The sequence below is a fragment of the Lathamus discolor genome, chromosome 2 (genome assembly GCF_037157495.1).
Source record: "Lathamus discolor isolate bLatDis1 chromosome 2, bLatDis1.hap1, whole genome shotgun sequence".
Taxonomy (NCBI): domain Eukaryota; kingdom Metazoa; phylum Chordata; class Aves; order Psittaciformes; family Psittacidae; genus Lathamus; species Lathamus discolor.
Genome location: NC_088885.1, coordinates 24,580,274 through 24,703,460, shown reverse-complemented (window position 1 = coordinate 24,703,460; position 123,187 = coordinate 24,580,274). Strand labels below are relative to the sequence as shown.

General features: G+C 39.2%; 1 protein-coding gene across 2 annotated transcripts; it reads left to right on the top strand.

The window, feature by feature from the left end:
- Positions 1-14,848: 14,848 nt before the first annotated feature.
- On the top strand, positions 14,849-120,063 carry OSBPL10 (oxysterol binding protein like 10). Of its 2 annotated transcripts, none has more exons than XM_065666159.1 (12): positions 14,849-15,289; positions 45,051-45,226; positions 47,013-47,092; positions 56,927-57,118; positions 72,209-72,419; positions 81,145-81,299; positions 97,574-97,720; positions 103,394-103,877; positions 112,781-112,967; positions 114,377-114,559; positions 116,093-116,246; positions 117,004-120,063. In XM_065666159.1, the coding sequence occupies exons 1-12, from the start codon at positions 14,988-14,990 to the stop codon at positions 117,046-117,048; spliced, it is 2,316 nt and encodes a 771-aa protein (XP_065522231.1). In that variant the 5' UTR covers positions 14,849-14,987; the 3' UTR covers positions 117,049-120,063. The 2 variants fall into 2 exon arrangements, with proteins under 2 accessions (XP_065522231.1, XP_065522232.1); XM_065666160.1 differs by lacking the exon at positions 14,849-15,289 and adding an exon at positions 19,320-19,387.
- Positions 120,064-123,187: the final 3,124 nt, after the last annotated feature.

Below are 123,187 nucleotides of genomic sequence, written 5' to 3'. Positions count from 1 at the left end.
TTTATTCTGTTCTATTGCTGTGCATCAGAAAACAATGCAAGCTGTGCAATCCTAATGTGTGCAAAGCCTCTCTGCGTCAAGTGTGACAATCTCAGTAACCTCTGTGTACAATATGTGCAGTCTGGTAAGTACCAGCAGCATCCAAACACTGTTATCATCTACCAAGTGGGCATGGAATGTCCTCCGTGGACCTGATCTGCTGCAGCTAATTTGTAACTCAAGGGCATAGGGCTTTATTTTTCTTATCTGCAGAGGACAAAACTCCCACGAGGGTGCTTCAGCTTTCTGTTTTGTTATTCCTTGGTAGCACCTATACATATTAAACTCCCAAGTATTGACACCTAGGACAAGTTTTGCATCCAGAATAACTGTGACTGATTCCAATGTTTTTGTTTAGTTGCAAATGATATACTTGCCATAAACTGTGGAAGACCATGAGGTTCTGAAACAGCTTTCAAAGATGTAAAACAGCTAGGCAGTTTTAGTGCCAGTCTCATAGGGTCTGAATATGTAAACCAAAGCTTTTCAGTGTGCGTGCTTAATGTAATTTGCTTCAAAGAAAAAATCATCAATGCCAGCAGTGTCCTGATTCGCAAGCACAGAAAGGTTTTTTCCCCTGTTAAGTTTTAGTATCTGTTAACACTTGTGTTAGCAGATACAGCAAAGACCAGTAAGAGAAGAAAAACCATATGAATGTAACTTCATAACAAGAACACAATGTTAATCAGCAAAAAATGACTTTAACTGGAGATTAATTTAGTGTGCTGTGAAGGAGGAAGCTCCTTTGGCACTAGGGGGCGTTGCTGTTTCACAACAATAAATCCTGTCTCATGCAGCTGAAGTTCAAACATACGGGGACTTCATTGGTTTACAGAGTTTGTATGCAAACTGGCTGAGCAGAAGATCAAGACGGAGACAAAGGAGGCATTTGATGGAACATTTCTGAACAAGATGTGGCACAAAACAAAGTTTATGGCCGCTTAACATGTAAATTTTTATTGCAATTCTTAAAATTAGTAAATTATTTTAATTAATCTCCCATTTTAGATTTAGTTTGAATCTCCACCCTTTATGTTTAAGAAAGCCTGTGATGTTCTTCACAGCAAAGCTAAAAATCTGTAGTTTATGGATAGCTTCACTGGTTTTAGCAGCTAGCTTAGGTCCCTGCTCAACAGAGGTGTTTCCAAGAGACCTCTGAGTTCTGAATTCCTGAGTGATGCCTCAGTCGGTTATTTGGGTGTGGGGATGCAACAGGAAAAACAAAACTCCCTGCAAGTGTTTAGAAAAATAGTGATGAACTATGGTGATGTTAATAATTTCATCACCAGTTTTGATTTTCTCTAATTCTGGGTATAAAATCTTAATTGTTTGCAATGCTAATGTGTATTAATGTGACATTAAGACCTAAAATAATGTTCTAGAGCCTGAAGCTCATCCAACTTGGTTGCCATGGATGGGGTTGTGCAGGCATAAATGATGGGAGTATAAGATGCAATCATGTTGACTGAGAAACAGGGTGAAGAAGCATTGAGTTTTGGTCACTACTGATAGGAATTGAACCCAGTAAATATCAGTAGATAGATATCAACAGATATCATCAGATATCAGCAAATATCAGCTGATATCTCTCAGTAGAAGAGTTTTAATTTTGAATATGCACAAGGGATGAATCCACTTCTATTAACATAAATCCACTTTGAAAGTGAACAAACAGCATGCCACAAACTATTGTCTCAAAAAAAAAAAAAAAACCCAACCCAAAAGCTGTCTTTTTATATAGAGGAGAGGCTCTAGCACTGTTCTAATTTGTATTCATTTGGTTAAAGAGGACAATTCTTTACAATTTTTAGCACAAAGAGCCTATCCTCCCTGCAGTTATCTTCATCTCTGCAAACATGTCTCCTCTGTGTCATGTCTCCTCATGTCCTCTAGTTTATACCTAACATGTAAGAATGGATACTAGTATGGTGTAAAAACCATTTGGATTAAAGAATCAGTTAACATAGTAGATAATGAAGCCTCTTCTCATTTGTATTTATTTTCTCAAGTGCCAAAACACTTGCTGCATCTTTTAGAAGAAATATTACCAATTCTCTCAGAGATTCAGAGATTCTTATTTGCTGCTAGTAGGGATGATGAATTGTTTTTCTTTGTGCACCTATAAGCTCTACTGTATGACTAATTAATCTACTGTAATAACAGTGAACGTAGTAATGTAGCTTATGGCTTGGCTTTCAAATTTGCAAGAGAATTTATTTGAGAGTTTTTAATTGTTTAGTGTGTTGGCCTTGAAGGCACTAGAATGTGCACAACACACACAGGCTTTGACGATTCAAAATTCATCACCAGTATTGCAATTAGAAGCCTTCTGAAGTGTGAGCTGTCCAGATTATAATAAGATGGAAAAATGACTTTCCGGTCATTAATGAGCACATTAACTGGGCACTTTCTTTCACCTTCAAACCATGGAGCTTTTGTTAGAATATTGGATTAAATAAAAATGTGAGTTAATCTTTTCTCAGAGGAAAAAGTGAAATCCATGAGCTTTTCAGGATAGGCCATTGAAGATGCATCTGGAGGATTTTGAGGATGCATTCAGTGAAGAAAAATCAGCATCAGCCATGGTTCCTGGGTGTTCCTTGCCTTTAAGGAAATGGAACATGTTCCCTTTTTAAATATTTGCAGAATTCTTTGGAATCCATGCCTAAGTGGAATATTTTTTTACATGATGTTGTCCTGCGTTCAGCAGTAGCAGTCATTTTTTCTCCTTCTTAGTAGCTGGTGCAGTGCTGTGGTTTTGAGTTTTGGCCTGGGAAGAGGGCTGATAACGCTGATGTTTTTAGTTGCTGCTCAAATGTTTGGTCTGACCAAGGACTTTCTGAGCCTCATGCTCTGCCAGGGAGGAGGGGAGGCCGGGAGGAAGCAGAGACAGGACACCTGACCCAAACTGACCAAAGAGGTATTCCATACCACAGCACGTCATGCCCAGGATGTAATGGAGAGTTACCCGGAAAGGCTGGTTCACTGCTCGGTCGGGCTGGGTATCGACGGGTGGTATTGTATTCTCTTCCCTTGTTATTTCCCTTATCATTATTATCATTGGTGGTAGCAGCAGTGATTTGTGTTATACCTTAGTTACTGGGCTGTTCTTTTCTCAACCCAGAGGAGTTGCATTCTTTCGATTCTCCTCCCCGTCCCTCCGGTAGCCGGGGTGGGGGAGGGGGAAACAAAGTGGGGGAGTGAGCGAGAGGGCTGCGTGGCTGACTTACGGCCTGGGCTTAAACCGCGACAGATGTTTAAATGTCTTTGCTCTTTTGGTTCCTCTGTTTGCTCTGTGACTCCCAAAATATTGCATTCAGGTTTTCTTATGCTGTGTTAGGCCAAGGGGAACTCTCTTGAAGGCATGAAATGTAAGTGCTTGAAGTTCTCCAGTTCTTTCCTATACTCTGCAAGGGCTTCTATATTCTCTAGGAAGATGTCTTCATAACAACCTGAATAATTTTGCTTTCCCTTTGCCTCTGAGTATGGCTTCCTTAGTGAGACCAAGGACATTAGTTACTTTAAATCCAGTAGTTGGATCTTTTTTTCCTTTGACACTGTTATAATTTATAGAAATATAGCCTAATTAATATATTATGTCTGTGTAAAAAGCTAACCACTATGAGATCTAGGTCCTATTGCTTATCTTCTATTATTAGTGGCATTTTATTAGAAACTCTGCAGTTCTGGCAGTACATTAGTTTTAAGCTGGACTCTGGAGCACAACACAATACATTTCCCATTTGCTTTCTAGCAGACAGTCCATTTCTCTCCTGGTACAACTCCTGTGAAGAATTAATCATACTTAACGAGTCCCTCACCATCTCCTTGATGTTGTTGCACTCTGCTGGGGCACCCTTGCAAAGTGACATAATGAATTAGGTTTTTTGCTTCTCTCTCCACTTATATTTTGTTACATGTTTTCCTGGATTGTGCTGGCTGTCACAGAATGTAAAGCTTCTTGTGTTATTTTGCTCTGTATACAGACAGCTCTGTATGCATATTCCTTCTTACTCTGCAGATGTGAGTTTCATACCCAAGTCATCCTTTTTACTGGCATTTTGAATTTTCAGTCATGTCTATGAGTTAGACTGCCATCCATCTGCTTCAAGCCTTGTTCTGGACTGAGTAGATCTCAAGCTAACTGTAAACAATGTGCCCAGATTTAATTCTAAATCTGCCAGTCTTCTAAGTGTTTGCTGGAGCTTTGTAATAATGTCTTAGATTTCAGTGTTCTTTTCCTTCATGAGAAAACAACTTCAGTTTTCATTCACTGCAGATGTAATCTTGTACCCTAGATAAACCCACATTTTTGTGTTTCATTTTATGACACAGCTGTTGTACTTCTTACATTTCTATGCTGCAGTTTCACTGCCTCCCTTGACCTACACTAACAGGAGATGTGCATTTCAGCACCAGCCACCATAAAAACGTGACCTTCTCTATGTCATATTTTCTTTTACTGATACCTATTTCTTTTGTATACGCAGTATAACAGTGTTTGAACTTCCATTGGCTGCTGTATTTCTAGAGAGTTAGTGCTGTGCCTGAGCCTTTAGGATATGTATTTTAATTTGGTAGACTCTGGGACACAGGAAGCATAGCAGAGACCAATTACCTTAAGTGCTGTGATTGCAGCTGGGCTTGAATTTCTTGATCTTCTCTCTTCTCTATGGCACACATTTATCAGAGGCTCAGCTGTTCACAAAGGATGCCACTAACACTACAGAGACTGCCAGAGAAGTTCAGAAGCCAGAGGAGCAGGAAGGTACATGCTTCCTGCTCAGTCCTTCCATGTGTGTATTCCTGGGTATTCCTGGGTAGTTAAAAGCAGCCTTAGTAAGAAGAAAATAACTTTATTCTCCAAGAAAGAAACATCAATTGCATTGTGCTACATATCCTAAATGAAAAATATACTGCCTTGGTTCTCTGTTAGAAATAGATATTCATTCCTTCTTTTGTAAACTGAGCCTGTGTATTGCTTGCCATTTATTTCTACCTCCCCAGTCCAGGTTGAAGCGCACTGCTCTTGGCCAAAGAAAAAGAAGTTGGTAAACTTTGCTCAATGTACTGCATTTAAACAATTTCATAGAATTTCCATGTTTGAGAACTGTGCTAATTTTACACTAGGGAGATATTTGGAAAAAACAAAGTGAAAAGAAATTGCTTCATATATTTCTTCCCCTATTAATTAATTAATAAGGCCATTAGCACCTCTGAATATGTAAACACAGCTCCTATCCTCTGTGAAGAAAATTACTTGAGTGCAAGGGATGTGTCAGAAATGTTATGCATACAAGTTGTGTAGATAGAAGCGGTATTTTCCCTCAAAACCACTGATCTAGAGAAAAACAATCTTAAAAATATGGCATCAGGGTATCAGTTTACTTTCATACAGAGAAAGCTTTTGTTCCCTTAAACTCTTTTCATGTGTGATGGCTTGGGTTGGCTTGCTTACAGCCTTTTGTAATGTTTGCCTAAGATTCAAATTGCCCTGAAATGCACGGTTATCTCTGTCTGTGGTTGATGACTTCTGACTTATTTCTGGTGCACTGCATAATAAAACATCAGTTTTCCTTCTGAAGCTCTATGAGAGTACGAAAATCTTGTGGTTATGTCAGGAGACTTGTCTTCTCTTTCCTCCTGGGTTATAAACTTCCTGGCAGCTAACTGCCAGGATTTTGACACATGTGATTTATGTGCAGACTCCAAAGACTGCATCTTAACCTAGCCTTTTTTGGCAAACTCCCCATTACACTGTCAGGCTGACACTGGAGCAGCTCCACCTCCACTGGGAATTCTAAAGTAGACCAGCCGTTTGTGTTGCTATCAAAGTGTTGTCTATACTTGGTTAGAACAGATCTCGCTGGCACAATAAGAGGACAGCAACTGCCAAAAACCTTGCTGGTTCTCCAAATGTAGTGTGACAGTCCTCATTGTTGGTGGTGAAGAAAAACCCCTAAAACTCTTTCAAACTGACTGATGCTTGTCTTTGTTTCTGCCTATAACCCCCATTTCCCCCTGTCAGCAATAGAATTCTATGCCCTTCTCTACTAAAAGCAATATGAATGTGATTTCTGACATGAAGGAATCTGGGATCAGACTAAATTAGTATATGGGCTGTGTTTTCCCATAATAAGACCCTATGCCAGTTTATGAAGCACATGCTGTGTGTGAGTTTATTTGTAGCTTTTAAGATAATTATTTTGTTCAAGCAGTCTTCTAAAAAAAAGGGGGTGCATGACCTTTTGAAGTCCTTTCCTATTTCATTTGATATTTATGCTAAAACCTCCAATCCTTTCTATTTGTTTTCCATGAAGTGTTTTGTAAATTATGTGCAGAATGTACAGAATCTTTAAATTTGACATCAGATTAAGTGAAGCTTAATTTGGATGGGGAAAGTCCTTGCTGAGACCCTTCAAGGCTTCGTTGTATTTGTTTAAATTGTTATTTCTGATGACGTTTTCAAACATTTGTGAGAAAATCTGGGGTTTTAGAGATCCAGTGCCTGTCTTGTCAGGTAGGAGTTGGCTTCTCCCAATCAGAATTTCAAGGTCCTCCAGAATTGGTCCCTATTTTTTCCCAATAGGATAGGAAGATTAGACATTTCTTCTTCATTTCACACAAACAGGATGCCAGAAAAATATGACACAGATTTCTCCAATCTCCTGTCTATCTTATAAAGAAGGAAGAAAATAATTATTGTGTGCAAACTCCTGAATTCTTCCCATTATTGTCATTTCAGATTGTTAGTGTCTGGAAGCTCTTTTATCAGCTCTCATAACTTTAATGCTATCTCATTGTCTGTAAGCATAGCCCCATTTTTAGGCTGTAACTCAGTATTAGCATAGTAAGGGGAAGTTTAGGATTGATTGAAGCTGGCAGAGCTCAGAGCTTAGAATGTTTGGGTTTGTGAAACTGCAGTTAAGGAGTGCCTGTTCCAGGCATCCTCTATGGAAAAGACCAAGGCCAGGAAAAGTTACACTGAAAAATGGCAGCTTCCTGAGCTTGTAGTTTGGTTATTCTAGAAAATTAACTTTTTTTTTTTTGCCTTTGAAATCACAGCAAATACACTTATGTCAAGCCATATATGAATGCACATTCAGTTTTGCAGTGTAGGCTCTCAAAAGTCAAAGATAAAAGCTGACAGCTGAGATTTAGAAACCATAGGGACAGAATCATAATTCAACTCTTTGCATATTTGAGGTTATCTCCACTGGATACTCCTGTCAAGGCTGAGTGTGATATGAGACAGCAAGCATTACAAGCAAATTCACTGGGGAAAAGGGAGAAAAAAATATGGCTGTCTTTTTCTGTCCAGCAACAGCAGAGGATTAGATAAATGACCTTGTCAGGCCTTTATAAACCTCAGCTTCTACTGTTCTTCAGAATCAGCGAAGATAATGGTAAATTCTGTGCTGTGAGGTCCTGCTGAACTTAATGTTGCCTATCAGTTACATCAGCATGAAACCTGCAGACCACAAAAGAATTAGCTGAGCATTTGCATGAATTAGGCAATCTGCAGCACACTCCTTTCATTTTTTAACTAATCTTCTACTAATTTCTATGTAAGAAATGTTTGGTTCATGTGTTTTTCATGAGCTATTGTAATTTGTCTGTTATCAGCCAAATTAAAATCACTCAGTGGTGAACCCTGGCAAACAAAATGTCATCCCTTGGGCTAATTGCACACATTGCACATTCTAGAGTTAATCAAAGTAAAAACCCTAAAACCATAAATCCCCAAACTGTAAAAAGCCACAAAGTTTTACTGTCTTTTACTGTCCTTTATGTGCTTATTGATTGCTTTTATTGGTGAGAGCTAAAATTGAGAACTGAATAGCAAAACATACTTCAGTAGTCTATTGAATTTACAAGAGATTTCTTTAGATAGTAAAAAGCAGTTAAAATATAGATATCAAGATTTTCTCTAAGGTTCTTGCTTTTTGTGTTAACATCACTCTCCAAAATTAGGAAATGTCTATTATCTGCCAAGCTTCCAAAACATTGTGATAAAAAAATGAGTGAACATTGTGGTTGTTTTAATGCAAGGTTCCACAGTTTCAGAAAGTGTTTCAAACACGCTCTATCTTTTGTCATGGCTATGTATTTCAACCACATATATTGAAATACCTACCAGCATTTTTTTTATGCAGATTTTTAGATAAAATGAAGAAATCAGTCCTGTTGCATTAGAAACTTGTATTTATTTCAAATAGGCTCTGTTGATGAAAGTGCTCACAGAATGGAGTCTGAAATTAGTAATTTAAAGTACTTTCTGCATAAGTAGTTGTTAGAAAGTTTTATTAACTGTTTTTTTTTTCTCCCTTTCTCAGTGACAAATGATCTTAAATGTTCGTGCTTTGTTTTAAATTTCCAGTGCATAGTTCTTTCCTTTTTTAAACTGTCATCCCATTGTGTGGAGGACTCTAACACTACCTAAATAGCATTTTTAAAGATGGCATGAGTAAAATACAGCTCTGCTGTGAGTGAATAAAGGGATTAGAGACTGGTCAAATTTGAATGTGACTGGTTCTTAAGCTGTAAAATACTGAATGCTATTATCAAACGACTATACATACTGCTGTTGGTGGAGTATGAGATCAGAGCCCAAATGACATAAGCTAGCATTATATTGTCAATAAATATACACTCTGCACTATAAGTGCTCTGTAGCAATACATTTAGGATGTGAAAATGCTCTTGCAAATTCGGCATAAGATTACAGGTGCATGGATATTTCATTTAGAACTAAGGACACTAAGATGGCTGTTTTTACAGTGATATACAGCCTCACACCTTATGAATAATAAATGTTGCATGTGACAGATTCCACTGGAAACACTGAGCTCTCAAAAAAGGGGGTATAAATGACAGCTTGAGCACTGTTTTGAGGTAAGATAAAAGACTGACTGAGTAAACTCAGCCTGATCTTGAATATGAATTTGACCCTTAGTGGGCTAGTGTACTTTTCAAATCTCTGAATATTTAACTATAGAGCTAGTAAAACAGTGGATAAAAGGCCTGCAAGCTGTTAAGATTTAGTATCTCAACATTTACCTGTAATTTCACATCAAACCAAAAAGGGTTTCTGTATCCAGCAGGTAATACTAGAAAATCTCGGTGTTTTCTTCTGACCCAAATGTATAAATATTGTAAAGAACTGTATTTGTGACTGCCTATAACAACTGTTCAAATATTACCTGGCACAGAATAAGGCTGTTACCACTGGCTAAAATATACAATATATAGTGTCAGTGATATTTATGCTCACTTAGTTTCTTATACTCAGTTTCTCATGCTCACTTAATTTCTTTGTACTGGCTTCCTGTTTGTTTCCAATTGTAGTTCAAAGGGTTGATTCTAACTATGCAGAGAATACCTTTCATCATAGTTGTTGTACATCACTCCCTCATGCACACTTAATGACATCCAATGCAAATATACATCATATGCATTCTATAAACTAGTATTCTCTTCAGCTAACTATTTGAAAGTTTGTATTCCAGAGGGTCAGACATTTTTGCCAGTTTTTTTTTCAGCTGGTCTAACCTGCAAATTACAGAGCAGTGCACTATAGCTGACTAGAAACGCTATGATAGTCAAGCTGTGGCAGCACAAATCTCAGTCCAAATGAACTTGCAATGCCTCATGTTAGAATAAGTTACCCTGCAAGCAAGTCTCTGTTTCCTGTCCTTGACTACTTCTGGAAGCAGAGGTAGTTTGATACTTTTGTCATATGCTGTCTCTCTTTTGACTGTTTCCCTGTTACCAGCTTTAAGTTAAGTGAGGTTTAGGTTATGCTGGTGGATAATAACCTGAGTGAGAAGCTGCTGACAACAGGATGAAGTGTGGCAAAGAAATGTATTTAGCATACGTTGTGGGCTTACAGGCACCAGGGAGACAGAATAAGATGCACAGTGATTCAGCAAAGCTAATGCTAAAGTTGCCAGGCAGACTGCAAAGTTAAATGGCAGCCTCTCTATATTCTTGAAATTCTCAGGTCAGAAGCGTTTTACTTATGGATGACATTCTGTTTAAATCTAAGTGAAACCATTATATAAGAGAGAACACAGTGTTAGAATTCTTGTACTATGTCATGAAATGGCCAGATTAGAGGTGTCACTGTTTCTTTCTGACCTTCAAGTCCAGGAATCTATAGAACTGGATCTGAGGAAAGATTGGAGGACATACTGCTGCTGTGCACTGTTCCACATGCTGCATTCATTCCCCAATTGTCTACAACTGGGGAAGCATTAGTGACAGCAGGTGAGACTGTGGCATGAACTGAACTTTAGGGATCATGTCTGGGTCATTCCAGTGCTGACTTCTATAGATCGTTGTGATAGAGGTGCACAGTGGTGTGTTTTTACCCTGAGTATTGCTTGAAGTTTAGTGATAAATGGCTTTAGCCTCCAAAGCTCATGTGAAATTAAGCAGTGTCTCAGAATGACTCTGTAGGGCAAGAAGGAGGAGACAGTAAAACTGAGTAAGCCTTGGGGCATTTCCATGGAATATGTTCAATGCTTGAATGTAGACCGGGCAGAAGTTTGTGTATACCATATAATTATATTCCTCCATAAGATTATGATGTTAGGAAGTTATGTGGAAATCTGGTGGCGGAAGGAGGTGCAAACAAGAGATTGGAAAGTAATTTGAGAAAATTGTTTGTTAGGGGAGCATTAAAAAGGCATAGAAACCCAAAGCAAGATGATCAGGAAACAGAAATTAGCAAATGCATTATGATTATGAGCTGACCTTGTTCTAGAAGCTAAAACTGTGTAGCTTAGCAAAAGATGGAGAACCATCTCTGTTTCCCGATAAGGGCAAATGGTATTGAATTTGTTATCTTAGCAGATGTTTTGCTTTCTAAAAGGTGAGATAAATAATGAGTTATTTTGAGTCTTTGGAGTACTTAATGAAAGAGGCAAAACTCTGGTTTGGTCAGAGAGTGAAAGTAACATTTTAAAGGACCACTGTAAGGAAGCAGCTGTGTTACCCTGGAAACAGTGAGACTCTAAATTAGGCAGGTTGCTGTTAATAAATAGCTAATTGAGGATACTTGTAACAAAACATAAATCATGCAGTATTAATTCAGTGTGTATTACCCTGAAGTCTAGGTCTACTGGGACACACCATTAGGTAGTCAAAAAAAATTACAGGTCTCGTATTAAAAATAAATATAAAAAAAAAGTAAGTATTAAAAATAAATGAGGATAGGGGCTCACTGATAGCAAGATTGCTATGAAAGGTTGCCCAGCTCTGTCAGATTGCAACAGTATGTACATAATGGGAAGGGAAAAGGGATGAGAAGAATTACATATTCTTTTGCTTAAATACAATGTAAAAACTGCATAGAGTGCTAGTATCTAGCTCTAAAGGACCTCTGGTTAACCAAGGGGAAAGAATCCTTAATATATGAAAAGCTGCACTATAGGTTAAACAAAAGGTCTACCTATTCCAGTACTTATTCCTTCCACTAACAGGTACTCAGAGAAAGACTCAAGAACAGGGCAGGGATTATTTCATCAATAAACAGTCTTCAAGAAGTCAGAAGTTTAGGGCCTTTCTGAACTTATCCAAATATATCCAAAACAATTTGGTCAATGTCATTTAAAGATTCTTCAAAAACAATTGCTTTGTTTGGCATCCCAAACCATCTCACAACAAGGAGTTTTACAAGTACAAATCGTGTGAAAAAGTAGTTTCTTGTGCTTGTTGTAAGCCAGCTGCCCCATGGTTCTTGTTTCATGAGAAGCACATTTTGTACACTAGTTGTCTCTTTTCCAGCTGGAAACCCTGTTAGCTCTCTCCACATAGAAAAGCTGTCGTTCATACCTTTTCTCTTTTTACTCTGTTCTTTTTGAAGGAATATTATAAATGCGGAGTATACAGGCTCTGGCTGTACTATGGATTTATATAGCAGCACGCTGTTGTTTCTGTTTTCCTAATGAGCTCATCACAGCTATTTGCTTGATTACCCTTAAACAGTGAGATGGGGTTTTCAAAGGACTATTTAAAATTACTCCAAGGTCTCTTTTCTGAGAGACTATAGCTAATTTTTGGATCATCATTGTGGATATGAAGTAGTAGCTATTTTCTCCCCATGTGCTTTATTTTTTTAGCAACATTAAATTTCGACTGCCATTTTATCAGTGATTTAATCACTACTATAAGATCCTTGTGCTATTTTTTGCACTTGATTCTAGTTTTAACTATGAGTGAATGAGAAGGGATTCTGATTTAAGAACACTCAGTAACATAGATCCCAACTCAGAGAAGTGAAAAGTGGCCATTTATTCCTGTGTTTTGTATCCCATCTATTAACTAGTTTATAACCTATAAGGGGACTTCCTATATTATCATACCACAGTAATCCTTCTAGCAGCAGTTAAGAATGTTTTGGGATTTTGGGGACATGGTATACCTACAGCCCATTGTCCCTCTCATTTCAGAAACTCCCCGATGAGTGCCTCACTGTTGCTTGAATTTTATTGTATACAAAGATGCAGAAAGGCATCTCTATATCTGTGTAAGATGGTTTCTTTTCCTGACATAATCCTCTCCCAGTAAATTCCATGGAAGGCAGAAAAAAATTACATTCATTACCTATAATGTAGAAAGTATATAGGTAATGTGTTGCAGTGGCTAATGTGATGACACTGTTACTCCATTAAATCATTTTGTCCCACTGTTCTGGGCTATCATTGTAACTGATCACGAAGAGAAGTGAAGGGATCTCATCCTTGTCTCTAGTAAGCAGGGTCTGAGCTTTCTGAAGGATTATGTTTTGTTTGTCCCAGTGTCTTCTGAAAATTGTGGTCATGAGAAGTGGTGTAGTTGAGCCTGAGTATGAAGATTTTCAGATTGTGGTCATGGAGTTTCTTCCCATAGTGAGCGATGGGATGCAGTTCCATTGAGTATCTTAAGTAACAGCTCTGACTTGGAAAACTAGTTACTTTAAGTTATTTTGTTCTAAAAAATAACTGAGTTAATAATCTTTGCCTGTACTCTAAGAGATGTGCATTAAATGTTCCACCAATGAAATACCACATTAAAATTCAAGTTTCCAGACTGCAGTGCCTCAGTATTTAGCTAAAATGTGAGAAGTTTAACCATCCAAAATTCAGGATCAGGTTGCCCAACATTTCAGCTACCCAACCACAACACATATGGTATGATTTTCCAGGGAGCAAACTGGAAGAAGCAAAATTAGGAACTCTCCTCTCTATACTGCTTTATATGGGGAATATAGACCTCTAGCTGTATGTGGATTAGGATGGTTTGAGTATCTTCTGAGGTGCAGAACACAGGGAACACAAGATACAGACTGTACACAGACTGTAAAACTTTCCAGTTTCAGTGGGATTAAAGCACGAGAGATACTTTCTTGTGCTTATTCTAAGCCAGCTGCCCCGTGGTTCTTGTTTGATGGCAAACACTGTTTTGTACACTGTTGTCTCTTTTTCTTTATGGCAGCTGATACTTTGCCATAGACTCTCTGAGCTCCTCTGTATTTCAGATCTCCAATTATTAAATGACAACAAGAATAACCACATCTCTAGCATGCTGTGAAGAAACATAATTGTAACAGAACTGAGACACTTGGCTAATGAAGCAAGGATGGCCACAGAAGTGATTTTTGGATATTGAAGCACACAGCTTTGTAAAGAGCTGACTACAATGACTTGCTTAGCTTTTTACAGTGATGTGGAAGTTGCATCTTTTGTTCTCAGATGTGACTTAACCCACAGTGATGTTTTTTCCAAAGTCTGGGTAAATGACAGGACTGATTATAGGGAGTGCTGGTCAGTGAGAAACTAACATGAGCCGGCAGTGTGCACTCACAGCCCAGAAAGCCAACCATATCCTGGTCTGCATCAAAAGGAGCGTGACCAGGGGGTCGAAGGAGGTGATCCTGCCCCTCTACTCTGCTCTCGTGAGACCTCACTTGGAGTATTGTGTGCAGTTCTGGTGTCCTCAACATAAAAAGGACATGGAGCTGTTGGAACAAGTGCAGAGGAGGGCCACGAGGATGATCAGGGGACTGGAGCACCTCCCGTATGAAGACAGGCTGAGGAAGCTGGGGCTGTTCAGCCTGGAGCTGCATGGAGACCTCAGAGCAGCTTCCAGTGTCTGAAGGGCACTGCAAGGATGCTGGAGAGGGACAATTTATCAGAGGCCGTTGTGGCAGAACAAAGGGTAATGAGTTCAAACTTGGAACAGGGAAGATTTAAGTTAGATGTAAGACAGAAATCTTCACTGTGAGAGCATTCAGAGACTGGCACAGGGTGCCCAGAGATATCTGTGGCTGTCCCATCCCTGGCAGGGTTCAAGGCCAGGTTGGACAGGGTTTAGAGCAAACCGCTGTAGTGGAAGGTGTCCTTGCCCATGGCAGGAGGTTGGAACTAGCTGGTCTTAAGGTCTTTTCCAACTTTTAACCATTCCATGATTCTATGGTATGGTATGTCGACACACATTATGTGCAGCAGCACATGCTGTGCATCGGGCACAACTGCCATGCTCCTGGCTGCTGGGCACACCACCGGCCTCTCGGTTTGTGCCAGTGCACTGCTGCGTGGGCAATCCAGGCCTCGCTGTCACGCTCCGAGGTAACGCGATGCGCCCCAGCCCGTTCCGGTGCCACGCTCCGCGCCCAGGCGGGCACAGCTTCCGTGTCCGCTGGCCCTTGCCCACACACCCCGGGCGGCCCCCGTTGCTGCGTGCCGCCCGGCTGGCGCCGCTAGGGCAGCGGCCCGGCCGGGCTCTGCTCCGGCCGCCGCCCCGCTCCCCGCAGCGGGTCGCGCTGAGGCAGCGCGGCGGTTCCCTCGCCCGGCGCGGCGCGGCCCGGCCCCTTCTCCCTTGGGCCCCGCCCCTCCGCGCGCCGCCTGTGGATCAGGGCTCTGCCGGGGCGGGCGGCGGGCGTGCGGCGTGTGCTGCGGGGCTCCATGGAGAAGCCGGCTGCGGTGAGCGAGGGCGGTAGCAACAGCAGCAGCCGCAGCAGCAGCCGCCCCACATCGGCGGGCTCGTCCCCCTCGTCCTCCTCCGCCAGCCGCGGGCTGCCGGGCCGTGCGGCGGCGAGGCTGGATGGAGGCGGCGGGGGTGGCGGCGGCAGCGGCGGCGGCAGCCCCGGCTCAGCGGCGGGCAGCCCGTGGTGCACGCAGGCGCCCGGCGGCGGCAGGCGGCGGGAGCCGGTGCTGGAAGGGACGCTGAGCAAATACACCAATCTGCTGCAGGGCTGGCAGAGCAGGTAAACCGCCGGGCCCGCGGTCCTCACCCCCAGTCGCCCCCCGCCACAAGATGGTGTCCGGGCAGCCGCCGCCCCTTCCCCAGCCGCCGCGGGCAGGTAGGCCGGGCTTTGTCGCCATCTCTGCCCGAGGCCCCGCGCCTTGCCTTTCCGCTTCCCTTCCTTCTGCGTTACTTGTGTGTCTCCCCAGCCGAGGGAGCGTAAGGACGGGGCGGGGGCAGCCCGGTGCTGGCGGGGCAGGGGGTGGTTGAGGATGTATATGCTGGTCTGCCGGCTGCGTCCCGTTTTGGAGCTCCTTTTCTATCACGTTAGACTTCTGCTGTGAAGTTATCTTGGATAACTACAGAATGAAAAACTGGGTGAGAGTCTCCCAAATAAATGGGGAAAAAATGATACGGTTGTAATTATTATTACAGTTACCTGTGTGTTCATTAAGATCTCTTCTGTTGCTATATCCTACCTGTTTGACAAGTTTTAATTTATGTTGGGAATGGTGACAGGCCCTGGTCCTGCAATTTGTTGGGTGTGGACATCCCGATGTGCATCTGCGGAACTCCCTGGTTTTGAATCTAGGATCTCGGTGTGAAATTATTTACAGAGTTGAAGCCCAGAGTCTGCAGTTAAAAATGCTGTATTGAGATCTGCTGAAATTGAGAGAGAAGCAAATGCTGTAGAGAGAACATGTACAGGACTAGTTACAACCCCCTGCACAAACCCTTAGAAAACAAGCACACACACACAAGCCTACTAAAACCTGCTGTTGCTTATACTGAGTGATCCCAAGCAGTAAGAACATGGGCCTGGCTGGGACCTTGGTGTCCTGACAGTAGTTTTAAAGCATTTGTAAATGACAGAGTTAAATTGCACAAATGCCAGTGATGCTGTGATGCTGACTCGTGTGGGGCTACATCAGTGGTAGGAGTACTATAGCAGTACTTCCTGGAAAGTTTAAGGAGCTGGTCAACTCTGTATGCTGGAGGTGTGCCAGTTGTGAGTGATAATGAATATGTTTGGTATGGTTTGGACACGTGCTTATCTCCATAGAAGTAGACTGCTTCAGTGTAGACACAGAGAAGGCCCTTTACTGTCATTCAGTTACTGCAGTTCTGTGCTAGATTCACAGTACACCTGTGTCTGTTGCAGTCTTCCTGTAGTTTTCTTTAAAAACCAAATAAACACATCTTAACACCTAAAGTGTAGGACTAAAATGCATGACTAAAAATTAAAAAAGCCTAACACCTCTTTTTGTAGAAATGGTGACTCTTTAATGTGAGTGATTTTAAGGATTGCTTTCATGTAATCTGATGAAATGACAAAGAAGTAATTGCTTGTGAATCTTTTGATCTAGAACTACCTGTTTGTTGTATTTGGGAGCAGGTTAAATATTTGATAAGGCTGACATATAGCGTGTATAATCTGTACGTCCAAGAAACTTAGCTTTTTTCCATTATGTTTTCAGGTAAAAGTCACTTAATTGTACCACAGCACTTGGAAGTTAATGTCTGTTTTTAGCAGTCTTTTTCTAATGCTGCTTTATTGTGCTTTGTGAGTTGCCAATTTTACTTTCTGTTAATCTGACTGTTTGAGCAAGTGGTTTATGATGACACAGAACTTTTAGGCTAAATAACTTGTTTATTTATTTACTCCGCTCTAGTTGATGTATGTATCTGTTGTTTGGGATAGGGAATCTCATACAAGTTCTAAACAGAACAGCTGAAACGAGGCTTACAAAAGTTGGTCTTACTATGTCAGATCCAATAAATGAGTAGCAATCTCGTAGGTTGAGTGTGGTGAGTATCTGTTATGGAGTGTGTTTTCCGTGATTTGGAGCTCAGTCTGTAAGAGTTGCTAAGTGACTTCACAGCTGGTACCTGCAAATCAACCCAGAGTTTATGTGTTACTGAATGATCATACAAATTGGTTCTGAGTTTACTTCATCTGAACAAACACAAGATTGTTTAACCACATGATCAATACCTCCAGATAGTGTGAATATAAATAACATGGAAAAATAAAGCAAAAACTGATGAGTTCAGCAATCATGGATTCGGAATGTGCTTCTTTAAAGTTCCTTATCCATTAGCCTAAGCAATTTAAATGTTTTTAATGTTAGCTTATGCTATGTGGTATTGAAGTTGAAGGGCTTTCCTAGGTTACTCAGCACTTACTGTTCAGAGTCGGCTCTACAAGTCTAAAGAAATTACTGTTATTTGAATTATAATAAAGTAATTTCACTTTTTTATCAATTGTCCTTTAACAAGTGTATGAAAGATAGTTTAGATGAGGCAGTTGAGTGTGAATATTGAAGCATAATACTGCATTTAGAACCATTAACTGAAGTAATTGGAAGGCCTCAAATTCAGTCAATCTGGAGAGCTCTGTTGCTTCCTATTTTCAGAATTTCTGAGGGTTTCTTGTTGGTTACTAAAGAAATCTATTTGCTCTGCTCTAGCAGGTCAGGAACAACCTGATCTGGAAATGAGTGAGGTGGTTTTTCATCATTATACCTAGCAGAAGGAAATGCTGGGTTTTTGCTTGGTTATTTTGGGGCAGTTTGTTGGGTGATAAAGGAGTGGAGTTGCCTGGGCATCTAGACTATTTCCCACTAAAGTCTGTAACTTTCTGTGGATTTACACAGGTATGAGTGCAGAGAGTGGAACTTAAACTAAAACACAGATCCTCTGACGTAAGAACACTTGTGTCTGGTCGCAGACATCGGGGCGTCTGCCTGTCTTTGCATACAAAATTACAAGTAATTATGTTCTCAGAATTGAAGTACTACAAGGAAGCATTTCTGTTGGGATTTATTTGTTCTGTGTGTATGGGAGGGTAATAGCTTGTATTATAAGTGGGAGTTTCGTGGTTGGATGGACAGATATGTCTGTAGAATAATTGTGCAAAACCTATTTTGCATGAATTAATTTGATATTAATGAAATACTTACTGCCTATGGCATTATTACTGTGTTTTTTAATAGATCCATAAAGCCCTGTAAAGTCTTAAAATTCCCTTTGACCAAAGTAGTGTGAAATTCACTTGTGGTTTGCCTCCCCCTTTTCCTTGGAAATGTTTTAGCACTTCAAGAATTTTGTCCCTCAAGTGTGTATGAGCTTGGGCTGGGGCTTAAATTTGGATTTGTAACAGCTGATGGTACTGGTGTTTCTTTTCTGAGTTGGACTGCTCTAAGTTGTTTTGTAGCCCAGGTGTTTTCTAAAGCATTACTTAGGCATATTCCTCTTTCAGGTGAGACATATATCATATTACCAGTCTGCATGAGTCGTGCCCAGTGGTTGGCCACCACCAGGCTCCTTTTGGACTGTAGTTGTATAGGTATACCAATATAAATGCTGGGGAGAAGTCTGTCCAAGAGAAATAAACTGTTTTCTTAATATAGAATAAATCATACTGTCAGGATGCTAACAGTAGACAGTGTCTTGAGAAGGAGAAATTAGCCAGATGCTGATTTAATATTTGTGAAGTTTGCTGAAATGGGAATTTTTTTGTTCTTACTAGAATCAGATTAACACCAACCCCTCCACTACATCATCTTTTTGTCTTGGTGTGTTTCTGGCACATCTACACAGCACTTTGTGTAGGGTGATACCTTCCAGGATTTCCTTTACATTTTGCTGTTGAAATTTTCTCTCTGTTAAGTGCCATTAATGATCACTTACAAAACCAAAACAAATTAAAAAGAAATCTCTGTAAGTGAATATCACTACTTGCTTTGCAGGAAAATTAGAACTTTCAGTTAAGATGTACTTTGCCTTTGTTTAGTTAGCGGTTGATTAAACCTAACTGGTTTAATCACAAACTGGTTGATTTAGTTTGAACAATACTTGCTGTTGCCTCTAAACCAGCTCTACTGGGAGAATGGAGAAGGCTGTTCAAACAGTGAAGTCAAAGAAGGAATTGTAACAAGGTGGTGAGAGAGGCTGAGAAATCCATCATTCCTTGCCCTTCAGTAATGCTTTGAAGAAACATTTGGAAGAAGACAGCTTTGAGGCTGAAATTGAAAAGGATTAAGGAATTGGTTTGCACTCTGGAGATGTGGATTCTGGTTGGGGAACTGTCACGGACATATCTCTTGTCCCCAGGCAGGTAATCGAAGTTCTTTGTTACTCAGCTGCTTGTGTCACATGATGTAAGGGCTGCTTATGCCTATACAGAGGATAATCTAATAATCTAATGCATAAGATTCTTTATGGTAATGTAGGAAAGATGTGTTTAAAACAAATGAGACTTGGACATTTTCACTCAGGAGTATATTTGGAATTTGCAAGTGCACTTCAGAGCTCAGAGGCAGTCTTGTACCAGAGGGAATGAAGTGACAGACAAAATAGAGTGTGGTCTTCCTTTCACCCAGATGTCACACTTAGCTTTCAGACAGTGAAAAAAAGTGGCAGTTGGCACTAACACCGAGGCACTTACTCTTATCTAGGTTTTGTTATTATTAGCTCATTTTGCTGCTAGCTTTTTGAATGGTGATTTCTGTGCTTAGCAATGTGGTGATAAATGTGGTTAGAGGGAGCACATGTGCACTTGCTGGCTCATTTAAAAACCCCCACCAGTTTATGAATATGGATTTTGTTCAAGTAGGAGAAGTGACAGTAAGTTGTTAAACTAAGTAGTGTGCCTGGAGTCTTTTAATGAGTATGTAAGAAAAATATTCAGAAGATTTCCCAGTCATTTTATGTTTAAAAACAACTATGTAATAATGCATTTGGGGTTTAGCTTTTCCTATTATGCTTACTTTGTTCTTTATGATGTATCTAAAAGGCTGACCTTCTGAGTGAAAAGGATGCTAAAAATGCTGTAACTATGAGTTTTTAATGTAAAATTATACTCGTTAAATATGTATTATAAGTGATGAAACAAAAAGTATTGAATTTGGTTTGACTAAAAGTGCTTGAGTTTCCTAATACACTTCTGCAATTTTGTTTTCAGTTATCTTGGCATTGAGCTTTAGATATAGTCTTGTGGATATCTTACTGAGATGGCTGGTTACTTTTTGGAACCTAATCCAGAGAGGCAAAGTTTACTTAGTATTTAGCTGTTGCATAGAATTTCTCAGTAAATGCTGTCTAAATGCTGTCTAAATGCTAATTTCTCTTTTCCAAGACAGCAATTACTAGGTAATTTGAAGAATATAGGTCCATAACTACTCAATTCTGTAGCACATGCCATAGAATTTGTCACGGTTTCTGTTCCACCTAGACTTGTGTTTCTCATTGGATATCTGAGATTTTTTCTCATAGTGACAGTGCTCTATAAATGTGGGAATGATTTGTCCAGCTTTAATCACTACTTAAAAAAAATTGCCTGAAGTTCTTAGTACATGTCAGACTTTGACTTTTCATTGAATCTCATTATGCTGGTTGTGTATGAGTCTGAAGATAACCTCTCTCTGTGTGTGGTGTTTCTGGGCTGGCTAGTTAAAGTTCAGCTGTATTTGTAGAATTTAGACCCATGGAGTATTCTTGCTGCAAGTCAGATCTGCCAATGGTTTTAAAATTTTCTCATAGTGCTGATTATTATTATTTGGTATTTCAGTGTTTTTCTTCACATGTGGACACCAGAACTGTGTACGCTTTCAGTTGTGCTTGCACTGGCTATCAAATACCCAGTGTTAACATCCCATTTCCTCCAACACAGTATTCCCTACTTAGAAAGTTCAAAGCATACTAGTTTGTTAGGCCTCCATCATTTTTTTTTTGTTTTGGAAACTAGGTTGCTAATTTTGCCTGGTAAGTTTATCTGTTAGTCTGATAACACACAACAGTCGTGTTCCCTGTGCCTCTGGGGTTCTCCAGATACATACCTTTGTAGCTACACTCTTTTTATTTCCTACTTGCTTTGCTTAAGCCATCAGTGGTGCAATGCCCTGGTGCTTGTTATGCTGTTTTCTTATGATATCCAGTAACATATGGCATAGTACTAGCAAAATGAGTGCCAGAAGTGTCAAAATGAAGAGTAGCACTTTACTATCCTTTTTTTGGACGGGAAGGTGATAAAAAGGAGTGCTGTGGGAGTTGTCACCCTGAAGTACGCTGTCTCCACAGGCATCATGTTCTTGCATATCCCCAGTGGTACTTCTTGGGCTTTCTCATGGTATGTGCATGCCCCTTTCTTGAGGGGTTAGAAATAGTAGTTAATTATTTGTTTGCAGAAGACAGTTTTAAAATGTAGTTGTGGAAACTGATTCTTAAGTGGAAGAATTGCTTGGACAAAATAATCAGTAGATTTTCCATACCCTGAATTTTTGTGAGTCAGTCTTTTTCCATGTAAATTCTCTACCTTGCAATTATGAGTTTTTTGTTACTAGATGCATGATTTTATTTTGATGATATTGGAATGCATGTTGTTTGCTGATGATAGCTGATTTTCATGTCATCAGCAATATTTGTGGATTTTTTTCCCCTATCTAGGTCATTGCTGAGCATTCCAAAGCCAAGAGCTGGTTGCCAAAGAGCCCTATTAGAAATACATTCACTCAAAGATTCTCATTTGAGGCTGGCTTCATCTTTCAATGCAGTTAATCTGCCTTGTTATTTTTTTTAATTATACCTAAAACTCAGTGCTGCCTGCATTAGACATTGCTTTAATGCTGTTAATATGCTGAAGCAAATTTGTGATATCAGAAGCCCAGCAGCTTTTCTGGAGGAAGTTTGGTTTTAGTAAATTATCTTGCTTCAAATATCTTCTGTTTGTTTAAAAAAGGTACGGTATCAGCCATCCTGTTACTTTATTGAGCATTGGGTAGGCTGAGATGCCTATGGGATTAACTAGACTCTTGCATTTATACTTAAATACTTGCACAATGTAGTTTCCTTCAGTTTGGGAACTTTCCCATTGCTTTTGGTGGAAAGGAGCTGGATGCACCAAGTGTTGATGAACTGTAGCATTTTGAATCACTCACTACGTTTTTGGTGAAACCTAACAATTTTGTTGGTAGTAGTTTTCTGATAAAACTACAGTTTAAAATTTGGAGTGCTAGTCTGCAAAGTAAAAGGCAGGTTTATGTTGATATCTAGTATTAATTGCTTGGTGCTTGTTTCAGGAGCCTTCTACAGGCTAAATGCAGTTGCTATTGTGTATCTCTTAGTCCACTCAAGAGCATGGTGCAGGTGTGCCTGTACGGGTCCCTTAAGGTATTTGACTGGAAAGGCCTTAGGCTATTAGTTGGATTGTTGTAAGTTGAAATCCCTAAATTAACAGTTTTTGTAATTTTGAACAAGTTACTACTACAAGTTCATAGTTTAAGTACATATTTCTTAGTGACCTAGGAAAGGCTTTTCTTCAACTACCCAGCCTTGTGGAGATTACCTGTTGCAGTATGAAGAGTTGAGTGTTGTCAGGTTCCCAAGATTTTTTGTAAGATAAGTCAGTGATGATTATTTGTTTTGCTTGAGAATGGACTTGGAGCACATTTAAGAATTGTGATGGTCCAACCTGTCTAGGTCATTCAACAGGGTATTTTAAAGTTAGAAGAAGTGCTTAAATATAAGGGGCTCTGTATTGATAAAGCTTCTATGTTTACCTTATATACAGAATTGTGAACCACACTGCCACTTAGAGCTATACTGGTGGCTACATCTTTCACTGAGATAGGGTCATGCTTTTATGTAAGGGACACATGCACACTGTGGGGAAAATCTGCACACTGGAGTCAGACTAGTATACTTAACCCTCACCAGGAGAGGGGTATGTTTGTTTTTCTAGGTCTGGAATATGGAGAAACCCTTCCTAGTAAAAGGAGAACAGTTTAAGCTACTGCAGGCAAGACCAGGCATTCTGCTATTATGCTCCTTAAACTTATAAAATAAAAAAAAAAAAAGTGTGTGTGTGGGGAAGAGGGAAAACGGCCAATTTCTTGCCTTTTTCTTGAGGTGCCAGGGAATCGAAGAAGACTTGTGTGAGGTTTCTCTGTACTGCTTTTATCATGTTGATAGGAGGAAGATAATTACATTGATCATGAAAAAGGTACTGATGTGTAGGCAAGATGGAGGAGAAAAATGTATTATTCTTTGCTGCAAGCATTTGGGAGTTTTGCACTGGCACAGAAACCTCTCTTCAATGTATTTTTTTAGTGCCTTATCACAGTAGGGTTTTTATAGAAGCTCTGATATAAGGAAAGCGAGTGCCTGGAAAACATAGGGTTAAAATACTTTTAACTTAACTTAGGTCAAAGATAGAGAGCAATGTTTGTGTTGTAAGTCTGTGGTGTGATAACAGAATTTAGTAGTCTTACTAACAAGAGTGAATTATTTCTTTCCATCCTTCTAATGAGTGAATTATTTCTTACCATCCTTCTAATTATCAGTTAGTTTGGAGACAGTGACTCCCGAACATCTGCTAGCTGATGATACTCCTTGTCTGCTCATCCTGTTCTGCTTGCAGTAAATTTTGTACGAAGGGCACAGTGTTCTAAATCTTTGCCAGCTATCAGAAACTTGCAGATACGTCTGGTTTCAGCTAGCTTTGTGATTACTGGGCATCCAGCTATGCCAAAGGTGAAAAGTGCACCGTGAGGAAGACTGCTTACTTCATCTTGAAGACCCCTGCCCACGGCCATAGGAGGGCAGTGCGAAAGCGCCAAAAGGGAGGAGACTTCTGATAATGAGTACCTAAACTAATTGTAATATCCCCACCTGCTCTCTTGGTAACCTAATGAATATGCATGTTTCTGTGTAATAAATATTTGCTTTCTTTAACCCCTCGGTGTGCAAGTTAGGAGGAGCAATCCCCCTTGCACCTGGTGCTGTAATAAACATACCTGTTTTATAGCTCTGAGTTGTAGTAGAGTCTGATTCCGTGCTTCAGCTGCTGCTCTTGAAAACAGAATAAAGCTCCCTCTTTTTCTCTCTGACCTGGAAGGTTTGCCTTCCACACTGTAAGGTGTAGTGTAGGTTTTGTCCTTTTTTTTATTGCCTGTGTTTTATCTTACCTGGTTATTAGGCTTTGATGTTGTGACTGCTGGCTGACGTGTCAAATTTTATCTTATTTTTATTATGCAAGTGCAAGGAAAGGGTAGTTTTGCAATAGACCAAAGGAGGAAAGAAGAGATGTAGAATGGTGGGAGAGGTTTAGAAAAGGAGTTAAATCCCTTGCAGGACTGATGGACGGAAAGGGAAGAAACAGGAGAGAAGGAAGTATGATACTGAAGACAGGATAGACCTTTGTTACTTTTTTAGAAAGATAAGAGAGGAAGTCATAACATGAATTCAGAATGAAGTCTTAGAAACCCAAGCGAGATAATTTTGCTATTATTATTTTTCATATTGCCATTAACAATGGCACACGAGAAGTAGAGAGGAAATGAGTACTTCCTAAGTTGCAAAATGCATAGTGCAGTGAGGATTTTTCTGGTTTTGCTTTCTTCCCTGATCCACCTTCTGTAGCAGAGCTCATTTCAGACTAGTGGGTGACTGATGTGAATAGCAGCCTGAGCAAGCTACTGACAGTGTCCACCTGGATATATACTATATATGCTATATGCTAGACTTACCTTTATGTGGGAATTCAAGCATATTCAAGCATATGCAATGATGAAGCTGTTTTTCTGTTAAAGGTTTTACGTATTGTTTCTTTACTTTTGATCAAAACAATGAGGATCTGGATTTTTGTAGAACAATGGTTTTAGAAATATGTATACTTACAAAGCAGCAGCCTAACGCATAAAGGTCTTCGGAAGTTGCTTGCAAATCTGAATACACTTTCTTCAGAAGGATCATGGCTAATATACTGCATATCTCACAACATACTGGTGAAACCACCCTCTCATAGACTCTGTGGAGTCTCAACGTATGTTTCTAAGAAACAGTGTTGACAAGAAGCTTTGTTGTGAAGGTGGCTGCATATCAACTGTCAAGGTAAAGACCAAACATAGAAACTTAAACTTATCATTTCAGTCAATGACTTGATAGTCTGAGGAGTAAAGGCAGGTCAGACCCTATTGGACTGCAAAGTATTGGCACAGAGAGCTGAAAAGTTGCAACTATCATAAGATGATGCAGCATGTAAGAGAAGTCTGGTTTCTGCAAAGCTTTGTTTGAACTATCTGAGGTGGAGAAGAGATGGAAATGAGGCAACATTCTGATCTATTGATCCTTCCTTTGTGTATCGTATTTGGTTTTGCATATGATGCATAAAGAAAATACTGTCTTGGCTATGTTCATTCTTTCCAAGCAAGAACTTTTAGACTATGGACTAAAAAACAAAATTTACAAATTCACAAGTTAGGAAGAACAAGCATAAAGGAAGACATAAAACTGAGAACTCCAAAACTTCCCAAAGCAAGACCTTAACTTGCCTTTTGCGTTTATTTTTCTTCTGTGTGAATATATATTAAAAATCTGTGCTGCCCACAAAAAATGTCAGTAGTGTAATATAGTTCTCAGCCCTAGTATGTTAGAGGGGAATGAGTATTACTTGTTGAAAAGGTTCTGTCAGTGAAATAATATTTTAAATGGAACTTGCAGCTGGAAGAAATGCCAGCATTAGTGGGGTTCAATTTTGAGAACCTAGATGATGAATTATCTGCATTTTGGAAGTGAAAATAACAGCTGCTGTAAACAGTAAAACACAGAACAAATTTTAAACCAGATGTTTTTTTCCATCAACTTGCACAAGAATTACTGTCCAAACAGATGTGTTCAGAAAGCATTTGTCTCCTAGAAAGTATCAGGTAGTTCATGTATTCATTTAGAACATATCACCATAATCTGTGTCTGAAACAGCTATAGGGAACATCCCTTCAGTGAAATATGTAAGAACTAGATTGGAATGAGGGGGGAATGGAGAACTGTTTTGAGGACTGCTGCCTTCTCTGTCTTTCTCTACCTTCAAATAACCTTTAAAATTTTTGTGTTGCTTTCACAGGTGGTGATCAGTTCTGTTATTACGTGCTTCTTCCACAGAAGTTATGTAAATAATGTACATACATCCACAAGCCAAAAATAGATGTAGGTGAGGTAGATACTGGACAAAATTGAGAAGCCAGATTCTTGAGTCCAGAAGCTTTGTATTGACATTATAACTCTGATGACCTAGACTGATGAAGACAAGCACACTTCAAATGAAAAGGTGTTTCAGACTTTTACTGTCTTGTTTTGTTAGAAATACTATTAATACTTTGAATACACTATAGTATATGTAAGAATATCCTCCTCCTTATCAGTACTACAATACGTTATTCAGCAAAAAGTACAATACTTACTAAAACGAAGTTGTAGCATCACTGTTCTCTTTTTTTTTTTTAGACTTTTAACATGTTTAAAAAAGTCCCAAGTTTTTTTTTTTTTTGTCTGAGAATACCATAGGTACTTAACAAAATTTGAAAAAGCCTCAGCTGTGATGCTTACACTACTGAGGTTAGAGAAAGAGGTACTTCATTAAATCACGGCCAGGTGTAATGACAGTGTATTGGCCATTTTTTTCCTTCTCTTGGTATAAAACTGAGATCCATGAGTGACTTTCATTGATTACAAGGTAGTTTTCAAATCTAAATATCAATCTTTCAGTTTACAGGGAGATTATTGTATCTTGAGGTCTCTTATTCCTTGAATGTTTTTAGCTGTGGACTAGAAAATAACATTGAAGAGTTGCTGGCTCCTGGCAGTGATTCTTGCTGAGGACAAGACCTTGCAAAACAAGGATGAGCTATGAAGGTCTGGCAAAAAAGTCAGTTAACTGTGATGCGAACTCTATAAAACATTGCTGACTCAAGGCAGCTAATTGAAAATTTATGCTATAATATCCATTGATGGAATGTGGTTGTGCTTTGAACCTCACTGGATTGCATTACTGTAACGCAGTACAGTCAGTATCTTTCTCTTGATACGTTCTTGTTCTGAAAAGGTTGGCTTCATCAAAATAGCTTCTGAATATTGAAAAGATGTCAACTTGAAATGTAGTTGATGTAAAAATAGACAAGGACTAATTTTGAATATACTTGAAACTTTTTCTGCCATTTTTTAAAGATATAATATGAACTATGTAATACTTGCCAGTCCTTAACATAATGCTTACTGAGAAAATAAATAAATTACATAGTACAGTAATTATTACTAATACAGTTACTTCCTGTTGTAGAAGATCTCTGTAGGAATTCCATGGATTTATTTTAAATTGACTATGCAGTCATGCTGTACTTCCCTTCCATGCCCACCCTTCTATTGCGAGTGCCTCTGTTCTGTTTGGTTCAAGATTTTTTGGTCTAAGGCATTTCTGTAATTCAGTATTCTGTTCGTGAACTACAGCTATAATTGAGGCAAGTCCTGCCCAGTTCAGTCTGTGTATACATTTTATTTAATGCTTACAAGTCTTCATACAGTATGTTTGTAATTGTTCCACACCCTGTAAATGTGTTTAGTGTGCGAAGTAAATTCATCATTGGAGAGATAGTGAGTGCGAGGGATCTGGAGGTTGCCGCTAAAATGTGCGGTCCATGTTTTTTGTCTCTTCTCTTTGGGAGGGCATTTTGATCTGAACATGCCTTTGAGGTTTATTGCAGAATATCCTCTTCTCCTCTGAAGTCCCAGATTGCACTGTTGTGGGGAGGGTTGGTAGTTTTCCCCTCCTGATCTTGGGATGGTTCTGTCTAGCTAGATCTCATTGCTTCTGGATGAGAAAAACACAGCCAGAGACCAGAATACCAGGAACTTTTAATATCTTGGTTTTCTTTTGTCATTAAATAAGTTGCAAACAGGACTGCTCGTTTCCCCCCTAGTTGTTACATTTTGATAATAAAAACCCTAGTGAAAATGTAATTACGTTGGGAAAATAATTACTTCACTCCTAGTCCTATCCTTCTTTTTTAATTAATATACTAATTTAGATTTTATAGTCATAAGGAGCTATGAGAACATCCAGTGCCTTGAAGCAAAGCTCTCAGGTGTTGAGTATAAAGGTGAGAATCGGTTGTGGACAATAAGCAGTTGATAACCTGTCAGTTATGACAGCCTTGTTCAGCTGTTCAGGCTTTCCCAAGGGGGTCAGAGGTTCAAACTGCAAGTTTCATTCTGCTGCTTTCCAATGTTCTGGTGCTTTTCCAGCTTTCCATGCTTCATGCTGCTCACAGCGCACAGGCGTGTGATACCTGCATTTTGGGACCCTCCAAAGTGTTTTGTTGTGGTGGTTTCTGATGCCTGGAGTAACTGTGACTGTAAACTAGTCATACTGATGTTAGTTATAGAGCTATACTGAACTGATCTCAGGCCCTGGGCCCATCACCAGAAGACAGGTTGCACCTATGGCATAGCTTATTTCATTCAGTGTGGTGGTTTAAATGTTGGCCAAAATAAATCCTTTAATATATACTGCATTTTTGCTATGCTGTGGACCAAAGGGTGGCAGATCATTCAAACCTAGGCAGAACTCAGGGCTCCCTGTAGCACACTGTGTTCCTTTCAGTGTGGGGAAAAATACTGGAAGTGTTTCCTTGTGATTGGCCTTTGGAGAGGCATCAGATGACTCTGAAAGCTGGTAGGAGGTTTACATGGATACTCTTTGGGCACAGAGGTTCTGGTAGGAGTCCCACGAGTTGTGGGGAATAGCTGGACCTAAGCAGGTTATAGGAGCATACAACTGTTAGCTTCATAACTTAGGTTCTTACCTCTTCTCTATGCTGTTTTTTAAAATGGAAGAATTAAAACATTGAGGAAAAGGGCTGAACAGATGCCAGATGCAGTAGTCTTCCTCCTCCATGTGCTGAACAAACAGGTTGGCAGTTGAATACGAAGCTTTTCTTTAGTATCAGATAAATGGTACAAATCCACTTGTCCTCGTTTCCATGTTCTAAGGATCTTTCTCCTTTCCCATTTATTTGCTCTTGCTTTTGATACTACGACAGCAAGCATAGGGGAGTGAAGGGGAGAAGAGAAGAAAACATTTGAAAGTAAGGAGATTGGGTATGAAAATCTTACATGTACTAAAAATCAGAGATGGATGGTCTGTGACCCCAGCTTCCAGAGAGGAGGCTGATGACATGAAGCCTTTTTGGGTTTTGCTCCCTTTGAGCTTAAAAATAGATTTTTCAGAAATGACATTTGAACAGATTGAACACAAGAGGTGTGGAATAGGTATTTCAACTGAGGGAGCTGGAAAGCTTAATGGAACTGTCAGTATAGAGAAAGCAGCTAGTATAGGAAAAAATGCAGTGCAGTTTCTTACAGATTGCCTATTTGGGATGGTGTCAGGACATCAGGAGCAGATGCCTGGGAGACTGAAAATGCCCACTCCACTTTCATGAAATAATTCCCTCAACCAGATTTAATTATTAGAATGCTGAATTGCGTGATTTCTTAAAAGGAAAAGAACAGAATTATGAAACTGGAAATGTGGAAACTTGGTTCTGAAATGTGCAACTTGGCTCTGGAAATGTGAAAACTACTGGATCTCTCTTGGCAGTTTATTTATGCATTATCTCTACTTGTTCTGTGTACTGTTTGATTTTAATTTTGTTTATTTTTATATCCTTTTTCTTTATTCCTAATAGCATTGTCATCAATTAGGTGCTTGGACTAATTGGATGGGTCTCCTCTGTTTTAAAGAGTATTTTACTTACAAGATGGTTTATTCTGATCCCTTTCTGTATGTGTTTGCTGACACTGGGTTCAGTGGTTAAGTTGTGGCATGTTTGTACTGCTGAATGAAAAAATGACCACCTTGTGTCTTTCCCTTCAGGGGTAACAAGTTCTGTTTCTTGAGATCCCTGCTACTGAATTTTTTCTTAAAATTCCTTTTCTGCATTGTTTCCTACTCTGTCCTTGTTTCAGGGACTGCAGAGTAGGCAAGCTGGCTATTGCAGTCCTAACAGCAAGCATGGGGTGATTATTGCTGGTATTACTCTGTTAGTAGGGACTTTTTTCTCCAAGTGTGTTTGGTTTTTGTGGATTTGTTGTTTTTGGTTGTTCTCTTTTTCTTTTTTTCCCATTTTTATTCTGCTGTCTGCTTGTCGCTGCTTAGAATGAATGAAATCGAAAGTAGAGAAGGTGCTTTGTCAAATGCTGCAGTGCGGGACCAGTGTGAGTACTGAAGAGTGTAGGGAAGGTAGGTAGCAGGGTACCAAAGAGCAGGAGTGACCTTCAAATGTCAAATCTTTGCTAGAAAACAGGACTTACAGTTTGTGCTCCCTAAAGTGAAGAAGTAACATGTCTTTGCAATGTTTTCCTCTGAGCCATTTCCAAAAACCTACTATTTCTGTTAAAAAAAATGCTGCTCTCTGTAGTTCCAGTTTCCAGTTGGGATCAACATTTCTTTTGGGATTCCTCCCACTCTTCCTACTCCCCCTTGTTTTGCTAGAATGTTTCTGATTGTAATTCGTGTGTCTTGGATACAGTGAATAAGAAGAGTTATTTTGTTGGGGAAGGGGGACCGAATGGTACACATTCTGAAGCCGTCAAATCGTATGTTGTCTGAGGTGCCAGATCTGCAAACAGTTGATAACATTTGGTAATAAACTAAAAGACTACAAACAAGTGGTTAAATAGAGAAGTGCTTAACACAGCACTGATTTTCATCATAATTAGGGACAAGGCAAAAAGATAGAAGGAAGAGCTTTTCGAGCTGCAGTTGAAGGAAAGATGTTAAAATAAATCTTAAGTCACTACTGAAGAGAACTTAGTGAAGTAGAGTAGTTTTGCTTTCTTCTGATTTTTAAAGTGAAGACTTCTGGTAACTGAAGGAAATCATGTTGTTTGTAGCTGCTAGTTGAGCAAGTGGTGAAGCTATTAACAACTTGATCTTTTCTTCTTCCAAATCTTCCTCTAGCATTTCGTTATTATGATTATGGAGGTTCATGAGGATATTTGTAATGTAGCCTAAAGTGTTCAGGCACTAAAAATAATATTTGGGGTTCTAGCTAGTGCTAGAACCATTAAACTTGAAGTTTAATAGAAATTTCACAACTTCATGTCAGTTCCCATCAGATGGAAATAAGCCTCCTGTTTTGCTGTAATATGTTTAATGCTGGTTTTACCAGAAAGAGGGGAGCACAAACCTAACCTGGGACAATATGTAAAATCTGAAATCGAACTGGAAGCAGACTCTAAAAGATGTTTTATTTCTGAATAAGTTAATTTGTTGTTCCATGGTTTGATCATCCACAGACAGGTGGTGTTTTTTTATGCAGTTGATGATGAGACGTCAGCATGTTTAAAATCATAGAATCATAGAATCATAGAATAGTTAGGGTTGGAAAGGACCTCAAGATCATCTAGTTCCAACTCCCCTGCCATGGGCAGGGACACCTCACACTAAACCATCCCACCCAAGGCTTCATCCAACCTGGCCTTGAACACTGCCAGGGATGGAGCACTCACAACCCCCCTGGGCAACCGATTCCAGTGTCTCACCACCCTAACAGGAAAGAATTTCCTCCTTATATCCAATCTAAACTTCCCCTGTTTAAGTTTTAACCCGTTACCCCTTGTCCTGTCACTACAGTCCCTAATGAAGAGTCCCTCCCCAGCATCCCTATAGGCCCCCTTCAGGTACTGGAAGGCTGCTATTAGGTCTCCACGCAGGCTTCTCTTCTCCAGGCTGAACAGCCCCAACTTCCTCAGCCTGTCTTCATACGGGAGATGTTCCAGTCCCCTGATCATCCTCGTGGCCCTCCTCTGGACTTTTTGTTCTTATATTTTCATTATTGGCATTATTTCTTTAATGCCCATGCACTAGTTTATTGCAAAAATGAAGATTTTAAACTTCTCTTTCAAAGCTGTTGGTTCTTAGTTGTTCAAAACTCAGAAGTTTATAATGTTAGTTATGGCAAAGGAGCTCTATTTGTGTGGGAGAGTGGAGTAGATCAGCAATTTCTGAATTCCTTTTACAAGTAGCATTATTGTAACAAAAGGAATGACAATAGAAATGAAGCTTTTAGGAAGTTACCAGTCTACCAAGTGCCTTTTTGTAAAGCGGACTGATTGCTCTTGTATTAAGCATGATGCCAAATTTTATTTACAAGTACCTACTTGCCAGCTGATCAGCCAGTATGACTCTTCTCAGTAATTCACCAAGATATAACAAGGGATTTGACAGAAACATATGTAATGTAGGAGGCTCCTGAAAAATACCATTTTTTGTAATTTAAAAATGGAAGTTGCTGAAAGTACTGAGTATAGTGGGAACTGATTTTGCAGAACTGCTCCTGCTGGGTGGTGCAAATTGTTCTTACTACCTGTTTTCTTTGTCTGTCCAAAATTTGTATTATTAAAGTAGTTGTTGGTGTGGGAGGGGCTGTGTTTTCAGCCCGGGAGAAGATTGTTGCATGCAGTAGCATAAAACCTTATGTTCGAGGACTTTGGAGTAGTTGAAAGTTGATGATGGGGCAGCAAGTGAGCTTCTGTGTGCTGGACAAGCTGCCAAGTCAGGACCGCTATGTGTGATGACTAATGTGTGTGACCTTATTGCAGATGAGTGGAGTGCTGCTTCTCTCTCTTGAACAAGGTGAAATATGTTCTACTGAGGTAAAATAAGGATTTGATAGAGTTCAATAAATTTGATGGAATTTAACAGAGTTTAACAGTGGTTTAACAAGATTCTATGTTTAATGGCAAGGTCCACCTTACTAGTTACTGCATGGAGCAAATGTACAGAGGAAAATTGAGTTAGCATCTTTCCTGCTGGATGGATGATTCTGCAAAGTTCCTCTTCTACCCAAGACTACCCTGGCTGCATTATTCTTTACCCAACTACAACACTTATTATCCCATAGGCTACAAAGAAATGAAGGTGACAGAGCAGTAGTACTGACGTGACACCAAATAGGTGAAGGCTAGTTCAGCTGAAGTAAGTATTTTAAAGTGCAAATAGCAATTCTTTCTTGAGGAGGAAGAGTGAAAAATGGCAACTGGTTTTCACTTGTGCTTTCACTGCAGCTTTTTTCACTTAGCCAAATTTTGTTGGTATTACAAGTTACTGAGATTTTTGGGGAACAATAGCTGTTTGTTTTTGTTTTGCACCATTGCTATGGACTGTGGTATAAATGTGCAAAACATAGTATTTCTGTCTAAAAGTGATTTAGAGATTAAAAGACTTATACCTGATGTTGAACGTCTTTTTAATTTTATTTTTAATTTATTGATCATAAAGGAATTGTATGTATTGAGTCATAACAGAGCTACTTTATGCATTTTCTTCAATAAGTAGTTCTGGAATGGAATTATTCACATAGGATGCAAACAATTATAAGGGAATGCCTATGCTGATTTTCTAAGTCTTCTTTCCTGGAAATGCATCAAATGTAAATCAGGTTAAGTATAATTTTTGGAAGGGTTTTAGGTTTCAGAGGAGTGCCATGTTCTTAAAGTCTCATATCAGTAGCTTGCACAGAATTATGTATCTCTGACTTTCTTCCAAATAACAATGTTAGAAAAGCAGATCAGGAGAAGAAAATGTAAAAGCTTTACTGCATAGTTAAGAGGAAAAAAAGAACATGACTTATGTCTCTTTGTAGGCTTTTATAATAATTTAGTAGATAAAAATTATTTTGTATATTCCAGTTGTCTGCTGATAGAATTAATGTGAATGCATTTTGCAGTTTGAGTCAAGCTGGTAGATGGTTTCTGAAACAATCTGCTTTGCTTTTGTGTTAGCTTGTATCTATCAACTGCTTTCATAAGACCAGAAGATGAGCTGCTGTTTCATCTTCTTACTCCTGAAGGGGAGAGACCCTCTCTCAGCTGTTTGTTCCTTCTGTGGTTTAGAAAACTGAATTAGTTTCCACTGAGTTTAATAAACACAAGAGAGAGAGAAGGGGTGGGTTGTGATTGTGCAGCAGGGTAGGAAGGAGGAAAGAGGAGCAGTGGTGAGCCTTAAGTTTGGGTGTGGTTTTACAAGCAGCTGAGCTCTAGAGATGAAGCGATCTTAACTGTGCTGTGTCCTGTGAAGAAAATCTGAGATACATAAATGTAACCCACCCTTGGCACTAAGCCTAGCACAGTTTCTGAGGGAGAGGGAAGAGATAATTTTTCTCAGTTAATACTTAACTGAGGCCTGTTTCTGATCACTTGTTTACAATTTACGCTTCTTCCTCACTCATATAACCTTTGTAGTAGAGGTTGTGAGTCAGTGCATCAGCTACTGTTCCTAATGTGGCAGGAGTGATACACTATCATCTGCTATCAGTCCAACAGTTTGTTTCACTGAGCACAGGACTTAGGTAGGGTTCGTTGGTTGTTGCTCTGCAGGGGAGATGACCTCTGGCAATGAAGTGGAGGGGACCAGACAATGGGAAGATATAACAGCTTCTCCTGCCACATGCGTTAGTGGTACATGTGATGTGGAGTCTGCAAGTATCTAGTAATAAATCCATATGTAATAAATTTATTACTGGATTTATCTAGTAATAAATTCAGTAATAAAAATTAATATTTTTAAGTGGTACCTGTTGGAAGTTTTTCAAGGTATGAATGCAGAAATATATTCTGAGAGAGCATGCACAGAAGATGGAATGCCTTGACAGACTCCTTTAGATTCCTGTTAAATATTTCACTGCTTGACCTGCATGGATGAATTTTTGTTTTTCTTTCTTTATTTTTTTCATCCTGTGATAATGCTTCTGGTGCCTTTCTCTTCTAGGAGGTGTCCCAGATGTGTCTCATACATCACAAAGGAACAAAAAGGGTGCTTTTCCTGCCTGGTCGTCACATTTAAGCATAGCAGAAGTAGCTTAACTATGTCTCTATACAGCATACCCGAGAGTGTTGAACATGCAGAATACAATAGAGTTGTGTTTTCATTTGTAAGCTTACTTTTTCCATATACATAGTTTTCATATTAGCATGTGGTATGACAGAAGTCGGAAATACGTATGAGAGGAATGAGAAAAAACAGTGCTGTGGTTGTTCCTCTGTAGTTGAAAAAATACCCCCCAAATCTCAGACTATAATGAGAGTAACAGAAACATCAGAATTATTCTCTACAGTTTAATCCCTACTGATAAATAAATACAGTGCAGTGCTATGTCATTAAAGTAGCACTCAGAGGGTATTGTGTAGTGAGGTTTGGAATAAGGTATGGTTTAATAAGCCTTGGAAGAAGTACCCAACTAATTTTCTTTTTTAAAGAAATGCTCAAGATATTGATGAACTAGTTGTGGTGCAAAGTAAGAAAAAACTCAGTCTTCACTAGCCTAATAATTAACCTATGGTACCTATAGCCCAGTGCAGCAGAGTGTTTTGCTCTGGATGGTGGTTGGAAGTCTAGCTAGTAGAGTGCTTTATTTTGGACTGTAATGTCAAATGATTCTTCAGATTTCTGCTTCCTCAGAAAACCTTTACTGCTGAAAACCTTTTGGCATCTGCTGTTGCCAAACTGTTCTTCTTGTCTACTCATTCATCCCTCCATTTCATTTCCACTATAATTTGTCCCTTGCTTGTTGGCAGCAGGGTGGTCATAATAAAATGGATGTTCTGTCTCCATAAACCATGACATTTAACTTCCAGTTAATTTTCAGCAACGTCTTTCTATTGAAGACTTTTAGGTTGGTGACATTTTTATTAAGAGGTTTTATGAATCTTATCTAACCTTTTATATTTCATGCTTTACAATTAAAAATGAGGGAAGAACAAAGTAACAGTGTTACTGAAAGAAGACAGTTCAGTGATTTAGCTATTTTGTTCAATTATTACTATATACCAAATAGTGCAGATTTTATAGCATAGAATTTAGTTAGGTTGCATGACTTAAAATACCTTTCCTTTGACTTCAGGGTTTTTACAGTCTTTCTTAAAGCAATCTTTGTTTCTAGTAGTAGTAAAAGTGAATTGGAAAGAACTCCAGTGTTCTTGCATTGACACCGACTCATTTTTATTTATATGGAGGTCAACTCCCTGAAGTTCCCTGATTTATCACTACAGGCTGTTGCTGTTGTACATGGGAACGTGTTCACTTGTGAGGAGGAGATTCATTAGGGTTCACCTACATGGATAATTTCCCTGGCTTTTAACTTGGAGACACACAGCTCAAATGCTCCAGGCTATCAGACTCCTTTTGTCTCTGTAATTGGCTCAAGATATGACTTGAATGATATTCCTAATTTCCGTTCTCTCATAGTTAACTTGAGCAAAAATCAGCACATAAAAGTGTCTGAACTACAGCTACTCTAATTGAAGCTACAGTAGTCAAGTAATTTGAACTACTATTTGCAGTCTGTTTTGTAGTCTGATTACCTGAATTGTTTGCCTGATATTCCCATCTGGAGGTGTTTGGGCCATCCCTTGGTTTATCATCCAGCAGTTGTCTTTTCTCAGCGTCAGCGTTTGTGCTGTTGTCCAGGGTCACTCTGTGCCTTTGTTGTTTGTTTCATTCATATTTCAGTCCCTAAAAGTGTTTTATCTTCAGGTGAAATCCTAACCAATATCAGGTCTGCCATAAAAACCCAGGGTCATACCTGTTGTCTCACAGCTGAGTGCTTTTCTATATACAGTCTGTAATTCTTGGCAGCAAGAGAGCTTTAAAAATCTGCAGCTGTTTGATATATGAAGGTGTCTCCCCTAGACAGGCTATAATACCCAGGAACAGTAGTGCTGGGTTGAGTTAGGGTTAATTTTTACCAGTGAGAAATACAAGCTGTTTGAGAAGAGAGGAAGAGTTGAGAGGCACAAGTCGGAGAAACAAATCGACTTGACCTCTGCGAATAAGGGTTTGATTCATCATTGATAGATGAGAAGAGGGAAGTGAGACAGTAGTTTAGGATGGGGCCAGTAGAAGATACTGTGTAGTAGACATTGTGTGTGAGAGTTTACCGTTTCCTTCCTACATTTTCTGTCCTTCGAGTAGTAGTATCCATGTCTATTAACGTAGTTCAGAGGGAAGACTTAATTGCTGAAGGTCTGGAGGTGTTTCAATCAAATGGTTTTGTTCAGCAGCCTCTTTCAGAGGTGTGTATGTTTGGGATTGACAAAAATATAGTAACTGCAAATTGTAGAGAATTTGGATTATGGATGATAGTATTTTGAGGTAAAATGGTGATTTAGACCTGTCTGACTCTCACAAATTGAGTAGGATATGGTTTTCTTCAAACTCTGTTGCGTGTTAGTGCTGATAGAAACCCAGCAATTTCAGGCTCCCTATGAGTGTGTTACATTAGGTTAGGTGGCTGAATTTGCTGGTACTCATTATGTTGTGTGAGAACCAGGCTGTCAGATGGATGTATTTGATTCATTTATGGATGTTGTAATAGCAAGTACCGGAAAGACCAAGGTAAGGTCACATCTTTTCAGGGTGTGACATTTCCTGCAGAATGTGGCAACTAGCAGACAGAAATCTGTGCAAAATACTGCCCTTGGTCAAATCTGGCTTTATTATTGATCTGTCTTCATATATGACCTTCCTGAAAATCATAGAATGGCTTGGGTTGAAAGGCACCTTAAAGATCATCAAGTTCCAGCTCTCTTGCTGTGGGCAGGGGCACCTTCCTTATTAAAGTATAGACTGTTGAAAGAATAGTATATAATAGTGTCAGTTACTGTTGACTCCTTAGCACTCTGAGCAGCTGTGTTCACAGTGGCTGCCTTCAGTGCTGCTGCCTTCTTTATTATTTTCCTTCACATAGGTCTGTGGGATGCTTCAGTTTTCTTAGTGTGTTTAATGGACATACAGCTGTTGGTTCAGCATTTCAGGCTTCCTGAATTTGTTACTCAGTTTGTTGGAGAGGTGTATTTTTGGTATGTTAGGCCACCTTCTGAACTATTTATTTCACACTATATTTTGGAAGTACTTTGTGGAAGATGAGTTGATGCAATTTCTGATGTGAAGTGCGCTTGCCAAACCTCTCAGATCTTACAGAACTTGTTGCAGAAAGCATGAAGCAGAAAAGTGACATATTTTTACGGAAGGCTGGATATTGCTGTACCACTTAGAATTTTGGTGTGTGTTGTTTGTTACAGAAAAGTACAGGCAATAAGATTCCTGGCATGGCTGGTGTAGTTTTAGGAGATCTTTAAAACTTGTGGTGGTGCAGCTGTTTGCTCAGCAGCAGTTTTGACAACTGCTAATGTGAGCAGAGAGAATTACAAATATTAATATGGAAGAACTGTTTTCACAACCTAGATGTAATTGAATGCCTCATTTATATATATGTGTGTATATAGATGTATATGTATGTATATATACACTTTATTTGGGGGAAGAAACTCAGATGTTTTCCAATGTTTAGTTATTCCCCCCACCCATGTTTAGTTCTCTGTTGTAGGTGGTTTGTTATGAAAAGAAAGTGACTCAGTTTTTCTCATAGGTCCTCCTAACAGTTGTTTCTCTAGATAGTCCTAAGTTACTTCCCAACTAGAATATTCCTTGACTAAACAAAGCACATTCATTCTACTCCTTTGTGTTCTCTTGGGTTGCCAAGTGAAATCTAAACATCTTAATGTAAACCCATTTTAGCTAGATTTTGGGAAAACAGAGGGAAATTAAGATCTTGATTTTTTTGATAGCTGCCTTGATTATTGGTGGTTTTGTTTTTGTATTTTCTGGCTGAGACAGACCAATAAGTGTCTAAAGACTGCAGAGAAGCCGTTGTCCATACAGGCTCCAAAGTAGGTTTCTGTAATTTTACTTTCTCAAAGGAGCAAAGTCTTGTTCCTCCATAAGGTGGAAAGGTGGGATTGAGAGAGGATAAACCCGCTAGCTTTCTTCATTTTGGTGCCCAAATGACTATACTGTGGGCCTGGCTTCAGCGAGAACCAATTTAGCAGCAGTCTCGTGTTACACAGTGCGCTGTCTTTGAATCAATTGGGGAATGGAGTTACTGCATGTTAACTGGTTGTCTCCTGTATCTTCTTTTAGAATCACACAGAAGTGTTTCTTCTAAAGTTTAATGACCTCCTTTAATTACATGCTGTTCAGTAGACATGACATGGAAGCACTCTTGTTTTGGTTTAGATCTTGGTTTTCTCATGAAGGAAAATGTACTTTCCTCTCAGGAGGCTCTGTTTTTAATCTGTCACCTGAGTTGAGCTGCATTAATGACTTTGCCACAATTAGGATTGCGCCAGCGCATTTATTCCCCCAGTTATGTCACTGCTAGCCTCTTCCCTCTGATCTGCAATGTGAAAATTTGAGTCTGCTTAATTATTAAGTAGTAGTGAATTTAGAGCAAGTGAAAAGGAAGGTGGCAAGGACCACTAAATGACGCAAAGTAGCATTAGGCAGCCTGCCGGCTCAGTGGTTTGTGAGCAGTAAGTGCTCTTTATGGTACCTACCTCAACTGTGTACCTTTTGTTTATGTGCTTGCCCCTAAATTGCAGTTGTTGCCACTCAATGTGGCCATGTTGTGCTAAAGCATAGATTATTATGGTAAATGTACTTTTCTGTGTGACTTCAAAGCATGACATGTAAAAATGGTTGCATTATTTCAATGCCTCTTTTTCTATCCTCAATCCTAAAAAGCAATCCCTAAACAACACTATTTGAAATTAAAAAACTAATGTTAATATTTATCCTTAACATAGCCTTTTTGTACTTAAATTTTCAGCAGCATGTCTGTTGCTGACTGTATAGGATTTCGGACCAGTGAAAGTAATTGATGTGGCAACAGAAATTGATGAACTGATGAGCTGGTCAACAGCAATTGTAGCTTCTGCTGATGCTGGGAAAGAAGTGATGTTTTGGTTTATAAGAAAGGCTTGCTTGTAAACTTGGAGACTGACTGGGACTTGACAAAACAGGAAAGGAGATTTCTCTTAACATTTTATTTATGTGAGACGTCTGTGGATGTTAAAATCACAAGCGGCATAAGATCAGAAACAGGCAGTCCATCTAGTAGCTGTGGATAAGGCTTTATTTCTTATCTCCATTTTAGATGTGGAACACTTCTAAAAGCATTCATCAAATTATAGTTCAGTTTGACTGATACGCAATTAAAATAATGCAGAGAAATTATTGTTTAATAAATCAAGTTTTCATTCAGAGATGCTCAAAGTCAGTAAAGCTCTTAATGAATACTGTGGTTCTTCCATTTTCTGATATTAGAAAATGATAAATTGAGGAACCTCAACGCATAAAGGATGTTGAACAGTTACTGAAATGTAAGCATGTTCTCCGAACCACTGTCTTTAAATGACAACTTCAGAGATGATTTTTAATAGTAAAATCCTTGGCTGTCAAATGTGTGTGCCATGCTTTATCTTTGCTGGCATGAATAATTCCATTAATCTTATGGCTCAAGGTAAAAGGGAAAAAAAAGGCAGTTGCATAAATGTAATCTCCAAGACAATCTAGTAAGATATAGTTCCGTAAAAAATGAAATATTTGTATGTGGCGTCTCATTCAGTTACTTGCTTTTCTTTGACACAGTCATTTACTTTCTATCCTATAATTCTTGCCAGCTTTTTTTCTTGTTTTAAATAAATTTAAAAAAAAACCCTATAAAATAGTTTGGTTCCTTATTCTCAAAGTGTCCTCTTTTTGAGGATTATGGAACCACTGAAAAACATGCCCTGGCAGTCACTGGAGAAAAACTGGAATGGAGAAAAAGGAAAACGTTTAGAAACTCAGAAATGTTGAGAACAAAGTGATATAAGGAAAAGGTTGGTGAGCTGCTGCTGTTCTTGAGCTAATATGAAGCTGGAGTGTTTGACATATTGTCTGAAATAATAAATACAGCAGTCTGAGAAGGGAAAATACACATGAATTGTTACTTTTCTGGTAGGGAAGGTGATGTTGTCTATCAAGGTTTTAAATCTGGGTGAAGACTTTGTGGTGTTTCAAATCAATGTATTTTATCTGAACAATTTGCATTTTTATGGTTAAAGCAAAATAAAAAGTAGATCATGAAGTATGTATTGTGAGACTGTTTAGGAGAAAGGTGTCTGTAGAAGATCTAAAGTATTTAGAGAGAAAAGTTCCTCTGTCCAGCAGTGAGAAAGTAACTGGGGAAAAGATCTCTAAAAAGCTGAAACCAGGGCTAGCCTGCTGTAGAAACCCAGCATGCCTCTTCACCCAGTAGTTGCTGGTCATCATCTTATGAAAACTGTTTTATTGTTTGTAGATTATGGAAGATTTTGTCTTTAGTCAAAAGATTTGTCTAATGCTACTGTGCAGCATGCCAGTTTCAAACAGATGTGTTCTGGGATTAGACAGGGTCCAAGTATGAAGCATGTATTCCGATGCAGTTTATGAACCCAATGAAGTAATTAATAAAATTAAGTAATTAATACCATACTGTTGTATTAAGTACTTTCCAAAAGAGGTGAGTTTTATAGCAGATTGAGTCCATGATTGAAGATTTGACTAGGGTTGCAACTGTCCAGATGCAAAAGTCTTTATTTAAAAAAAGTCAATCACATCATGAATGCAAACTGGAAGCTGTGTATCTGCTGTTCTCTTTGACAGGGTCTGATGGCAGGCCATTTTCATCTCCTACTATACTACCAGCATTTATCACTTTTAAACCATAGCCATTGCTTTTTCTTAAATTCTTCTTGGGGACCTAATAATTATTATAATACTATAGAATTATGATATTAATATAATATAATTATTACTATAATAAATTATCGTAACAGTGAAACCAAAATGCAGTTGAAGTGGTTTATTGGTATAGTATTTCAGTCTCTCCCCCTCCAAGAATTCAGAAGGCAACATACTTATGCTTCCTAATATGTCATACCCATGTTGACAAATACATCAGTAGCATAAAGAAATTTTGGTAATGTCAGACTTTTTAATTTGATAGAACAGCAGTAAAATTCTAGTTTGCTGAGTGTAGCTGAATGTTTTATCTTGTAATATCTATCAGTTGGTAATACATTTGGTTGGAATGGCAGAGCAAAGTATCCCAGTGAATTTCAGTAATTTGAGGGAGCCTGGGCCAGAGGAGCAGGAAACCTGTAGTCTCTGAACAGATTTGAGTTTAAAGAGAAATCTGTTGGCAAAGGCTTTTCTTTCGTGAAATGGCCTACTTTTTCTTGCCTGTAATATTATGTGTCTACTTTGAGCAGTGCTTAAGCATTTAAAACTGCATGAAATGTGTTTAAAAAAAAAAAAGCGGTGATTTTCTAGCTCACCATTAGATGGACTCTTTTAATTAAAAAAACCCAACCAAACAAACCAAAACAACAAACTGATTATTTTTTCCAATTTTGGAATAGCAAAAAAATTTAGCTGTCTTTAGAAGTGTGTCAGTAACATTTCATCATTTCTGTATAGCACTAATTGTTTGTATGTCTAGTATGACATAGTTTGATTCTGCTACCTCCTACCTGAATGTTCTCTAAAGAGTATGTAGGGTTCATCGTTGATCTCTAAATTAATTACAGAAATCCAACATCATTGGCAAATGTATGTTCTGTGAGCAAGGCCAGTGGAGAAATACAGGATAAGATGGCAAGATTAATCAATTCTAGAGGTTAGCAGACATAGAAACTGGTTCACTGGGAGCAAGAAAGAAGGCAGGATGCTTGAAGAGGGCCATGTTGGAGGTGTATGAGCACAGGTTATATTTTTCTTTTTTAAGTTTATTGCTTGAGTTGTGCTGGAAACATAGAATGGTTTGGGTTAAAAGGGACCTTAAAGTATCATCTAGTTCCAATCTCCATAAAGTTGTGTGCTTTTACAGGCAACTGAGCCATCATCGCAAGTGCTGAAAACTGTGAAGGTACAAGGTGAATGCTAATGTTCTGTTTTTCTGAGACTGTATGTAAAATAGTTATGGTTGGGCAGGAGGTCAAGTTAACACTACTGTAGCAGCAATTACAAGGATGTGGAAGGATGCTGTTTCAGCATATGTGGATTTGCAGAAGTCACTGCTGTTGGATGCCATTGTGCTGGTAAAGGTGTATTCTGTACTCTAATGGCTTGTGTGCTTCCCTGGGTAGCTTTATGGCAATGCAAAGCTTGTCTTTGTGGAGCTTACAGTTGTTCTGGGAGTGCTTTGCTGGTCTAGCATGCAGAGGTTTCTGAGTTGAAGTGTTCATAGTGTTTATATAACTTAATAGATTCTGTTCTAATAGAGGAACTTTTTTCCCCAAAATCCTTTGGTCTGGATAGAGAAGGAAGGATGATTTTCTTGTCCCCCTCCTCCCCTTTTATTTTTAACTGTTTCTCGTGTTGTTAGTTGTAGAGCAGTACTGCACTAACCACAATGATGATTTATGAGGTAGCAATCGATAAAAGATGGCCTGATAACAAAGGCTGAAATGATTTGTACCTGGACAATCATTTCAGTGATTTCAAGGACAGTCAAATTACACTGAGTATGGTAGGGGCTCCGAATGGACATCACAGCATATAAAACCTAGACTTGTTTGCTAAAGCTAAAGAGATTGCTGAAAACTTGTCAGATGGAGAGAAGCACTAACTCCAGGGTCAAGCTGCTATATAATTTTTTTCTGTGCAATGCTCTGCTTTTCCTCCTAAATATGTAAGAGAGATTGCTAAAATGGATGAAGAAAACTGAGTGAAATTACGATTTACTATGAAATGTGCAAGTCTGACTTCTTTTTTGTGGGCATTCAGTTCTGCTGTTTTCACCTGCAGTTAATTGCATCATTTTTCCCTGAAGAGAAAAAATGCTTAGTAAGTGGGAGAGCAGTATTGTAAAACCATTTAAAAGTCAAACAGGAAGGTTATGGACTGGTGTAATACAAGTCAGTAAGGTAATCTGAAATTTTGTCAATTTCCATTTAGGGCCTCCTTATTTTTAACACTATTATTGAAGTATTGTGGTGGTTGGCATTCAGCTTGCCAGTTTTCATTTGTGGGTTATGTGGGAGATGGAATCAGGCCAGAGGTGAGGGGTATAGCGAATCATTAGCTTAACATTATTTGGGACAGGCATTGTTATTCTGGCCTTTATGTGAGCCAGGAGTTTGCTGTCCGTCCCTTCTTGGCAAAGCATTGTTCTGTGTAATTGCATAGATGATTTCCACTTGGAAATACAATTTTAAATCTGTGCTGTGGTGAAAGTTAGGTTTATGGGGGGGAGAGGGGGGAAGTTGCTGACTCTTGAGACTGAGACACTGAGTCTGGAACATCTTCACTTTCATTTAATGCGCTTGGATAATGCAATTAGTTTATTTGTGTCTGTGTGAACTTCATATCCTAGCAGTTAGCGTGTTGTGGAATGGCTTGTGTTTGTTAAAACTGCTTTTTAAATCTTTGTGGTTACTGGATTTTCACTGTTTCTTGATTCTAACACTTACTGACCTGGGCAGTGTTAGAATTTGTTAGCAGAATGACCAGACGAAATTTAGACTTCTCTCTCCTCTTAATTGTTTTCTTATATGTGGGTGTCCATACTTCCTACCTAGTACTTACGGGGAACTGAATGTTCAATTCCCTTGGCCAGTTTTCAAATGTATGTGAAATATTATCACAAGTTAAAATACCATGGTGTTTTTAATTGTGTTCATCCCTCTTCAAAAACAGTGTCACTTTTCAAAAGACTAGCAGTGGGGAATTAGCATGTCTTTCAAGGTTATAAATGGAAGGGGAGGGGCCAAATCCACCCCAAAAGAGGCAGTCTTGTGCTTCTTCAGTGGAAGCTTTCTAATTAAAAGCTCCCTTCCTTACTTTCATGTCTTGTATGTGAACATCCCATTAATCTGAAAGAAATATGGTAGCTCACACCTGCCCTTGAAAAACCAAACCTAATGATCAAAAGAACAGTATCTTATAAAATGGAATAATTACAGAAATTACTTTGACCTCATTTGTTTGTTTATGATCTTGATTTAAGATCAGTCTGTGTTCTTCTCTGAGTGAATACATGGAAGACTCTTTAATAGAAATACCATACCTTTGCAATCTCTCTGAACAGGTACTTTGTGCTGGACTTTGAGACGGGGATTCTGCAGTATTTTGTGAATGAGCAAAGTAAAAACCAGAAGCCACGAGGAACCTTGTCTTTAGCCGGAGCTATAATACTGCATGGTGATGAAGTGCCACACATGTTGGTGGTCTACTCTGCTAATGGAGAGATGTATAAGTTGAGAGGTACAGTGCTGCTTGAATGCGAGCTTCATTCTTCATGATTCAGAATCATTCTTCTCTCCTGTTCCCGCTTCTGCATCTCTTCATTCATGTCTCATTTTTCTTCCCTGTACTTTCAGAAAGTATATACATACAGCTATGGTGTTACACAGTATATTATAAAATACAGTGGAACACTAGTCTGGAGTTAAATACGTATGAATTTACAATATATAAACTTTCAGGGCTGGAAGGTACTTCAAGATACTTTCTATAAGCTATTATTGTGGCATTTAGATAGTACAATATATCTTGTTTGCTTCTGAAGGGAGGAAAAGTTGCTTTCATTGCTGTCCACTGCATAGCATTTGATTTCTGTTATTCATCTCCCCTGCCACCATGCTGCAGATAACGTGCAGGAATGAACCTGCTGATGGGTCAGACAAGGGAAAAATGCCACGTGGAAGCCTTTTAAGATCCTCTGTTCTTGTGAATCTTGGAATAATTGAATGCAGCATTAACATAAAATTTTGCCTTTCCTTGCTCCCAAATGTAAGAAAGACAATATAGGGTGTGTAAGAGTTACTTTGGAATGATTTTTTTTTTTTTTTTAATTAAGGAAATAACTTTAAGGTATTTTCAGTCTGATTGATTAATCAGAACACTTTCGTATTGAACTACTTTACAAAAAACCCCTGACAGATATATATATATATGTATTTATTTATATATATATGTATATATAAAAGATGATGTAGTGTAGCGAAACTTTAAAATTGTTAATTTTATTCTGACTACAGTTTATCAGCTGTCAGGGCAGAGTATGCAAGCCTCCTCTGTAGTACAGTGTGTTGCTGTTTTTTACCTAGAACTGAAACACAAGAACAACCAGGGAGAGTTTTTGTTAAAGTTTTTTAGTATTTGCACAGGTAGAAATCATGAACGCTTGTGGTTTCATTATGATGCTTTTCCAATCACTTGAGATTATAAATGACTTAAAATATGCTGGTTTTAATTTAGTGAAATCTATGAGTTTTATTCAAGTCAGTGAATATTTTTTATGCTGAGTCAGTAACCATTGAGATACTTAATAGCAAAGGGTGTAAGAGAAAATATTTGCTGAAATTATCCACTCTGTATTGGTGTTCTTAATTAGGATTTCTGTAGTAGTGGTTGTTTAAAACAAAGCCTCTCTCCCAAGTAGATTTAGTAATATTACACAGGAGCCATTTGATACAGGCTGCAGACAATCTTTCCAATATTTTTTAAAGCTGTTTTTTAAAGATGGGGGGGGGAGTTCTGGTTCTCATTATTGTGTCTTTAAATTGCATGCAAATAACACATAGACTTAAAGAGAGATTTAGTTGAACTACATTAAAACAGAAGTACTTAAGTATCTAGTAGCTTGCCTGATAGCTGAATGACAGCCTTAGTGTAGAGCTTTTACTGATTTAAGTGCTGTGGTGTGGCACTTCACAGAGGGACACAGGTAAAACAAGTGTTGTGGGTTTTGTTTGGGTTTTATTTGTTTGTTTAATAAAAAAGGTCATCTTGAGGTTATTCTGCTTTTAATAATACTTGAAGGAGATAACTATGAAGAAGACTCATATGCTTTTATCTCTTCCAACTGGCCACATCATATTAAGTCGAGGTTTAGGTGTGTTGTGTCTAAAACCTTACACATAGGATAGTGTAAATTAGAATTTATAGTGCATCCTAAGCAATAAATGATCTTCACCCCCCCCAGCCCCATCATCTCTTCAGTATCAATTTAAGTGTGATTCCCTGCATTTTTTTGTTTCTGTTCTAGCTGCTGATGCAAAGGAGAAACAATACTGGATAACTCAGCTTCGGTCCTGTGCCAAACATCACAAGGAAGGTAATTCTAAGGTAAATAATTTAAAGGGAGAAGTAACTATTTTGTTTTAAGTGGGTAAGTGAAGAACAGCATGATCTGCATGGTAGACTGGCTGCTGGATTTAGTGGATTGATGTTTAGAGGTTTATGAATAAAAGCAGCAAGTTGTCATTCCTCCCTAACTGGAGCAGGTTTAAGTTAATTGGAATCTTAATAAACATTGTTCTATTTATGAGAAATAATGTCATTTTCATTTCATTTAATGGCTCTTACTGTAGAAGTTTTAGGTAGATGTTAGCAGGAGCCTTCAGCTTCTTTACCAAGTCTGGAAGAGGTCATCATATGAAGGTTTATATTATTTATTTCTCTTTGGAAGTGATGTTCTGAATTTTTGTCCTAAAGGAGAGAAAAATTTTGGACTGGTAAAAAAAAAAGTTTGTACTTAAAAAGTATCAGAAGGATGGGTTGAGGGTGTCTCCTGTCTCCAAGCAGAAATTATATCAATCTGTTTAAATTAGAATACACCTTGAAAGTGGGATTTATTAAAACCAAGCAAAAAGCACCATTACAAATAAATTATTATCGTATTTTTTTTATGTATGGTTTTGATGTTAATATTGAGTCAGTAAAGAAAAGTCCTGCTCTTATTTTCAATTCTTTAAGCACTTCTGTTGATATCTTTACAAGAATGAAAAAGATTGCTTTCCTCACGAGTAATGGTTTGCTATACTAAAAAGAAATGAAATGGATGTAACTGCAAGGAGAAAGGATTCCTCCCTGCCCCAGGATGCTGAGAATATCAGTCTTTTGTTAACTGCAGTCAAAGTTGTTCATCCTGAGTATCTTTGGAAGTTGGACTTAGAAAAGGTGGATGGTGTTTCGAGGGACTGGCCTTCATTGAAGTGTGTCATGTAAAATAAAACCCAGTTTTTGTTGCTCTTTTTAAGTGATGTGGACACGTCAGGAAGGAATTATGGTATAATTAAAACACTTTTTGAAGGAGAATACGTAACTTCAGTATTTTGGCACTTCTTCAATTCTTATGTGTGGCAATTAAATATGGCTTCTATATAGCTGTGGCCTAGCACCATTCGGAAAGGTGCAGCTCTGCTTGATCAGAATACTCGTACAGTTGCTGTTGATTGGCAACTCAGGGACTTTCTGTGCTAGAGATAGTAACTTTCTGTGCTCAGCTGCCATCAATGATTTATTCCTCAGCAGGTTTTCTGATCACTTCTTGAACCCATGTAAATGTTTAGCATCTACAGTGTACTGTGATCAGTCAGTAATACTGTTGCTCAGTACAGGTGGTATCAGTGGCTGGTGCAATGGCATAATTATTCTTACACTCTCTATTCATTTGCTAATATTTCTTAATACTGGATTTGTTTTTCTTCTTTTGCCTGCTACTGGTAACTAATTCTGTAGAATTGACTATGGTTTTTTTATTGATGATGGGAGGGGAAAGTGCAGATGAGGGAAGTATAGTGTTAAAAAGTGCTCTGGAGTGGCTGAATAGAAATTACTTGCTAGCTGTTAATAGTTATAGCAGTATAGGGGATCCTCAGAGAAAAGGAACTGAAAAACAAACAGAGATTATTGAAAACTGGAGATTATTATGGGATGCTCTGGATGCCAAAAGCGTACATAGATTTGAAAAACACTTGAAAGGAATAATGTTATTAGATAATCTTGACTGAGTGAGTAGGAGGCTATTAAATACAAAGACAGCACCTGTTGTAGAAGATTGAACACACAGCTTTTGGAAACAGGAAGGGCTTAGAATGGGGGGAATCTCTCTAGGCTTTTTCTTGTAGTCTTGCATAGTGGCCTGCCACTGCTGTGGCTTTTTAATACTTCACAGACTCATTGTGCAAGAAAACAAAAAGAATTTCCTTGACTGAGGGAGGTGGTGGGCATACATAACTGAGGAACCAAATGCAAGGTTATTTCAGACAGCAGGAGGAGGGTTCTTGCATTTTTCTTAGACTGATGAATTACAGAAACTTTGCATAGGATTCTGGAGTATAGATGCATTTTGATTGGTACAGCCAGTCATACATTTCAGTTAGCTTGGATCCATTTATTAGAAAATAGAAATGCTGAAGGAAAAAATATTTTTTTTTTTGTTCTGTGTTACAAGTGTATATCTGAAATCAGAGTAGGCCACTTTTCACCTGATAACACTTGTTACTGAAGCACTCTTTCTTCTCCAACTTTGTAAGCCACAAATCAAATAGAGAATTTACATCTGTATTTTGACTCTGCTTCTTGTACCAGAAGTGTACTGTACTTGAAACAATGTCATGCTTACCTGTTCCTGGGAACCTTTCTTCTGACCAGATTAGTCTCCTGTATTTCAGTATCTTTTTCCCTTTTTCCCTCCTGTCTTCTCAAAGAGTAACCTAAGAGGCAGATTTTCTGTGACTTTAGCATTGCATATAGTGCTAACTTAGATTCATCTACAAGTAAGTTTTAAAGCTTCTCTTTGGGTATCAGATACTGGTTACAAGGGAGTGATGCTTCAGAGATTCCGGAAGCTAGGGAAAAAATGCATTTGTATAACATATTTGTTTTCCTCAGTTTCTTACTTCAAAACCACTGCCTGGTAGGAGGTAAGGGAAGCAAAAAATGCTGCATTTTTTTGTATGTTTCTTCCTTTCTCTTGTAGATGAAGAAGGTATATTAATATTATTAGCATGAAAGTGGAAACAGGCTGTTAAAAGTATTTTAAATTTACATAAAATAGAATGCTGCTATTTTAGCTGCCTTACTGTTTCTTTTGTGTTGGGGTTAGGGACTGGAGTTAGAAAGGTTTGTAATGACATAGAGAGAGGTACATGTTTGGCTTCCTTTTGAATAGTTGAGGACTTGACAAAAATATGTACGTCTGGATTTTGTTAAAATAGCCCTACCAGTGATAGGACTGTCATGATGTGATTTCTTATTTTACTGGCAACAGGATGGGGTTGCTCTTTTTTCCTCCTTTCCCATTCTTTGATGGGTGTAGTAACTGATAATCACATCTTGTCTGTCTCTCATAGTTGCTGTCACAAACAGGCAGATGGGTACTCATGTGTTGTGGGTTTCTAGAGTTTGGACAGCATCCAAGCTCTGAGAACAGGCATCTGGAAAGTTGGAGGCTGAGTGCTTGCTCCCACCTTCTCCTACAAGCTACACCTTTTTCAGAGAAAGAATGAAAGGCGGAAATTTGTAGCTATTTTTTTTTAGGAGTCATACACTTGAGAATGAGATGGGGTGGGAAGTGTAAAATATGCAGTGAGGGGTATGGTTTATCTTATGCAAGTGGGATATAGATTAACAAGGGAAAAATAATGGGATGACAAGGCAAGCAATGGGAACATTCCCAAGAATAACAGCAATGCACCTCTTAGCTACTGGTCTTTCATATTGGAGAGATAACATGGTTTTGAAACCTTGAATAGATATTATTGGAAGTAGATTCAAGAGAAAACATGAGGATTTGGAGAATATTTTCAAAGTTGAATCTGTGTCACTATTCCTGTGAAACACTAGTAGGAGAACGTTCCTCCTTTGTACTCTGGATCCAGATCAGCACTGGTTTCCTTCCTTTTTCAGTTACTGACTGCTTCAGAATGGTACTGTGTGACTTGCTGTCCTTGCTGTCTTTAAAGCTTCAGCTGGGATTGAATTAGTGGAGTAAATTAAGCAGAGCAGTGATTTAAATTCAGTTGCATCCTAATGAATGGTCAGGAGGTGAGCTATATAGCTTACAAGTGGATGTAACATAAGCTAAGTCTGTCATGTTGTTTTAATTAAGTTTTACATCTTAATGATAAAAAAACCAGTAAAGGATAATGTTCTCTAGCAAATAATTCGATGCTGTAAGATAGTCTTAATGTTCTTGGTATTCCCATGCAAATTTCATTTTGCTTAATTATAAATTCCTCAACCTCCACAAGTGCCAATTCACACTGTATTGGAAGAATTCTGTGTCTGGATAGGATTGCAGGGTTTTTCTTGACAATTCTAAGTGAATATTATTGTACATTTTAAAATGGATTATTCAGTGGCATTTTTAACATCTGCATGGTAACTGTTTCCATAAAGCCATATTCACTTAGTGAAAGTTTCAAGTCTTTGTGAATGTTCTTTTTGTTCTTTTATGCACATGAAACCTTTTTTCCTTTTGAGCAAGTTCACTTGTCCCTCCTCTGGTACGCTTGTTTGCTTCCTCCTCTCAACCCTGACCTATGAAGTCAACTAAAGAATAGTACTTCTAATTAAAGCATGCTTTGGAAATTCTTGCAGTCGTGAGACTGAGAAGGAAACAGTGCTTGGCTGTAGATATGTGAATGTTTCACACCTTTTTCCTCCCTTTGGAAGCTGCATGAAGATGAGAGTTCTCTGTTTCAAAATCCTTCTATAGGACTGGAAAAAAATTGATTTAGGACTAAGCATGAGCTTGCTCAAATGATTCTTGATGAAGAAAAGATTTTATGATGGAATGATTATCGTAGTCTCTTGCTTAAAAGCATACATGTGTATTGCCTTAGTGAGGATGATGAAGCACTATAATATCCTGTCAGAAAAGTTAGTGCCATAGATGGTGCTTTACACAAATGTGCAAAGTATATCATAAGCCGATCCATTTTCAGTGCTGAAGTTTGGATGTTATGTAGATTCAGTCATTTGCATTTTAATATTTGCAAATGATTATCATGTAAATTAAACAGATCTCTGTCCATATTTTTTTTTTTTATTAGTGTTTGTTTCTTAAGATGCATTGGAAAAGAAGTAGATGGGAATTTAAATACTTAATGGGGATGTCTCAAAATTGTAATTTCTGAAAGCATATGACTTCTCATAGCTCTAAAGCTACATGCTGGCATTGGTTCTGTGCTATATATGCGCACAGTAATGGAATGTCATTTCAGTATGTATTATTCTGTAGAAAACATCTGTGGCACAATGCCTGTGAAAATGATGATTATCAGCCATAAACAGATACGGCAATTCACTTCAGAAATGAGTTTATTGATCTCTGCAACATTGCATTTACTCTCCAAGATAAACAAAACTGTTTGCTTCTGGTAAATGGTAAAAAACATTTCAGCTTCTTTTCGAGCAGGAAGGGCAATCTCCAGGGAGAATGAGTCATGAAAACATTAATAGAGGTGGAACTTACTGTTCTACACTTACATTATTTTAGTTGTTAGGATTTTTGACATCCAAATGGAAGCATTCATTATACTCCTTTTTTTATCTTGGTGGTGGACGGTCTACTAAAATAAAAATCTTAACTATTATCTATGTTAGCTAAGTGTATTTTGGCTGGTTTTAGGTCATAAACCCAAGATGAAGGCAAGTAACAAATTAGCCTTTTATCAGCTTCTGTATTATTCTTTTATTAGTTTCATTTTATTAGTAGGCAAACAGTTGAAGCAATGGTAAAGTATAGCCTCAGGAAAGAATATTCATAATCCTTTCGGAGTGCTTCAGCCTGTGGATTTCTTGACTCATTTGCACCATGCATTCCTAATTGTTGGAGAGATAATGTCTTCCTCTCATCAGACTTTTCAGTATCTTTTTATTTATTTATTTGCAAACCAGAAGGCAGTAGGACCAAAGAAAACAAGACATGCTAATAGTTAGAGGGGCAGTCATACCAGCAGTGCTAGGGTGAAGAGCAGGGGATTAGGAATGAAGATCCAGTGATAACCGTAATTGCTTTAATTTCCTGTGAGAGTGTCTTTAATGTCTTTTATGGTGTGATGTGTGATAAGAGTGTTTTTTGGCTGTGGAAAACATCACATAGGCTTTAACATTTTAACAAAACCAGAAAACTAGTTTTTGCACAGCTGTGTGCCAGTGTGAAAGATGTGCTTGTCATTCCCTGTGTTTAGTCTGAAGAAGTTCTGCAAAAGAAGAGTCAAGTATTTGGCTGGGATGTAGGTGTTGACAACGTGTTGTAAAATTCAAAAGTGCTGAAGAGGCTGAGTGTGTGGTTCCTAGGGAGGCTTCTCCTGGCAGTGGCAGGAAGAAGCTGTCAGAAGGTATTAGCTGTCGCCCTGACTCCTTGGGCAGAGCAGGCACAGTGCGCTGCTGCTGTTCTTTATGGCATTGAGGTGCGGAGCCCCACTTCAAAAGGTTTTCAGTGATTGTATAAACTGCCTCCTGCACACATTCACCCAAGCTTGGTGTGTGACTGCTTTTGCAAGTTTAAGTTATAATCTTTTATATTTGTGGGGCCTTGCCTAGGGATAGCTTCATGGGTAGCCAGAGGGCCTGGTGCTGAGCTCATTTAGGGTTTGTGTGTTACAAACATACTCTAAAGAGTAATTCCAAGCTACATGCTAGAATCGTAGAACAGTTAGGGTTGGAAAGGACCTTGAGATCATCTAGTTCCAAGCACCCTGCCATGGATTTGTGTTGTGAGCTAGTGGAGTTTTCTGGCACATTAGTGGGAAGTGTTGGGTTATGAGATGGTTGAAGGGTATAAAGGGACAGAAAACAAAGAGGGAAAGAGAACTTGCGTACGGACTTATAAAAGATGTTCAAACCAATGTATTTGGCTCTGATATCTGACATAGACTGTGGCTGTATGTGCTAATTCAAGATTGCTAATCTTCCTGCTGCATAGTCTTCATAACTGTCTTGTGCTGAGAGGGGAAGGAGCGTATTCTAGGAGAGGGGCTCACTCACAGAGGTGGTCTCTCCCTGGAGATCTCATAGCACTATTGTTCGGCAAGGCATGCAGCTGAATGTCAGGCACACTAGGCTATGTCTTTGTGTACATACGGACTTCAGCTTACCTAGTGTCCTTGTAGCAGGACAGCTGTCTTGAGCCCTACCTGCTACTGAAAGTATAGATAGACTGTTATTCCTGATTTTCCCTCCTCCCCCACTGATTCACAAACTCTCTAAAATGCTCTAAAAACTATGTGAAAATGCCCTAAAAACTGCCCTAAAAATGGCTGTTCAATAACAGTTGCTGTAAGCTGCCATGTACTTTAGCAAAGTTTAATGAAAAGCCATCTTAAATGCACTATGGTCCCATAGACTGTTTATTTTGCCTTAAGTCACAGTTTAGTAATACAGTTGATGTAGCCCAGTGAGTTGGGATATGAAGTGAACTAGAGCAAATCTTGCAGGAAAAAAAAATCTGATTTGGATGACGATGACTCCTAAAACAATGGGCATATCAGTTTCTTGGAAATGTGTTCATGACTGACTTGTGATACAAAGCCAGTTTAAAAATTGCAGCTAGCTAGCAGCTTTTGTACTAGTAGTTCACTATCAAATTTATGACTCCCAAACGTAAATGGGGTTTGGTGAAAGGCACAGTATGTTAGATAACAAAATGAGGTGTGAGCTGCAGTCAGCGTGTCTCATGTAATCTGCAGGTCAGCTGCAGACAGTTTACTGCAGTTTTTTAACACTGTTTTAGGGAAAAGTATCATCGAATTACCAAATAAGAATTGTATCAATATTAACTTAGAATATATGTGCATTTCAATTTGTGAACATACCTTTTGACATGTACAGGTTAAATGAGATTATTTTGGCAGCTGTTCTTTCTGAAAACTAACTCGCTTTTGACATTCCTTCTGATTCTGTATTTAAACAGAAACAGTAAATGGATTTTTTCATATTTAATATTTATTCATATTTTATATTACTTTTGTTATTTGCAGTTCTGTAACTCCACACTCTCCCTCCCCAAGAAAATCAAAACGTAACTGCACTTTTCACACAATATTGCTTTTTTTCCTTTAGGAAAAACTCCCTGTTTTACATGGCTGCTGTTTATCTGAGTTTTAGGATCAGCTTAGCTATATGAAGGTAGCAGTTGTGTATTTTTAATATTGTGGTCACATGATACTAGAATGTCAGTGATACTCAGATTTTATTCTAAAAACAAAATAATTTTTATTAAACTGGAAGAGAAGTTGATCTTATGCTGAAAAAAAGGGAAATGATCCTGTTCTTCCTCCGCAGCCTCGATTTAGTTTAGAAGTATTCTAATGCTATAATCAGTTTAAAAACCAAACATCAGCTAGTATATTCTGCTATTATATACTATGCATAACTTTTTTTCTGTGAAACTTCTATTTAAAAAAGGATATTCAGTCACATTCAGTCTCCATTATCCCCTTTTTTCTCCTGAATACCTTTTTGTCTGTCTCTTATTTTAATTGTAGTTATGTCTAAACAATGCTCTTTCACATGGAAGTTGAATTAAAAACCTGGCAACCTTCTGTGCCCTTCTGACAAATTCCACCCCCTTAGAGTCAAATCAAGTTTGAATGCAGTTGTGACTTATCAGGCAAGATGGTTAATTTTTGAATGTCTGAATTACACAGATGTTTATTATTATAATCTTCTTAGTCATGGTAGTGAAGAATATATCGGTTGCGATGGTCAGACCATCATTTTTGGAAGTGTTTGTGAATGTAGTTCAGACCAATGGAGTAATGCTTCTTTCTGTGTGTGCTGCAGCTCTTTGGACACTGGGAATATGATACCTATTTTTTAAACCTTCAAATGCCTCAGGAAGTCTGAAGTCTAGTTTTATGTGGGGGTGGCAGAGGGATCATGTAACTTCACTCTTCTTCTTGGTGATGCCAGATAATCTGCCTTTTACAGGCAGTGTAGTGGTAGCAGGATGCCTGACTCATTCCAGGGCTAGCTGGAACCTGTCCACCTTGCATGTGAAGTCTTTTATGTGAAATAACCACAGAATTGCAAAGTTTGACCTGTGAGAGATAAGGGGAGAGATTGTACCCAGGTAATATTTTTGTTGCGCTTGCCAGCAGACTCAAGAGCAGTACCCCACTTTGATGGTAACTGTCTTAACAATGCTGAAGACTGCCAGTATTACTTGTGCAGGGCTTGTAGCAGAGGTGAACTGCTATGTCACCCGTGGGCTGTATATTTACCTTAAAGGGCTACTAATTGTAGCACTTCACTCTCTGAAATGGTTTGTATTTCATGAAGCAACAGCTTTTCTGTTTTAGTTTTAAACTTGCAGGTGTGGTCAATAGTTTAAATAGAAGGGAAAAGCTCTTTTATATTGCACTTCTATGTGTGATGTCCCATGGTGCTCTAGTGCACATCTGAGCTTGAACGAGAATTGTTGTCCTAAAAAACTTGTGTTTGAGGGCTGCAGCAACAAACCAAGATGGCAACGCTGACGCAGTTGGAACAAGGAAAGTTCTTGAATATTCAGTCTGATTTTATAGGTTGTCTATTAAGAGTATTTATGCTGTGGATACTGTTAGAAATTTATTTCTGGCCTTTTTTGTATCTGGGATTTATCCCAAGCTTACTGCAAAATATTGTGACTCTTTAAGCCGTATTTAATTTTAAATGTTAATGTTTAAGTGGTGTGTGGATTTGCCTTACCAAAATTACAGCTTCTGTTGTGCTGAAAACAGCACTGCACAGTTTCAGAAGTTCATCAGGTGAAACCGCTAAGAATCATTTTCTTGCTGTTCACAGCAGTTTGGTGAATTATAGATCAGTGTCTTCATAAATGGTATTTGTGTTGGTATTGTTATTACTCTGTCTGCAAAATCCTTCCTAACCTTTCCTAAGAAGTATGGTTGCAAGAATTTAGCAGCATGTTAATATGTAAGAGTTTGTGAAGATTTTTGTGAAGGTCAGTTTCAGACAATCCAAGAAACAAGGTGACAGCAACAATGTTTCCAAGAAGATCCCTGCTGAGCAATGAAGATATATCAGAAGGAATAAATCAGCTGTGAGTTACACCTCCAGATTTAGGTTTTTGAGTAAAGTAAAACAGCACAATCTATAGGCTGAATTGTAAATTATTTACTTGTGTAAAGGTTGCTAATATCAGAATCCCGTTGCTTGTTCTAGAACATTTCATCCTCACGAAGCAGAAGCTCATCTCTGCTGCCATCTGGGACAGTTAATGCTGCATCTCCTAGTGGCCAGCGACATATGAATCAAAGTGGGCCAACTGTTGTAACCATCACACATCACAAATCACCTGCAGCTGCTCGAAGAGCAAAGAGCCAACGTTCTGGTCAACTCCATGAAGTCAGAGAGGTAAGAGATAAAAATGTGCTGGTTTCCTATAACATTGAACAGCTTATTTTGCTTTAGAATAAGCAATCAAGTCTGACAAGTTAAACAGTTCTTTTTGTTTTCTACTTTGAGTGCTTTGTATTGATCCCCTCACAGAGCAAAAGGCAGTCTTGAATTCTGGGAAAGCTTAAAAGTCTGGTCTGTACAGGCTTTTTTTATGCCAATGATAAAATTAGCGTGTGCACATGCTTTAAAGAGGAAATAGATTGGCCACAGCTCCCAGACTTTGCAGTGGTGCTGCAGTGCCGGGGGAACATCTCTTAAGCTGTATGCAGCAAAACCTTTCAGATTGGAAAGCAGGCCCTGAAGCATTTAGCTTTCTAGCATATAGCTAAACCACTCACCCCTTTGATTAAGTCTGACAAATTAATGTGAAAGAAGGCACAGCTCCCCACACTTAGCAGTTTATTTCTATATGACAGTAGTTTTAACTTTGTTGTCAAGTTTCTCCTGTTGGCCATGTGATGGAAGAATACTTTGTCCATATTAAACGCATAAAAAGCGAATGAAAAAACATGTTTCTTTTAGAGCAAGTTTGTCAGGATTTAAGAAGTATAACTCATATAGCAATTTAAGTCTGCCTTCCAGACAGCAAAAAGAGTACAGAGTTTTAATATTAAATAGTACAGCAGACTTTCATAGAACTTGCTTTGTGTTTTTTTCATCCTTTTTCTGTCATATTTTAGATTCATCTGCATTTCTTGCTATTCTTTAATAGTGGCTTTGTAGGTATCTCTCCCACCATTCTACCAAAGAAATTCTTGACAGCCTAGCTGCTTTAAAGCATTCTTTTATGACATGGGTTTAAAATATCTACCCCAGTCCCTCAAGTTACAATCTCAACAGTCTGCTTAAGTTTACTTTCCCTAAATGCTTTATAAATGGAGACCTTTCATATTAAGAATTTTAATAAATTCTTAATGTGTGCTCACAATGGATACTCAAATTACACATCCTGATGATGAATGCTTGTTTTTATTCTAGTAACATTAAAAGTGAAAACTTCCTTTGTATCCTCTATTGTATTAACTATAGTCATTCCTTGCTCTGAAGAGCATGCTGTCTGAATGTCACCTGTGTTTTCTTTACATTATAGGAAACACACATCTGTTTGTTTTTCATTAGAATATCTTGTCTTTGCCTACCAATCATCTCCCCCAGGTTGTTTCTACCTTATTAAATGTATTTGCTCTTGTAGGCTGAATTCAGAGTGGACCTTAAAAGTACTGATAGAATAAACAGTGGGAGCTGTTGCAACTTTGTCAAATTAAGATGGGTAGGGCTGAAAGGAATTTAAAAGAGAGAATTAGTATATGTGCTGATTATAATAAGCTGGAAAGGGAAAAAGTCAGCAGATGCAAAGAACTACACTTGGGAAGGAGGAAATAATACTAGCCTATAGTAAAACAGAACAAGTGGATAGGTATCATCTCTGCAGAAATGCCTGAGTGGTGGAGACTCATTTGTTTACAGGGTATTGCAATGTATGTCATGCCGAAAAGGTAAATATTACAGGACTTTAATCTGTAATCATGGAAGATAATTATTTTGCTGTGCTCAGTGTGAGAGTATTACCTCAAGCTGCAGCACCAAATCCTGTGGGAGCAACTTAGAAGGCTACAGTAAAAAAACCTTAGACACTGAACATATGGGAATAATAGAAGATTAAAAGAAATTAGTGTTTTTCAGGGAGGGAAGATGGTACTAAGATAAACAATGCATAGGAAAGTTTTATATGGAGGCATGTGAACTTTACCTTTCTGGTAGTGTCTTTTTCCCCCCACCCCCTTTTTTGGTGTGCTGCTGCTTAAATAAGAAGTTATCAGTGGAAAAATCAGTCCTCCTCCCTTTCCCAGTCTCACGTAAAAGGAGCCTGCTTCACTGATCTTGTTCCCATCTTGTGAGAAGATAAGTCTGTTTTTCCAGATTAAGGAAGCAGACAGATTTCATTTCACTGGCATGCTCTATGCATTTCTTTCTCCCCTCTTTTCAAGTGTGAATGCTATAGCATAGCTATATGCTGCCTGTTTTTTTCAGGGATTTTATTGTTCCCCAAGTCAGTGGTCACTGTTACATCTAGCTTCTCATGTTAAATTTGTGAATAAAGAGATGGGTTCAGGGTTCTTCCCAAAAGTGCACTTAAATCTGTTATAGTCCTTTTTTTTGTTTTTTTAATCTGAAGTACTAAAAGTACAATAAGAGTTAATCCAATCCTCAACACCCAAATCTTTGCCTTTTATTTGGAAGTTGTTTGGTATGATTTGGATGAAGGGAAAAGACAGCAAAAGGATTATAGATCTGTGGTGGTGTTCCCCTTATAGAATGAAATCACTAAAGCTTTGATGTGCAAATAAGCTTTTTTTTAATTATACTACAAGTAGGACTACATTAATTTTCCATCTTGTAAAATACAGCAGTTGAATCAATGGAAAGAGTTGATACACTTTTGGAAAGTGAAAAGAAGCCTGTGTTTTTTTAAATTTTTAAAACGATGTCATGATAATACTACAATATTATATATGAGATCTGTGAAAAACAGCAGTGCTACAAAAGATGCATTCTTCACTTGGGACACAGGGTCTTCACTAGCTTGGACAATGCCTCTGGAAAGTGCTGAATTTGAAATAGCTGCTCAATTCCATACCAGTTTTTCTTGATTTGGCCATGTTATTTGAAAACAGTGACGTGTATCTCCGTGTTGCAAACAGGACAAAATATATTCCAATATTAACATAATGCAGTGATATTTAGTGATAGTGAGTTGTACTTTTTCCCCTTTTTTCCTTTTGTAGTAAGAATAAACAACACATTGTTTCCTTATGGTGTTTGTTCTGGCTGACTGAGTTATTTATTTATTTTACATAGACTATAGCAGAGGCCTAGTTAGCACCAAACTGACATGCAAAATTCTATAAAGGTAGTAAAAGCAACTGTGTAAGTCTCCAAAATGATACATGTAGTAAGTGTTTCTTAAGTGTTGTGAAACAACTTTCCCTTTCTTCAAAATTTTGGTAAGCTAAAATTGAGCATGAATATTGAGCTTTTGACTGTTATAAAACTTTACTTTTAATACTCAAGCTATTTTTGTATAGCATTGAGTTGAAAAGGAGCTCAGGAGCATTACTTCTCATCATAATGTAATTTTTTGTTTAAAATAATATTGTTGTCTTAAATTATTCTTTTGCTGATATTAACTTGATGTTAATAGTCCAGTCCATACTGGTTTATGGAATGTTACAACAAAATTAAAACTGCCCATACATCAATTTGGGAGAGCTGATTTACTATGTATTACATTTTATGTGAAATTATTTGAGATACTACCTCTTTGGTTGGGCCATAGCTTATCATTAAAAGAGTGCTTTCAACTGATTTTTCAATAAGTTATTTTATGGTAACCTAAGTGTGTGTGGTGTTAAAATGGAATTCTGTTCTTTAAACTGTGCATATTATTGTCCTCTTAGCAATTTCTGATAAGAGTTGTGCTTGAAGAATTCTTTAATGCAGGCAGTTAAAATTAACTGGAACATAAAGCCAAGTGACCACATCACACTTCATACTAAATTTTAGCTGTCACTGAACTAAATAATAGTATCACACTTCATCTTGGAATCATGTTTATTTTGGTTGAGAACATCTGACCATTGTACAACTTCTGCCAGAGCTACCATTGTTGTTAAAAACCCAAGAATTGCAGTATATGAACATTTTTTAGTAACTTATATTAATTATTTACCAAAGTTTAGAGAAATGAAATGTCATTAACCAGAGGAAGTCTAGAGAAATATTTTTTTCCCCAAGATTTTAACAGTTGATAGAGAAATTCCTGATCCCTTTGAAATGTGGTGTTTGTTACAACTTCGAATACTCTGCAGTGGGGTAGTCATGAGCATGTATTTCTGAACATCTGGTACAGTGGCATCCAGATACTATGGGGCCTCCACCAATGTGAGACATCTATTTTATGTGCCAGTGGGAAGTTCCAGAATTTGGAAAGGGCTGCTTTTGGTAAGATGACAGTCCTACTGCTTCTTTCATGTCCTTTGCTGTATCTGAACATGATTACTGTTTCATTCCTACAGGAATTATGAAACTAGATGATAGTTCTTCGCTTCCGCCCTTACAATATAGGAAAACATAGGACTTCGACCTAGGGCTTCATGGAGTGAGGTTTACCTGCAATTTTGTTGGTCTGCAGTTGGTCAATTTTATGTGGTTACTAAGAGAAAGAGATGATTCTAAAACACTTTGAGGATTTTCAGAAAAGAAATGAATGTCTTCAGGTCACTGTAATACTGGGATAGCAAAATCAGGAACTGTCACTGTTAGTGAAAAAGACTGCTGTTGTCCATGAAGAACTGTTTGTACTGTTGCAGAATTATAGCACTGCACAAACAGTATTGTAGGTAAAAAAAACAGATGCAGTACTTAATTCACTTGGGGGAAGCATTCAGACTTTCTGGACTTTCACGTATGTGAAAGCACAAAGGCAGACTAAGCCATGAAGGTTATGGTGAAACTTTGTGTTTAAGCTGGTAGTAGGGGAAAACCTGATCATTTTTGTTCCATGCCAGATTTTACTTTTGAACTTTGAAAAAGTGAAGTTTTGCTTTTTATTTAAATTTTTTTATCCTCCATTTGTTTCTCTGGAAGTACATAATCAATGGATAAGACCAATTTAATGCCAGTTTTAGCAAAAAGAATGCTGTAGCTCTTGAAGTTCGGCATAGCATTGGGGTTACATGAGATTGTGTGATAAGGGCATGTGTAAAAATTGGTTTGGATTCTTGTACAGGACATTGTGCATAAACAGTGTGAAGTATAGATATTGCAGAAAGTGTTTCTAGTGTTTAACTTTTCAAATCAAAGTATCCTGTTTTCTGTTAATTTGGAGAAACAATATGGTGTTAATGTGAATGGCAATTTTGGAAAGAACACAGAGGAGGAACTTCTGTTAGTTTAAGATCTCCACTTTTAACTGGGCTTGTATTTAAAATATCTTCCTTCCACCCTCCACTATGCATAATAAAGGGTCATGCTTTTGATTAATCAGTATTATCTTCAAACAGTTATTTCAGACATATACAAAACAGGTAGTCTGTAACCACAGATGGATACTGGTTGGAAAATGGGATATGTTACTTAATTGGTGTCCTGGGTTCAGCAGTAGCAGTCATTTTTCTCCTTCTTAGTAGCTGGTGCAGTGCTGTGGTTTTTGACTTTCAGCTGGGAACAGGGCTGATAACACTGATGTTTTTCATTGCTGCTCAGTAATGTTTGGTCTGACCAAGGGCTTCCTGAGTCTCATGCTCTGCCAGGGAGGAGGGGAAGCCAGGAGGAGGCAGAGACAAGACACCTGACCCAAACTAGCCAAAGAGGTATTCCATACCAAGGCACGTCATGCCCAGGGTGTAACTGAGAGTTACCCGGAAAGGCTGGTTCAGTGCTCGGTCAGGCTGAGTATCGACGGGTGGTATTGTATTCTCTTCCCCTGTTATTTCCCTTATCAATATTACTGTTGGTGGTAGCAGCAGTGATTTGTGTTATACCTTAGTTACTGGGCTGTTCTTATCTCAGCCCGTGGGAGATACGTTCTTTTGATTCTCCTCCCTATCCCTCCCTTGGTGGCGGGGGGGGAGGGGAAGCTGGAGAGTGAGAGAGATTGCGTGGCTGACTGAGTTTAAACCACGACAGTTTGTTACATCTTAATACCACTACATCTATGCTTTTTATGTATTGTATGTATTACACTTTTATTTGTCTGCAAACTCATTGTCACAAATTTTTCGTTTTAATTAGCAGGGTGTGGAAAACAGGGACAAATGTCTCCACTCTGAAAGAGATAATAAAAAAGTGCTTGCAAAAACCCCAAACCAAAACCATAGTTGTTTCTCAGTAAGCAACAATTTCTTCGTGGCTAGTGGTAGTGAAGAAAAGACAGCAGAAAAACCTTTGGGTCAGTTCTGTGTCCACTGAAGCCAATAGAAAGTGAATGCAGCCATAAGTCTCAGTTCGGCTGTTGTTATTTATTTGGCATAGAAGATGCTAGTGTAAGTTAAGTTACAGCTACTACTATTTAACCATGCTTAGAAGCACTTTTTGAATTAAGAAGTATTGTAATGCAATTTTATGTTACGGGTGCATTTAGCAGCTTAGTTGCAGCTGAGCTGGCTGATACTGAGGGTTGCTCCCAGCTGTGTTTTAACATTATAATTTGTTTAGGGACATTAGACCTTTAACAATATAAACCAGTTTCAAATCTAACAAGGGCTAAAAGGGGCAGCTGCAGGTGTTATCACTGCACTTTCTTCTGAATTGTATTGCCACCAGTTCTAGTAATGTGTATTCCCTGTACAGTATGAAGATATCAGTGTAAGCATGCAGAAGTGTTCTTCTGGCTGTTCAGCAATGACAAAAAGTGAATTGAGAGCATATTAAATAGATTAAATTATTTGGTATCTTTTTTTCTGGCAGGTTTTTTTGAAGGCTATTTGACTTGTAGGTGATGAGACATCTATAGATATATGTTTATTTTACCCAGGTTAGTACTGCAAAAATCTATAAAAACATCTCCTCGGGGCATAAATGAGACGCTTAAATCCCTGGGATTTCATTTACCTTCCAAAGCAGCAAATATGCATGTGCTTATAAAAATAATTCAGCAAGTAGCATTAACTGTCTCATTGTGGGGATGAGGAGATGGAAATTATTCTAATACTATAAACCAGTAGTTATTAAATCACATAAACATGAGCTGAATACTCTGTTCTCTGAATCTCTGCCTTTGCCAGTATCTTTGAGGTTGCTGGAAGTACATCAGTTACGCCTTCCTAAACTCCACCTTGGTCTGTGCGTTTAATCTTGTCTTCATGCTAAGGTTGAGTCATCCTGGATTCCAGATACCCAGGCAGGGAGAATTCAGATTGCTATGAAAATCGTAGAGCTAAATGTTCTACTAAAATTACACTGTTTGTCCATGCGGGTTATGTCAAGAATGAATTGAACCTGGTTCACTATTTCTGAGTGTCTCTTCTCCGCCAAATCTGAAAAAATATAAATAATGCAAACATGGCTTATTTTAACTTTTTTTTTTCAGTCTGTAGTTTAGTAGCAATTGAGCATGTGCAAAGATGATAATTTTCAATCATTTAATAAATGGTAATTTATAAATTAGGGGTAATAGTGTGTATGATAGCTACATCCAGAGACTGCTATAGCGTTCATTTTCTTCAGCAAGAGCAGAGAAGCTAAGATTACTCTTTACAGTTACTAAAATATTTCATTAAATTTTAAGTAAAAATGGTAGGATCCCAGAGGAGCTTGAGAAAAGTCAGATTTGAAGGGAATTGAGTACCCAGCTTTTTTGTCACTTAATTTTGTACGAAAGCCAGAATTCAACTCTTCTGTTTTATATGCATATACAATCCAGCATAACATATCATACACTTAGCTATGTTTTTGAAAGCTACAAGGTTTTTTCTCTCACAGTTAAAGCACACTTACTGCAGTAGTTTCAGTTGGGAGTTGGCAGTTTGAAAAGCAAGCTTTAAAGAAAACGTGCTTCAATAAATCTCAGATTAGAGTATTGCATCTCAGAGCTGCTTGTCTAGTGGCTCTGCTTTCAGTGTGGGTTTCTGCGTGACTGGCACTGTTCTTTAGAGCAAACTCTGAGAAAGACAAGGTGCACTTACCTCCTGCAACTCTGTTTATAATGCAAATTACTGCTTCCAAGCGATGTGGGCTATTTTGTTAGCCCACCCTTAAATGCTGTTTTATTAAATTAAGTAGAAGATATTCTTGAGTGTTCTCAGTGGCTTTAGATGACAATGTAGTATTAGGTGGCTAGTCAAGTTTCAGATATTAAGTATGGAAAATACTTGCATAAATGGCCTCCAGGAGAAAGTAAGTGTAGAAATGGCTCATATACTTTAAGCAGACCTTTCAGTTTACATTATTATACGCGTTTATCGAGGGATTTACTATAATCTTCAGCTCCGTGTATAACACCCAAAGTGCTGCATGCTACACTAAGAAATACAGGAAACATTTCGATTTTACAACACATGGGAATAGTTAACACTGTAGCTCTCATCAGTTATTCAACAAAGACCTCGTCTCTAGCAGCTTTTGCTGCATCTTATTGTGATCTTCACCTCTGCTTTGCTTGCAGGCTTTGAGTACTTTAGACACTTTGTGTGTGTTACACAGATGTTTTTAAGCAGCTGCTTACCTCCTTGGTTGCAGCTCTGATTTCTGACAATATGCTTTTAAAATATGGCTAATAATGTGATGGCTAGCAACATTTCATCCAGCAAAAAAGGTTGATTCATATAAAGATATAAAATAGGAACTGAATGTATAAAGAATGGAACATAGGATCATGTCTAGTGTATAAATAAACAAACCAGTGAATTAAAAAAGTGCATGATAGGAGTCAGTAAATAATCTGCTGGTCCCTGGAGTGAAAATCCAGTGCTGAGGTCCCCGGAGATCTCATAGGCCCTGGATGTGCTGATGGGGACCAGTGGAACAGCAGCAGAGTTAATGGAAGCTGCAGATTGGAAAGTAATTAGAAACAGGAAACAATTGAGCCAGATTGTTGCTTCCAAATCCTGTTTTCTCCTGGTTGTCTTGGACTGATTCTAAAATCCAAGTCTTAATGACATTTGCTTTCTGTTCTGTAAGGTTTTCCTCACAAAGAACCACCCTGCAAAATGGGCAATTAGAAGGCTGAGCAAAAATCCCCAAACAAAACCTCAAAGGAGATAATGTTTTGTTAGCTGAGACAATGAAGATATGTAGCAACTGGCTTTTCAGCTGTTCAGTTAATAGAGATTGTGGGGATTTCTGGCTAGGGAAAAGAAAACAAACTAGCAGATTGGGGTGGGGGAAGCTTGTTTTCATTCTCCTCCAAGAGAAGAAATAGAATTGCAAAAGTTGAGGCAAGGACTGAAAAGAAAAAGAAACCTGCCCTAGTGATTAGCTGCCAACCTGATTGTCACAGGCATTGTTCTGTTTGTTCCGTCACTTTTTGTATCTCTGTCTGCAAATTACGTGCCAAATGAAAATTAACTTGCTCCTTTGAAGCTTCATTGGCAGGATGTATGTGTCTAAGCCTTAATAACTATTATATAACAAGTCATTCCAATTTTACTGGTCATTGTTTGCTTCTTTAAAATAATTGAGGTCAAGTTGGCTGCTGCCCTGCGGTGACTATAATGGAGAATTACTTGCTTAGTCTCTCTAATGGAAGGGAGGCAGTAATCAAGAAAGGCCAGTTAATGTGGATGTGATTATCTGGTTCCATCTTTCCAGGGTGCTTTTAGAGTATCTCTCTTGGTATTCTAGGATCCTTTCCTACAGTATTTTTTCTCATTAGCATAGTAATGTTCACAGAGGCTACTATGGGTCTTCATCCAGACTGAAGCTTTGTGGGTAGAATTCTCTTCAGTTTGCAGCTCAAGGAGGTTATTTTTGGCAAAAAGCTTAGGTTTTCTTGTAAGCAGAGTCTACATATATGTTACTTGTGGAACCTGAGCATGTTTGTGGTCATCTGGTCTTGTGCATGTTATAAGAGATTTGTTATATATTGCAGTACTTCTAGCAGAAACCTCTATATATAGCCGTTTCAATTCAGTTATATATTAAGCTGTAATTTTACCTTCCTAGCTTGAATGCTATCGATGGAATCCCATTAAAAGATCTATGGACTTGACTTTACTGAAGAAAAGAGAGAAGTCTATAAATCCTTAACAGAAAATCTCTTTCATCAAGTAGTAAGGCGCACATAGCAAATGACCTTGAGTAGTTTGAGAACGCTTTTCAGAAGCGAGGCAGAAGTTCTCGTGCTCTTAAGTGGTTAAGTATGGTATAAATGGTTGATTCAAAACAAAAATGCATTAAATTGGGAAAGAAATAATTTTTACCACAGTTCTAGAAGTTACCTTCAATTGCCAGACCGTGCAATTGGAGAGGTATACCTTTTAGGTTGGTGATTAACTGTATTTGCAATAGTCTTATTGCATGTGTGTTTATGCTCTTTCCTTTTTCAGAATAAATAGTTGAAAGTGGGGAAGTTTCATGGAAATACTAAATGGAAATTGCTAACTTGGCTGAATTGGTAGCTGAAGTGTCAGATTAATGACTGGTATGATTTCGTTAGTGACATTGGAATTCCAGGTATCTGTACCTTAGATTTTTGTGTATGCTTGGTACATGTGTGTGTATTTTACTTTTACATATATTGGAAGTCTGTTTTCACTTTTAATTTTTACGATATGACAGTTTGTGGTCTTGAGGAAATACATGTCAAGATTGCAAGAGGAGTCCTTGTTCAAGGTCAGAATTGATAACTGCATTAGGTTTACATAGCAACCCAATTCATTTGGTTTACAAAGACTTAGAAGCTTTTGCTATTTTGTGTGTGGAATTTCTTCTCTATTGTCACTCATCTGCTTTTGATTTTAAAAAAGCAGTGCTTCACATTAAAGAAAATAAATAAAAAACCTCCAAACCCCTGTTTAACAAGGAGAACCGAGGTCCTGACTTGTATCACGACTTATTTTAGAGTGGTTTGAAAAGCTGGTTTCTCCTTGTGTCCTTTCCCCAAGTGTCTGAAATGTTCTCCTTTTGGTTCTGTTGTCTAAAAGCAAGAAACTAGTATTTCCAGAAAGTGTATATGTGTGTGCGATACAGAGAGAGAGATGGTGTTTTCATGTAACACTTAACTAAAAAACCCCAACAAAACACAAACAAACCAACCAATGATTTGTATGATTTCTTTCATACACATGGGTACCTGTATGTTAGTACCTACTGTAAAAAGGTTCAGTGTGTGTAAATATAAATATCAAAAAAGCAAAATACTATTAAAATTTAAGTTGCTTATGTGTGTATCACATTGTGGCTGGGGAGGTCTGAAGAATCTTCCTCGGGTTTTATATTCCAAAAGAATGGTAGGATGATCTGAAGTATTGATCAGTGATGCTACTAATTTTCTTGGCCGGCACCACATGGCCTGAATGACAGAGGGAGAGCGTCTCTTTGCTCTTTGAGGTAGTACGGCTGATGTCATTCTTCCTTTGCTGCAGGGAGTTTGAAATCACAGTGTCTTGGGAGGTGCCCCAGAGACAGCTGTGGATTGGGTAGTTTTGTAGATTGCTTAAATCTGATGTTTGCTTTAGGTTGATGTGAGGCTCTGTGTTAGCTGGGTGAAATCCTGTAGGATTTCTAGAAAGTAAGTAGATTTCCCCTTTCTTCTGAAGGGGAAGAAGCTGCTGTGCAACAGCAGCTGGAAGAAAGGAGTGAGAATATGTGAGAGAAACACCAAAGTCAGTAAGTAATTCTAGAAAGAAAGATGTTCTGATTATCATAATGCCCATCTGGGCTGGGCAGTCCCGAAGTCTGAACGGTAAGAACATTTCCACTGTAAGTAAAATAATTTTGAAAGCAGTCATTTGCTCTTCCATTCAGGTGTGGCTATTCAGTTTCATTCCTCTGAATTTCTATATGTCTTTGTTTTAGGATAGGAGGAAAAATCTTTCAACATAGAGATCATTTTTATACTTCATAATTGGAATCTCTCTTTGTAGTTTCAGAAATAAATTGAAGCCTTAAAGAAGAAAATGACATTCAGGCTTCATAAGATGATTTCTCTGTATGGGAAAGATTAATTATACCATCTAGTATTTTAACAAAATATTGAATTACTGTGACTTTTAGCACAGAAAATAGCACCTCAATTTTTCATTGTTATTTCAGAAATTAATTTTTAACACCTAATTTTAGCTTATTTACTGTATGAAAGAATGTTCTTTCTTAGTATGCCTGAAAAGTATTTCTTTGTAATCCTAGGGTATTTCATAGCTTTTTGTGCCTATTTTTCCTATGTACTGTGGGGGTGACACTGAGAATAATTTCTACTTACCGTATTTGTTTGGGATCTTGTAACATAACTGTTTGGTCCCATACATCATGATTGGCAGTGTGTCACAACCAGAAGATCCAGGATGTGCAGTTCCAGGTGTAAAGGAGTGGTTAGAGGTTGCTGTGGTGAGGGTAAGCAGGAAAAAACAGTCACACGGGATTTTAAGATCAGATCAGGACAAGAGGAAGCATGCAGCAACAGAAGGTGTGAATTGGCTGATTTGGACGTCTTACTGAGCTACTACTTTGGGCTGTCTGTATTTGCCAATGAGGAGGATGGAGAGCCATAAGGTACTAAAATAACCCTGTTAAGAGCAAATAATTTTAAGTTAAGCAAGTTATTTCACTTTGGGAAGCTAAAGTTACACTTTAACTTTCTCAAAACCAAAGCTTTTCATGCTGGTTTTAAAGCCAGCGTAGGGTGCTGATAAATCCTGCTTCTTCTCCGTGTGAGACAGCAAAAAGCAGACCCACATGTAAAACAGAGGGTAATGATATAGCTGCATGGCCTAATGTCTGTCCTGTTGAAGATTAATGTGTTTAATGAGTTTTGTCTAGCATTGTTTGGTGTATTTGTATTAGCCCCTCTTTGATATAGTCTTTTTAGAACAACCACACTTCAACTCTTAAGTCACTGACAGAAGATTGTAAAAAAAAAAAAAAATCCCCACCAAATGGTAAGCACGTAAAAAAGTTCAGTTATTTCAATAGTATATGTTATTTTCTATCTTTTTTGCCAGAGTTGTTCTCTGACTCTCTAGCATAGAGGATGCTCTTCCTTTTTGATCCGTTTATTCAGCACCTTAAACGGAGTGTTTTTGATCAGTGCCTGAACAGTAACTGTACAGCAAGTTCTAATACTTTGAATCCTATGCAGAAGTTGCTGTTCTTGTCTTCTGTTGTGTCGTGTGTAGAACAGTTACTGGTATCACAACTGTAATGCGAAGCTGAGTAGCATAGAAAGCATGCCTCAAAAAGGCTTCTTTAAAACTATTTTAGGTCAGCTAGAGAATAGTAGGACTTTGGAGCAATACCTTGTTTTGGATAAAATGAGAATAAATTTTATCATTAATTTTATTTAAACTTCTCCTAACCTAAGGAGAATATATTTGATGAAAGCCTGTAAACTTTGAGCTAGATGATAACTGCAAACATTCAGTTAATTTTCCAAATGTTTCATAAGCTCCCATGTCAGTTCATCTTACGTTCCTCTCTTAGCTGCAGAAGAATATAGTTGTACTTTATTAAGGGGGAGAGAAAATTGGAAATGTTTGAAGTTTTCAGAATGTTAGTTTGGATTTTATTTCCTGTGGAAGTAAATCTTTGGAAATGTAAGCTGTTTCTCACAAAAAAAAAAGGAGGGTAGGTAGGAAAACTAGTCACTCGGAAATAAAAATAAGACCATGTCTGTAGCTGTGAAGCATGAGAATGTCAGGTTTTCAACTTAACACTCTTATTCAAGATGGGAAAAGGAGGGAGGCAGTTTTCCATACGATTATGTTGTGCATTCTTCCAGGGCGATGATAATCTTTTCTTCTAGCTGTTCCTTTAGGAAGAACACCATACTTTGACAATGTACTAATAATAAAAAAGTCATTAATACTTTTACTTTTTTTTTTTTTTTTTGCGTAGTAACTTGGACAAAGGGAGCTTGAATCTTTGTTTCTTGTAAAATCTTCAGATATTTTTTCTGAAAGCTTTGGGTACTTTTAAGTATAAACCTCTAGTTTTTGCAGTAAGTTTTTGGCAAGGTGAGTGCGTCCTGGTCTTGTTTGAGATAGTTAATTTTCTTCCTAGTAGCTGGTGCAGCACTGTGTTTTGGACTTTAGTCTGAGAGCAACAGCTGATAACACATGCATGTTTTAGTTGTTACTCAGTAGCACTTACCCTGGTCAAGGACTTTCCAGTATCATGCTCTGCCAGTGAGGAGGGGCACAAGAAGCCAGGAGGAAGCACAGCCAGGGCACCTGACCTGAAGTAGCCAAAGAGGTATTCCATCCCACAGCATGTCATGCCCAGTATATAAACTGGGAGGAGGCACCTGGAAGGGACCGATTGCTGCTTGGTTCAGGCCTGGGTATTGGTCAGCAGGTGTTGAGCAATTACATTGTGCATCGCTTGTATTTATTGGGGTTTATTCCTTTTTCTGTCTTTATTTCCTGTTGTTATTGTTGTTATGATTATTATAATTGTCTTTTACCTAATATCAGTCATTAAACTGTTCTTATCGTGACCCATGGGTTCTTACCATTTTTCCTCTTCTCCTCCCCATCCCACTGGAGGGGGCAAGTAAGTGACTGTGTGGTACTCTAGTTGCTGACTGAGGTTAAACCATGACAAAGTGTAGGAAAAGAGGCTTGTCATATGCATGTATTATTTCCTACAGGCTGTATAAAGGAAGTGAGAAGTTCTAAACATCTCCTTTTTCTTTTGGCTTTAGGAGGGATTTTGGAAGCTTGACATTTTTTTTTAAGAACAGCCAGCTCAAACAATGTTGTTTTTATCTGCTATGCAAGCACACATTTCATTGTCATCTGGATGGTCCAAATGTAGAATTAACTTTTTCCCTGGCAGGTGGTGTTCATATCTGGTAGTAAATAAGTACTCTAAGTAGCATCTTATGCTAATGTCTGTAAATGTAAAAGTTACCTTATTTTGTAAAAACAATTCCTTAATGATGCTTGAGAAATGAAAAATATCCGTTCTTAAACTGTGATTAGATAATTTATGTAGGAAGGGAGAAGGAGGGACAGTGTAACATCTTTGGGTGCCTCAGGTAACATCTGTTGAGAAAAATCTAAGCCTAAATTAATAATGAAGAAGTAGAACTTTAATATTTTTTCCTTACAAAGACTTTCAGAAAGTATCAGTCACACTATTAAACCTACTATGAACCTCTTTTTTTTAAGAGATGATTTTTCTCTAACATAGTCTTGACATTTTTACAGACCTTTGGTAGTCTCCAGCCCTTCGTTTTTGTAGGTAAGTATATGGTATGTTTGGATCAGAACATTAACATCCATTTGTGGTAGTTCTTCATGTTTCATCACTATATCAACCCATAAGAATTTAATAGCTACAATAGTGATATTACCTATGACGGCAGATGTTTTTCAACCTTTACAGATCATGAGTCAAGTTGAAGGACGACAGAAGAATCTTGTACAAGCCATTGAAGCTCTCCCAAGTTCTGGGCCACTTTCTGCCTTGGATCAGGACTTGCTGCTTTTAAAAGCTACCTCTGCTGCCACCCTGAGCTGCCTTGGAGAATGCCTGACTCTGTTACAACAAAGTGTGCATCAACTGGGCCAAAATCATAACAGGCCACTGTCATCAGGTAAGCACAAGCTGTCTTGGGTATTATTTATGTGCCTTGGGTTTTTTTTTATTATGATACTGAAGCAGGCAAAATTACACATTCCTCAGAGGGGCAGGTTGGGGTGAGCAGCTTGTAAGTTTCTACAGCCTCAAGTATCACAAATCGTTTTCTTTGCATAGAAGAAGATGCAAAATTTATTGAAATCAGAAGAGAGGAATAAAAGAGGTTATCCTAAGTCTTCTCAGGGAAATCAGGTTCTGAAAACAGCAAGACAAAAAAAAAGGGGATGGGGGAAGGGGGAAGAGAGACATGGAGACCGGGTAGATAAGCGCTGTATTTTTAATGACAGTGCAGAGCCAGCTGGATTAGTTTGTTTTGACACCTTATTATCTTTTTTTTTCTTCTTAGATTGAAATCACAATACAGATTTGCTTGATGATATGTAATATTATGCAGCAAAAGTGAAAATCATATTTCTAGTTTTCCACATGGAAGGATGCTGCTGAGGCAGATCTATTCAATCTGCTGTTTTCTTTAAAACTGGAAAGAGTTCTCCATGCTGCTATTAAAAATAAAATAAAAAAAAAAAAACTATGGCAAACTTTCATGAGCCTAAAATATCAGTGTGATTCCGCATTGAGCTCTGCAAGCATGAACCTCGCAGTCCCCATGTAGCTCAATTTTTCCAGTTCACCCAGCATTATATCTCTGTCCATGATGTCTAAAAGGGGGGTCAGTTTGTTTCCATATGCAAACTGCACTACCTAGTCTAAGAGCAGGAGCTGGACTTCATGTAAGAGGAGCAGCAGCAGAACTCTGGATATGGGTTGGCTTTTTATGTTTTCTTCATGTGCTTCAACAACATCCCTCTTACAGTAGGTTTACTACTGGTAGGATATGGCCTCAGGACTGCTGAGGCAGCTAGGTAGGAAGCCCTCTGAAGAATTCCTGTTGTGGGGACAGTAGAAATGTGAGAGAGTCAGCTGAGGAGTAGGCAAATAACATAACAAGTGTTCTTGGGGAAAAAGTGTAAAAACTTGGAGTATTTTGTGGCTTAGCCATGTCCAGATTCTGATATATTTCATAGAGGATTATATAAAAAAATTTCAATAAAATTTATTTTCTACATTCTGTCTTATAGAAAATGCAAAAAGCCCCTGCACTTTCCTAAATAGTAATGATAAAGTGCATTTAATTGAATTATTTCATATAATTTCATTTCAGAAGAGAATGATTTGGAACAAAGGTGAAAAGTAACTGTATTAGTTTCAAAGCCCTTGAAATTTGTTTTTCATGTCCATATGATCTAAGTGAACTGTCCAAGATAGATGACTTGAGTTGTACATGTCCTTGGATCTGTGTCAAAATAGTTTTCTGTTAGATCAGTGTCTCGATTTGAAAATGATTTTTGAGGATTTGTGCACAAGAACAGAGAACAGCAAGCATAGCATTAGTAATTGCTGAAAGGGAATTCCATATTTTGGGGGGAGAAAAAAATAAGTGGAAAGCCATGGCTATACAAAAACACTGACTAGATTTTATGTTCCTCCTAGGAGGACAACTTGTACAGCAATCCTTTTAAGAATCAAAATTCTGTAGTACTGGTTCACATGCACATCTTTGGTGTAACTGTGAGAACCTGGATGCACAGTTACCTCTTCAGTGTGTGTGTGTGCCTATTCTTTGGTATATAGTTAAAAAAGAAAGAAAAAAAGAAAGAATAACAAAAGGAACTAAAAGCTGCTGAAATACTTCAGCTCTTCTCCCTGACTGCAGGAAAATTATATTTTTTGCTTCCTTTTCTTTTCCCTAGGCTTTATTATGCAACACAGTTGCCTGACAGAACCTGGCCTACAGGTCTCGATTACTGATTTTCCTACACACTTAATCTTATCCAGGCGTACTTTGATAGGCTTAACATTTCTGCTGAGTTGGTAGAGTGTCAGTCATCAAAGCTGCATGAACTTATACCTACCCAGACTAATGTGTTTAAGTAATCCTCTAGCAGACTCTCATTTTGAGACATATTTAATTTGGATTCTGTGTCCTCCAGGTGAATTTTTTTAATTTCATACTCAGAAGGTGCAACCAAAGGATGACCTTTACTGTCACCTGTCGATACTGTCAGGTGAAAATGACTGTTACTAGTTTAAAAGCTGCATGTTCCTCTGATAGGAAGTCTTAAATGCATTTCCCATGAGATGCAGTGGCCCTGTACAATTTATTGCTAAATGTTTCCATCCTAGTGCTGTCTCATTACCTGCTGCATAGCATCCAAGATGCTAGGGGAACTATGGGGTAGGATCCACAGAATTTTGTAGAAAGAGACAAGATAAGAAAGTAAGTTACCAAATTCTTGCTTCTAGCCTACAGTTCATGAAAGCAGTCCAGTCCAGCAAAGCAGCAGAGTCCTGGTCATGTACAGTGTGAGAAATAATGGCTTGGCTTTGGTGGTTTGAACTTTACCCTTGGGTTTAGCTTCCTTCAGGGTCAAAAGCTCTCACTGTTATGCCATAAAGAGAGAATTGCCTGAAAAGTAGATATAGATCTTTCTTTGCTTTTTCTTTATCTTTGCTCTGCTTGTGTTCTGGAAGTCTTTATGACCGATTATGCAAGGATTACTGATGACCTTGTGCACTATAGGCTTTGCAGTCCTACCGCTCCTAATGCAAGGACTTACAGTAGCTGAATTTCTGACCTAGTACCTATGGAATGCACTCATGAAGATTATAGGTAAATAGCAGCTGTTTTAAATAGATTTACAGACCTTTATTGCTTTGAACAAGACAATGTCTCCTTTTGATGTAAATATTTTTATTGTTTTGTTTTCCGGTAATGTGAGTAGAAAGAAAGAAGCTTGGCATTCAGTTTAGTGGAATCCTGTCCAGAATCTTGGACTGTGTAGCTCTTGACTTCACATATTTTTATGGCATCCTTTGTCATGGAATAGTTTAAGGATGACATGAGTTTTCCTCTTCATTTTCATGTTTTTCATGAGTTGACAGTCTTAGCCCTGAAGCCTACAAGCAGACATGAAGATGAAACCGAAGTCTTCAATCGTGTCTTGAAGGATAGTCAATACATGTTTTATTTCCACTCTAAAGCTTCAGGGAAAGGTTTTTGAGATTGTCTTTTTTGTTAGTGTTTGATTTTGGAAGTATATCAACAGGAATAGTCAGTGGAGCAAAATCCTGTCTGTTTCTACTATTGAGTCAAAATAACGAATTAATTTCTAGCTGTTGTTGCTAAAGGTGTGTGCATTGATCGCTGGTGAAATTATTTGCAGGCTTTTTTTCTTTCATTGAAAAATATGCCAGAGAAGGATATTACTAGCTGGAAGTGTTGTTTAAGTGTAGTTTGAGTTGAGGATAAGGAATTGCATCTATACAAGCTTCTTCCAGTTTAGGAATTTTGCTTTTTTTGTAGAAGGGAGAAAAATGCCAAAGATTTTATTACTGCCCAAGAATATCACCATTTAGATGCATGTAAAGCGCTTGCTAATCAGCATTAACTTCTTTGTGAGAAGCTTGAGTTGTTTTAACATGCAGACATGAAAAGAGTGCCTTTTAAAATAAAAATGTGGAGAAGAAGCTTTTGTCTTCATTTTAAACTTTAAATGTTGTTTTTTCTGCCTCTATGGCCTTTGGCAGAAGAGTATGAGGGAGAGCCTGTTGACTGCTATGGCTAGTATCTTTCTCTCCCAAACTGTAAGCAAAGCAAACATCAGTGTTTTAAAGTAGCTTTACCAGCTTATGTTGTGTTTTAAGTATGGGGTGGGTTGTTTTGTTGTTGGCTTTTTTTTTCCTAGTATTTTGGCAGAAAGAATCCTGTCTTGTAGCAGCAGCCTGCACACATAAATCTGTTCTTTGTGTTTCAACATTAGCAACTCATTTAGTGAATAAAGCATCTTCCTGATAGAAATTCCCTCCTATACTTTTCTGTTTCTCACTTGCTCACTTTTCCAAACTGTAAAATAAAATGTTGTTTTTCCTGAGGATTTTTTTAAAAACAAAACTCAAGCCCATTCTTATTATGGGTATTCTGAAGTTTATTTGAATGTGCAAGTGCTGCTTGTTTTGGCTGCCATGGCAGCAGATGGATTGAAGATGATTTTGGAGCTGGGGGGGGGGGATATACTTGAACTTTATTTTAGTAGATTCTCTGTTGCCTCCTTTTTAGAGAAAATAAATGGACAGGAAAGAAAAAAATCTAGATGCTTTCAGTTTGGTGACAAATGACAACTAGGGATATTCTCCTGCAGCTGAGATGGCAGGAGGAGAGAAAAATGAGCAGGAGTCTTCTTTCTTGCTTTCCCCTTTCCACGCCAAATGCTTCTGGGCAGGGAAGAGTGAGGAAAGAAGACAGAAGAGAACATATTCTTTGTTACTGATGTATTTTACTAAATTTGGTGCGGTGAGTCAGGTCTCCCTTAAATGCATCATCACTAGACTTGATTCTGTCAAGAATAACCAAAACAAATCTAAATGCTAATACATTATTCCTTATGTGTTCTTTTTGCTTTTAAAGATAAATACTATTTTCTAGCCCTGTATAGCATTAGCAGATAAATCATTGTCTTTCTAATCTGAAGAGCAGATGTGCAGCTGCCACTTGCTGTTGCTGATTCAGCCTGCTTTAGGATTCTGCAGAGAAACAAAACAGCAGAAGGAATCTAGATCTAATCTTGGTGTCTCCTTGAGGCCAACTGTTGCATTGTTAGTGGGATATTGGTTAGCATATAAAGTATGTTGCAAGAGTTTTATCAATAGATGTTAGCTTACAGTTGTGCCAGGAAAAAACATAAGGTTTATTTTTTAGTCTATAAACCAAGACCAGAGGACTTAAAAATAGAAAGGTTTTTGTATAGAAGAAGGTAGGTGTTAAGCATATTTCATGCATCAGTGATCATACAAAAATGTGGTTTGAAGGTACATCAGGTACCTAGAAAATAAGAACCAACAAAAGAAAATTATCAGCACTGCTTAACTGAAAAATACTTTGTAAACCCTCTCTTTGAGGAGAATTTCCCTTCTGCTGCATGCACCTGCGAAAGGGAACATGTTTCTTCTGAGAGCATTTGTGTGGACAACAGCCTGTTGTGCATCTGAAATAGATGGAATTTTATGAACTAAAGCATTGCTATAGGGAAAGGAGTGTAGGTTGTGTCTGGATACTGTACTTTCCTTATGTAGAAGCATTCTCCTGTGCTTTGGTGAATTTGTTTGCTGTGTGTTCATCACTGTGGAAATCGATGTTGAGAGGAAACAGGAAAGAAGCTTTATTTTGGGTATTTTCTGTAGTGCTTTGTTTAGCCTTTTAAGGCTTTAGCAAACAGTAAAGTAGCTGTGTAACTATGAATGTTTTTGTCATTTGTGACTGCCTTTCTGGAGCATTTCTTTAGAACTATGAAATGTATCAAAATAAGAATTGAATTTACCTTTGTCAGCTGTCTTTGGCTATGACTGAGAACAGAGCAAAAACTGATTTAAAAACAAAATATTGACAGCAGTTTCTTCCTGTTCTTATCCAACTCTGAACATACGTGTTTAGGTTTTATGTTTTCAGTTGTTTTTTTTCTTTTTTTTCTTGACGTCTTTAAAAAAAACAGGAATTGATCTAGTGATAGAAAATTCTGAGTGCCATAAAGCGGCAAAGATGGCAACTCCATTATTGTGGATCACTTTGATTATAGATGGCAGCTTAGTCTGTGGAGAGTAAACTCCAATAAAATAATTTGATTTAATATGGGACGGAGAACAACTACCTGTACTATTTTCTGGTAAGAGTAATTTCTGCTAGTGCAGATGAGAATATTTTGGATGCACAACTGGTAATGTGAGTAAGGAAGGAGCCACATTGTTGTGTCCTTTCACTTTTTATGTAGAGATTGTCTTCTGATCTTAGTTGATTTTAAGGTTATTTCGGTTGAGTTCTGTCTTCATGCTCTGCTTTTGCCTGAAAACTAGGCTACTATATTGGGATGGGATGCTATATTGGGATGGTTTGAGAATGCTGACATCTCAGATTTGTAGATTAAAGATCATCAAAGGTTCCCTGGTGACACTTTGAAACTAGGCATTTTTTTCAACGGACTTTTTACTTGTTTAGGCTTTTGTGGTATGTAACTAATACCTTTTACTGTATGTGTCTCTTCTGCAAGCTAGCCAACTTCCAGACAGAATTTAACAAAACAGTTTTTTTCATATGCAGAGGTGTTGAGGAAACAGATGTGCTTTATCCTTTGGATCTGAACTCTGAGCATCCTGTTGGTGTGGGCTAGGTCATAATATGTTGTTAAGAGCTGTTTAAAAATTGATCAAGCTGACAAGATTTGTTGGTTTGTGAGGGTGCCATTGCCCTTGGAACAGGTGGAAACACATGCTTTTTCTAACAGTTTCTATTTCTATAACAGGGTCTCTAAAGTGTTTGGAGAAAGATGGAATAAATAGTCTTTTTACAGTGTGTTTGTACTGAAGAGGAAAACTAGTATAGTGGTTTTAAAATATGTAAGTGATGGTGAAGTAAATGTTCCCACTTAAGAATTTCCCCTGGGGCAAGGTATTTATTTAAGTGGAGCTTTTTCTTGTGCTTATTTGCAGAAGTTAGATTAAACAAAAAGTTGTTTACAGTGAAGGCCAAATAGGCTGTGTGTGCAGACAGAAAATGGGCAGCCCAAGGAAAAGATTGGATTACTTGTTTTCAAAGATTGGCATGAAGATAAGTCAGTTGAGCATTTTTTTCAGTCTCTCTGTAATAGGAAAATAGCAGCAGTAACACAATATTCTGCTGTTTGACAGGGAGAAACAGAAAAAATATATTGAGATTTGCTACTGCAGGGTTACAAGGGGTGAGGAGCATAAGTGTGCTCCATAAAATTCTCTGTGGCTGTTTAAAAGTGAAACAAGTTTATTTAAACATCTCGGTATTGTTTGTTTGGTTTTTTGGGGTTTTTTTTTTCTTTCTTTGAAAGCTGTACTAGTTAAGATCAAAAATAATATTTTTTTAATGGTTTATAGACATGTGAATTCTCTGCAAGGAGCCAATATTTGAAAATTTCCAGTCATGCTGATGGTTGATTCCTTTGTCCCATGCAGTGAGAGTCCATTTTGGATCTGCCAAAACAATCCTCAGATTATCCTCTGAATCAAAGCTTGTTTTGAGGGATCTAGGGGTATCCTTTGTTTCCTAGCAGCAAATTACTGACCTGAGGAGAAAGCAAAACTCTATGACTACAGTCACTGTGCTCTTCATTCCTTGCCATGTATACCAGCATCGTGCGTGGGTATAACTCCATCTTTGGAATGAGGGCAGTTAGCTTCCTGATGTATAGGACCAGTGTGTAAAGCCAGTCCAAGAAAATGACTCTTTGTTGCAGTTTCTTTGTCAATGTTCACATAACAACTAGGATTTAAAACATCTACTAGCATAGTCCTCAAAGTCATTGGAACCCTAAAAGCTTTACAGTTTTGGGCCTGACAGCAGAGCCACAGAGATGTTCTGCATTTGGCAAGGGGAAATTTGGGTAATTGTGTGAAATACACATAAAAATTAAAAAAAAAAATGCTGTACTTTTTTCCTCTGTTGATTACTCAGATCTTTCATTTTATACTTAACTATTTGCTGATGCTTGCTTCAGCAAAGGGTGGTGCCACAAAATCACACTAAGTAGACCCTAAAGTTTTGTCATGTCATCATAACTTAGTACCATTTTAGATGAGAGGAGTTTTCTGTAATTATCTTCAGAATCTGGTAAGAGGTCAGCTATAGGATTTTTGGGCCATTTTTTAATAATGTGTTAATGTATTGTACCTCACCAGATCAAACCATTTATTTTAATTAGGAGGGAACCTCAGGTAACCCTGGTTATACGGAGAGGAGAAGCTGCATGTTCTTTAATGTACTTTGTGTTGATTTGCACTATCTTAAAAAGTTGTCAGTGATGTGAGGAGGAAATCCTCCCTCTGGCACCAATTGTATTTTCGCATACAAATTATGGTAATGACTAAAGAGCTGTGATTTTCTTTTCCATATCTCTGCATTTTATAGCAGCCTGTAATTAATAGCTGAAATTTAAGCCCTGTGCTGAGGGCTACTGATTTAAATGTTGATAGTATGTTTTAGAGCAGTAAGGGAGGAACATCTGTGCCTTAGCTGATCATTCTTTCTGTCTTGGCATCCTTAAATACTGGCCCATCCTGGAAATAGGATGTCTCCAGGAATAAGGGTTGTTCTGATGTCTAGTTCTGTTTGATTCATATTTAATGTGTGTCTTTGTAATGAGATCTCTTCTAAACTGGTCTTGGGACCAGTAGAGAGCATTTTAGTGCTTAATCTAGAAAGAGCTTTTTATAGTACAGACAGAAATAAAATACAGCTGCTAAACTTAAAACTCTGATTTCAGGGAGAAGAAATGTAGGGTTTACTTGGATAACTTCATAACTATTAAAATAGTGATAGAGAATACATGCTTTACTTACCATGGTGTGTCAGATTGTGTAATCTTTATGTGTAATCCTATCTGCTGGTAGGAGGAACACTTAAAAATCTTCTTTCATTGACTTTTAAAAATATTTATCACAGATAAATTGGTATAGAAGATGCTGGAGTATTTTTGTTACCAAAGTAAAACTGTGTGTGGAAGCAGAGAAGAGATGGTAGTTGATTTATGTTAGAATGATCAGATGAACGGAAGAAGTCTGTAATCTGTCTATTGTAAACTGATATGGATTATTTTCTGCTTTAGAAGGTATCCTGGGATGGTCTGGGCCCAAGTCACACTCCACAGAGCAACTGAAAAATGGTGCTCTCAGCTCCTTATCAACGGCTAGTGCCAACATTACATGGGCAATAGTTCCATCTGCAGCCCAGGATGAACCGGCACTACAGCCAAATACAGAGGTAAGCACACTAGGTCTCTAGGCCATTCCTACTGTATCTGAGACTTGACCTTGGTTAGATGCATCATGGTTTAGTGGTGGATGTGGCAGTCCTGGAGTGAATGTTGGACTTGATCTTAAAGGTGTTTTCCAACCTAGTTGATTCTGTGGTTCTATGTACGATTGTAGATGCTTTTAGTAATTACTTATCATACCTTTTTTCTTTATAGTGTCCTCTTTGTTTGAAATTAGTTGTGAAAATGCCAAGTTTCATGCAAAAGTGCAGTTTAAAGACTAGAAACATACATTGACGATATAGCAGTGTGCCTTTGCTTCTCTGAGGTACTTTGGACAGCGGACTGTGGCAAGCATGCAGTCTCTTTCCTAGTCATAAAAGCAGTTAACAGACTGTCAGTACACATTTCTATCTTCTGGTGATAGAAAGAGCTGTTTGCTTTTTATACTGGTTTGAGAAAGAGAGGAGAAATTAGGACCGCAACATCCGCTTGCTATTTGTTCTTCCATGTTGCTGTTTGCTCTTGGGTGTCTCTTGAGCATCGTTGACTATACTTTGAGCTGTAAAACCATATTGTTTTCTGACCCCTTTTCCTGTTAAGTGATAGTGGGCAGAACTTGTCCACATCATCTTGCACCAGCCTGTTGATTTGTGCTTTTGTGGCATTTACTTGGTAAAGGGCAGTTCTGAAGCATCGACTCTCTGAGGAGGCTCACAGCTGCGTATCAGGCATCTCATGCACTGAAAGTCTCTCACCATGACAAACTTCTCCAGCTTCTACTGTCTGCTTCGGTTGCCAGTGCTGTCCATCAGGAAAACACTTCACTCTGAGACCCCACAGATTGTAGGGCACCTGAAACATGTGAGACCTGGAGAACTGGGAAGAAGTTTTTGAGAGAGCTGAAGAAATTATTTTCTACTACTAGTGAATGCTCTTTGGCAGTTGGAATGGCTTAAATTAAATTATATTGCGTTTAACAAAATGTGTAATGGCTGGGGACATCAATAAAGCTGTTTGTTTTTTCCAGTTTGTTCGTAGTATCTTGAATTGAATATAGTTCAAAAAATCCAAGGATAAACCAAATTGATCTTTTTTTAGTTGTGTGTTACTTCGGTCCTTTTCCAGATCTGTCCTTAATAAATTCAAATTCCTAGCGCCCATTAATCACAGGATTTAAATTACCTGTAATTGCTTTTTATTAGGAAGTTGTGTAATTTGTTTTTCACATAAGCCAACTGCAGTTCTGATAGTGCTTTTTTAAGACAAATAGGTATTTAAGAATATTGTCTGGGGAGCTGCCACCTTACTCAGTGATACACTGCAGTTTGTTTCATTGGGTTTTTTAGATGTTTGTATTCTTGACCACCTGGTAAAGCCAAATGGATTGTTGCAGCAAGAACATGAAGAGCAGCCACTGATTTAACTCATCTCAGGGTATCATTTTGCAGTTGAGTCGAGCTATTTATGTCTTGTTTTAAATGACAATTTTTTTTCTAAGGTCCGGTCTCTTCCCATTGCTTGCTGATGGGAGATACTGTGTTGCTGTTATAGCTTGAGGCACTGCTTTGCTTGTGGAACTCATGATTTATTGAGAAAGGGGTACTCTTGAAGAGAAGGATATAATCGAGGGAGCATATCACTGTTTGTAGTACAGAATCCTCAGTGCTTTGTGGGCAGTCTTCCTGAAATCATCACCCTGTGCTTGGAGGCCCTGAATCCTTAAAGGAGGGTGTGGGGGTGAAGAGAATAAATAGGATTAAGTTATGAAAAGATCAGCTGAAGATGGTGGTTTCGACAGAAGCAGTAAATAGAAGTTTGTGGATTCATGGAGCAACAAGAAGCAGGTGGATTCATGTGTGTAATATTTGTTACGATAGTACAGTTTATTAAGCAGAAATTCAGTTTTGTCCCAGGAAAATAGCCTGAATCAGGATTCATTCCCTCAAGCTACTTCCAAGCCTGTATCTTCGTTTCCACTGAGTCCCTGTGTGCTTATTGTTGTCTGAGATTGATACTGTTGGCTCGCAATTTGAAGTGTTCTTTTCAATGTAGCTGATGTATTTTTCAGTTTTGATCACTCTGATCAATATGCCAGTGCCCCATTGGAAGGCTCAAGCACAAAATCTGAATTATGTAAGAGGTGAACAGTTCCATCTAACGTATGCTGATGCTTTTGGTGGATACTCATGTTCATATCAAACAAGTTGTCATGCCCTGTTACAAAGGCTGCACCTCTCAGCTGCTGTCATCAGATCCTTTTCTGGGAGAGGAGTTGAAGTTTCTCTTGTGTGCTGCAGGTCCTGCCCATCTCTCCAAAGCTGAGCAAAGTGTTGAACAGGAAGCTGGAGCTGCTTGTTGTGTCTAGAGAAAGGAGGGTGAGAGAGCAGGCTTTGAATAAGAGAGCAATCTTTTAAGCAACAGAACTGTTATGCTGCTAAGGATGAGCCAGGTAGCTACCCAGAAGGTGATGTTGGACACCCTCCAAAGTTATCAAAGGTGTTAGACTTCACACACTTTCACACTTTAACAATTCTGTGTGCAGTTTTTAAGCATATTATTAAATGTATTCTGGCCTGTTGTGTGTCCAAGTTCATTTTCAATTAGCATTGACTGTGTATGTATAATTATATATAAAAGCAACTGCAAATCATTTCATACCACTTGTTTTGTGGTCCAGATACATTGTTGATAATAATTGTGATGGCAACAGCAGAGAATGAGAAAACACGTCTAGGTGTCAATTGTTCAACAGATTTTTTTGACATTGAAGGCCCTGATTTTTTTATTTATCTGGTAGCTCCTTTTAAATGTAGAAAAGTGGAATCCACAAATGTCATTCAACTGAACCTTATTTCTTGTAATGATTTTCTTCTTATGAACCCCAAACTAGCCACTGCATGATCCTCTTTTCTGGAGAAGTTGATAGTATATTAATGGGGCTCAACTTTCAAAATATTCCTGCCAAAAGAAGTAAATCTTGCTTTTGACAGACATTATGAGAAGAGGGTGCTGTTTCCTCTGTTTGTGCTGTCAGCATTAATTCCAGTTTCTTCTTTGACTTGGCATAGATTTTTATTCTTAAAATCTGTACTTTTTTATGATATAATCTCTGTCTCTTGGACAGAAGCTATACCCCAAAGGAATAGGAGAGAGCTTTTTGACTAATGCTTGGCATAATACAGTAGATGTACTGACCAAACAAACTGTGAATTGACCTCTAGTCTGAAACAGAAAAAGCTGTTAAATTACTACTCTTGAGGAGCAACTAACTCAGCTGTTTATATTACAGAATTTGCTTATAAGGAAAAGGTAATTTTAGGTACACAGGTTGGCAGTGATTTTAAAAAGAAAGTGGAGATTTTTGGTGAGGGGGAAGGATGAGTGCTGAGGATTCTTTCCTCTGTAGCAGGCTGGCAGGCAGCGGTTTCCTGGCAACGTGACCAAGTGGCTGAATGTGTTTCATGATAGCTGTGTTAATTCTCTGCACAGCATGCAGACACTTTGCAGCAGTGCATTAAGGAACATCATTAACAGAACAGGGACTTTATCTCTGCCGTGGTTTTTTTTTATACGTTTATGAAGGGGCATGGATCTTTGTAATTCTTCTCTGGAATAACGAGGTTCATCTGATACCATTTTCTTTGAATACTTAAGCATTCTTGAAGGATGTGATGAGTTAGAAGTTGAGCTTTGATGCTGTAGATAACTGAAGTAAAACTTTTCTTTTTGGTCTGTTGCAGTCAGGGTTTCAGGAATGCAGAGATTCTCCCCTGGTGAAATAATACAGCAGCTAAAGATCTTCTCTTTGGATAATGTGTTGGTGTTTACTCGCTTTTGTTAGTTAGGGTGTTTCTTGCTTCCAAATGCAGGAATATTTTTTTTAGGTATTGCTTAAAATTGTCCAGACAGTACAAGATTTTGTGGCAGAGATTATTTTCTTGTGTGTTCTTTGCCTATTTTAGATTGTCCTTTTTTGATATTGCTGTTTCATCTTCTCAGCTGAGTTTCCTTTTTAGGGTTGTGACACAGGACAGCATGAAGTTAAAGCCCTTTTACCATCACTGAAAGAAGTAACCCCTGACAATGAAAGGCTGGATCAAGCACTTTTATTTTTCATACTTTCCAAGTTTTAGTTTCCATTTTTGGATTTTTTTAATCTGTCCACTGGAAACATCAGGTGGAAGCAGGGATGAGGGCTGAGTTAAACAGAACTATTCTCCACCTGGTGTGAGTTGGTGTAAAACACTATTTTTTGTGCATCCCCTGGTGAAATACTTTGGACTCTTTGGCATAAGCTAAGTTATAACTTCAAGGTACTTCTTAGTGCTTTTGCCTTTAAGTAGAACAGGACAAACCTAGTACTGAATTTGCCAGAGTACCCTCTTCAGAGCTGTGACATGAACTTGCTCAGTCTGCAGTAAACAGGACCCTGCTTCCTTCATTTAAGGAAATTCTTTTCAGAAAATGCTGGAATTGGTTAGCTTTAAGATACTGAGTCTCATTGGAATTCAGGTATAATAAACTTGGCACCAAAGTAGAATAAAGGTGTGTATCATTTCTAGTTCAACTGATGGTCTTTCTGGGTATCAGAATTCCCCTTCTGGGCTGACAAAATGTAACTGCAGGCCAAATGCTTCCCCTGGCAGCTAAATATAAATGGGTAACAGGCTGTTCTTCTGTGGGACCTGAGAATGAAGGAATCATTTTTCTTCTGATCTAACAATTTAGTTAAGACTTATTACAAAAATTATGCTGGAGGTACATCTGTGATTTAGCTCTTTCTATGTAATTTTTATTCCTTAAAATGCAATGACAGCTGATTCTTTCTATCCTGTGGATCTGGTATTTGTGCAGTCTTTCTGCTTTCCTGTCTCTAACTTTCCCTGTTCACATGCTCCATATTGAAGTGCCTTTTTAATAGGATTGAAGTTTTAGCTCTGTAGGATTGAGGCTTTAGCTCTGATTATCTAACTGCTAAACCAGTTTTTAATTGTGATAGTGATTGCAAGGGCAGTCGAGTCCAGGTTATTGAAGGTATTTCAGTCTCCTAGGTGATCTGACCCAAGATGATCTGAACCTTGATGTTTTCAACTGTAAGAAAGAATTGCACTGTTTGCAGGAAGTACTGAATTGTTTAGTTCTCGATTTTAAAAGATCATTTGTTTTAGCCCAGTCTCTTCAGGTGCTAGTCACTTTCAAGCTGAAGTTGTTTTCTATCTGTAGGTTAGTACATATGCATCCTAGTACATCCTTATACATACTAATATGATGATACTTCATCCTTTGCAGAAGATGTAATAGCCTTTAGAGCTGTCACAGAATGTGTTAGTGATGCTAAGAAATAATTTTAAATGTGCTCCTGCAATTTTAGAAACTAAAATTAGATACAGTATTACCTTTATTTATCTGTGTCTCGGCAGACTTGCCCAGGACTGGGGGTTGTTTCATAATGTAAATTGTTCCTAGTGTTTCCTAGTTCTTTTTTGTACTTGACATAAATCTGTGTAATTGATGTTGGAAGATCAGTTTAGCCATGAATATACAGTGCTAGCCGCAGGTGCAGTAATGGAAAGAGAACAGATCAGGGTGGGAAAGTTAACATTTGCTGTGTTACAGAGTCCTTTTGCACTGTTTAGTATAGACATTCCAGGATCTCTGAATGTGCTCTGCTTTTTGCCTTCTGCATGATTAAGTACTTTTTGGACTGAAGAGCACAGTAAATGGCCTGTAATGACTTGGATAGATAAATTAATCTCTAGGCAAAGGTGGTACCAGTTAATCCATTCACTAGCAGACCATCTAAAAAATGAAATCTGAGATAATCAATTGAAAGTATATTTAAGGGTAACTAAGGAAAGGTATATTTAAGGCTTAAATGCACAATTATGCTAAAAGTAAAATGAAATGAGCCTAAGCCTGCTGCAGCAGCACTGATGATGACTAAGATAATCTAGCTAAGTTTGATTTTAATTTTTGCTAGCATTCTGGACCCATTACTGTGTCAGCAAATGATCTCCAGTGAAACTGTTTATGCAAATAATTAATAATCATTTAGCTCCAGCCAAAGCCATTGCATTTTGCTGATTCACTCCCATCTCCAAAATGTGTGTGCTCCAGCTGCTATCTATATAATATATGAGAGTAATATTCCTCTTAATATAAAAAATATGAAGCTTTGATACAAAATTTACATCCAGTTTCAATAAACATGAGGCTCTGGTTCATGTGGCATTCCATAATTACTAGTGAAAATTGGTGAAAACTAATCATTGACATATAAAGAACTCAGGTTCCCGTGCAGTAAGGCTTAAAAATTGAGTTAAAATGGATCAGTTTCTTACTCTGTTCATTATAAAACTTGTGCCCTCTGCAAAATGAACTCTCAAGCCAATGTTAATTTTATTTCAGGAGTCTGCACTATTTGGTTGTATGCCAATTGATTTGCTTTGTGCTGTGAGTTTTATTTCTTAGTATGTTTATGTATGGGTTTGGCAATACTGCCCATTAGTAAACTTACCCATCTCATTAAGACTGTCAATATCTTAGGAAGATTTTAGTAAGTTGGGCTGAACTCTTCTAAAATGGGCATTTGTCTCAGGTTGGAATTGCTTTATCTATCTTAGTGAGGCAGTACCCAAACTGGCTTCAGCTCCTTCATCTGCTCTTGCTAGAAAAAGATAGGGTTTTCTGCTTGTGGTGATGAATTCCAGTGATTCTTCGTTTGAAAAGCCCTGTATATGGAAACAGCTGGGGTGAAAGTGTTTCATTATAAAACTTTGTCTCAGAAGAGGAGTTGGAAAGAGAGAGGCAGGACTTTTCTATGTTGTAGTGTAGAGAGACAGGACAGTCATCTTCACAGTCTGAGATGCACCAAGTGAATCATCAGGCTGAAAGCAAACCTTACAAGCTTTTCAAGCAGAAAATTCCACTGGCCTCAAGAAGTTATCAGTATAAAAGGTAACAATCTTCTAGTTTCATATATACCTTGAGTATGTGTGTGTTTGTGGCAGCAGTAACAGTGTGTATAGTGGATGGGTCAAGAAATTGCAGGAAGAGTCAGAATGGCTCAATAAACGTTGTCTTGGGGAAAGACTGCTAATATTACCTGTATTTAATTACTTGTCTTTAACATTTCTTTCCTCTTACAAATGTGCTGGCATGTAATGCTGCATACAAGAAATAGCACTACAAGAACTCAATTTACATATAGATTAGTATTGCAAGACCAGATGATTGTAAAGGTTGAGTTTGTAGTTGTCCATCATTTTGTGCCCTGTTTGTGTATGTGAATGGTATGTTATTGACTAACATCATAACATGTTTCTACTGTAAATTTGCTTAGCTAGCATACTAAGTGACATAGAAGAGAATTACAGCTGGCTGAATGATTCCAGTTCTGTGACTTCCTAACTTTTCAGTTATGGGGCTTTGCAAGCAGAATCATTATGGAATCGCGGAGTACTCCACGTTGGAAGGGACCTTTGGGGGTCCTACAGCTCAACACTCTGCTCAAAGCAGAGCTGCTCAGGTCAGCGTGCTGAGGGTCATGTCCAGTCAAGTCTTGAACACCAACAGTGGAGGTCTGACAGGCTTTCTGCACAAACTGTTACAGTTTCTCTAAGGAATTTATCTGTGGGAGCAAAGGTTTGTTTGAGTATGATTCCTTACCTCATCAGTGTGCTGTACTGTCAGGTGGGCAACTAAAATTGCCTACTGGGTCCCTTACCAAAAAGTGTTTGACTTTCCCTTTTTTGCAGGAGTATGGGGCAAGTTGTTCTAATTCTTCAGGTTTCTCCACAAGGATCTCATTCTGGAGATGATCTGTTTTAATACAGGCTCTAGGGAGTATAGCCTTATGCTCTACTTTCCTCCATGTTGGTCTTCCTTACCAACCTGCAGCTCAGTGCAGTCTTTCGTCTTTAGCTCTTCAAAAATTATAAGCATGTAACGAAACTGAGTATCTTTCAGGAAATTGTTCTTCACTAGTATCTTTATTGCATTAGGTTTTGTTAAAATTGTTTATGATGTGATACTGTATTTCTTGTGGGTTTAGGTTAGCATAAAAATTACTGTTGTGATTTACGCTAGCCTTCAAGGTTTTTTGCTTCAATTTAGGACAAGTCCATGGGGTTTTCCTCTGAGCATTTATTGTAGTATCATGTTGCTCTTTCTTTCTGATGATATCAGTGGTGAAAAATATTTATTCCCATTTCTGATTGAATTTATGCAATATTGCAAAGTCTTCTTGTGTTTCAGCATGCAGATGAACAGTGCTGTGCTTCAGTAGCTCTCATTTCTTGAAAGATGTTCACAAGATGTCTGGACTGGTGCTGGTACTTAGTCTGTTCCTGTGGAGCCTATGCTTGGGAATTAGCTGCTTTTCAGCTGCTTTTCAGGACTGACTGCATTAGGTTTATGAAAATCAAAATTTGCAAGAGGAATTGTCTTAGGAAGAAGGTATGAACATGGAGGGGAAAAGGTGTCCAGCAAACAGTAGTTGGTGCATTACAGGATTACAATGCTGTGGGTAACCCAAATGAGGACTTCTAAAAGGATGTTAAGTCACTGATTCTTATTCTTAACATAATCATTTTCATGGTTAGTTTCTAGTATTTTTTCTGAAGGCTTGCGCAGGCTATACTCTTAACATAAACATAGATACCCTTTGTTTCATGTTACATGTTTTTCCTCTTCCTTAAACAAGAAATCAACCCTATTTCTTCTTAAATCTCTTATGGTACCTGGTTCTCATCACTACTATATTGTTACATTTACCCGTAAGTATGGTCACAGGTGTCGTGGTTTAAACCGATCCACACAGCTCATCCACTCACCCCCTCCTCCCTGTCCCCCTCCCCCCGCTCCCAGAGGGATGGGGAGGAGAATCAAGAGAATGTAACTCCCACGGGTTGAGATAAGAACAGCCCAGTAACTAAGGTATAACACAAACCACTACTGCTACCACCAATGATAATAATTAGAAAATAACAAGAGAATACAATAGCACCGCCGAACGAGTTCAACGCCCCTGGAGAGAGCCTGTGCCCTTCCGGGTAGCTCCCAGTTACCTCCCTGGGCATGACGTGCTGTGGTATGGAATACCTCTTTGGCTAGCTTGGGTCAGGTGTCCTGTCTCTGCTTCCTCCCAGCTTCCCCTCGTCCCTGGCAGAGCATGAGGCTCAGAAAGTCCTTGGCCAGAATAAACATTACTTAGCAACAATTAAAAACATCGGTGTTATCAGCTCTGTTCCCAGGCTGGAAGTCAAAACACAGCGCTGCACAGCTATTAAGAAGGAGAAAAACAGCTCCTGGTGAACCCAGGACAACGGGTTAGAGTGAAACACAGCTGCAGTGTAGGGAAAGGAACCTTTTTGACCTTTTTCTTCAAGGATGAAAAGACTTCTGTTCCCAGAGATACTTCTGCAGAACATTAACAAAAAAGCATTAGTAAAGCTCTCAGAATGGTGAATATCTGGATAATGTGCTGGCTTCCAGATGCTTGTCAGATTGGTTTTGTTGGGAAAGAAAAAGATCGTAGTAGACCTATTTGTCACCTATAATAGAAGTTTTGTAATTATTTTCTTTGCTTGCATCATCTGTATGTCAGCCTGTCTATATTTATGAAGTATTGATATCAAGATACATTTTTACTTTGCTTGCTTCACAGTGAAGGAAGGGTTGCCTAAAGAGAGCTAGATACTCCTTGATTCAGTAGGTAGCTGCTGTTACTTGCATCCAATTAATCATGTGTGATAGACAGACTGCTCACATTGCCACACTTTGATCCTTGCTGTTGTCCCTAGCTAGAGACATTTTCTGACATTGTCCCTAGCTAGAGACATTTTCCAGTGTGCTTAGCATATTCAATGAAAAAAAACCAAACCTCAAACAAAACAACAAACCACTATATATATATATATATATAAATTATCCACACACACAAAAAAAAGAGATGTTTCAATCATTGATAGTCCTAGTTTGAAGAATTTTATTTTCTCTGGAGACCTGAATTACCAAACACAAGTAATTAGTAAGAAATTAATTTCTGGACACTTTGTAGACAATTTTTCATTTTCTACCAATGGCTTCTATAGTTTGACCAGTCTGTGATGAATGATATATCCAGGATTGCATAAAAAATGTTGGCCCCCCTCTCTTGCACTCCAAGCCCAGATGGCAGCCAGCTCTAAGACGGATCAGCTGCTGGCCAAGCCTGAGCCCATCAGTGATGGTGGTAGTACCTTGTAACTTATTTAAGAAGTGGGGAGAAAATGCTGCACAATAGCAGCTGGAAGAGAGGAGTTGAGGATATGTGAGAGGAACAACCCTGCAGACACCAGTATCAGTGCAGACGGAGGGTAGGAGATGCTCCAGGCACTGGAGCAGAGATGCCCCTGCAGCCTGTGGTGCAGCCCATGGTGAGGCAGACTGTTCCCCTGCAGCTCATGAAGGTCTACAGTGGAGGAGACCTCCATCTTCAGCCCATGGAGTACCCCACACAAGACCAGGGGGTTGCCCGAAGGAGGCTGTGATCCCATGAGAAGCCTGTGCTGGAGCAGGCTCCTGGCAGGACGCATGGCACCATGGAGAGAGGAGCCCACACTGGAGCAGGTTTGCTGCAGGACTTGTGACCCCATGGGGGACCCACACTGGAGCAGTCTGTTCTGGAGGACTACACCCCATGGAAGGGACCCAAGCTGGAGAACTTTGTGGGCTGTTTCCTCTGGGAGGGACTTGACACCTGGAGAAGGGGAAGACAGGAGGAAGGAGCAGCAGGGATGATGTGATGAACTGACCACAACCCTGATTCCCCATCCCCCTGTGCTGCTGGGGCAGGGGGGGAAGGTAGAGAAATCATGAGTGATATTAAGCCCAGGAAAAAGGGAGGGATGGGGGAAAGGTGTTTTTAAAAGTTGGTTTCATTTCTGATTATCCTACCCTGAGTTGATTGGTAATAAATTAAATTTCCCCAAGTTGAGTCTGTTTTGCCCATGACAGTACTGGGCAAGTGATCTCCTTGTCCTTAGCTCAGCCCACCAGCCTTCCATTATATTTTCTCTCTCCTGTCCAGCTGAGCAGAAGATTGCCTTTGATGGACAACTGGCATCCAGCCAGGGACAAACAACCACAGTAGCATGCTAATATGCTAGTCTGAATATAAAATAGTTTAATAAGTACAGCTTACTGGACAAGCTACATTTGAGATTCACATCACTGCTGATGAGGGATGGGTGCTGAAGGCTTGCATGTTTTTCTGTCATGCATGACATAGCTGCCAGGGGGAAGGCAAGTGACACAATTCTGATACAGTGACAAGTTGTGTAAGAAGCTGACAGCTCATTATATATTACTACTTTTGGGGGTATTCTTACTGTATCTACTTTACAAAGAGAACTCTTAACTTTGGTACTGAGGCTGGCAAAGTTTCTGGAGCCAATTTGTCACAATTGCGTAAATGTGCTAAAGCTCTCTGACCTTACAGAATTATATTTAATCTTACACCCACAGAAAACCTGTTTGCAAGCTCTCAAGTTACACAAGTGCAACTGTAAATGATGCTTGCAAACCTGTATCATTAGTGAAGGGAATCTGAAAATCAAAATGAGGCCTTTGACTTTTATGTGCACTGGTAGAACTAATTGTAATTACATGACTGTGGAAAATATGGCAATCCTTGCCTTGTCTTAAAATGCTAATTCTGTTTAATGTTGCTTCTGAACAAGCCCTGCAAGTAATTTATTCCGTCTTTCTCTCAATGCAGAAATGCTTCATATAGTGTTACTTTTTTAGTATCTCTTCCAGTTTCTGTTTTTTTTCTTTTAATCTAGAAACACTTGTGGACTACTTCTCTTGGAATATTATTAAATGATGTCTTTTTATCTGGATTTTTTAAAATCCCTAAGATTCATCCTCTTGCTCCTCACTACGGTTCTTTTCATACTGCATAAAAGCTTTGTAATGCCTTAATGAAAATTCTTAGAATATTTTTGGTGTAATTATATGAAAAATTGCTTTGTGAGGCCTATTCAAGTCCTCAGTGTGCCCATGTCAGGATAAATATGGTCTCTGCTTATTACTGTAGTGGAGAAAGTATCTTCTTTGCCCTAGTGTTTCTGTTGTCTCCTTCAGGAATCCCAGGCTTCTGAGATTAGAGGGGAAGTCTGGAGGAAGGCTTTGGTGGAGGAGAAACAGGTTAGGCAGTGCTAAAGCTGCACATATGTAACTCCATGGGGCTTGATGGGATGCACCTATGAGGCCAGTGTTATTGCAGGGCCACCATCTATTGTCTTGATATTGTCTTGAGTCATGATGTTTGGGAGAGGTTCACAAAGGCTAGAAGAAAGCAGATGCTCCTTGTCCTTGAACATAGGAGAGACATGTGGGGAGCTGTAGTTTGATCAGCCTCACCTCAGTCCCTTGGAAGGTGGATGAAGCCTTGCTGAAGTCGAGGCAGATAATATCCACTGCTCTCCCCTTATCGATCCATTGTCCATGCCATCATAGAAAGCTATCCTTTTACAGGAACATAGCTTCTAACTCTGTGGTTCTATCCCAGGCTTGTCAAAGCATCTTTTTCCTGAAGACAGTTCTTTTAAATGCAGAATATTCCATTCGCAAACTATTTCTTTCCCTTACAGGTTTCATCTGTTAAAACAGAATCAGCATGTTTTCTGATGAAGGCTGCTGACTAGAACATCCATTTCATATCCCAGCAGATGACCTCTCTAAATTTATCAATCCCAGTTCTAGTGAAGTGACCTGTTTAAAATAAATCTCTGCTAGTATGTGTTTTCATCTCTTCAGTGTTTTCAACTTTGAAGTGAATCCCTTCATGTGGTTTTCCAGTCAGATTTTTATGAAAAATGATGGTGCTTCAGCCCAGTGTTGGAAGCTCAGTTTGATTAAAATGATTTTAAATATAAGCCTCTTTTTGGTCTTATTTGTACTTGGTTCAGTATTTGATTCTCAGGGTTAGCGCCCCAGCCTAGCTGTGCTATTCATTCCAAAGCTGAGCTGCACACAGTTCGATAGCTTTTCCATTATGCTCTGACCACACAGGAATGGAGCAAATCACTGCTTTCCTAGTTCAGCTTTGCAATTATACTGGGGGGAGGTGAAGTGTATCCCTGTGTCTGGTAATTCAGAAAAGCTGCCATTAAAGGATAATCGCTCCACATAATCTTTTGCATTCTACTGAATGCTTACATGCTGGTTACTACTAAACTGCATGCTGTTTCTGTGGAGGAAAACAAGAAAAAAGAATTAAAAACCTGATTGGGCCTTCATGGTTTTTTGTTTGGTTTTTTTTTTTTTTTTTTTTTTAATACAGTAGCTTCATCTTTTAGGGCTGTTTGCCCACACTCCTGTTGTTGTACTTACCTGGTTGGGGTTTTTTAAAGGAAATATGTGTCAGTTGAAAATGTCTATTTTCTCTGCTTTAAAAAGCAATTCAGTAATTCCTTAGAACAGCCAATGAGAGAGGGAAGTACAGAAAGGATAGTGCTTACTGAAGATGGCTGCTGTTCAGTTCCTGTGCCATAAATTGTAAACCTCTACTGAAGTTCTTAGTTTCTGCAAGTGTGAAAAGATGCAGATAGTTGGTATCATTCTACATGCGCTGAAGGTCACTTGTATGTCGTGAGCTCTAATAGTAAAGTTGTGGAATTTTGGTGCCCTTGTACATGTTCTTAAAATAGGTTATAGTTAATTAAAATTACGGTCCTTATTGCAGGTGGTCATTAAACACTGTCCTAATGTTATATTGTACTCATCCTCCCTGACGAGCAGAAAGTCTTTCATAGAATCATAGAATGGCCCAGGTTGGAAAAGACCTTTAAGGTCATCAAGTCCAACCGTTACCCCAGGACTGCCAGGGCCACCACTAAACCATGTCACTTCCATTGAAAAAAATGCAAACAGTACTTTCCTGAGCACGTAAATGGTTTATAAGGTTGCTTGTCCCTGCTGCATGTTTTGTACAGCAGCAATGAGAGGCAGTTGCTCTTTTGTTAGTAACTCTTTGACAGGCAAGAAAAAAGTTTATACAGCAGGAAAGAAAGAAGGATTTCTGTCTCTGACTGAATGTGCCGTCATGGGGGGAGAAAGAAAATTCTTAATATGTGATTTAGGCTGCAAACTTGTTAATGCGTAATTTGTTTATCTTGTGATGCTGTGAACAACTGAGGTTAGCAGCTGTTGCATGTTCACTTGAAAGCATCCTACCCTCTCTCTCACTCATGTGCCCCCTCCCTCCTGCTTCCCTCCTGGATCCAGCAGGATATGCTTTGAGAAATAGCAGCACCATTTCCCAGTTGGAGCTGTGTACAGTGAAGCTCACTGATCTCAGTGCCCTGCGACTGGAAAAGCAAGGAGCAGATTGACATCCGGTGCACACTCTCCAACTCAACAGCCAAAAAAAAAAGGGGGTGGGAGTGAGGAGGGGAGGTTCTCTGGCTTTTTTCCTAGCACTGTTAATTCCTGCCGGAGCCTGTTTGCCTCGAGCTCGGTTCATGGCAGTAACAGAAGCAGCAGTGCTTATCCACCAGCTCAGTGCTCTCAATGAGGTCAAGCTGCATCAAAGGGAAGCCTCCTGTGGAAGCATCTATTGTAAGTTCTGCTACTGCTTTTTCCACGCTCCCCCCAAATGAATCGTAGCCTGTACAGTTGAGCCAGGCTTTGGTGCTTTATGTCTCCCTGGCTGATAATTTTGTATGAGGTTGTCGGGCTTCATGTTAATTGAACTTGTCAGTAAGGTGCCTGTTGGATAATAATACTGTGCATTTTGGGAGGAAAAGGGTTATTGTTCTATCCTGTTATTTTCTGAGGGATGGGAGGAAGAAAGTGTGGTTTTGTCCTTTGGAAGAGCTCCAAGCTGTTGAGGTGACAGCAGCTCACCAGATTTTTTTTATGTAATCTACATATTCTACTTTCTAAATAAAGTAATATAAAATGTCTTTCAAATGTTCTTTGCTTCTACCAAATAGCTATTCTCAAAAGAATAGCTACCTAAACATTTATTTAATTACAAAAAATAGAGAAAGAGGAAACACTTCACTGAAATCTTGGAGTCATCTGTAGTAATTCAATTTCAGAGACACTCTCCTTACACAAGCTGCTGTTCACCTGAGGGGTCTCCGATGTGGTCATTCAGAAATATTTCTTTGAAACCCAATTCTGAGTATAAGCTGGCTTGAGTGAAACTTTTCACTTGCAAAGACTTTCACAGTGAGATGAAAAATTTCTCGTTTCATGTAATGAAATAGCTGGTTCTGCAGAAGTGCTGTTTCTCGTGAAGGAATGCTAACTTCTGCAAGTAGTGGTGTCTCATTTACAGCATGGAATCCTGGGGCAGTAACAAAATGCTGGGCTGTAAATTTTTAAGCTACATAACCCAACTTTTTATCGTACAAGAAGATTACCTGAATACATATCTGGAAGGTTTGCAGAGTGGTTTAAATGGATTGAACAAAATAACTGCCACCTATTGGATTATTGTTAATAATATATTGTAAACCCTGAGGAGAAATGAAATAAAATATCACAAATTGTTATTGCTTTCTGCTATAAAGTTCCTTGTAAAGGAGGATGACATGATGCCTCCTTGTAAAGGATGATGTCCTGATCTGCAGCTTGTGTCTGGAAACTGGGTTGTTACTGGCGTTACCGTGCAGTGAAGCAGCCTAGTGTTACAAATGACAAATGTCGTAAAGACTCACAGTATTGCTTTACCCCTCAAAATCTAATACCTCTGGGTTGTTTTTTGTTTTTTTTTTTTTTTTTCCAATTATACTATTATTCTTAACCTCCTTCAATAATAGTCTTATCTTTCTTAGATACCTAACTTGGATGTTGAGTAGAAGGAAGGGGGGAAAAAATAGTGTGAAATCAGGTCATGCAACATCAAGGTATGAATAATTGCTGGAGAGATTTGTGAAACGATGTCTTGAAGACTCATTTACAACTCTGTATTTCTGTTTAATAAATAGAAGACCTGTTACTTTAAAATGTCATGATTTTTGTTTGGCATCACTGCAATATAATATGAGAAGATAATATGTATATTAGCATCTGATACCTAACCACTCGCATTTTGCAGATGGGATAAAAAAGCTCTATGAATCCATCACTGGGGTCTTTTTATTTTTGAATTTATACCTTTTCTTGGTTTAACAGAAGCTGTCTTTGGTTCCTTTGAGACTCTCTGTTTTTAAACATATATATAGGAAGAAAACCATACTGTATCTTTTTGTCCAGATGGTGATGTTCCTCTTAATTTCAGCATTCAGCTTCTGAGTTGATCGTAGTTGAAGATGAAATGACAGATACTGAAGATAATGAAGAGGAGGATTTAGGAGTCATGGATGATCAACGTAGTGTAATTCTTCATCTCATCTCCCAACTCAAACTTGGCATGGACCTTACCAGGGTATGGACACCATTTCTGTCTTACAGTTGTTCATTATTTCTTCTTCCTCTCATCCTTTTGTTGGTGTGTATGCGTGCACGTGCGTGATTCCTGCGACCATGTTTTGCCCCTGTGGACAAGGAAGTTTGCCTCTTTATAAAGGTTTGGTTCCAAGCAGGTATAGAGGGCTTATCTCCTGCTAGGCAGGATTTCACAGGAAGTGACCACATCAGATTTTATAAGGATGGGGGAAGAGAAAGAAAAAAGAATTTAAAAACCTTAAACCTCTGCCTTAATTTTATTGTAAGTCTTTCAAAGCAACCGTATGTCATGTGTGTATCTCGTGTGTATAATAAGTCCAGGTGCATTGAGTGTTTGAGGAACAATAATGGCAATGGAGGTGCGTGCTCACGTTACTGTTTTGTGGACAGGATTCTATTTAATTATTTGTCAGCTTAAAAAAACACATGATGGTAAAGAAATCATAGTCTTCAATGTATCACTGTTTTTGTCTGTGTTAAACCGCTCACCAGTTTAACCTTCTGTGCATCCATCTGGTCCTGGAACCAGCATTGTTAGGAACTTCTCTATACTGATGTGATCAGAGAAATTATGGTGTCTGAGAAATTCCCCATAAGTCCTTCGAGTTTTGGAAATGAGGTAGAGGTTCTGGAAGCAGGGAATTCCTCTTTCTGAATAATCCTGTATTCCGGTGATACCTTCCCATGGGGCTTAATAAGTAATCAAATGGAGTTTTGTGGAGATACAGAGCTCCCTTTACTTCCACACAACTTTTCCACATAACCCCCTCCCCTTCCCCTCCCACCCCTCCCCAGTAAGCCCCCTGTAATCGCCTTCCCACAGATAAGAAGAGCTCCTTCTGAGGCACCTTCCACAAATAAAAAAATCTGGAATCTCCAGGGAATTTCCCTTGTGCAGGAGATTCTTCTCATGGGCATTTTGCTTTTCTGTGGAGTTCTTCTGCTTTCCTTTTGATCTTACATATTAATCAGAATCTATTTTTACCATCGCTTTCTTACTAAATAAGGCTTTCTCCATCTAGTCTTTTCTCCTTCCTCTGGAACAATTGACAGTATTTAAATACATTTTTAAGACTGAGCAATCCTGTGATGTGTTGCTATGTATAGCTATTGAATCTGCACAGAAATTAATGTTTTGTTCTGAGTAGAACCAAAGTTTCATCGTTTTATTTGTGAATAGTTTATACCTGTCACTTCTTAGTATGCCTGGGGTTATGTACAGTTAATTTTTGGTTTTGTTTTTCTTACATTCCTCATTTTTCATAGCTCTTCCTCTTTTCTGTGTTGGTTTGCTAAGGTTGCAGGAGTCCATAATGTTTAAAGTAGATCAAGATTCGTTACCTGTTGTTCTTTCGTCTTCAAAGCATTTTGTCTTTGGTAACGAACAAGATTTTTCTTCCTTGTGTCATCTTTTTGTCATGGCAGAGGAGGCAAAATCCCAAAGACACACAGTTAATGTAAATAAGAGAAATTCCTGTAGATAAGTGTAGACACAAGAAAAATAGGAATGTCAATATGTATGATAACCTCTTTCTTACATAGTGTTCTAAGAGCACAGGTTTTCAGGATAGTGATGAATATTATCAGATCTATAGTACGGCAGAATACTGGCATGCGTGAATGTGTGTATGTAATACCCACAGTCTGAAAAGAGGAACAGGCATATGGCAGAGTCAGATCCATTCCTACTCTGTGTGATGCACGAATACACATATGATGAGTATTAATTAGACATGCCACATGTGCACATCACTTTCCTGACCATTCTGAGGATTGAACAAAACGTAAATTGCAAGACAGCTGGCTGCTTTTTTTCATTAACTTTTTTTCTTACTGACATGAAGCCCTTGGGGCTACATACGTGTGACACTACGGTTCGGTTTGTTGGCTGTCTCTCTTCTCATCATTCATGATTCCTCTTCAAGTCAGATTTCAGATAACCTTGATGCTGGTCATCCTCTGCTGGAAGTGGCTGTGGCACAGTAGTTGCTAATATCAGAGGATGTTTTACATGTTTCCATTTTCCTGTGCTGCCTTCCCTAAGGCTGTTTCTTTGGTTAATTTTGTGAGCTATGGATTGTAATGTGACATGTGCATGAACAAACAGCTTTTCTGAGCCCTTGGTGGCTTTGAGTTCTGGGTGCATAATCATTACCTTCATGTACCGTATCAGAGGAAGGAAGCAGTGTTCTTTCCTTTTCCTGCCGAGCAATTGCTTATGCTAGTCTTGGCCTTGCCTGCTGACATCAATTTCCCACAGTGATGATAGTCACATTTAATGTTGCAGAGGTGCTTAATTTCTGAGACGTGTCATGCTGCTGTGCCTTTTAATAAGGAGTTAAATGGTAAAAATCTACTGTGAAGGAAAACATCTGCAATGAAGTATTAAATCTGCATGGGGATTTGCTAGAACAGGCTGAACTCTCTGATGGCCAAATAGACTTCAATAGCTGAAGAGAGTTGGGTGCGGGAGCAGTTAGCAGCAGCAGGACATAATACAAAAGTGATATGTCAGACTGGGCTAGGACTTTAAACCTTATTTAAAATTGGAATTGCTGGGGAAAAAATAAGTTTCTAAATTGTTTTTTCTTTGGACTTTTAAAAAATGAAAAATAGTGCCAAACCCCACTGACAGAGCCATGAATTTGTTGGCAATGGCATCTAATGGATTGCAATTAATTCCAACAGTTTTACAGATGGGTGATCACTCCCCTGTATTCCCTCACCTTCCCTATGCTGTTGATGTTTGCTGAAAATAAAGGGCTGCCATTCTGTGTAAAAGGACTGCCAGCAATATTGCAGAATATCAATCTGTTGTAAATTAACATGATGTTAATTAGTATGATTAGTATCATTAGTATGATGTTGACGATGTTGTTTGTAATTTGTCTCTCAATATACTTTTGCATTGTAATTTTAAAATATAAGTGGCATGAAATTTATTTCCACAGTGACTCAGGTGACAGTAGAAAAGCTTTTGTACCTCTAAAAGAATGACATCTCACATGGGGTACCTTGGTCATTTAATGGTGTTGACACTCATGTTTTGCCTCACGGTAAATAGTAGCAGGGATAAATATCTCTGTTCTTAAGAACCCATGCTCTTACTTTTCTCAATTGCATTCAGATTTAATTAAGTGTAGGTGAATTAAAATGTAGGAGATTATGATCAAGCTTTGAACCAGTATTCTTTTTTTAACCTCAGTGAAAATGGAACCTGTTAAACTGCTTCCTTTTCACCTGAAGCCTGAGAAAGAACAGAGATTATTCTAACATTTTAGAATGCAGTCAGGAGACTTTTTTGCTTCAGACTTCAGTTACTTGATATTTATTCTAGAGAGACTCTTCTGTCCACTTGATTGTCATGGTGGCTTTCTCTCACAGGAAAAAATTAAGCAGTTTTGACTTCTTATGCAATAAAAAAATAAAATCCTACTAGTAATACAGACCAAAACCACTATGAAGAACATAGGTTCAAAGTGTGCTTTTCTGGACAGTGCATTCTGTTTGAATGCAGAAGAGCTGACAAACTCATTCCCTTGGGAGCTGGAGTACTGGCACAAGTGCGTGACAGTCCAGTGCTGGCAAGAAGAATGTGATTACGCTTCCAAATTTGTTTATTTCTATTTTGCTTTCTTCTGCAGAAATCAAGATAGGGCCAATAAAAAAACCCACCCTAACTGGTGTGGGGTTTTTTATGTTAGTGCATGCTGGTATTGCATTTTGAGACTTCGAGGGTATGAGATTATTTAGTAAAAGGCAACATTGTCAAGAAATGTAATACTGGAGTTGTGCAAACTTTACAACTTAATTCTTCTTCACGTACAGTTCTGCCTTCTTTTGTGGAAACAATTATTCTGCCCTTTGCAGTGGATCCTTCCTTTCCTGCTGCAATTAAGGGTGTAGTTTCCATTTTAGTAGGGCTTTTAAAGCAAGATCATTAGACCTGGAGTTCAAGCTTTATTTGGATTTTAAATCGATTCTTGAAACTGAATGTTAACAGTCCAGTGATTCGTAACATCTCATTTTGTGGCTGTGTTGGTGCTGGCTGTGTTAAGTATGTAAGCAGCAAAGCACACAGCTGGTACTTGGGCGAGTTGTAATGCAGACTATATGATCAAGTCAACAGGATGAAACCACAGCAGGCTTAATGTTGAAGCATAAAGTTAGCACCATCATAGCTATAGTCTGTAGTTTTCTCCTCCATTTGTGTAATAAAGGTGACTTTTTAGAGAGAGTCACTTGGACATGACAAGATGCAGAGTGCTGTTTATTCAAATTATTTTTTCTGCCCTTTCAGGTCTCTGCAGTGAGCTCATGATAGTCACTACCAGTATTTCTAGACAGAAGTGATGGAGGCTTTTTCTGTTTGGCTGTCGGTTGGCCCTTTGATAACCTGATCTTTGAGGGGAGAAAATAAGTGCAATGAAGAATTAAAGAGGAAAGCAGAACTGCTTTAGTAGAGGACAGCTGTTGGTCTGCATCTGGCAGTGTTGAGCCACTGATTCTAGACAGATAGGTGTGTGCCACAAGGTCCTTGTTGGTCATGCAGAAGCAACCCCTGAGCTCCCCAGGGACAGTCCTGCACAAGGTGTGGAGCATGGGGGAGAAGGAAAGGAAAGAAACTATTTTCGGTCCCCTGGCCCTTGTCTGCCTTGCCGTGAGCTCCAGGGTGTCTTACTGAAAACTCTGTTACTCCTGAGTGGATGACTTTGGCAGCTCCCCTCCTCGAGCCTCTCCAGTCCCAGGACATTAATGTAACAGCTTCTGCAGCTGTTTGTCTCAACTTGTCTGAAATAAGGTGAAGGCAGGCTGGGACCCGTCACACTAGTATGGTATAGTATAACTGAGGGGATGTGCCGTGTGCCTGGGGTGACTGGGTGGCAAGGGATTTGACCAGAGAGGTAGGAGAGGGCATCACACATACAGTGACAATGTACAGTGGAGGGAGTCAAACGGGGAGAGCTTGCTTGCCTCTAGCCTCTTGGGAAGAGTCGTTGGCATTGTTTTATCCTTGGAAGCACACCTGAGACTTGGTTTTGGTTGGATCTAGTTGGCTTGGTTGGTTAGAGGCTGGAAAGGACCTAATACATATACAGTGGGTGGTCAAAGGCCCAAGAGTGGAATTGAGAGCCTAGATGTTTGACAGAATGGGCAGATGTACTCTCCACCACTTACAGGTTGGTGATGTGTATGTTTATATAAAAGACTTGTCGCCCAGTGGTTTCAGAGGGTGTGCCCTCCCTTTCTGGAGGATTATAATGAGTTGGGTTTGTTGATGTTTCCTGTAAATGATTTTACATCAAGTATGGTTTTTATGTCCAAGGAGAACAGTGGTTGGTTTGTTAACTGAAAGGAGAGGAAGAGGCAGATTTCCATGTGAGCAGAGCAGCCCATCCCTGTTGTGTGAGCTGCTGTTGAGAATCCTAATGAAATAGAAAGCAGCCTGCATGGCTGTCAAGGCTTCTTTTCTTCATTCTTTATTTACACTGCAAAGAAAATGAAATTGCTGGTATAGGGGAGGGAAAATACACTCTCCCAAAACTTGACAGGGCTACAATTGCAGCTGTCTTAACTGTTCTCCCCCCACTCTTCCCCTGTGGTAGTACGATCATGGGGAAATCATATCTGCCTTTGTCTGCTTTGCATACAGGTAGTGCTTCCAACATTTATTTTGGAGAAAAGATCCCTGCTGGAGATGTATGCAAATTTCATGGCCCATCCAGACCTGTTTTTGTCAATTGCAGCTGGAGCCACTCCTGAGGAAAGAATTATCAGCTTTGTGGAGTATTATCTAACAGCTTTTCACGAAGGCCGAAAGGGAGCGGTTGCCAAGAAGCCCTATAACCCTATAATTGGTGAAACGTTTCATTGCTCCTGGGATGTGCCTAAAGATAAAGTGAAAGCATTAAGAACTAATGGTACCTCCACGGTTTCTAAGGAACCAACCAAGGAGTTTGGCCAGGACCAGTCCACGTGCTACAAGCTGAGGTTTGTAGCTGAACAAGTGTCCCACCATCCACCAATATCTTGCTTTTACTGTGAGTGCAAAGAGAAGAAAATGTGTGTGAACGCTCACGTATGGACCAAAAGCAAGTTTATGGGCATGTCAATAGGTGTTTCTATGGTAGGCGAAGGTAAGAAATGTGCTTTTACTTTGTTTTTTTTTTTGAGCTAATGTCATGGGTGTCAACAGAAATCCAGATACTTTCCTGCTTGCTCTCCCTCTCACCTTTCCTTTGACCCTTGTGGCTATTTGTTTTGTGAAGTTTGGAAGTAAAATTGCAGGGTTCATGCAACTTCTTTTGTGTCCAGACAGAATGTGTACAGTATGTATGTGTACTTAGATTTTTGTGATTCTGTTAACATGTGGCTGTACTTCAGACAGAATTAAGTTACAGCAGCAAATGGCTACTAACAGCATATTCTGTAAGAACAGTTTTATTTGTCTTGCTCACTTTTAAAATGATCTGCAGTTTGGTATGCGATGGTTGCATAAGTGGAACAAAGCAATAGGAAAACTCCACATTTTTACTTAAGCCGAACGTTCTTTTTTTTGCATAGTTTCTGCGAAGAATCATGGTTTATGTGGTGTTCACAAAGTTAGTGTTTTATCTCATGCTTTATGGAAAGTCACGCAGCCAAGGTATAAGTCATGATTTGCTATATCATACATGCATAGACTGCTTTATGGTAAGTCATTGCTCAACATGAATTCAGAAATGCAGGGAATTGTAACAAATTACTCATGAGTGATGTGAGCTGATAAACACACCTGTACCAGTGTCGTTACTGACTGCTAATGTATTGACTTAATGTTTCTAAGCAATTTAGTCCCTTTTGCCATTTGAGGGTAATTCCCTGTGTGTGGCTTTTGGTGTTTTGTCTTAACTAGTTTTTAGACTGTAGTCTCAGAAGGACCAGGACAACTTACAGTAAATGCTTCTTTTTGTCATCATTATGTTAAACACTATGATATTAAAGGTACTAAAGAAGTAGAGTGGGAAATGAGCAATTAGGTTTTGCTCATTAATTACAACAAAATGATTATGGTAAAAACATACAGGTATGTTCTTCTGTTTCTACTAGCTAGAACTAAAGAACAAATTCAAACAGTTAGAAAAGGCTACAGGAGCTTCTTTTCTGATGGCAATATATTCCCTTTTTTACAGAAGAGCCCTGTAACTTCCTGAACTACTGCATTTGATAGTATTGTGATAGCTAAAGCCTATAACAGCACAGCTGTTTCCTTCTTCCTATGACTTAGGTATTTTGATATTAATATGGGGTTAGGGAAGTTGGGAAAGGAGTGTCAGAAGGGAAATTTTCTGTCTCCTGACTGCACTGCTGCCAGCCTGACTCACTGTTTAACCTGCTGCTTTTTTCAGGTACATATAAATTTCTACTACTGTTGTTCTCAGCGAAGGGAGCTATTTAATGGGAACAAAATTAAACACAAAGTCACTTACAGTTATGTAGGAGTAGGGAAATTTCTTTACTTGTTGCTAGCGCACAGTTCCCTGGGACTGAGGGTGTCTGCTGTGGGGATTACTTAAGACTTCAAAGTCCTCATGTGCCCCAGTTTTGAGAGACAAAGAGCCCAGAAATGAACCGCTTCCCTGCCCCAAGGATAGTTTAATGTGTGTTTCTGAGACTGAGTACTCCCCTGACCACTTATTTTTTTCTTTTTTTCATGATCCTGGAGCAGAGGCAGGCTTTGGGGAACATCTGCAATGGTGAACTCTTCTGCTGCAGGCTTTACTGCAGCCTTTATGATAGGAATTTTGGGAGGAAGTTCAGGTTTACCCGTTTATAGTTATCATTTGTCTTTTTTTGTTCATGCAAGTGGTGCCAGACATGCAGCCTCATGGTTGCCCATGGCAGTGGTGGAATCACTATCCCTGGAAGTGTTCAAAACCCATGTAGATGAGGCCCTCATGACATGGTTTAGTGGTGGCCTTGGCAGTGCTGGGGTAATGGCTGGACTTGGTGATCTTAAAGGTCTTTCCCAACCCAGCTGATTCTATGATGACAGCATTTCTGGGAAGTGACAGCGAAACCCCACTGCAGCCCATGCATTTCTCTTGCATGTTGCGGACTGGCAATGGGCAGAAGAAGTTGTACTGCTGAAGCTTTTCTGTCATCTGGAAACAGGCAGCCTGAAGCGGGCAGCCTCAGTTTTAAAATGACTGCTTTGCAATGTGGTTTCTTCACTCAAAATGATGCTTTCTTCAGTTTTGAAAACATAAAAGTCCCAGCGAAGTCTTCAGAATTAAGCTGGTGAAGCTTTGTGAAGCTGTCCAGAAATCAGAATTTACTGCAGACATCTCTTTCTCATGTGCTGCATAAGTATAAATTCTATAGTAGATTGAAGTCAGCATGACCACTGGGCAACAGGTTGCTGAACCAAAGCCACTGGGCTTGCAGTGTGCAAAACCTGTGTCTGTATTTACGCATCCGATAATGCAGGCCTAGCATTTTTTTAATGTGAAATATAATTTGAAGAATTTTCTTTAGGGACATTTTATGCACTACAGAATTTCAAATGGGGTGAGTTAGCCTAGCAAAGCGCAGATGGTGGAAAGACAAGCTGTCCTGTTAGTCAGAAGGTACGTGGAAGTAGCTAAGATAGGTAGAAACAAAGTTACCTCCTAGGAGAAACTTTCTGACAACAAGGTTGCCTGCTGAGGTTGTAGAATCTTATTTTCAACTAAAAACAGGGATTAAACAAGTTTCTCAGGAATGACTGATCCTGCTTTTGTAAGAGACACAGTGACAGTCTGTGAATCATAGAAATCCCTGGAGTTGATTGTACTTGCTACTCTGCGTTGCATGACCAAACTCACCATGTGTTACTGTTAATTTTGTTTTGTTCTTTCCCCCTCTTTAATTTCTTTCTTTGTTTTCTTTTTCCGCATTATGAGCATTCAGCCCTTTTTTATCTGTTGCTGAAATTTACTTACACACGTTGGTGCCTTTGGCTTTCTGTTAGAACAATAAGGATTTTAGAGTCTGTGTGAATTGAAAGGCAGTTTCCTTGATAGCTTTAAAATATCTGTGTCCATTCTGAGACTTCGTTTAAATCACTCTGGTGTTGGTAGAGTAGTTTCATTATACTGTGCATTCATAATACTATCTGATGTATGGAGTGAAAAAAACAAAGCATTAGTGAGCTGCAGTTACTGCTTTGGATAATTCAGTGGGAGGAAGTGACCACCTTGTACTAATTCATATATTTATCAGAACACTTTTGTTTGACCTGTAATTTTGTTGCGGCCTTAGTGTTGAATACAAACAACTGGGATGTGATTTGAAACTTTGCTCTCTATGAAATAGTTTTGTGGGTGTCCTTCAAGGAATTCAGGGATGCTTTTTCTGCCACACAAGAAAGTAGTCGTACTGAATTTTGGGACCTGTATTGTGTGAGGAGCACACTGGCCATGTCTCTGTGGTGGTTTTTGAAAGGTATTTTTTTCAACTGGTCACAGTGTCCTTAGATGTATAGAGCATGTTGCTTTTTATGCTATGTTGTTAGAATAGCATAAAAATATTGTTAGAATAGCACTGTTGGTAGAAGCAGCAGTGGTTATACTGAAGTAGGATGTTGTGTAAGTAGAAAGGCTTCTACAAGAATTGAAAGCATATGGAGGTATGAGGACAGTGTGCTCCTGTCGTACAGAGTATAGCTCAGTATCCCAACTGTACAATTTTCAGTGTGTGTTGCACCTCAGAGTGGCTAAGATTTTTTTCTTTATCTCTGATGTTTGTTTGTTGATTCAAAGTATCAGTTGCAGAGATGCAGAACAAGTAGGAAAGCATGACTGGAAATCCATGTGAGATGCTGTTTGATATGCTAGCCCTCCGTCTGTGGTTATGAGGGGTCTAAATCTGGCTTGCTAATGAAACGTCTTAATTTATTCTTCACTATATATCAACTTGCCATTCTTCAGAGTAGTCAGCACTGAGCTTTCTCATGAGAAAGCTACCCTGAATAGAAGAGAGGGTATTTTGCATAAAAGAATTCATGTTGCATGAGCAGTCCCTAATTCTGGTTATGTACTAATGAGAGAGTGAGGGAGAAGATGATGTAGTGAATAGGATCCCATTAAGATTTAAAATAGGGATGAGAGAGTCAGTGTAAATATTTGATGTTTTTTTTCACATGGTCCAAAGAATCTTTAGATCCTGGTTGTAGAATAAAACAGACCCTGGTTGTAGGATAAGGATGGAAGGTGGGTAAGTGGAAAAGGCTGTGGTGAGCACACCTCAGTGTGAGCGGTGCTTGTTCCTTTTCTGCTCTTGGATTTTGTTCCTAAGCTACAAAATCCAGCAGAAAGTGTCACCTTTGACTCACGGGTTAGTTTTGCAGAGAACATCGAGTAGGTTTAGTTGGATTTCTCTGTATTATCGGGTGGCTGGTTATGTCTTGTGTTTTCACTCTTGCTATCTTAAGCGTTTTAAAAACTAGTGAGGTGTAGGCATCCAGAAATGACCTTTTGAATTGACATCAACCTTGAAAAGATTTGATAGGATGTTCTTCCCAGGGTAAATCTAAATGAGAGCAATAATGTTCTTTTGGATTTTTCTGTTCAAGAATCTGTGTATGTTTGCAGATGTACAGGTCTGTAATTTCTGTTCCTGAAGCGTTAGTGACTTTTCAGTTTACCAGTCCCAAAGATTTACTTCTCTGTACCACTAGAGCTACCTAAATATTTCCCCAGCACTGATTTTTGTACCAATATTTTTTAGCCCATTGGTTTCAGAACAGTTTCCATATGGTGTGACACTCATTACTTAATTTGGCAAATGGCTCCAGTCTTTGGAAAACGAGCAGTGCAGCACAGCTCACTGGAATGTCTATGAGGCGGTAAGAGCCTGGTTCTGGCACCTCATGTTTTCCCTTTGGAACCTGATGCTCTACACTGTGTGGGGTTCACGCCCTGTGTAACTTACTCCTGTTTGTGCCCTGCTAAGAACGGCGCAGAGGGAGGGGAGAGCCTGTCAAATTAGGAAACTGCCCAAGGCTGTTTGTGTCCCGCGTGCCGTTTGTTGTTCGGATTGATCTCCATACAGTCAGTGGGAAGCATTAAATTTCACATGCCTCTTCTGCAGCTCATTGATCCAGAGCCTCCTCTGGGTACTTTATCAGTGTGCATTACTGGAAAATAAATGCAAAAAGCGGCAACATTAGTGAGGGATGTGTAAAAATCAGATAGGGGAAAACATATGTCATGAGCATCACTTCTTTTAATGCAGGCTGAGGAGCCATTGGAAGGAGCATGACTGTGAATATGTTGCCTTAGTTAAAAGCAGGAGCAAATGGTGTGGAGGACGTTTCAAGGGGGTCTTTCAAAATTCCACACATGTTTATAAAGTATTCTCTCTTCTATGTGGGATTTTTGTCTCGTAAACTGGATTGCAAAATCCACTGTTCCTCCCTGGGTACTTAATCTGGTGCATTCTTCCATGCATAACAACTGCCTATAAATACTTCAGATGTTTTTTTCTTTAAGGGAATTTGCAGTTTCCAAAATAATTCTTTGATGTGAGAGGAGGAAATATGACTGAAAATGGGAGAGTCTTCCTTTCATGTATATTTACGTACAGCCATTTTTAAGGTAAAAATCCAGTGGGGAAGCAAGAGAAATAAAATAGATGGTGTATTTTTAAAGATCAGTTCCAACATGATGATATGTAAAAGCAGATCTTAAAATGTTAAAAATAACTGTTAGATTTTACTTTTTTCTGCCTTTAATTTCTCTCTTCTGCAGGGTAGGGCTTGAAATCAAATTGTGGTAGCAGTTACAAATGCTCAGTGTCATTCTGGCTTCCTCTTCCCTAAGAGAGCACAGGTCTCAGTTACAGTCATGGTGCTGCAGCAGCAGTCTTCATGGTGCTTCAGTTAAATGGGGTTTTCATGTGGACAGTGCAAATGATGGAATGCAAAGCTAGCAGTTTGGTTAATACTAAATGTAGCATCAATTGTTAATATTTCAAATACTCCCTTTGTTCTTGTTTAGATTGCAATTATCGAGCTGGAATAATGTTTCAAGTGAAATAGCACTTCATTAAAAATGTATTTATTCAGGTATTTAAAGAATTCAAAAAGTATGCTCCCAGGTGCTAAAAATACTGCCAAGAGCTGGGTTCAGTGTTTAATATCTAACCTGCTGTGGTAGTTAAATATTTACATTGAAGGTCACTGCTGTTATTTGCTGCTCACTTTTCCATGTGCTTGGCAGTGTTCATTAGAGCTCGGCATCCCTCCCACTTGAGCATGGGGGAAAAAAGCTGCTGATCCCATCAGAGACCATCCCATCAGAGAGACAAAAGCAAAGCTACACTAACACACAGGGAATTATGTTTACTGTGGCAGTTTCCTCTTATGCGTTGACACACAGTGATGGTCATATGGCTGGACCTGGGGAAGTCGGAGGCTCTGGAGAAGCTCATGTGAAGGTGTGGATCGTAAATACAGTGAGGTTCTCCCCCCAGTAGTGAGCACCACCCCTGCCCACCAGGCAAGGGTTAGACCTTTTGTCTAACAGAAAAACCTATCACCAGTCACGAAAGCTTCCCAAAACTGCCATGTTGGAAGCTGATGCTTTTTGACTGTGTGAGGATCGTGTCTGTGCTTAGACCATTAAGGCTGGGGAAGCGTGACCTCGTGGGTACCTCCACAGGCCATTTCCCACAGCTGGTTGCTACTGCATGTCTGTTGATCATGACAGGCATGAAGAAGGCGGAGAATAAATGGGAAGAGGAGGAGAAAGGGAAACTGACAGGGTTGAGTCTAAAAATTTCTCCACAAAGAGGGTGCTCAGGCATTGGAACAGGCTGCCTGGGGAAGTGTTGGAATCACCGTCCCTGGAAGTGTTCAGACACTGTGTAGATGAGGCCCTCAGTGACATGGTGTAGTGCTGGTCTTGGCAGTCCTGGGGTAATGGTTGGACTTGATGAGCTTAAAGGTCTTTTCCAACTTAGGTGATTCCATAATTCTGTGTAGAAAACACCAACCTGCAGATTGCCAGGCTTCCTTTCTGCATTTGGTCAGTACCCATGAGCTTTCTTTGATCCTTTTTGAATATCATCACCAGGTTAAAAGGCTTCTTGATTGTTGTTTATTAAGTTACTGTTATTGCACCATCCATTTAATGAGTTTGCTAAGCAGAGTTGTCTTTCCAAGTAAACGTTCTTCGTGGCTGCATATCCTGGGTGAGTTGCGTAGTTCAGTTTCCCTGCAGTGTGTTCAGCTTGGGTTTACCTGCAAGTATGGAGCCAAGAAACCTGAGGGCAAAATGTGTGTATTCCAGCTGTGTCCTGGATGTTCCTGCTCGTGACGGGTCAGCACAAGTGACATGGGCAACTTGCTGAGGCAAAATGATTGCAGGTCCTTTTAAGCCATTGCTCTTCTGTGTCTGTGCTTTTGCAGCCTCTGGCTTAGTTGTGCGAAACTTGCTGCAGTAGATTTACTGGCTGTGTTGTTGCTGGCAGGCTGAGGTTGCTCGAGTCCTGTGAATAACTGCATAGAACTGTTCTGGTTTGCAAAAGATGTTTTCCTGTGGCGCAGTTTCAGATGGCAGAAGTTACGAGTTGCAGAGCTTCCTGTGCCTGTGCTGAGTGCTGTTAATTGGAACCAATATTTAAGATGATGATTCTGCTCAGAGCTCTGTGCTCTAAAATTTTGACTGTTTTCTAGGTTTGTGTTTTCGTACAGCGTTAAGGGCATATTTTCATGTTGGCAGTAGTAGTGCCTTGTTCCTATTTAGTGCTTCTTCATCATTGCATGCTAGATCACTTTGCAAAAGTAGTGTTGTGATTCCCTTAAACACATAGACAGACTAGTCAATACTGCTACTAATGTGTTCTTCCCCTGCCTGCCCCAGGGTGAAGGCAAACTGGCTCAAGCTCATCTTGCTTCTAAACAGATACTATTACTTGCCAAGATCTGGGTGTTTTCCAAATAGCTGTGGGTTCTGAGTGCTTCCCGTGATGGGTTATTTTTAATCCCCGTTATGAAAAATTCAAAGCTGTAATTTTTGCCTTCAGGCAGTTATTAAATGGGGCACAAAAGAGTGTAAATCTCTAATAAAAAATATACTATAGATGCTTGGCATTATTTAATTCTGTGTGTAAGGTTTAAGGTGCTCCTTACCTGGTATTATGTCCTGCTCTTTGTCATCCTGAAGCCCAGACTACAGCTGTGGTGGGGATGGAGCTAAATCCTTAACCCCAGGAGACACTAAGAGCTGATCAGATGTGCAGTCTTAACAAATTACTATTGCTGCTGCATGTTGTTGTTTTTAGTTACAACCCCATAATGTTGAGGGTGGAGGAACCTTTACAGAATGAAATGGAATTGCCAGTCATTTTCTCTGCCTGGCCGAGACACTGGTGGTGGTGGTGACAGAGCAGTGGCCCTGGTGGCCCTTACTTCGATGATGCTAGACTTTTGCAAAGGCCGTGTGGGAAACCAGGTATTTGGGAATGAAGGAGCAAACTTAGAGGCAATTTCTAGGTGGCTTCCTGAAGCTTGTTTCCTGGTTGTATGCGGGCTGGACCTTGGGAGAGCCTCTTACGTCCCACCAGTAAGAAGTGAACCTGGTCATGTCTGATTGAATGGAGAACTAAAGAGTCCTTTGGCCGTGCTCATATTTTTAACGGAGAGAGATTATGAGATGATGCTAAGTGAGCATCTGAATATTCAGTGTGGTGGTTTGTAAGCAAGTGTTGCTTTTTCCCAGCTTTAACGGTTGTCAGTAACGCAAAATAACTAACACACTTAGATACTCTGCTAAGCCCTTTGGTACCACGGAAGTCGCCGGGGTTCACATTCAGACTGTGTGCTGCTGAAAATGTTTGTTTGAAGATGTTTGTTCCAGAGGACAGACTTTTCCTCAGCAGACGGTGCCCTTCTTCAGGGGAAGTTCCATGTTGTGCACTTTATGGAAGTACATTTTGATGGTGGTGTTTGGTCAGTGACTATCAGATCTTACCAGTGAACTTTCATAATATCAGTTTCAACCTTCTTCCTAAATAGGTGTTCTTCACTTAATGGAACATGAAGAAGAGTATGTTTTCACCCTGCCTAGTGCCTATGCTCGCTCGATACTTACAATCCCATGGGTGGAGCTTGGAGGGAAAGTCAACATCACTTGTGCCAGAACAGGCTATTCTGCTACGGTCACATTCCACACCAAGCCATTCTACGGAGGGAAGGTCCACCGGTACTGGAATTATTGTCTTATATATGTTTACCTGCTACTGGATTTCAGTGCCAAGGGGCTTGTGCATCTGTTTGGTTCTTCTCTTCTTTATAGGCAGATATCTGAATTTCTTTTCCTGTTAGTGTCTGGGATGACTCACAGCTTTGGAGCACAGTTTACTGTAGTTATGTTTTATATTGTTTTGCTGAATTGGCTGTATTTCTCTCATTAAACTAAAGTGAATGTATTCTTCCAGACTTTGTTGCTTGTAAAAGTCGCTCTAAGTGCAGGACCAGAACAGGCAGTGTTTCTGCTGCACCAGCTGCTGCTTCTGTGTGGTTCTTGCAGATGAACTGGTGTTCCAGGTGGAGGGAGCTCCTCTAAGGAGGAGAGAAGCGAAAGTGGCGCTGCCTGTAGTGGTAGCTCCCTGCTGGGGACTCCTACTCCTGCACCAAAACCCCAGAGGATGAAAATTTATTTATGTGTCTGTGGTTCCCCTTTATTAAGGGTGCAGAGAGGCACTGTGCAAGACAGTTCCTGTCTGAATTCCATGCTCAACTTGATGGTATAGTCATTGAAGGACCTTGTTGTGTTGTGGGCTGTAGCGGTGTCCGTGAGAAGCTGCACTTCTGCATGGGTACCTCTGCTTTACTTCGGTTGATCTAATTATTCCTCCATATGTATAGATAATAATTTCAGTCCTGTGCTCAGGCAAATACCACCATGGGCTGTTTTGACAGGGGCTTTTCTGAAAGTTGTAGATTAATAATTGGTGCCATCAGGGTGAGGGAAAATTGGGGAAGGTTGTGCTGTATTAATGTGATAATTTAACAACTTAACTGACTTTACAGATTGCTTGACATGGCTTGCTGAAGCACATGTGCATGTTCATAAGGTACACACACATGAAGCTTCTCCCTGCATTTTGGGTTTCCAGTCCTGCCTATCTACTTTGCTCACTCTCAGACCAGTTCTTGAACCACTGAGGTGGCTTTAATCATTGCCTCTCAGCAGCTGAAAAGTAAATTTGCACAGCTAAAAAAAGCAATAGAGGTACCTGAAGTCTTTGACATCGGTATCTGACATCGTTACGCTCAGGTGCTAAAACAACATGTGGACTGGAAACGTCACATGAATGTCAGGAGCTGTTTTTCAGGCTGATGATGTGAACAGCTCTGGGTTAGATCTGTGTCAGTTTGAAGCTGCATTATGGCTGTGCTTTGGGAGAATGTTGTCTAGTGCTGTGTTAGCAAAGCTTCCTTGGGTTGAGTCTTTCCTTTTGGAGACAGTGTCACTACTGTGCTTGAAAAATTGCTGTGTAGATGTAGAAAGCTGCCTGTAGCTTTGGCTGTGGTAGTCCTTTCGTATGCTAATAATAAATGGTACCAGTTATTTCTGTGGTCTTTGTTTCTTCTTCCCTCTTGAATTAGGGTTACAGCTGAAGTGAAGCACAGTCCCACTAACACCATTGTATGCAAGGCACAGGGAGAATGGAATGGGACGCTGGAATTTACTTACAGCAACGGAGAAACCAAAGTGATCGACACCAACAAACTGCCCATTATCAGGAAAAAGATTAGGCCTATAGCAAAGCAAGGCCCACTGGAATCCAGGTAAGTCCAGAGGTGTTAGTGTTCTGCTTCCAGGCCTCCAATGAGAGCCGAACAGGGAGGCAAAGTGCAGTTGTAAATGGTGTGGTTCAAAAACGCCTTGCTTTCTGCAGCACGTTTGTCTAGGCACAAACAGCTGAAGCTGTGTATTGGTTCTGTGAAACGTAAGTTACATTGTAGTGACACGTACATCAGTTCTGTGGAGGGGGAAAATGCTTGTATGTGTTTTAATGGCACTTGGAAAATGGTAATGCACTGTTGTCAGCTGCTGCTTTGAGTGATGGTAACATGGTAGCCAAGTTAGTCTGATGCAAGTAATGTTACATCTTATAATTTACACTGGAAATACATGTTTTATATATTTTAGATTATATATATATATGTATAAAAATACGCAAAGTGTGATGTGGTGTGAGATACAAATACACACACATGTGTATCAAGGCTCTCAGTACCCACATCATGTGCCTGACTCTGATTAGGTACATTAGGACAAGACTTGCACTGTTACTATCACTGTCAGTAACTGTTGATGCTTATCTTCAGAAAAATCAGTATTTTTATTGCATTTCAGAATATTTTTTTGAGAATTTAAAAACATGAGTTAAGCTTCATTTTATTACCTGTAGATACGTTCTCTTTATTGTACAAAGGTGTGTCTCAAGTCAGTGTGCAGGGTCAAATATAATTTTGCTACTTTCTAGACATGCTTCCTTATCACAAACTCATCTTTCCCCTGTAGCTTTGGAACAGAAAGGTTGGAGTAAATAAGGAAGCCGGTAGCTCTGCAGTGTATTTATTGGGGTTTTTTTTTTGGATACTAGTAAGCAAATTACAACTTATGTGGTGTTTCTGCAGGATATACAGTTTATCAGATTGTAAACAGAAACTCATTTATTCAAACATCCCTGGAAGTATGTGAAAGCTGCAGTTGGTTTCTTCTCAGTATTTTTCTGGGCTGATGTAGTGTGAGAAGGCTTCGAACCTGAATGCTGTCAGTCGTGTGAATAACAAGTTTGGTTGTATACTGGGAATTATTATTAACTGGGATTTGAGAGCACGGACCTAGAAGGCTCCCTAGAATCAGTGCGCCAACTCCTCTGCTAGTAACCTGGTGGGAGCAGTCAGTGTCCTAGTTTAACGTACTCTTGGCTTTTGGCTGACATTCTCTTATAATTCACAAATATCACTGCAAATAAATGCAGAATAAACACATGTCATTTGGGGGTGGATCGTGAGTAAGGAATGTGAACAGGAAATGGTAAACATAAATCCCTCTGCTGTGAGAAAAAAGCTTAGGTTGTGAAGAGTCAGGAACATGAACAGAAGTGGTTAGAAGATTAACTTGCAAAACACTGGGAGTTGAGGAAATTGGAGAATCTGGTCTCCAAATGCAGTGGCCATCCCAGGACAGCGATGGTTCACGAGCTATATGGTTGCAGAAGCAGCATGGAGAACATGTGTCATCTCTCACCATACTGTGGCCACTGAGAAGTGCTCTCACGCTGTCACTTGTGCTCCTTCTCCACCACACAGGCACCTCTGGCAGCACGTCACCAACTCTCTGAAAGAAGGCAATATTGATGTAGCCACAGAGCATAAGCACCACCTTGAAGAGAGACAGCGAGCAGAGGAGAGGCAACGTGCGGCTCTTGCAGCACAGTGGAAACCAAAATACTTTGCCAAAGAGGTATTTATGTTGCCTTATTTCAAAGACCCTGTAGCATGTTTCTGTGTACAGGAGGATGTTAGGGACAGATCAATGTGCCTGTGGTTTTTATCACTGTCTGTTGTAAATTCCATTTTCACCGGAGTCTGGCCCTTAAAGAAGAGCAATGGGTTTTTCCATGTCCATATTGTAGACTAGTTTACTTTCCTTCAGTTAGATTTGAACCTGAATTTTTGGTACCTGATGTAAGGCACTTAAAGGTGGTTTTTACCTTAAAATCCACATCCTAATTTGCAAGTGCTGTGTACTCATAACCCCTGCTAATCTCGATCTCAGCATAGGAAAGTGAATATGGTCTAGGGATATTTGTCCCGTGTAATTAAGTGTGGACATCTGAAAGTCTTGGGTTTCATCTGCTTGGAATGAAACAGATTTTAAAGTTTGTCTTTGCCCTTTCTTAGAGGAAAGGGGAAGGGAACTAAGACTGACTGAGAGAATTACTGTGTGACTGTGTTGTCACATTAGCCACTATGACCAGCAGTTTAAACCAGCAATTCATCTGTTGCATCTTCTCATTGCTTCTCCTCCCCCTTGTAATTTTTTCCCTCCTGCCCAAATTATCTGTAAATTGATTAACCGCAGAATTTTCAGATGACAGGGGCTGGTTTCTTGTGTCGATGAGTATTGTGTTGATGAGAATTATTTTAGCTTTATGTGAACCTACACCGATCCTGTATGTATAAATCTCGTTAGCAAACTCTCCCTAATTTTCTTGCAGGGCGATGGTTGGCTATACTTGAATCCTCTCTGGAAGACCCAATGAAGGGATAGAGCAGTTGCCTCATAACTTTACCTTTAAGGCATTAAAATGATACAGTGTATAACCTGAAGATGTCATTGAGTAGGTCCTGTTATTGGAAGATACCAACGAGAAGCTGTGTACTGTGAATTGTGCATCTCAAAATAACAACATTCGCAATTTATTCAGGAGCCATGTTGTGTGTATGGGTACACGAGCACACACGTCCATATGTACACACATTATACACACAGTGTGTATATGCTTGTGTGTGTATTATTTACACTACATGTAAACAAGTTTAAACACTAACAGTGAATTGAAGACCTTTTCCTCTAAGTGTTAGGGCACAGGCCTCCAGCTGGACCCAGCTGGGCCTCCCTGAGTTCTGTGCTTGCAGGATCAGGCCTATGCTAGTATATAAGAAAATACTTTTTTATTAGTTAAGGTTTTTCTATTTTTCACTTATGCCAAAAATGTTTTGCACTTAAAATGTGATGTGTCACTTAATGGCCGTCATTCTGTCTGAACAAGCATTGAGTAACTCACTTTGACATTAAGAATGCTACACTGATGGCATCCTTCCTCTTTGGGATGCCGATTCAAGAGCATGTTTCTGGTCACTTAGGAGTGTAAATTTTCAGCCATCGTATAAGAAGTAGCAATACCTTCTAAAGAGCATTGTTCACACTAAACCACTGAGTCCCCACTTTTTCCTTTGTTCATACTTCCAGCTGTTGAACAGATCTGGTCACCAGTGAGCCAGCTGCTTGGGTGATTCTCATCTTGTTGTGCAATGTTCTGGGTACTACTGCACCAATGCTTTGGGTTACATGCTCCGCTAAATCCCTTCTGGCAGCTGTAGCTGTGGTGCCCAGCTCAGCCTTACTGCAGCTTTCTACCCCCATGTAAGAGTGGGGCTGCACCTGAGCATTCCCTGCCTTGCCTTTGAAGTTAAACCACTGCTCGAAGGCAAGGCTGTGTGCTGACGGGGGTGATGCTGGGCTGGAGTCTTGTCCTGCTGTGCTGCTGGGATCGGTGAGGGCCTTCCCCACCGGCTGAGCAGTGCACTGCTCGGGGCAGTCAGACCGAACTGGTGGGCTCAGAGCCCCTCATTCCGTGCGAAGGCTCCAGGCAGACCATGTGTGCTGATTGCTTCTGCTTTTGACCTGGTTGATTCCAAATGACATACTTGGGTGAATGGCAGAACTAGCCTTTCGTAGATGAATGATTTTCTGAGGCAAAAGTAACAGGTTAGTTAATTGTTACAGCAACAAAAACTTTATTAATGAAGCAAACAAAATGGGATATAGTTAGTTTTGTAAAGTAAAAAAGGAAAGAGTCCTGTAGCTTGATCTGGCTTTGTAAGGTGACCACTGTGACACTGAGGAAGTGGATTCTAAAAGTGTGTTAAGGCTTCGTTGCTTTTTAGTTGGTGTTTGTTGACAGTGAAGATGTTTTTGAGAGGAGCAGCAACAAAAGGCAAACGTAAATGTGCTGACTTCTGCCGTGCCCTGCCAAGAAACCACTCTGTTTTCTTATGCACAGTAGTGTGGGCCTTTCCGTAGTACTGATTGATTTTGTGCCTTTTGTCTTAACACAGTAACTTACGCTTTATAGATGTGACACAAATATCTTTTAAGTCAAAGCGCTGCTTGTATCTGTTCTTGTGTGTCCCGCGTTTCCTCATTATCTCTCTGGTAGACGTGACAATCCCTTCAGCAACTCAAGAGGCTGCTCAGAGGTGTGTACACAAGGAAACACACCAGTAGTTGTTCAGTTGGATGTAACAGTTGTCAATAGATCTTTATGTTCAAACTTCAGATCCCCGTTTAATGCAGCTGTGGCTGCTTTTTCCTACTAAATGCTATTTTGTCTGCTTGTATGTCCTTATTTTTGCACATTAAAAAGATCCGTGTTATGAATGACGTAAATCCTATTTTTAAAAGAAATGTGGACAGTATGAGCTTGGTTTTGTAACCAACACTTTTACGGGGAAAAAAAATCTTATTTTTAGGAATAGTTGATGTTTTTTGTAACAAAGCCAAAATGATGCTGTCATAGTAATCACTGAACTACCACAAGTATTGTCAGGAAAACGTGTACTTCATCACCTGCGAGAATTAGCTTTCTAATGGATCCTCTCCTGCTCTAGAGGTCAGTCTGATAAGTAACCGGAAGTATTCATATGGTTTGTAACAGTGTCTCAAAGAACAATCAAAAATGCAGAGTTGAACATGTGGAACATCCTCCCAGAACTTTTGGTTTTCACACACCAAAGAACAAGCCACAGACTCACTATAAAGAGCCATGGAAAACCCCTCTCCATCAGGTGTGCAGGCCTGCACTCCTGGAAGAGTAAACCTCTTTCAGCTTTGGTGGTAGGACTGTCGAGGCTACAAGGGTACTGTAGCCGTTCTTTTAAGGAGAAATTGGAGTAATTTTATGCTTGTAATGTATTGAAGAGTTTTTCTGTCTGCATGGTTGGCTGTTTCTGCATGCCCAGAACATTCCACTTACATTCTGATAGATGTTTTGATTGGTTCTGTTGCTGTGAAGAACCTGCTGATGTTGTTTCTGCTGTTTCTTTTCCAAAGTAACTTGGGAGAGGCAGACACAAAAATAGCCCTTTCTGAAAAGATCCCATCAGCGAGAGATTCCAGAACAAGGTTCACAAGTGTCATTTTTCTGGTAGCTCTGTGTTCAGTATATTTCATGAGACTGAAAAGTAAATATTCATAAGCCTTACTCGGTAGGTTGTTCCAATAGCTGTCTTGGACTTGCAAAGTGAACGTTTTCCAAGTAGCCAGTGTACACTCCACAAATTGTAATGAAACCTCCATGTACTTCAGTTTTGTGTGTGCACACTGTGGAAAGCCTATGCAACCTTTTTCTTTCTCAAGTTAGGAATGTTCAGAAAGAAACTTTTTAACTTTATCATTTCAAGGATGCTCTGGCAGTCTCTTCTGATTTGCCTTCCTCCCATAATTTGTGACTTTAAGATGACAATGCTCATGAATAAAAGATTTGTTTCATTTAGTAGTGGGATGCCCTTTCTCTTTCCACTGAAGCCTTAGTGAGCTGGTACAGGTGCCTCAGGAGCAGTTCATGTGGCTCTGATGGAAGTGATCTGGGTTTGTTGTTGGGGTTTTCTGCCCTTCTCATACTACCAGACACCACAGAGGTAAGTTCCTGTTTATATTGGACAGCACTGCTCAGGGAGAACAGGGCTGGGCACCATCACAGCTCTAGGAGAGGCTAGGCAACATATGCTTTGTTTGACAAATAAAAAAGACGTTAAGTGAAGGTATTCCCTTGTTTCTGAAAATTGTATTTCATTTAATCTTTGTCCTGAACAAAGATTCTTGATCAGATACTGCTTAAAAGGCAACTCTGAATATTTGCAGCACTGTACACTTGCAGAGGGAGGAAAAATGGGCTTGGAGGCCTCATGGATCCTGGTCAACATTTTTCAAGTGCTAGCTAATGCAGCTCTGGTTTATTTTAAACATTCATCCACAGTGTTGGAAATAACTGTGCCGGGACAGGTGAAGTTCCCGACAACTGGAAAAAGGGAAATACAACCCCCATTTTCAAGAAGGGGAAAATGGAAGACCCGGGGAATTACAGACCAGTCAGTCTCACCTCTGTGCCTGGTAAAACCTTGGAGCAGATTCTCCTGGAAGGCATGCTAAGGCACATGAAAAACAACAAGGTGCTTGGTGACAGCCAGCATGGCTTCACTAAGGGCAAATCCTGCCTGACCAATCTGGTGGCCTTCTATGATGGGGCTACAGAATTGATGGACAAGGGTAAAGCAGTTGATGTCATCTACCTGGACTTGTGCAAAGCGTTTGACACTGTCCCACACGACATCCTTCTCTCTAAATTGGAGAGACATCAATTTGATGGATGGACCACTCGGTGGATAAAGAACTGGCTGGATGGCCGCACACAAAGAGTTGTGATCAATGGCTCGATGTCCGGCTGGAGACCGGTAACGAGTGGTGTCCCTCAGGGATCGGTGTTGGGACCAGTCTTGTTTAACATCTTCATCGCTGACACGGACAGTGGGATTGAGTGCGCCCTCAGCAAGTTTGCCGATGACACCAAGCTGTGTGGTCCGGTTGATATGCTGGAGGGAAGGGATGCCATCCAGAGGGACCTTGACACGCTTGTGAGGTGGGCTGATGCCAACCTTACGAAGTTCAACCACGACAAGTGCAAGGTCCTACACCTGGGTCAGAGCAATCCCAGGCACGGCTACAGACTGAGCAAAGAAGAGATTCAGAGCGGCCCTGCAGACAAGGACTTGGGGGTGCTGGTCGATGAGAAAATGAACATGGGCCGGCTTCAGTGTGCGCTCACAGCCCAGAAAGCCAACCGTATCCTGGGCTGCATCAAAAGGAGCGTGACCAGCAGGTTGAAGGAGGTGATCCTGCCCCTCTGCTCTGCTCTTGTGAGACCTCACCTGGAGTATTGTGTGCAGTTCTGGTGTCCTCAACATAAAAAGGACATGGAACTGCTGGAACAAGTGCAGAGGAGGGCCACGAGGATGATCAGGGGACTGGAGCACCTCCTGTATGAAGACAGGCTGAGGAAGTTGGGGCTGTTCAGCCTGGAGAAGAGAAGGCTGCGTGGGGACCTCATAGCAGCCTTCCAGTACCTGAAGGGGGCCTATAGGGATGCTGGGGAGGGACTCTTTGTCAGGGACTGTAGTGACAGGACAAGGGGTAACGGGTTCAAACTTAAACAGGGGAAGTTTAGATTGGATATAAGGAGGAAATTCTTTCCTGTTAGGGTGGTGAGGCACTGGAATGGGTTGCCCAAGGAAGCTTTGAATGCTCCATCCCTGGCAGTTTTCAAGGCCAGGCTGGACAGAGCCTTGGGTGGGATGGTTTAGTGTGAGGTGTCCCTGCCTATGGCAGGTGGGTTGCAACTAAGTGATTTTAAGGTCCTTTCCAACCCTAACTATTCTATGATTCTATGACACTTTAATGCAAACCACTGGCTGAGAAACATAACAGGAAACACAACCCAGTTGTGTTCCTTGCCTTTTGTTGCATTTGCTTCAAGGCCATGTCTTGGAACAGGTTGTATGTTTTGGGTTAAATTAAGTTTTAGTCATGGCCAAATATGACTTATTTTCAGTTTTTACTTACAGTATGATTGATGTGTGTAGAAGGCTGAGTCATGCATTCAGCTGTTTTTCCAGGAGTATTATCTATCTGTCATGATATATAATTAATGACTTTTCTCCCCCTCCATTATGGAATTACTTCCACAAGTCAGTTTCTCCTGGGATTATCAATAGTGCCTTCTGCCCTCATGGATTTCAGCAGTAATGATTAAATGATACAGACGTTATGTAGTCCTGGCTTGTGGACACTTGCAGTTTTAGTCCCTTAGCAACTGGAGACCAGAGTCTGCCTTAAGCATTTTTATATTTTTTTACTTTGCATTTACTGTTTTGTGGCAGTTATGCCTCAAGATCTTCAGAATTCAGCCTTGCAGAACAAAGAAAGGATGGCTGTACTTAAGGAAATGAACTGGTACAGACCGTATGTTTGCCAGTAATGCAAGATGCTAGCTTTCTTGGCTGGAAAAAAGTGTGGTCCAGTTCTTGGAGAGAAGAGGTAGAAGTCAGCTGAAGTCCTGAAGTCAAGTTAAGTAAGCTCAGGTAAGTGGTAGACAACTTCAGCCCCAGGCTAGCTCAGATTTCTCTAGTTTAAGTTAAACTTATTTTTCTTTCATGTACCTTTAAAAACCACTATAAAAGTTGACAGGATTCACTTCTGCTCTGTTAAAGAGAACTGTCAGCTAGGATGGAAACTAATCTGATCCAACTGTAAAGAGACCTTTACATCTTTATAAATGGAGGGAGGGCAACCTCTTTCTTCCTTTTTTAAACCAAGGCTGAGTTACTGCCAGAGACTGACCAGCAGCATCTGTTCTGTTGCCTTTCAGCTGTTCTCCCAAATGTTAGATCACTTAATTTTTTAACCAGTGGTGAGGGGGCAGGATGCAGATCTGTGTGGAAAAGGCAAGATAGGACAAACAGTGCACCCCATCGTCACCTCTCCCTTCTCCATGTGGGTAAGCAACTGAGACAGCTTGAGCTGCTCCAGGTGGCTGGAAGGAGTCACTGCAACACTCTGTGTTT

Coding starts and splice junctions, on each gene's coding strand:
- OSBPL10 (XM_065666159.1), top strand. CDS start 14,988: ATGGAGAAGCCGGCTGCGGTGAGCGAGGGCGGTAGCAACAGCAGCAGC. Junction 45,227..47,012: donor AGAGATGTATAAGTTGAGAG/GTACAGTGCTGC, acceptor TTTCTGTTCTAG/CTGCTGATGCAAAGGAGAAA. Junction 47,093..56,926: donor ACAAGGAAGGTAATTCTAAG/GTAAATAATTTA, acceptor TGCTTGTTCTAG/AACATTTCATCCTCACGAAG.